Source organism: Salvelinus fontinalis, chromosome 10 (assembly GCF_029448725.1).
Source record: "Salvelinus fontinalis isolate EN_2023a chromosome 10, ASM2944872v1, whole genome shotgun sequence".
In the NCBI taxonomy this organism is placed as follows: domain Eukaryota; kingdom Metazoa; phylum Chordata; class Actinopteri; order Salmoniformes; family Salmonidae; genus Salvelinus; species Salvelinus fontinalis.
Genome location: NC_074674.1, coordinates 6,143,801 through 6,287,979, shown reverse-complemented (window position 1 = coordinate 6,287,979; position 144,179 = coordinate 6,143,801). Strand labels below are relative to the sequence as shown.

At 45.7% G+C, this 144,179-nt stretch overlaps 2 protein-coding genes across 8 annotated transcripts in view; both read right to left on the bottom strand.

Moving 5' to 3' along the window:
- LOC129863509 (uncharacterized) overlaps positions 1 to 31,874 on the bottom strand; it is a 184,315-nt gene extending 152,441 nt beyond the window's left edge. The window contains exon 1 of the mRNA XM_055935552.1: positions 31,543 to 31,874. The gene's annotated coding sequence lies outside the window, so the exon portion shown is untranslated. The remainder of the gene's footprint in view (positions 1 to 31,542) is intronic.
- Positions 31,875 to 43,686: 11,812 nt separating this feature from the next.
- Positions 43,687 to 142,988, bottom strand: camk2a (calcium/calmodulin-dependent protein kinase II alpha). 7 transcript variants are annotated; one of them, XM_055935548.1, is made up of 19 exons: positions 142,761 to 142,988; positions 134,382 to 134,476; positions 113,475 to 113,534; positions 100,413 to 100,467; positions 96,119 to 96,184; positions 92,672 to 92,744; positions 90,149 to 90,251; positions 81,182 to 81,265; positions 77,354 to 77,448; positions 75,791 to 75,913; positions 75,603 to 75,686; positions 70,537 to 70,579; positions 61,934 to 61,971; positions 58,735 to 58,767; positions 58,202 to 58,250; positions 55,311 to 55,386; positions 48,779 to 48,873; positions 47,445 to 47,686; positions 43,687 to 46,241 (listed from the first exon to the last, which is right to left on the bottom strand). In XM_055935548.1, the coding sequence occupies exons 1-18, from the start codon at positions 142,820 to 142,822 to the stop codon at positions 47,454 to 47,456; spliced, it is 1,467 nt and encodes a 488-aa protein (XP_055791523.1). In that variant the 5' UTR covers positions 142,823 to 142,988; the 3' UTR covers positions 43,687 to 46,241; positions 47,445 to 47,453. The 7 variants fall into 7 exon arrangements, with proteins under 7 accessions (XP_055791523.1, XP_055791524.1, XP_055791520.1 ...); XM_055935549.1 differs by having other exon boundaries at positions 43,687 to 46,236; XM_055935545.1 differs by having other exon boundaries at positions 47,458 to 47,686.
- Positions 142,989 to 144,179: the final 1,191 nt, after the last annotated feature.

Genomic DNA, 144,179 nt, shown 5'->3' with positions numbered 1-144,179 from the left:
AATAAATCACTGACAGTGTCACCAGCAAAGCACCCCCACACCATCACATCTTCTCCTCCATGCTTCACAGTGGGAACTACATATGCGGAGATCATCTGTCCACCTACCCTGCGTCTCACAAAGACACAGAGGTTGTAACCCAAACATCTCAAATTTGTACTCATCAGACCGAAGAACAGATTTCCACCGGACTAATGTCCATTGCTTGTGTTTCTTGACCCAAGCAAGTCTTCTTATAGCCTCTTATTATTATTAGTGTCTTTTAGTCGTGGTTCCCTTGCAGAAATTCGGCCATGAAGGCCTGATTCACGCAGTCTCCTATGAAAAGTTGATGTTGAGATGTGTCTCTTACTTGAACTCTGTGAAGCATTCATTTGGGCTGAAATACTTCTCCTCCGCAGCAGAGATAACTCTGTATCTTCCGTTCCTGAGGCGGTCCTAATGAGAACCAGTTTCATCATAGCGCTTGATGGTTTTTGCGACTGCACTTGAAGAGACGTTCAAAGTTATTTTTCTCTCACAAAAGTTCTTGGAATTTTCCGCATTGATTGACCTTCATGTCTTAAAGTAACTATGGACTGTCATTTCTCTTTGATTATTTGAGATGTTCTTGCCATAATATGGACTTGGTCTTTTACCAAATAGGGCTATCTTCTGTATACCACCCATACCTTCTCACAACACAACTGATTGGCTCAAACACATTAATAAATAGTAAATTCCTAAAATTAAGTTTTAAAAGGCCCACCTGTTCATTTAAATGTGTTCCAGGTGACTATCTCATGAAGCTGGTTGAGAGAATGACAAAATTGTGCAAAGCTGTCATCAAGGCAAAAGGTGGCTACTTTAAAGAATCTCAAATATAAAAAAACATTTTGATTTGTTTAACACTTTTTTTAGTTCCTAAATGATTGCATGTGCTATTTCATAGTTTTAATGTTTTCACTATTATTCTACAGTGTAGAAAATAGTACAAATAAAGAAAAACCCTTGAATGAGTAGGTGTGTCCAAACTTTTGACTGGTACTATACATGTAATAACAAGATGTTATACCTTATGGTGTTCCATTCAAAACAACATTAATTGTCAACTAACTCTCAACACAGGAAGGAAATCAGATACTGTAGGCATAAACATGAACAGAGTGGGAGGAACAGCGAAGTGCCATCTCTCAGAAGTGGTTTCATGAAACTTGCCATGCTCAACGGATGGAGCAGTTTGAAGAGAAATGCCATACTGCTTTGAGGAAACAGGTCTCACTCACTGGGCTTTTTACATTTGACATTTTAGTCATTTAGCAGATGCTATTATCCAGTGTGACTTACAATTAGTGCATACATCTTAAGATAAAAATGTAGAACCAGGAACATATATAGCCCTTGGTTCACTCCAAACCTGACGGCCCTTGACCAGCACAAAAACATCATGTGGCGTACTGCATTAGCCTCAAATAGCCCCCGCGAAACGCAACTTTTCAGTTAAGTTAGGAACCAAAATACACAGGCAGTTAGGAAAGTATCGAACAGCCCCCGTGATATGCAACTTTTCAGGGAAGCTAGAAACCAATATACACAGGCAGTTAGAAAAGCCAAGGGTAGCTTTTTCAAGCAGAAATTTGCTTCCTGCAACACAAACTCAAAAAGGTTCTGGGACACTGTAAAGTCCATGGAGAATAAGAACATCTCCTCCCAGCTGCCCACTGCACTGAAGATAGGGAACACTGTCACCACCGACAAATCCACTATAATTGAGAATTTCAATAAGCATTATTCTATGGCTGGCCATGATTTCCACCTGGCTACCCCGGTCAACATCACTGCACCCCCCACAGCTACTCGCCCAAACCTTCCCCATTTCTCCTTCTCCCAAATCCAGTCAGCTGATGTTCTGAAAGTGCTGCAAAATCTGGACCCCTACAAATCAGCCGGGCTAGATAATCTGGACCCTTTCTTTCTAAAATTATCTGCTGAAATTGTTGCCACCCCTATTACTAGCCTGTTCAACCTCTCTTTCGTGTCGTCTGAGATTCCCAAAGATTGGGAATCAGCTGCGGTCATCCCCCTCTTCAAAGGGGGGGAGCACTCTTGACCCAAACTGCTACAGACCTATATCTATCCTACCTTGCCTTTCTAAGGTCTTCGAAAGTCAAGTCAACAAACAGATTACCAACCATTTCGAATCCCACCATACCTTCTCCGCTATGCAATCTGGTTTCAGAGCTGGTCATGGGTGCACCTCAGCCACGCTCACGGTCCTAAACGATATCTTAACCGCCATCGATAAGGAACAATACTGTGCAGCCGTATTCATTGACCTGGCCAAGGCTTTCGACTCTGTCAATCACCACATCCTCATAGGCAGACTCAACAGCCTTGGTTTCTCAAATGATTGCCTCGCCTGGTTCACCAACTACTTCTCTGATAGAGTTCAGTGTGTCAAATCGGAGGTTCTGTTGTCCGGGCCTCTGGCAGTCTCTATGGGGGTGCCACAGGGTTCAATTCTTGGACCGACTCTCTTCTCTGAATACATCAATGATGTCGCTCTTGCTGCTGGTGAGTCTCTGATCCTCCTCTACGCAGACAACACCATTCTGTATACTTCTGGCCCTTCTTTGGACACTGTGTTAACTACCCTCCAGGCGAGCTTCAATGCCATACAACTCTCCTTCCATGGCCTCCAATTGCTCTTAAATACAAGTAAAACTAAATGCATGCTCTTCAACCAATCGCTGCCTGCACCTGCCCGCCTGTCCAACATCACTACTCTGGACGGCTCTGACTTAGAATATATGGACAACTACAAATACCTAGGTGTCTGGTTAGATTGTAAACTCTCCTTCCAGACTCACAAACATCTCCAATCCAAAGTTAAATCTAGAGTTGGCTTCCTATTCCGCAACAAAGCATCCTTCATTAATGCTGCCAAACATACCCTTGTAAAACTGACCATCCTACCAATCCTCGACTTCGGTGATGTAATTTACAAAATAGTCTCCAATACCCTACTCAATAAATTGGATGCAGTCTATCACAGTGCCATCGGTTTAGTCACCAAAGCCCCATATACTACCCACCACTGCGACCTGTATGCTCTCGTTGGCTGGCCCTCGTTTGACCACGGACCCATTACGGACGCAGGCAATGAGGCAGTGATTGCTGAGATCCTGGTTAAAGACAGCAGAGGTGTATTTGGAGGGCAGGTTGGTGAGGATGATATCTATGAGGGTGCCAGTGTTTACAGATTTGGTGTTGTACCTGGTAGGCTCATTGATAATTTGTGTGAGTGTAACGGATGTGAAATGGCTAGCTAGTTAGCGGTGGCGTGCGCTAATAGCGTTTCAATCGGTTACGTCACTCGCTTTGAGACCTTGAAGTAGTGGTTCCCCTTGCTCTGCAAGCGCCGCGGCCTTTGTGGAGCGATGGGTAACGATGCTTCATGGGCGACCGTTGTTGATGTGTGCAGAGGGTCCCTGGTTCGCGCCCGAGTCGGGGCGCAGGGGACACCATAAAGTTAAACTGTTACATTGATGCTGTTGACCCGGATCACTGGTTGCTGTGGAAAAGGAAGAGGTTGAAAGGGGGGTGAGTGTAACGGATGTGAAATGGCTAGCTAGTTAGCCGTGGTGCGCGCTAATAGCGTTTCAATCGGTTACGTCACTCGCTTTGAGACCTTGAAGTAGTGGTTCCCCTTGTTCTGCAAGGGCCGCGGCTTTTGTGGAGCGATGGGTAACGATGCTTCATGGGTGACTGTTGTTGGTGTGTGCAGAGGGTCCCTGGTTTGCGCCCGGGGCGAGGGGACGGACGTAAAGTTATACTGTTACATGAGATTGAGAGCATCAAGCTTAGATTGTAGGATGGCCGGGGTGTTAAGCATGTCCCAGTTTAGGTCATCTAGCAGCACAATCTCTGAAGATAGATGGGGGGCAATCAGTTTGCATATGGTGTCCAGGGCACAGCTGTGGGGAGAGTGTGGTCTATAGCAAGCGGCAACGGTAAGAGACTTGTTTCTGGAGAGGTGTATTTTTAAATGTAGAAGCTCAAATTGTTTGGGCACAGACCTGGATAGTAGTACAGAACTCTGCAGGCTATCTCTGCAGTAGATTGCAACTCCGTCCCCTTTGGCCATGATTCAGACACGGCTAGGACATCCGGATTGGCAGTGTGTGCTAGGGTAGTGAATAAAACAAACTTAGGGAGGAGGCTTCTAATGTTAACATGCATGAAACCAAGCCTTTTACAGTTACAGAAGTCAACAAATGAGAGCGCCTGGGGAATGGGAGGGGAGCTAGGCACTGCAGGGCCTGGATTCACCTCCACGTCAGCAGAGGAACAGAGGAGGAGTAGGATAAGGGTACGGCTAAAGGCTAACAGAACTGGTCATCTAGTGCGTTCTGAACAGAGAGTAAAAGGAGCAGATTTCTGGGCACGGTAGAATAGATTCAAGGCATAATGGACAGGCAAAGGTATGGCAGGATGTGAATACAGTGGGGGTAAACCTGTGCATAGAGTGACGATGAAAGAGATATTGTCTCTAGAAATAGCATTTAAACCAGGTGATGTCACTGTGTGTGTGGGAGGTGGAACTAAATTGTTAACTGAGGTGTATTGAGCAGTGCTAGAGGCTCTACAGTGAAATAAAGCAGTAGTTACTAACCAAAACAGCAATGGGCAAGGCACATTGACGTAAGGGAGAGGGATGCATAGCCGGGTGATCATAGGAGTCCAGTGCGTGGCTTCAGGCAGCTAGCAGGCCGGGGCTAGCAAGCTAGCAGCAGGGCCTTAGAGGGACGCAGCCGGCTAATCACCGACCGGTGTCACTCAGAGAGATATCTCACTCAAACCCTCCTGCTCTGGAGCTCAGCTGGGGTCCTAAGGGGAGACTAGAAGTCAACTGACCTCATTCAATAACAAATAGTAGGGAATAAGAGAAAACTGACCCTTATTAAAGAAGCCCATGCCCACTTTCGGGATGCCTCTGAGGGGAGGTGGAATCCTTGGGCGGGCGAGTGGAATCGGACCTCTTCTCCCTCCTTTGTTCCCGTAGCTGTCGATCGATACGGATGGCCAAGGCAATGAGCGAGTCGAGATCCGTCGGTAGTTCCCGGGCTGCTGTTCGTCCTCAACTTCCTTCGATAATCCGTGTAGGAATGCGTCAAACAGCGATTACGGGTTCCAGGCACTCTCAGCTGCCAATGTGCAGAAATCCACTGCATAGTCTGCCAAACTGCGGGAGTCTTTCCGAAGCTGGAGTAACTTCAGGGCAGCCTTTCTCCCGGACAACGGAGAATCAAAAACCTTCTTCATCTCCGCCACAAACTCCTCCAGACTGAAGCATACGGCCGGCTGTTGTTCCCACACGGTCGTAGCGCAGGCGAGAGTTCCCCTGGACATCAGCGTGATGAGGTACGCTATCTTAGAGTGGTCCGAGGGGAAGCAGGAGGGCTGCAGCTCGATGATGAGAGAACGCTGCGCGAGAAACGCCCGACAAGTTCCCAAGGTTACGTCGTGGTAAGCTGCCTGACAGACAACCAGCGGAATTGCTCCAGCAATGTGTGCAACGCGCAGTCATGGCGTTGCAGGGTACCATGTAGGAATGAGGCTATATACTAGGAGTACCAGTACTGAGTCAATGTGCAGGGTACCCTGTAGGAATGAGGCTATGTACTAGGAGTACCAGTACTGAGTCAATGTGCAGGGTACCATGTAGGAATGAGGCTATATACTAGGAGTACCAGTACTGAGTCAATGTGTAGGGTACCATGTAGGAATGAGGCTATATACTAGGAGTACCAGTACTGAGTCAATGTGCAGGGTACCATGTAGGAATGAGGCTATATACTAGGAGTACCAGTACTGAGTCAATGTGCAGGGTACCATGTAGGAATGAGGCTATATACTAGGAGTACCAGTACTGAGTCAATGTGCAGGGTACAAGGTAGTTGAGGTACTTGATGTAATACAGTATGTACATATGGGTAGGAGTGAACGTGACTAGGCAATCAGGACAGATAATAAACAGAGTAGCAGCAGCGAATGTGAAGAGTGTGAAAGTGTGTATGTGTGTGTATGTGTGTGTGCTTTCGTGCGTGTGTGGTGTCTTTGCATGTGTGTGTGTTTTGTGTGTGTAAAATTCTGTATTGTGTGTGTGTGTGTGTGCGTCTATGCATGTGTGTGTGTTGGAGTGTCAGTGTAGTATGTGTGAGTGTGTGGGTAGAGTCTACTGAGTGCATAGAGACAGTGCAAAACAATTCAGATAAATAAATAATAATAATTTAAATTTCCTGGGTAGCCATTTGACTAAATGTTCAGCAGTCTTAAGGCTTGGGGTTAGAAGCTTTTCAGTTGGCTTTTGGTCACAGACTAGGCGCTCTGGTTCCGCTTGCCGTACGGTAGCAGAGAGAACAGTCTCAAACACAAGCGATCACTCAAATACCCTAACTCTGATTCATCCAAACATTATATCTAAAGTACTGTATGATGTAACAATATACTCTCTATGGGTTGTACTACTTCTGCTCTACTTCTGTCCTACAGTACAAACCGATTGAAGTACTGACATCATGGTGACCTTTCAGAAATCCCTCTCACCAAGAAAAGGATGCAGGAAGTATTTGGGCCTAACTAAAAAATAAAACAATTCTGTACCTTGTATCTCAAATAGCATGTTGACTTTGTGCAACACTGTTCCCTCTGAATTATATGTTTCCAATTGGTAATCTCCACAGTCTTCCTCTATAACTCTGTCCAGTCTGAATGTTCCATTGTTAAAGAACTCAGAACGATTCACATAATCCTGATGCAATTTAGAGCTCCAGTCTTCTCCAGTTTTGAATTGCAGAATACGTTTTTACCTTTCTTCAATGTGATTTCTTCATTACTGCTGTCTGCAGCCAGGTGTAAGGACAAAGATTCCCCCAAAGCCCCATAGCATTGAGGAGTTCCATTCTTGTGAGAGAGATTACAGACCATGGCACTAACTGTGGAGCAATGATCTTAGGTCAGTATGTAAGTGTATGTCTCTGTTTCATAAATGTAAGTTTGAAGGTGCATTCAAGAGGAAAAAAATAACAAAAAGCACAATACAATATAATCACATTCATGCAAGGCAAATATTTGATCTATCTCAGTTTTGATTGTTTCTTTAACACTTGTTATTAGCGGACCCACTCTTACACATATGGACTGATTATAATTATTTTGTGTACATTTGGGAGCTATAATGAAGCACGTAAATGTAAAATTGGATTAGAAGAACATGTTCAACTATTAGGATCATTGTTAGTGTCTTATTAAGGCTTGTCTAGGCCTCTGTGTAATATCATGTCTCACCTTATACTGCTGCTGCTACTGTCACCACCAGAACTATAGTAATCACAGGATCCATTTCTCTTCAGGCTGCACAAGACGAGTGACATTTAGCAGAAGTCTCACATGAGCACTACCATAAATACTGAGTGAATTAACGTGAACTGATCATAATGTAGTGATACTCAACAAAAGAAAGACAGGCTTGTAGAGAAGACAATTTGCATGTTTGTCAGGGTGACAAACAGACTTTGACACTTTTGTAAGCAGTGCATGTCTAGTGTGAACAGAAAACCACAAGTATACTGTGCCTGCTTGAAAAACAATATATTTCATTCCACTTAACATTGTTAGGCATTACCTACCATATTACTTAACCCTTGTGTGGTGTTCACATCTTTGTTAATCACCCAATGTTATGGAGTTTTTAAAACAATACAGCCATAATAATTTACGTAAAAATACTTAGATGTTGACTTATATCAATTACAAGCAATATGGACATTATACATGGTTAATATTTGTCATTTACCTCTGATAGATCACATTTATCAGTGAAAGCACTATTTGTTAAAATAGAAATGTATATATATTATAATCAAGACATGGGTGGAATAAATCATGTTTATCTTGAACAAATATAAATGAAACAAGGTTTTCATCACTATTCATGTTTATTGCTTTGAACTGAACAAATTGGAAGGACACATTTTACATACACTATTTTAATGAAATAATAAACGAGCCCCATTGCACACAAATGAAGGCCGGTCTACACACCACATGAGAGACAGAGTTTTACTGTGTGTGTGTGTGTTGCAAATGTATTTCTTGCACTTGATGCATGTGTACTGTGTCTTCCTTTCCTTCTTGGGTCCACACACATCGAAACGCTTCTTCTTATTGCTTCCGGCTGCAATCTAGAATGATGAAATTACTTAGATCAGGAATTTTACTAACATCTCACTCACATGTATATTTACAGCAGACCAAGGTAGGAGAGTCAGACACATCTCACTCACATGTATATTTACAGCAGACCAAGGTAGGAGAGTCAGACACACACATGCAACAACATCACGCACGCTTACTTCTGGTATTGGAGCTGCTGGTTCTGTGGGTTGGGCGAATGGGGCACAAGCCTTGATGTTATCCTCACATATAATCATTATAGGTATCAGTCTGGTGTTTTCTGTAATGACCTTAGTGATCACAGTTTTACAGCCTGTGTTCTTAATGGCTGCTCAGTGAAACGACCTGTCCTGATTTGTCATAGTTGCTTGCTAAAAAACTTTAATGAGCAAGCCTTCCTTCATGAACTGGCCTCTACAAAATGGTATAGAATCAGCTTGATCCCCACTGTCGAAGACACTTGGACCTTCTTTTTTGATATTTTCAATGGTATTGTTAACAAACATGCACCAATAAAGAAAATTAGAATTAAAACAGGTTCAGACCCTGGTTCGACCGTGATCTTGCAGAGTTACTCCACCTCAAGAATTGCATTTGGCGAAAGGCTCGGCACACGCATACTAAGGCTGACTGGCTATCGTTCAGGAAAATGAGAAATAAGTGCACTCAGGCTATCAGGAAGGCCAAAGTTAGTTACTTTAAGGAGCAGTTCTCTCTCTCTGGGTCTAACCCCAAGAAGTTCTGGAAAACAGTTAAAGACCTGGAGAATAAACCCTCCTCCTCACAGCTGCCAATGTCACTTAATGTTGATGATGTGGTTGTTACTGACAAGAAGCACGTGGCTGAGCTCTTTAAATCACCCCTTCTAATGCGACTAGCCCCGATGGTTCTCCCTCTTTTTCGCCTGCCCCGCTACAAAGTTTCTCCCTGCAGGCAGTCACTGAGTTCGAAGTGCTAAAGGAGCTCCTGAAACTTGACCCCAAAAAAACACCTGGGTCAGATGGTTTAGACCCTTTCTTCTTTAAGGTTGCTGCCACTATAATCGCCAAGCCTATATCTTACCTTTTTAACCTGTCTAGGATGAGGGTGCCGCTAGCGGCACTCCCCCCCACCCCCACTGAAAAGGCAGAGCCGCGAAATTCATTATTTTTTTTTTTTTTTAAATATTTAACTTTCACACATTAAAGTCCAATACAGCTAATGAAAGACACAGATCTTGTGAATCCAGCCAACATGTCCGATTTTTAAAATGTTTTACAGGGAAGACACAATATGTAAAGATGTAAATCTATTACCTAAAAACACATTAGCATAATCCACCATCTTTTATTTGTCCACCAACACCAGTAGCTATCACCAATTCGGCTAAACTAAGATATTTATAGCCCCTAACCAAGAAAAAAACTCATCAGATGACAGTCTGATAACATATTTATGGTATGGGATAGGTTTTGTTAGAAAAATGTGCATATTTCAGGTAGATGGCATAGGTTACAATTGCACCCACCGTCACAAATGGACTAGAATAACTACATAGAGCAACGTGTTTACCTACTTACTAATCATCAAACATTTCGTAAAAATACACAGCATACACTAATCGAAAGACACAGATCCTGTGAATACAGACAATATTTCAGATTTTCTAAGTGTCTTACAGCGAAAACACAATAAATCGTTATATTAGCATAGCACATGTGCAAACATTACCCCAGCATTAATTCTAGCCAAAGTGAGCGATAACGTAAACATCGCCAAAATATATTATTTTTTTCACTAACCTTCTCAGAATTCTTCAGATGACACCCCTGTAACATCACATTACAACATGCATATACAGTTTGTGTTATGCTGATGAAGGAGGACCCAAAAGCGACGTAATAGAAACAGAGTCTTTATTCCATTCTTAAACAAACAATGATTCTCCTGGATCTTCTCAAAGGAAATTCCAACACAGGAAACTGAAAACCTCTTGTCAGTAGAGAGGAACGACTGGAGACGCGACCACAGACTGCAGGTCGCTTCAGGAGGACACAGACCGTAGCTGACATAGACACCTGCTCACACGCAGCATCTGACAAAGGCAAAAAACACGACAGGGCGCAACAAGGACACAGAACAGCAAACCTCAAACAAGAATCCGACAAAGACAGAAGCGGAAAACAGAGGGAGAAATAGGGACTCTAATCAGAACGGAACGATAGAGAGAGAGAGCGGGAGAGGGAAAGAGGGAGGAGGAGAGAGAGGAATAGAAAGAGGGAAAGAACCTAATAAGACCAGCAGAGGGAAGCACAGGGACAAGACAAGATGATCAAAGACAAAACATGACAGTACCCCCCCACTCACCAAGCGCCTCCTGGCGCACTCGAGGAGGAACCCTGGCGGCAACGAAGGAAATCATCAATCAACGAACGATCCAGCACATCCCGAGATGGAACCCAACTCCTCTCCTCAGGACCGTAACCCCCCCAATCCACTAAGTACTGGTGACCACGTCCCTGAGAACGCATGTCCATGATCCTCCGTTCCTTGTAAATAGGTGCGCCCTCGACAAGGACGGGAGGGGGGGAGGGAAGACGAACGGGGGCGCGAAGAAAAGGCTTGACACAAGAGACATGGAAGACAGGGTGGACGCGACGAAGATGTCGCGGAAGAAGCAGTCGCACAGCGACAGGATTAACGACCTGAGAGACACGGAACGGACCAATGAACCGCGGCGTCAACTTGCGAGAAACTGTCGTAAGGGAAAGGTTACGAGTGGAAAGCCACACTCTCTGACCGCGACAATACCTAGGACTCTTAATCCTACGTTTATTGGCGGATCTCACAGTCCTCCCCGCAGACGAAGGCAGACCGGTAATAAAGTCTAAGGCGATGTGAGACCATGAACGAGAAGGAATGGGAAGCGGTCTGAGACGACCGGCAGGAGGAGAGTTACCTGACTTAGTCTGCGCGCAGTCCGAACAAGCAGCCACGAAACGGCGCGTGTCCCGCTCCTGAGTAGGCCACCAAAACCGCTGGCGAATAGAAGCAAGCGTACCCCGAACGCCGGGGTGGCCAGCTAACTTGGCAGAATGAGCCCACTGAAGAACAGCCAGACGAGTAGAGACAGGAACGAACAGAAGGTTACTAGGACAAGCGCGCGGCGACGCAGTGTGAGTGCTTGCTTTAGCTGTCTCTCAATTCCCCAGACAGTCAACCCGACAACACGCCCTTCAGGGAGAATCCCCTCGGGTTCGGTAGAAACCACAGGAGAACTAAAGAGACGGGATAAAGCATCAGGCTTGGTTTCCTTATTTCCCGGACGATAGGAAATCTCGAACTCGAAACGAGCGAAAAACAATGCCCAACGAGCTTGACGTGCATTAAGTCGTTTGGCAGAACGGATGTACTCAAGGTTCTTATGGTCAGTCCAAACGACAAAAGGAACGGTCGCCCCCTCCAACCACTGTCGCCATTCGCCTAAGGCTAAGCGGATGGCGAGCAGTTCGCGGTTACCCACATCATAGTTGCGTTCCGATGGCGACAAGCGATGAGAAAAGTAAGAGCAAGGATGGACCTTATCGTCAGACTGGAAGCGCTGGGACAGAATGGCTCCCACGCCCACCTCTGAAGCGTCAACCTCGACAATGAATTGTTTAGTGACGTCAGGAGTAACAAGGATAGGGGCGGATGTAAAACGCTTCTTGAGGAGATCAAAAGCTCCCTGGGCGGAACCGGACCACTTAAAGCAAGACTTGACAGAAGTCAGAGCTGTGAGAGGGGCAGCCACTTGACCGAAATTACGAATGAAACGCCGATAGAAATTAGCGAAACCGAGAAAACGCTGTAACTCGACACGTGACTTAGGAACGGGCCAATCGCTGACAGCCTGGACCTTAGCGGGATCCATCTGAATGCCTTCAGCAGACAGATAATCCTCGAGAGCCTTACGTTCGGGAGCCGACAGAGAGAATAGTCTACCCCGAGGGGGAGTGGTCCCCGGAAGGAGATCAATACAACAATCATACGACCGGTGAGGAGGAAGAGAGTTGGCTCTGGACCGACTGAAGACCGTGCGTAGATCATGATATTCCTCCGGTACTCCTGTCACATCACCAGGTTCCTCCTGAGTAGAGGGGACAGAAGAAACAGGAGGGATAGCAGACATTAAACACTTCACATGACAAGAAACGTTCCAGGATAGGATAGAATTACTAGACCACTTAATAGAAGGATTATGACATACTAACCAGGGATGACCCAAAACAACAGGTGTAACAGGTGAACGAAAAATCAAAAAAAAAATGGTCTCACTGTGGTTACCAGATACTGTGAGGGTTAAAGGTAGTGTCTCACATCTGATACTGGGGAGAGGACTACCATCTAAGGCGAACATGGGTGTGAGCCTCCCTAACTCTCTGAGAGGAATGTCATGTTTCCGAGCCCATGCTTCGTCCATAAAACAACCCTCAGCCCCAGAGTCTATCAAGGCACTGCAGGAAGCAGCCGACCCGGTCCAGCGTAGATGGACCGACAAGGTAGTACAGGATCTTGATGGAGAGACCTGAGTAGTAGCGCTCACCAGTAGCCCTCCGCTTACTGATGAGCTCTGGCCTTTAACTGGACATGACATGACAAAATGTCCAGCAGCACCGCAATAGAAGCAAAGGCGGTTGGTGATTCTCCGTTCCCTCTCCTTAGTCGAGATGTGAATACCTCCCAGCTGCATGGGTTCAGTCTCTGAGCCGATGAGAGAAGATGGTAGAGATGCGGAGAAAGGAAACCCCGTTAACGCGAGCTCTCTTCCACGAGCTCGGTGACGAAGATCTACCCGTCGTTCTATGCGGATGGCGAGTGCAATCAAAGAGTCCACGCTGGAAGGAACCTCCCGGGAGAGAATCTCATCCTTAACCTCAGCGTGGAGTCCCTCCAGAAAACGAGCGAGCAACGCCGGCTCGTTCCAGTCACTGGATGCAGCAAGAGTACGAAACTCTATAGAGTAATCCGTTATGGATCGATCACCTTGACATAGGGAAGCCAGACCCCTGGAAGCCTCCTTCCCAAAAACTGAACGATCAAAGACCCGTATCATCTCCTCCTTAAAGTTCTGATAAACGTTAGAACACTCAGCCCTTGCCTCCCAGATAGCTGTGCCCCACTTCCGAGCCCGACCAGTAAGGAGAGATATGACGTAAGCGATCCGAGCTCTCTCTCCAGAGTATGTGTTGGGCTGGAGAGAGAACACAATATCACACTGGGTGAGAAAGGAGCGACACTCAGTGGGCTGCCCAGAGTAACATGGTGGATTATTAACCCTAGGTTCCGGAGACTCGGAAGACCAGGAAGTAGCTGGTGGTACGAGACGAAGACTCTGAAACTGTCCTGAGAGATCGGAGACCTGAGCGGCCAGGGTCTCAACGGCATGACGAGCAGCAGACAATTCCTGCTCGTGTCTGCCGAGCATTGCCCCCTGGATCTTGACGGCAGTGTTGAGAGAATCCGTAGTCGCTGGGTCCATTCTTGGTCGGATTCTTCTGTTATGCTGATGAAGGAGGACCCAAAAGCGACGTAATAGAAACAGAGTCTTTATTCCATTCTTAAACAAACAATGATTCTCCTGGATCTTCTCAAAGGAAATTCCAACACAGGAAACTGAAAACCTCTTGTCAGTAGAGAGGAACGACTGGAGACGCGACCACAGACTGCAGGTCGCTTCAGGAGGACACAGACCGTAGCTGACATAGACACCTGCTCACACGCAGCATCTGACAAAGGCAAAAAACACGACAGGGCGCAACAAGGACACAGAACAGCAAACCTCAAACAAGAATCCGACAAAGACAGAAGCGGAAAACAGAGGGAGAAATAGGGACTCTAATCAGAGGGCAAAATAGGGGACAGGTGTGAAAGACTAAATGAGGTCGTTAGGAGAATGAGAAACAGCTGGGAGCAAGAACGGAACGATAGAGAGAGAGAGCGGGAGAGGGAAAGAGGGAGGAGGAGAGAGAGGAATAGAAAGAGGGAAAGAACCTAATAAGACCAGCAGAGGGAAGCACAGGGACAAGACAAGATGATCAAAGACAAAACATGACAGTTTGTTCGAAAATGTGCATATTTAGCCACCAAAATCATGGTTAGACAATGGGGAAAGTAGCCCAGCTGGTGAGAAAATGTCCGTGCGCCACATTAGACAGTGATCTACTCGTATACATAAATACTCATAAACGTGACTAAAAAATATAGGGTGGACAGCGATTGATAGACAATTTAATTCTTAATACAATCGCGGAATTACATTTTTTAAATTATCCTTACTTTTCAATACAGTTTGCGCCAAGCGAAGCTACGTCAAAAAACATGGCGTCCTAAGCCACTAACATTTTTCGACAGAAACACGATTTATCATAATAAAAATGTCCTACTTTGAGCTGTTCTTCCATCAGTATCTTGGGCAAAGGATCCTTTCTTGGGTCTAATCGTCTTTTGGTGGAAAGCTGTCCTCTTGCCATGTGGAAATGCCAACTGCGTTCAGCATGAACTGGAAGCGTGCCCAGCGATTCACAGCGTTTCAGAAATAAATGTCCCAAAATCGCACTAAACGGATATAAATTGCTATAAAACGCTTTAAATTAACTACCTTATGATGTTTTTAAATCCTATAACGAGTCTTAACATGACCGGAGAAAGATTACTCCCAACACTAATGCTTGGAACAGGTGCGGGTCGGTGTCCTCCACGCGCATAACGCAGCTCCAAAAGACTTACTAGCTACAGGGTTTTTTAATTTATAGTGCCTGTGAACGCGCAATCGACCCCATTCAAATCGTCATCACGTAAAGGCATCCAGGGGAAGACGTAAGCAGTGTCCGTATACTCATAGCAATAACAGTGGCCTTTTAACTGACTCCAGATCAGGGGCCAACATTTCTGAAATCTGACTCCATGTCAGGGAAATTGCTGTAGAATGGGTTCTGTTCCACTTAGAGACAAAATTTCAACTCCTATAGAAACTATAGACTGTTTTCTATCCAATAATAATAATAATATGCATATTGTACGATCAAGAATTTTGTAGGAAGCCGTTTAAAAAATTACACGATTACCATAAATAGTGACAACAGCGCCCCCAGCCTCAACAGGTTAACCTGTCTCTCCTTTCTGGGGAGGTGCCCATTGCTTGGAAGGCAGCCACGGTTCATCCTTTATTTAAAGGGGAGATCAACCAGATCCTAACTGTTATAGGCCTATTTTTATTTTGCTAGAAGTGTTGGAAAAACATGTCAATAATCAACTGACTGGCTTTCTTGATGTCTATGGTATTCTCTCTGGTATGCAATCTGGTTTCCGCTCAGGTTATGGATGTGTCACTTCAAACCTAAAGGACCTCAATGATGTCACCATTGCCCTTGATTCTAAGCAACGTTGTGCCTCTATTTTTATTGACTTGGTTCTCGAAGCGCATAATCCTCAAAATAATGTGGAAGTTTTCCAGAGACATTGTTGCACGGAAAAGTTATCTGCCAGTTTCTGAATCCCACAGGGATTCTGTGGATTCCCAATTGGATCTGAAAACACCAGCAAGGATAAGATCCCAAAAGTGTGCATGTAAATGAGTTTGGTCCATCTCCTTCCATCTCTTTCCAAAAACACGCCTTCCCTCCAAATTGGTGCAGTCCAGAATGATTTTCTGGATGGTGTCTGGTATGAACAGTTAAAAAAATACTTTATGTCCTGCACATGAGTAACCACCATCCGCGTCGGCTATGGTTGCATCCTTATCACACTGGCAGCCATGCGGGGTGGCTCATTCCTTGTGCAAGAAGATCATTCAATTTCACAATTTTTATATCCATATTTCTCCTCCTGCAGGCTGCAAATGAGCTGGTTGCTTACAGGCTGGTTCTAGGGCTGGCTGCTGACGCGCTGGTCTTGGGGCTGGCTGAGGGTCAATCTCATCCTCTTCTTCCAACTCTCATTGATGCCATCTCGTCAGCGTGGACCAACATCCCTGTGGAACATTTCCGACAACTTGAAGAATGGCCAAATAATTCAGGTTGTTTTGGAGACAAAGGGGGGTCCAACTCTGTACTAAATGTGTGTACCTAATAAACAGGCCAGTGAGTATAGGTAACAACTATATATTGTTTATATGATTCTATGCATATATGTTTCTATGTATATATATATATATATATATATATATATACTAGTGAAGAAATCAAAACGATGAAATAACACATATGGAATCATGTAGTAACCAAAAAAGTGTTAAACATATAAGAATATATTTTATATTTTTGATTCTTCAAAGTAGCCACCCTGCCTTCATGACAGCTATGCACACTCTTGGCATTCTCTCATCCAGCTTCATGAGATAGTCACCTGGAATGCATTTCAATTAGCAGTTGTGCCTTGTTAAAAGTTAATTTGTAGAATTTCTTTCCTACTTAATGTGTTTGAGCCAATCACTTGTTTTGTGACAAGGTAGGGTTGGTATACAGAAGATAGCCCTATTTGGTAAAAGACCAAGTCCATATTATGGTAAGAACAGCTCAAATAAGCAAAGAGAAACTAAAGTCCATCATTACTTTAAGACCTGACATCTCAACATCAACTGTTCAGAGGAGACTGTGTGAATCAGGCCTTCATGGACATTAAGACCAGTGGAAATCTGTCCTTTGGTCTGATGAGTCCAAATTTGAGATGTTTGGTTCCAACCGTGTCTTTGTGAGACGCAGAGTAGGTGAACGGATGATCTCCGCATTCGTGGTTCCTACCGTGAAGCATGGAGGAGGATGTGTGATGGGGTGGGGGTGCTTTTCTTGTGACACTGTCTGTGATTCATTTAGATTTCAAGGCACACTTAACCAGCATGGCTACCGCAGCATTCTGCAGCGATACGCCATTCCATCTGGTTTGCGCTTAGTGGGACAATCATTTGTTTTTCAACAGGACAATGACCTAACACACCAGGCTGTGTAAGGGTTATTTGACCAAGAACGAGAGGGATGGATTGCTGTATCAGATGACTTCTTCATGTACTTCTTCATTATGAGATATGGTGTGTAGATTGATGATGAAAAAAGCTATTTAATACATTTTAGAATAAGGCTGTAACGAAACAAAATGGGGAAAAAGTCAATGGGTCTGAATACTTATGTTTCTATGTCTATATGTTAATACATACGTTTCTTTGTATATATGTTTCTATGTATGTTTATACATATGTTTCTATGTATATATCAAATCAAAACAAATTGTATTAGTCACATTATAATCTATTATGTACATATTTATGTTACTATTACTATTACTTGTTATTTCTGACTGGACTTTTAATGTTATTAGTAATATTCATGTACTGCATTTGTTACCCTTTCTATGAGCTTACAATATAAACTCCAATGTGAAAGGTACTGTTTACTTGAATGTTAATCATGTCAGCACGATGTAACAGCAGTTTACAACATTTTTATATTTGTTTTTCTTCCTCTCCCCAGTCGACTTAAAATTGCCCTCTTTATTTCCCATGGGCTTCACCCGAATACTGGTCATGAGAACACCTGAGAATACTGGACTACCACCCATATAACTATATTGTAAAGGCAGTCAATGTTGTTCTCCCCCTTAGACGAGAAGGAGCATGGATAGGACCAAGATGCGGATTGAGGGAAATAAGCCATCTTTTAATGACAACAGCAAACAAGACACTACAAAACAACAAAATGTGACTAACCTTCAACCGTCCTGTGAGGACACAGGAACAAACACCCACACAACCCCAGTGAAACCCTGGCTGCCTTAGTATGACTCTCAATTAGAGACAAACGATACACACCTGTCTCTAATTGAGAATCATACCAGGCCGAACACAAAAACCAACCTAGAAATACAAAACATAGACTGCCCACCCAAAACACACGCCCTGACCAAAAACACATACAAAAACAACATAAAACAGGTCAGGACCGTTACAGAACCCCCCCCTCAAGGTGCGAACGCCGGGCGCACCAGCACAAAGTCCAGGGGAGGGTCTGGGTGGGCAGTTGACCACGGTGGTGGCTCAGGCTGAGGGCGAGGTCCCCACCCCACCATAATCAATCCCCGCTTCTTTATCCCCCTCCCAATGACCACCCTCCCACTAACACCACCTAAATGAAGGGGCAGCACCGGGATAAGAGGAAGCACCGGGATAAGGGGCGGCAGGTCCTGGCTGAGGGACTCCGGCAGGTCCGGGCTGAGGGACTCCGGCAGGTCCGGGCTGAGGGACTCCGGCAGGTCCGGGCTGAGGGACTCCGGCAGGTCCGGGCTGAGGGACTCCGGCAGGTCCGGGCTGAGGGACTCCGGCAGGTCCGGGCTGAGGGACTCCGGCAGGTCCGGGCTGAGGGACTCCGGCAGGTCCGGGCTGAGGGACTCCGGCAGGTCCGGGCTGAGGGACTCCGGCAGGTCCGGGCTGAGGGACTCCGGCAGGTCCGGGCTGAGGGACTCCGGCAGGTCCGGGCTGAGGGACTCCGGCAGGTCCGGGCTGAGGGACTCCGGCAGGTCCGGGCTGAGGGACTCCGGCAGGTCCGGGCTGAGGGACTCCGGCAGGTCCTGGCTGAGGGACTCCGGCAGGTCCTGGCTGAGGGACTCCGGCAGGTCCTGGCTGAGGGACTCCGGCAGGTCCTGGCTGGACGGCTCCGGCAGGTCATGGCAGGACGGCTCCGGCAGGTCATGGCAGGACGGCTCCGGCAGGTCATGGCAGGACGGCTCCGGCAGGTCATGGCAGGACGGCTCCGGCTGGTCATGGCAGGACGGCTCCGGCTGGTCATGGCAGGACGGCTCCGGCTGGTCATGGCAGGACGGCTCCGGCTGGTCATGGCAGGACGGCTCCGGCTGGTCATGGCAGGACGGCTCCGGCTGGCCATGGCAGGACGGCTCCGGCTGGTCATGGCAGGACGGCTCTGGCGCTAGGCAGACGGCAGACTCTGGCCGGCTGAGACGCACTATAGGCCTGGTGCGTGGTACCGGAACTGGAGGTACCGGGCTGAGGGCACGCACCTCAGGGCGAGTGCGGGGAACAGGAACTGGGCACACTGGACTCTCGTGGCGCACTCTAGGCCTGGTGCGTGGTACCGGAACTGGAGGTACCGGGCTGGAGACACGCACCATAGGGAGAGTGCGTGGAAGAGGAACAGGGCTCTGGAGATGCACTGGAAGCCTGGTGCGTGGTGTAGGCACTGGTGGTACTGAGCTGGGGTGGGAAGGTGGCGCCGGATATACCGGACCGTGAAGGAGGACACGTGCTCTTGAGCACCGAGCCTCCCCAACCTTACCAGGTTGAATGGTCCCCGTAGCCCTGCCAGTGCGGCGAGGTGGAATAGCCCGCACTGGGCTATGCAGGCGAACCGGGGACACCACCTGTAAGGCTGGTGCCATGTACGCCGGCCCGAGGAGACGTACTGGAGACCAGATACGTTGGGCCGGCTTCATGGCACTCGGCTCGATGCCCAACCTAGCCCTCCCAGTGCGGCAAGGTGGAATAGCCCGCACTGGGCTAAGCACGCGTACTGGGGACACCGTGCGCTTTACCGCATAACACGGTGTCTGACCAGTACGACGCCCTCTTACTCCACGGCAAGCCCGGGGAGTTGGCTCAGGTATCCAACCCGGCTTCACCACACTCCCCTTTAGCCCCCCCCCCCCCAAGAAATTTTTGGGTGAGCCTCTCGGGCTTCCAGCCGCTCTGCCTTGCTTTTGCCTCATAAAACCTCCTCTCCGCTTTTGCTGCCTCCAGCTCCGCTTTGGGGCGGCGACACTCCTCTGGCTCTGCCCAGGGTCCTTCTCCGTCCAGAATCTCCTCCCAAGTCCATTCCTCTTTTCCCCATTGCTGTAGTTCCTTTTCTCTCTCCTCAATCCGCTTGGTCCTGTTGTGGTGGGTGTTTCTGTAAAGGCAGTCAATGTTGTTCTCCCCCTTAGACGAGAAGGAGCATGGATAGGACCAAGATGCGGATTGAGGGAAATAAGCCATCTTTTAATGACAACAGCAAACAAGACACTACAAAACTACAAAACAACAAAATGTGACTAACCTTCAACCGTCCTGTGAGGACACAGGAACAAACACCCACAAAACCCCAGTGAAACCCTGGCTGCCTTAGTATGACTCTCAATTAGAGACAAACGATACACACCTGTCTCTAATTGAGAATCATACCAGGCCGAACACAAAAACCAACCTAGAAATACAAAACATAGACTGCCCACCCAAAACACACGCCCTGACCAAAAACACATACAAAAACAACATAAAACAGGTCAGGACCGTTACAGAACCCCCCCCTCAAGGTGCGAACGCCGGGCGCACCAGCACAAAGTCCAGGGGAGGGTCTGGGTGGGCAGTTGACCACGGTGGTGGCTCAGGCTGAGGGCGAGGTCCCCACCCCACCATAATCAATCCCCGCTTCTTTATCCCCCTCCCAATGACCACCCTCCCACTAACACCACCTAAATGAAGGGGCAGCACCGGGATAAGAGGAAGCACCGGGATAAGGGGCAGCACCGGGATAAGGGACTCCGGCAGGTCCTGGCTGAGGGACTCCGGCAGGTCCTGGCTGAGGGACTCCGGCAGGTCCTGGCTGAGGGACTCCGGCAGGTCCTGGCTGAGGGACTCCGGCAGGTCCTGGCTGAGGGACTCCGGCAGGTCCTGGCTGAGGGACTCCGGCAGGTCCTGGCTGAGGGACTCCGGCAGGTCCTGGCTGAGGGACTCCGGCAGGTCCTGGCTGAGGGACTCCGGCAGGTCCTGGCTGAGGGACTCCGGCAGGTCCTGGCTGAGGGACTCCGGCAGGTCCTGGCTGAGGGACTCCGGCAGGTCCGGGCTGAGGGACTCCGGCAGGTCCGGGCTGAGGGACTCCGGCAGGTCCGGGCTGAGGGACTCCGGCAGGTCCGGGCTGAGGGACTCCGGCAGGTCCGGGCTGAGGGACTCCGGCAGGTCCGGGCTGAGGGACTCCGGCAGGTCCGGGCTGAGGGACTCCGGCAGGTCCGGGCTGAGGGACTCCGGCAGGTCCGGGCTGAGGGACTCCGGCAGGTCCGGGCTGAGGGACTCCGGCAGGTCCGGGCTGAGGGACTCCGGCAGGTCCGGGCTGAGGGACTCCGGCAGGTCCTGGCTGAGGGACTCCGGCAGGTCCTGGCTGAGGGACTCCGGCAGGTCCTGGCTGAGGGACTCCGGCAGGTCCTGGCTGGACGGCTCCGGCAGGTCATGGCAGGACGGCTCCGGCAGGTCATGGCAGGACGGCTCCGGCAGGTCATGGCAGGACGGCTCCGGCTGGTCATGGCAGGACGGCTCCGGCTGGTCATGGCAGGACGGCTCCGGCTGGTCATGGCAGGACGGCTCCGGCTGGTCATGGCAGGACGGCTCCGGCTGGTCATGGCAGGACGGCTCCGGATGGTCATGGCAGGACGGCTCTGGCGCTAGGCAGACGGCAGACTCTGGCCGGCTGAGACGCACTATAGGCCTGGTGCGTGGTACCGGAACTGGAGGTACCGGGCTGAGGGCACGCACCTCAGGGCGAGTGCGGGGAACAGGAACTGGGCACACTGGACTCTCGTGGCGCACTCTAGGCCTGGTGCGTGGTACCGGAACTGGAGGTACCGGGCTGGAGACACGCACCATAGGGAGAGTGCGTGGAAGAGGAACAGGGCTCTGGAGATGCACTGGAAGCCTGGTGCGTGGTGTAGGCACTGGTGGTACTGAGCTGGGGTGGGAAGGTGGCGCCGGATATACCGGACCGTGAAGGAGGACACGTGCTCTTGAGCACCGAGCCTCCCCAACCTTACCAGGTTGAATGGTCCCCGTAGCCCTGCCAGTGCGGCGAGGTGGAATAGCCCGCACTGGGCTATGCAGGCGAACCGGGGACACCACCTGTAAGGCTGGTGCCATGTACGCCGGCCCGAGGAGACGTACTGGAGACCAGATACGTTGGGCCGGCTTCATGGCACTCGGCTCGATGCCCAACCTAGCCCTCCCAGTGCGGCAAGGTGGAATAGCCCGCACTGGGCTAAGCACGCGTACTGGGGACACCGTGCGCTTTACCGCATAACACGGTGTCTGACCAGTACGACGCCCTCTTACTCCACGGCAAGCCCGGGGAGTTGGCTCAGGTATCCAACCCGGCTTCACCACACTCCCCTTTAGCCCCCCCCCCCAAGAAATTTTTGGGTGAGCCTCTCGGGCTTCCAGCCGCTCTGCCTTGCTTTTGCCTCATAAAACCTCCTCTCCGCTTTTGCTGCCTCCAGCTCCGCTTTGGGGCGGCGACACTCCTCTGGCTCTGCCCAGGGTCCTTCTCCGTCCAGAATCTCCTCCCAAGTCCATTCCTCTTTTCCCCATTGCTGTAGTTCCTTTTCTCTCTCCTCAATCCGCTTGGTCCTGTTGTGGTGGGTGTTTCTGTAAAGGCAGTCAATGTTGTTCTCCCCCTTAGACGAGAAGGAGCATGGATAGGACCAAGATGCGGATTGAGGGAAATAAGCCATCTTTTAATGACAACAGCAAACAAGACACTACAAAACTACAAAACAACAAAATGTGACTAACCTTCAACCGTCCTGTGAGGACACAGGAACAAACACCCACAAAACCCCAGTGAAACCCTGGCTGCCTTAGTATGACTCTCAATTAGAGACAAACGATACACACCTGTCTCTAATTGAGAATCATACCAGGCCGAACACAAAAACCAACCTAGAAATACAAAACATAGACTGCCCACCCAAAACACACGCCCTGACCAAAAACACATACAAAAACAACATAAAACAGGTCAGGACCGTTACATATATAGACATGTCCAGTCTACCTACATGGGTGTTACGTTCTCCAGTTTCTGTGTTGTTGTAGGTTTGTATGTGTGTGTATTTCAGGAAATTCTAAGCAGCTAATTGGTCGGCCCCATCGCAGATTGGAGCTCTGACCCCTCCCTCTCGTCAGGGGATACAGCTGTCTCTGCAATTACCAACTCCTTTTCCAGCTTGTTAAAGCCAGTGTTCCTTCCCCAAGGAAAATAAATATTTTTTTTATGTCCTGTGTTGATTGTTGTGGTGGTCAGTAAAAGTTTTGTGGATACTATTTGGTAGCCGCTCCTTCCGAGGTACGTGTATACCAATAGGACTTAGTGTTTTTGGTTATAGAAATTGTAGACTAAGTATTAGTCATTATTCTGTTTCATTTGTTCACAGGGGGGGGGGGCGAACGTACCTTGGGAGTGTTCGGGCAAGAGGTCTGCAGGCATACATAACCCGTAGTATTTAATCTGTCCATGCACACTCGGTAAGACCTGGGCCGACCACCCCTTGTATGTTGGTTAGCACGCCAGATGGTGCTAAAGGTTAGGTAAGAAGTGGGAAGGCAGGTAAGGTAGGAGAGGGGACTCTTAATTTGTACTTTTTCTTTGGTTCCGTCCAGCCCCCTTTCCCCACACTACCGTGTTAAGGAATAATACATTTCCTGTAAACAGTATTTTTCTCTGCCTCTGTTGTCCTTCCCCGCACCTACGATCACATACTTGTTCACTCCATGGGGAGTTGAGATGTAGAAGGGTGTTGCGTTCCCTCCTCCAACAAGCGTATGTAATAATGGGCAAAGATGCAACCCCCACTAAACATTATCACACTGTGATTGTTAAAGGTAAAAAATATATAAATAATCTAGTTTGTATCCTGATAACAGCTTGGCAGCCCCAAAGTGTTATAGGTTAGGATGTCTCTGGGCCCCTTTTGCCTGGCTGAACAGTGGGGCAAGGTATTTGGTGAACCCAATGAATCAGTGTCCATTTCATCATGGGATGATTGAGTCTCTGAGCCCCCAGCTGTTTCCATATTTACCCCTGTCCTCTCCGGAGTCTCCCTGAGGACAGGCTGGAACTCCTTCACAGTGAAGTTTCTATCAGTCTGACCCTGTTCCTCACTATTATCTGATAATTCCTCACTTATCTAGGTAGCAGTGGAGCCCTTCTGAATAACAGGAAATACGGTGAGAACCCAGTAGCATCACTGGTGGTACAATTATATGCATGAATTACGTTTTTTAGATAATCACCTCAGTTGGCCTTTTTTCTCTTCATGTAGTGTGTGCAAAATTGACAATAGTGTAGGTTAAATGTCTCCACTGGATTCCCTTTGTGAATGATATCTGGGTGGCAGGGTAGCCTAGTGGTTAGAGCGTTGGACTAGTAACCGAAAGGTTGCAAGATTGAATCCCCGAGCTGACAAGGTAAAAATCTGTCATTCTGCCCCTGAACAAGGCAGTTAACCCACTTTTCATAGGTCATTGAAAATAAGAATTTGTTCTTAACTGACTTGCCTTGTTAAATAAAGGTTTCAAAAAAAGTTCTGGAATTGGATATTCCTGTACAGTTCTGCAAGGTTCTGAATAACACTCTTCCCTGATTGTGATGGATTTTTTTACACAAAGGCGAACTTTGAAAAAGTCCTCAAAGCTTTTTTACTGCAGTTTTCCCTGACTTATTTATGGTGGGATAGGCTTGTGCAAATGTTGTGAAGTTATGTAAAATAACTCAAATGTACTCAAAGCCCCTCTGCTTTTCTCCTAATGCACATAATCAATTGGAATCATCTGGAAAGGAGCTCTAGTCCCTACATGTTGCAATGGGGCCCTAGTTATTACACTGGGTTTCTCTTGTTTGATACACTTTCACACTTTAGAGATACAGTTAATGTCATGTTGCATGCACGGCCAATAAAAGCATTCTCGTGCTAAGTTCAACACTCTTTCTGTTCCGGGATGGACCATTTCACTGTGTAAGTACTTGTAAATTAGTGTTCTGTACTGACTTGGTACCACAACTTGTGTTTTTTTTTCTGTTGTCCTTTGTAATGATCCATCTGGTGAGACATGGAGCCTGTTCCACTCTTGCAGTAACTGTTTGACTTCGTATGACTCCTGTTGACATTCTGTTGGTGTTGGCTTAGTCCTTGTCAGTTCCAAGACCTTCCATACAGCTGCATCATTTAACTGAGCCTGCATGAGATGGAGTGGAGACAGTCGGCCTGTAACTCTTCCCCCCCACACCTTGACAGCTCCTCTTGCACTGATGGCCTTAGCGTGACCGTGGATATCCACATTACACAGTAATGATGTTGTGCCTGAACATTATTGAGTTTTTACTGTCTCAGGTGAGTGTTTCTCTGTGCATTCTTCCATATAATGTTCAACATGCAAAGGAGAACGTGACAGAAATTCTGTGTCAGTGTTTACCTTTCCAGGACGATACTTCAGTGTGAGATTGAAGTCAGACAACTCTGCCACCCAGCGACGACCGGTGGCATCCAGTTTTGCTGTAGTTAGTAAATATGTCAAGAGGTTATTATCACTGTACACTGTCACAGACTACATAGAGCCATGACTACATGGAACTCTATTCCACATCAGGTGGAAGCAGTAGAACTGATGCAAGCAGTAGAATCAGATTTAAAAAGCAGGTAAAAAATACACCTTATAGAACAAAGGTACAGACGCATGCATACGCACACATTGTGATTTTGTTGTATGGTGGTATTGAACATTTAGTGTTGTGGATAATGTGGTGGTGTAGTGATGTTATATGATGTACTGTTTTATCTTTATCTCATTCAGTACAAACACAGTTCACTGTTTTATATGTAACGTGGTTGCTTTGGTGTGTTTGGACCCCAGGAAGAGTAATGGGGATCCCTAATAAATACAGAGGGAGCATAAAAGGGATAATCTTGGAGCCGCTCAGTCACCACCCATTTAAGGGGCAAGAATTCCAGTTTCCTCGAGTGTAGTTTCTCTCGGCTTGTGTCAGGGTGATAGCTGCTCTCGGCTTGTGTCAGGGTGATAGTTGCTCTCGGCTTGTGTCAGGGTGATAGTTGCTCTCGGCTTGTGTTAGGGTGATAGTTGCTCTCGGCTTGTGTCAGGGTGATAGTTGCTCTCGGCTTGTGTCAGGGTGATAGTTGCTCTCGGCTTGTGTCAGGGTGATAGTTGCTCTCGGCTTGTGTCAGGGTGATAGTTGCTCTCGGCTTGTGTCAGGGTGATAGTTGCTCTCGGCTTGTGTCAGGGTGATAGTTGCTCTCTGCTTGTGTCAGGGTGATAGTTGCTCTCGGCTTGTGTCAGGGTGATAGTTGCTCTCGGCTTGTGTCAGGGTGATAGTTGCTCTCGGCTTGTGTCAGGGTGATAGTTGCTCTCGGCTTGTGTCAGGGTGATAGTTGCTCTCGGCTTGTGTCAGGGTGAAGAGACATATCCAATGACCCTCAGTTTGCCACTTTGTCGTTTGCCACCATCTCCCAATCCTTCTTCAGAGACATCAAAGTGCAAGATAAAAGGTAATTGAAATCTAGGTAAGTAAGCACAGGTGGGTTATTGTTCTGATGCGCTCTGGTGAGCATCCTCCAATATAACTTTCTGGTAGGGCAGAGCCTGTCCCGACTACATAGTTATCTTGGTCTTTCACTTCCCGGATGCTGGGGTCTCTGACTTCACTGCTAGTAAGTCATAGAGACATTTAGCATGTTGTGAAAAGTTCTGTACATAACCCCTATAGTACCCTAGAAACCCCAGTAGTTTCCTCAGCTCTCACGTTTGTTGGTGGCCTGTTTACCAGTTCTTGCACTGCTACAATTTCTTTAACAACCATTCTGTAACCCTAAGCAGAAATGATTTTTCCTGAATAACAGACCTCACTCTTTAATAGGTCACACTTATCAGCCCTGAGTTTAATACCCCATTTATTTTGCTGCCTGAGTACCTGACGGACATCTTCCACATGTTGTTCAAATGACTGACTAAAAATAAACACATCGTCTGAATATGGTATACAGATTCTATCTCTAATACCCTCTAAACATTCCTCCATGCTTCGTTGGTAGGCAGAGGGACTGTTTGATAAACCAACGGGGATTATGTTACATTCATACAAGGCCCAAGGAGTGCTGAAGGCAGTGTATTGTCTGGACTCTTTTCCCACAAAGCCTTGGTGGTATGCCTTTCCTTGATCTAAAACTGTAAATCATGAGTTTCCTCCCAAACCACCAAGTATTTCCTGTATACGGGGTATGGGATGCAAGTCCAGAACAGTCTTCTTGTTCAATTTACATTTACATTTAAGTCATTTAGCAGACGCTCTTATCCAGAGCGACTTACAAATTGGTGCATTCACCTAATGACATCCAGTGGAACAACCACTTTACAATAGTGCATCTAAATCTTTTAAGGGGGGGGGGGGGGGGCAGAAGGATTGCTTTATCCTATCCTAGGTATTCCTTGAAGAGGTGGGGTTTCAGGTGTCTCCGGAAGGTGGTGATTGACTCCGCTGTCCTGGCGTCGTGAGGGAGTTTGTTCCACCATTGGGGTGCCAGAGCAGCGAACAGTTTTGACTGGGCTGAGCGGGAACTGTACTTCCTCAGTGGTAGGGAGGCGAGCAGGCCAGAGGTGGATGAACGCAGTGCCCTTGTTTGGGTGTAGGGCCTGATCAGAGCCTGAAGGTACTGAGGTGCCGTTCCCCTCACAGCTCCGTAGGCAAGCACCATGGTCTTGTAGCGGATGCGAGCTTCAACTGGAAGCCAGTGGAGAGAGCGGAGGAGCGGGGTGACGTGAGAGAACTTGGGAAGGTTGAACACCAGACGGGCTGCGGCGTTCTGGATGAGTTGTAGGGGTTTGATGGCACAGGCAGGGAGCCCAGCCAACAGCGAGTTGCAGTAATCCAGACGGGAGATGACAAGTGCCTGGATTAGGACCTGCGCCGCTTCCTGTGTGAGGCAGGGTCGTACTCTGCGGATGTTGTAGAGCATGAACCTACAGGAACGGGCCACCGCCTTGATGTTAGTTGAGAACGACAGGGTGTTGTCCAGGATCACGCCAAGGTTCTTAGCGCTCTGGGAGGAGGACACAATGGAGTTGTCAACCGTGATGGCGAGATCATGGAACGGGCAGTCCTTCCCCGGGAGGAAGAGCAGCTCCGTCTTGCCGAGGTTCAGCTTGAGGTGGTGATCCGTCATCCACACTGATATGTCTGCCAGACATGCAGAGATGCGATTCGCCACCTGGTCATCAGAAGGGGGAAAGGAGAAGATTAGTTGTGTGTCGTCTGCATAGCAATGATAGGAGAGACCATGTGAGGTTATGACAGAGCCAAGTGACTTGGTGTATAGCGAGAATAGGAGAGGGCCTAGAACAGAGCCCTGGGGGACACCAGTGGTGAGAGCGCGTGGTGAGGAGACAGATTCTCGCCACGCCACCTGGTAGGAGCGACCTGTCAGGTAGGACGCAATCCAAGCGTGGGCCGCGCCGGAGATGCCCAACTCGGAGAGGGTGGAGAGGAGGATCTGATGGTTCACAGTATCGAAGGCAGCCGATAGGTCTAGAAGGATGAGAGCAGAGGAAAGAGAGTTAGCTTTAGCAGTGCGGAGCGCCTCCGTGATACAGAGAAGAGCAGTCTCAGTTGAGTGACTAGTCTTGAAACCTGACTGATTTGGATCAAGAAGGTCATTCTGAGAGAGATAGCAGGAGAGCTGGCCAAGGACGGCACGTTCAAGAGTTTTGGAGAGAAAAGAAAGAAGGGATACTGGTCTGTAGTTGTTGACATCGGAGGGATCGAGTGTAGGTTTCTTCAGAAGGGGTGCAACTCTCGCTCTCTTGAAGACGGAAGGGACGTAGCCAGCGGTCAGGGATGAGTTGATGAGCGAGGTGAGGTAAGGGAGAAGGTCTCCGGAAATGGTCTGGAGAAGAGAGGAGGGGATAGGGTCAAGCGGGCAGGTTGTTGGGCGGCCGGCCGTCACAAGACGCGAGATTTCATCTGGAGAGAGAGGAGAGAAAGAGGTCAAGGCACAGGGTAGGGCAGTGTGAGCAGAACCAGCGGTGTCGTTTGACTTAGCAAACGAGGATCGGATGTCGTCGACCTTCTTTTCAAAATGGTTGACGAAGTCGTCTGCAGAGAGGGAGGAGGGGGGGGGAGGGGGAGGAGGATTCAGGAGGGAGGAGAAGGTGGCAAAGAGCTTCCTAGGGTTAGAGGCAGATGCTTGGAATTTAGAGTGGTAGAAAGTGGCTTTAGCAGCAGAGAGAGAAGAGGAAAATGTAGAGAGGAGGGAGTGAAAGGATGCCAGGTCCGCAGGGAGGCGAGTTTTCCTCCATTTCCGCTCGGCTGCCCGGAGCCCTGTAATCAACACAAAGTCTTAACCTGTTAGGCGGGCTCTCCCGACGTCGGTACAAATATGACAACATCCAGCTCATGTGCAGGGCGCGAAATTCAAAAGCTATTTAAAAAAAATATTTAACTTTCACACATTAACAAGTCCAATACAGCATTTGAAAGATAAACATCTTGTCAATCCAGCCAACATGTCCGAATTTTTAAATGTTTTACAGAGAAAACACCACATATATTTATGTTAGCTCACCACCAAATACAAAAGTGGACAGACACGTATGATTATGATTATGATGTATGAATTATGATTCAAGTAGCATGCACAAGCTAACCTAAATAACCTAAAACCAACCTAAAGAACCTAGAAAAAACTACCTCAGATGACAGTCCTATAACATGTTACACAATAAATCTATGTTTTGTTCATTAAATGTGCATATTTTAGCTATAAATCAGTTTTACATTACTGCTCCCATCATTGCTACAGTCTGAAATCAGACGGGAGTAGCCAGAGAAAATACAGACACCAACGTCAACTACTAATTACACCTCATAAAACATTTCAGAAAAACATATGGTGGATAGCTAATGAAAGACAAATATCGTGTGAATAGAGCCAATATTTCCGATTTTTGAAGTGTTTTACAGCGAAAACACAATATATCGTAATATTAGCTTACAACATTAGCTAGCATACGGCAGCATTGATTCTAGTCAAGCGCTAGCATAGCACAGTTTGACAGATATATGAAAAAGCATCCCAAATTGGGTCCTTATCTTTGTTGATCTTCCATCAGAATGTTGTAACGGGGTCCATTGTCCAGTAAAGTCTTTAGTTGGGTTCCAGAACGAAATATTTCCCTCTTTGGTTAGCAAGCACAACGGCCGTGCGGCGCTAATCTGTCTTTCTTCAAAAAATTCTTCCGTCGCATGACATCTAAAGTCCAGAATAAATTGCAATAATATAATTAAAGTATATTGAAAAAACATACTTTAGGATGATTGTGACATGTATCAAATAATATCGTAGGCAGAGGTCATATTCACCTTTAGCGAGCGGATTCCAGGAGCCGAGTCCAGATTCTGCCTCGCGCCCGGAAAAAAAATTAAACTGCGCAGGTCTCACAAGAAGATGTGGTATTCAGTCCATGGAAGAGATATTCGACTCCTTTCAACTCTCACTTCCGCATTACACCCAGATGAAGGCGTATGACGTGTTTCTACGGTCCTAAGTGTCATGACCTTGTATAGACAAGGTCTTAAAGAGACACATCGCATTTTGGAAATCTCAATTCGTCTGGGAAAATGGCTGTAAAAATAGTTCTGTTCCACTTAGAGAAATAATTCAAACGTTTTTAGAAACTATAGACTGTTATCTATCCAATAGTAGTAAATATATGCATATTGTAAAATCAAAAATTTCTTAAGAGGCTGTTTGAAAATGTGCACATATTTTCCATTTTTTTCAATATTCACCCTGCAGCCTGAAGAAGTTAAAACTTCTTATGGCTGCAGTCCCGGTAACGGGACCGATATGACAACATCCAGTCCATTGCAGGGCGCCAAATTCAAAACAACAGAAATCTCATAATTAAAATTCCTCAGACATTCATGTGTCTTATATAATTTTAAAAGGTAATCTTGTTGTTAATCACACCAAAGTGTCCGATTTCAAATAGGCTTTTCAGTGAAAGCACTACAAACGATTATGTTGGGTCACCACCAAACCACAATAAGCATAGCCATTTTTTCCAGCCATAGATAGCGTCAAAAACCAGAAGAGATAAAAATAATCACTAACCTTTGATTATTTTCATCAGATGACACTCATAGGACTTCATGTTACACAATAATGCATGTTTTGTTTGATTAAATTCATATTTATATCAAAAAATCAGAGTTTACATTGAGGCGACTAGATTCACTAGTTGCAAAAACATCAAGTGACTTTGCATAGCCCATCGTTTCAACATAAATACTCATCATAAATATAGATGATAATACAAGTTATACACATTGAATTATAGATATACCTCTCCTTAATGCAACCGCTGTGTCAGATTTCAAAAAAACTTTACGGAAAAAGAAATGCACGCTATAATCTGAGACGGCGCTCTAAAGTAAAATACCACAGCTGCAAAGATGGCGTCACCATAAACAATAAAATATATGATAAATATTCCCTTACCTTTGATCTACATCAGAAAGCACACCAGGAATCCCAGGTCCACAATAAATGTTTGTTTTGTTCGAAAAAATCTGTTATTTATGTCCAATTGTTAGCACGTTTGGTAAACATGTCCAAACGCTAATTCTGGTCAGCTTTATATCGGACAAAAACTTCAAAATGTGATATTACCGGTCGAAGAAACATTTCAAACTAAGTCCTGAATCAATCATTAGGATGTTTTTAACATATAGCTTCAATAAAGTTCCAACCGGAGTATTCTTTGTTCTCTTCGTGAGCAATGGAACGTCAGTGGCTTCCAAGAAGAAAAAGCATGATCAGGAAATGGCTGCTTGATGGACACCTGACTGATTCTGCTCTCATTCTCTCCCACAACATCATAGAAGTCTCATTATAATTTCTATTGATGGTTGACATCTAGTGGAACCCCTAGGCAGTGCAACATCATTAATAGCTCAAGTGGATTTCTTTAGGGACTCTGTTGAATACACCATGGGCTTGACCAGAGTACACCCTAGGGGCTGGGATACAACTGTATTAAGCCCCTTACGGTGTTGAGGGAGTTAGCACATAGGCATATCACTGCACATTTTATACCTGCTGTAAACTGTGTAAATGACTAATAAAATTGTATTTGAGTAACCATGTTAAATATACCTGTTTCAACAACATGTTACCATGTATTTGTGTATGGTATCGAAGCAAAGAAATGGCAGTTTGCTGCCCTAGTCATATCATCACATGAGGTAAGAGACTATTCAGACCATCAGTCAGCCATTTAATAATTTAAACCTGTTAGGGGAAAGCATGGTTTCCTCTGTTGTCTATGTTAAATGTGCTCTTGAGGCGCCATGATCATGTGGTAGTGGATTATCAACTCTGGAACACTCCATAAGACATTCATAATCAACAATAACATTTCACGCTCTGAAAATGATTGCCCACTTTCATAATGCAGTGTGTTTAAAGTTAATAAATAGATATTTTTTGCATTATAATTCTGCTTCAAGGATACATGGTTCATCTTTAATGTGTCCATCATAGATTTCATGTCTGGGTTCAGAGAATAAACTGTATGGGTGTGTGCAGCGGTATGTCGTACTGTAAGTCTAACTGACTTAAGTCAAGTGTAAGAACTGTAGGTGGCTATTACTGCAAGTGCTTTAGAGCATCAGAAGATGTTGAAGGGTGGTGCTGTGGTGTTTTTGGTAGACGAGGGGTGGTGCTGTGGTGTTTTTGGTAGACGAGGGGTGGTGCTGTGGTGTTTTTGGTAGACGAGGGGTGGTGCTGTGGTGTTTTTGGTAGACGAGGGGTGGTGCTGTGGTGTTTTTGGTAGACGAGGGGTGGTGCTGTGGTGTTTTTAGTAGACGAGGGGTGGTGCTGTGGTGTTTTTGGTAGACGAGGGGTGGTGCTGTGGTGTTTTTGGTAGACGAGGGGTGGTGCTCAGGATCATTTTTGTCGGGGGATGGTGGACGTCAATGCGATTTACTTGTGACAGAGTTGAGAGGAGGCGTAAACTGATTTCAAGTAAAGAGATGAGATGCGGAGGGCGGGCTCGTGGTTCCTCAGGCCAATTGGTGGATTTCCCTCTGTCCCCACGCAGCCAGCTGATCACCCACCGGTGGCACTCAGAAACGGGCCAACGAGAGGTGAAAAATATTTTAAACTGACCCTACATGAAATAGCTACATCTCCCACCAGACGGCAGGCCTTTATTAAATAGCTACATCTCCCACTAGACGGCAGGCCTATATTAAATAGCTACATCTCCCACCAGATGGCAGGCCTATATTAAATTGCTACATCTCCCACCAGATGGCAGGCCTATATTAAATAGCTACATCTCCCACCAGATGGCAGGCCTATATTAAATAGCTACATCTCCCACTAGACGGCAGGCCTATATTAAATAGCTACATCTCCCACCAGATGGCAGGCCTATATTAAATTGCTACATCTCCCACCAGACGGCAGGCCTATATTAAATAGCTACATCTCCCACTAGACGGCAGGCCTATATTAAATAGCTACATCTCCCACTAGACGGCAGGCCTATATTAAATAGCTACATCTCCCACCAGACGGCAGGCCTTTATTAAATAGCTACATCTCCCACCAGACGGCAGGCCTATATTAAATAGCTACATCTCCCATTAGATGTCAGGCCTATATTAAATAGCTACATCTCCCACCAGACGGCAGGCCTATATTAAATAGCAAAATCTCCAAATAGATGGCATAATTCATCTCCCACCAGATGGCAGTTCTACAGGAAGTTGCTACATCTCCCACCAGATAGCAGGCCTATAATAAAATTGCTACATCTCCCACCAGATAGCAGGCCTATATTAAATTGCTACATCTCCCACCAGATAGCAGGCCTATATTAAATTGCTACATCTCCCACCAGATAGCAGGCCTACATGAAATTGCTACATCTTCCACCAGATGGCAGGCCTATATTAAATAGCTACAACTCCCACCAGATGGCAGGCCTATATTAAATAGATACATCTCCCAACAGATAGCAGGCCTATATTAAATAGCTACATCTCCCACCAGATAGCAGGCCTATATTAAATAGCTACATCTCCCAACAGATAGCAGGCCTATATTAAATAGCTACATCTCCCAACAGATAGCAGGCCTATATTAAATAGCTACATCTCCCACCAGATAGCAGGCCTATATTAAATAGCTACATCTCCCAACAGATAGCAGGCCTATATTAAATAGCTACATCTCCCAACAGATAGCAGGCCTATATTAAATAGCTACAACTCCCACCAGATGACAGGCCTATATTAAATAGCTACATCTCCCAACAGATGGCAGGCCTATATTAAATAGCTACATCTCCCAACAGATAGCAGGCCTATATTAAATATCTACATCTCCCAACAGATACCAGGCCTATATTAAATAGCTACATCTCCCACCAGATGTCAGGCCTATTTTAAATAGCTACATCTCCCACCAGACGGCAGGCCTATATTAAATAGCTACATCTCCCATCAGATAGCAGGCCTATATTAAATTGCTACATCTCCCACTAGACGGCAGGCCTATATTAAATAGCTACATCTCCCACCAGACGGCAGGCCTATATTAAATAGCTACATCTCCCACCAGACGGCAGGCCTAGATTAAATAGCAGGCCTATATTAAATAGATACATCTCCCACCAGATGGCAGGCCTATATTAAATAGCTATATCTCCCACTAGATGGCAGGCCTATATTAAATAGCTATATCTCCCACTAGATGGCAGGCCTATATTAAATAGATACATCTCCCACCAGATGGCAGGCCTATATTAAATAGCTATATCTCCCACTAGATGGCAGGCCTATATTAAATAGCTACATCTCCCACCAGACGGCAGGCCTAGATTAAATAGCAGGCCTATATTAAATAGCTACATCTTCCACCAGATAGCAGGCCTATATTAAATTGCTTACATCTCCCACCAGATAGCAGGCCTATATTAAATTGTTACTTTTCCCACTAAATGGTAGGCCTATATTAAATACCACATCTTCCATCAGAGAGCAGGCCTATATTAAACAGCTACATCTCCCACCAGATAGCAGGCCAATATTAAACAGCTACATCTCCCACCAGATAGCAGGCCTATATTAAATTGTTACATCTCCCACCAGATAGCAGGCCTATATTAAATTGCTACATCTCCCACCAGATAGCAGGCCTATATTACATTGCTACATCTCCCACCAGATAGCAGGCCTATATTACATTGCTACATCTCCCACCAGATAGCAGGCCTATATTACATTGCTACATCTCCCACCAGATAGCAGGCCTATATTAAATTGCTACATAACATAACAAAATGTTGAAAAAGTCAAGGGATCAGAATACTTTTCCTAATGCACTGTAAGTGTATGATTTTTGAAAGATCAATCATATTCCACAAATATCAACATCTGATGTGGGTCATCACATTCAATCATCTAATTACACATTCAATCATCTAATTACACATTCAATCATCTAATTACACATTCAATCATCTAATTACACATTCAATCATCTAATTACACATTCAATCATCTAATTACACATTCAATCATCTAATTACACATTCAATCATCTAATTACACATTCAATCATCTAATTACACATTCAATCATCTAATTACACATTCAATCATCTAATTACACATTCATTTGGTAGGAAACGTCTTAATGCATTCACTGACCAATGTGAAAATGTCAAAGTTGACTTCTCAAACTGAATGGATGACAAATGCTCTAGATGTATTTTAGAAATGATAGGCTCTCATACCTATCATACATCCTCTCCTCTACCATGTGAAAACAGTTTGAGCTTCAGTTTGTGATGTTAGTTTGACCTCTGCTCAGTGACCACACTCTATCTTAAGACATGTGGAGGTCAGCTGACACACCTTTCATTTATAGCTTCCAGACAACAACTGAAAGGGCAATAATTAGACTCACAGTATAAACACATGTTTTAACCTGAATGCCCATAATGTTACTATTCCTATAACGTCAGTGTCTTCCTAGTTATGTTTTCCTTAGGACTACTTTAAATGTTTGTTTGTATGATGTTATCAAAAAGGGCATGAAACGTCACATTAGTTTTATGCAAAGTAAGTATACTGTATGCTCAATCATTTTACTTTTATGGTCTCTCTTTGACTGTCTGCTGGTATGGTTGTGTGATACAGTACACAATAACTTCGAGTAGAGTCTCTTTTGACAGGCACATGCGAGCAGATGAGGAATTCTGGCTTGGATTGAAGAAATTATACAGTTAAACCTGCAAAAGACTGAATGTAAAACCAGGGGAAAACACACGACCCTCCCCTGTGCCCCACAACATTTTGGATGTAGCTAGCAAGTGACCGGGACATGATGACCTGGACATGATGATCACCCAAAATGATCAGCCTCTACTTGAAGTTATTGTGTACTGTATCACACAACCATACCAGCAGACAGTGGACAATGACTGACTGGCAGCCATCTTGACCCAGAGAGATTTTACTTCATGGCCTGAATTGCTAAAACACACATAAACGATGTCATGAAGACCAGATAAACAGGAGTAAGTAAAATGGCTAGGACCCAGTCATGAATTCCTAGCACATATCAGTATGTATAAGCATGTACCATAGTAAAAAGGTCCTATGACATGTACAGATTAAATATACATCAACTGAAACCTAACCGGTTACAAGTCCACTTATGTGGTCAAAGACACACTTAACACCAGTAGGGAAGTCCAGAGGCATTATTGTCCATTTGGAAAGAAATTAGTTTAGGTGATGCAGAGCTCTTCTGACCTGATGTCTCTCTGCAGGGCCGTGCCCAGACCTGTCAGGGGCCAGGAGCTCAAACCCCCCCTGCCTCTGTAGCGAACTGTTTACATTTTACATTTATTTCTGCAACAACACACACAGTCATCATAAATTGTTAGCAAGCTAGTTACAGTGCCTCCTAAAGACATGATTGACATCAGGAAAAGAGGGTAGACTATTAGCTGATCATTGATGTTGAAAATGGATGTAAAACTGCTGGTTAACTTGCTCTATAATTTGTTGAACTGATTGTGATTTATCTTCAATGCTCTTATATAATAATGTCAGAATATAGCCTAATATCCATCATCTTTTATCTCATGATATACAGTTGAAGTCGGAAGTTTACATACACTTAGGTTGGAGTCATTAAAACTTGTTTTAAATTTCTTGTTAACAAACTATAGTTTTGGCAAGTCAGTTAGGACATCTACTTTGTGCAAATCCGTAAACACAGGCACCCTCATAGATATCATCCTAACCAACCTGCCCTCAAATACACCGCTGCTGTCTTCAACCAGGATCTCAGCGATCACTGCCTCATTGCTTGCGTCCGTAATGGGTCTGCGGTCAAACGACCACCCCTCATCACAGTCAAACACTCCCGACAACACTTCAGCGAGCAGGCCTTTCTAATCGACCTGGCCCGGGTATCCTGGAAGGATATTGACCTCATTCCGTCAGTAGAGGATGCCTGGTTATTCTTTAAAAGTGCTTTCCTCGCCATCTTAAATAAGCATGCCCATTCAAAAAATGTAGGACCAGGAACAGATATAGCCCGTGGTTCACTCCAGACCTGACTGCCCTTGACCAGCACAAGAACATCCTGTGGTGTAAGGCATTAGCATCAAAAAGCCCCTGCATTATGCAACTGTTCAGGGAAGTTAGGAAAAAATATACACAGGCAGTTAGGAAAGCAACGGCTAACTTTCTCAAACAGAAATTTGCACCCTGCAGCACAAACTCCAAAAAGTTCTGGGACACTGTAAAGTCCATGGAGAATAAGATCACCTCCTCCCAGCTGCCCACTGCATTGAGGCTAGGAAACACTGTCACCACCAATAAATCCACAATCATTGAGAATTTCAATAAGCATTTCTCTATGGCTGGCCATGCTTTCTACCTGGCCACCCCTACCCTGGCCAACAGCCCTGCACCCCCTACAGCAACTTCCCCAAGCCTCCCCATTTCTCCTTCACCCAAATTCAGATAGCTGATGTTCTGAAAGAGCTGCAAAATCTGGACCCCTACAAATCAGCAGGGCTAGACAATCTGGACCCTCTTTTCTAAAATTATCAGCCGAAATTGTTGCAACCCCTATAACAAGCCTGTTTAACCTTTCTTTCGTATCGTCTGAAATCCCCAGAGAATGGAAAGCTGCCATGGTCATCACCCTCTTCAAAGGGGGAGACACTCTAAACCCAAACTGCTACAGACCTATATCTATCCTACCCTGCCTTTCTAAGGTACGAAAGCCAAGTTAACAAACAGATCACCGACCATTTCAAATCACACCGTACATTCTCCGCTATGCAATCTGGTTTCCGAGCTGGTCATAACCGCCATCGATAAGAGACAATACTGTACAGCTGTATTCATTGACCTGGCCAAGGCTTTCGACTCTGTCAATCACCACATTCTTATCTGCAGACTCAACAGTTTCTCAAATGACTTCCTCGCCTGGTTCACCAACAACTTCTCATAAAGAGTTCAGTGTGTCAAATCGAAGGGCCTGTTGTCCGCACCTCTGGCAGTCTCAATGGGGGTGCCACAGCGTTCAATTCTCGGGCTGACTCTCTTCTCTGTATATATCAATGATGTCGCTCTTGTTGCTGGTGATTCTCTGATCCACCTCTACGCAGACAACACCATTCGGTATACTTCTGGCCCTTCTTTGGACACTGTGTTGACAAACCTCCTAATGAGCTTCAATGCCATACAACTCTCGTTCCGTGGCCTCCGACTGCTCTTAAATGCAAGTAAAACTAAATGCATGCTCTTCAACAGATCGCTGCCCGCATCTGCTCGCCCGACTAGCATCACTACTCTGGACGGTTCTGACTTAGAATATGTGGACAACTACAAATACCTAGGTGCCTGGTTAGACTGTAAACTCTCCTTCCAGACTCACATTAAGCATCTCCAATCCAAAATTAAATCTAGAATCGGCTTCCTATTTCGCAACAAAGCATCATTCACTCATGCCGCCAAACATATCCTTGTAAAACTGACTGTCCTGCCGATCCTTGACTTCGGCGATGTCATTTACAAAATAGCCTCCAACACTCTACTCAACAAATTGGATGGTCTATCACAGTGCCATCCGTTTTGTCACCAAAGCCCCACATACTACCCACCACTGCGACCTCAATGCTCTCGTTGGCTGGCCCTCGCTTCATGTTCGCCGCTAAACCCACTGGCTCCAGGTCATCTATACGTTTTTGCTAGGTAAAGCCCCGCCCTATCTCAGCTCACTGGTCACCATAGCAGCACCCACCCATAGCACGTGCTCCAGCAGGTATATTTCACTGGTCACCTCCAAAGCCAATTCCTTGTTTGGCCGCCTTTCCTTCCAGTTCTCTGCTGCCAATGACTGGAACGAATTGCAAAAATCACTGAAACTGGAGACCCATATCTCCCACTAACTTTAAGCACCAGCTGTCAGAGCACCTCACAGATCACTGCACCTGTACATAGCCCATCTGTAAATAGCCCATCCAACTACCTCATCTTCATACTGTTATTTTTTTATGTTTTTGCTCCTTTGCACCCCAGTATCTCTACTTGCACATTCATCTTCTGCACATCTATCACTCCAGTGTTTAATTGCTAAATTGTAATTATTTTGCCACTATGGCCTATTTATCATCTTACCTCATTCGCACACACTGTATATAAACTTTTTTTTCTCTATTGTATTATTGACTGTATGTTTGTTTATTCCATGTGTAATGCTGTGTTGTTGTTTGTGTCGCACTGCTTTGCTTTATCTTGGCCAGGTCGCAGTTGAAAATGAGAACTAGATCTCAACCTGCCTACCTGGTTAAATAAAGGTGAAATAAAAAAATAATAAAAAAATAAAATAAATGCCACAAGTAATTTTTCCAACAATTGTTTACAGACAGATTATTTCACTTATAATTCACTGTTTCACAATTCCAGTGGGTCAGAAGTTTACATACACTAAGTATGTGCCTTTAAACAGCTTGCAAAATTCCAGAAAATTATGTCATGGCTTTAGAAGCTTCTGATAGGCTAATTGACATAATTTGAGTCAGTTGGAAGTGTACCTGTGGATTTATTTCAAGGCCTACCTTCAAACTCAGTGACTCTTTGCTTGACATCATAGGAAAATCAAAACAAATCAGCCAAGACCTCAGAAAAAAAATTGTAGACCTCCACAAGTCTGGTTCATCCTTGGAAGTAATTTCCAAACGCTAGAAGGTACCACGTTCATCTGTACAAACAATAGTACGCAAGTATAAACACAATGGGACCACGCAGCCGTCATACTGGTCAGGAAGGAGACGCGTTCTGTCTCCTAGAGGTGAACGTAATTTGGTGTGAAAAGTGCAAATCAATCCCAGAACAACAGCAAAGGACCTTGTGAAGATGCTGGAGGAAACGGGTACAAAAGTATCTATATCCACAGTAAAACGAGTCCTATATCGACATAACCTGAAAGGCCGTTCAGCAAGGAAGAAGCCACTGCTCCAAAACCGCCATAAAAAAAGCCAGACTACGGTTTGCAACTGCACATTGTTTGGACAAATGTCCTCGGGTCTGATGAAACAAAAATAGAACTGTTTGGCCACAAGGACCCCCGTTATGTTTGGAAGAAAAGGGGGACGCTTGCAAGCCGAAGAACACCATCCCAACTATGAAGCACGGGGGTGGCAGCATCATGTTGTGGGGGTGCTTTGCTGCAGGAGGGACTGGTGCACTTCACAAAATAGATGGCATCATACAGGTAAATGATGTGGATATATTGAAGCAACATCTCAAGACATCAGTCAGAAAGTTAAAGCTTGGTCGCAAATGGGTCTTCCAAATGCACAATGACCCCTAGCATACTTCCAAAGTTGTGGCAAAATGGCTTAAGGACAACTAAGTCAAGGTATTGGAATGGCCATCACAAAGCCCTGACCTCAATCCTATAGAAAATGTGTGGGCAGAACTGAAAAAGCGAGTGCGAGCAAGGAGGCCTACAAACCTGAATCAGTTACACCAGCTCTGTCAGGAGGAATGGGCCAAAATTCACCCAACTTATTGTGGAAGCTTAAAGCTTGGTCACAAAATGTTTGACCCAAGTTAAACAATGTAAAGGCAATGCTACCAAATACTAATTGAGTGAATGTAAACTTCTGACCCACTGGGAATGTGATGAACGAAATAAAAGCTGAAATAAATAATTATCTTTACTATTATTCTGACATTTCACATTCTTAAAATAAAGTGGTGATCCTAACTGACCTAAAACAGGACATTTTTACTAGGATTAAATGTCAGGAATTGTGAAAAACTAAGTTTCAATGTATTTGGCTAAGATGTAAACTTACGACTTCAACTGTAGCTTCAGGGGAAATTAGTTCTGCCATTGGGGTGCCAGGACAGAGAAGAGCTTGGACTGGGCTGAGCGGGAGCTGCCCTCCCAAAGGGGTGGGACGGCCAAGAGACCAGAGGTGTCAGAATGAAGAACTCAGGTTGGGTTGTAGGGTTTAAGCAGAACCAGTAGGTAGGGAGAGGCAGTTCCTCTTGCTGCTCCGTAGGCAAGTACCGTGGTCTTGTAGTGAATGTGACATGGGAGAACTTGGGAAGGTTGAACACCAGACGGGTTGTAGCGTTTTTGATAAGTTGCAGGGGTTTAATGGCACAAGCCGGGAACCCAGCCAACAGAAAGTTGTACAATTCTTCCACAGCAACAGGAAAGTGTCATCATAATCAAATCAATTCAATAATTTATAATACTATGATTAAAGACTTATAGATAGCATTACTAAAACTGATAACTTAAAAAGGGGCTCCCGAGTGAGGCAGCGGTCTAAGGCACTGCATCTCTGTGCTAGGGGTATTTCAAGGACAGCTTTTTTCAATCTTCGTAACATTGCAAAAATCTGAAACTTTCTGTCCAAAAATGATCCAGAAAAATGTATCCATGCTTTTGTCACATCTAGATTAGACTACTGCGATGCTCTACTTTCTGGCTACCCGGAAAAAGCACAAAATAAACTTCAGTTAGTGATAAACACGGCTGCTAGAATCTTGACTAGGACCAAAACATTTGATCATATTACTCCAGTTCAAGCCTCTCTACACTGGCTTCCTGTTAAGGCAAGGGCTGATTTCAAGGTTTTACTGCTAACCTACAAAGCATTACATGGGCTTGCTCCTACGTATCTTTCCGATTTGGTCCTGCCGTACATACCTACACGTACGCTATGGTCACAAGACGCAGGCCACCTTACTGTCCCAAGAAATTCTAAGCAAACAGCTGGAGGCAGGGCTTTCTCCTATAGAGCTCCATTTTTATGGAATGGTCTGCTCATCCATGTGAGAGACGCAGACTCGGTCTCAACCTTTAAGTCTTTATTGAAGACTCATCTCTTCAGTAGGTTCTATGGTTGAGTGTAGTCTGCCCCAGGAGTGTGAAGGTGAACGGAAAGGTACTGGAGCGACGAACCACCCTTGCTGTCTCTGCCTGGCTGGTTCCCCTCTTTCCACTGGGTTTCTCTGTCTCTAACCCTATTACGGGGCTGAGTCACTGGCTTACTGGTGCTCTTCCATGCCATCCTTAGGAAGGGTGCCCCACTTGAGTGGGTTGAGTAACTGACGTGATCTTCCTGTCTGGGTTGGCGCCCGCCTCGGGTTCGTGCCGTGGGGGAGATCTTCGTGGGCTATACTCGGCCTTGTCTCAGGATAGTAGGTTGGTGGTTGAAAATATCCCTCTAGGGGTGTGGGGGATGTGCTTTGGCAAAGTGGGTGGGGTTATATCCTGCCTGTTTGGCCCAGTCCGGGGGTATCGTCGGATGGGGCCACAGTGTCTCTCGACCCCTCCTGTCTCAGCCTCCAGTATGTAGTATGATGCAATAGTTTATGTGTCGGGGGGCTAGAGTCAGTCTGTTATATCTGGAGTATTTCTCCTGTCTTATCCGGTGTCCTGTGTGAATTTAAATATGCTCCCTCTAATTATCTCTCTCTCTTTTTCTCTGATTCTCTCTCTTTTTCTCTCTCTTTCTCGCTCTCTCTTCTCTCGGAGGACCTGGACCATGGTCATGCTGCTGATCCAGTTTCAACTATTCTGCCTGTAGCTATGGAACCCTGACATGTTCACTGGACGAGCTACCTTGTGCCGGACCTGCTGTTTTGGACTCTCTCTGAATGATCGGCTATGAAAAGCCAACTGACATTTACTCCTGAGGTGCTGACCTGTTGCCCTCTACAACCACTGTGGTTATTATTATCTGACCCTGCTGGTCATCTATGAACGTTTGAACATCTTGGCCATGTTCTGTTATAATCTCCACCCGGCACAGCCAGAAGAGGACTGGCCACCCCTCATAGCCTGGTTCCTCTCTAGGTTTCTTCCTAGGTTCTGGCCTTTCTAGGGAGTTTTTCCCAGCCACCGTGCTTCTACATCTGCATTGCTTGCTGGTTGGGGATTTAGGCTGGGTTTCTGTACAGCACTTTGTGACATCTGATGTAAAAAGGGTTTCATAAATACATTTGATTGATTGTCTAGTTAAATAAAGGTCAAATAAAATGTAAAATATAGAAAAATATTACAAACATTTTTGGAATACCTTATCATTATAATGTTTTTATTTACAGACCCACATTCACAGTATATTATATAACAATTGCAAATGATGACTTTGACCCTTCAGAAAATAATTTTCAAAAACAGACACATTAACTTCGAGCACATTACAAACTCGCATGCTTCAAAGGAAAGAAAGCATATATGCAGAATAACAAAAAGCGTCATATATCCAGAATAATAAAAAAGCGTCACATATCCAGAATACTAAAATGAAATCGTCACATAACCAGAATAATATACTGAAATAAAGCGCCACATATCCAGAATAATATAAAGAAAGCATCTCATATCCAGAATAATATACTGAAATAAAGCGCCACATATCCAGAATAATATAAAGAAAGCGTCTCATATCCAGAATAATATAAAGAAAGCGTCTCATATCTAGAATAATATAAAGAAAGCGTCTCATATCCAGAATAACATAAATCCTACAATAGCTCCTATACAGTAGCATAAGGTCCTCAATGTGCTCCGTTCAATGGTGCCCGGAAAGAAACAGCAACATCAGAGCAGCAGTGTAATGGAAGTTCTTATGCTGTTTTACAGCAGTAGGCTGTAGGTCTGGCCATTTACACGAAAATACTAGACTATGTATAAAACAAGTATAGAATCTGTAGAATCAGTTCTAGAAAGCACACAGAGGATTTGGCTATTGTGGTTCTTCTTTTATCCTTTTCTATCAAATATGTTGAGGAAAAGATTTGTTTGTCGTATTCAGCAGATTTTTCACAAATTGCTTTACAGTACAAAGTTTGATATAAATCTCTGTTGAACTGCCAATAGTAAACACGTTTTGTTTAAATCAAATTCAATTCTGGCAGTTTTTCAACGCACAATCAAATATTCTGTGAGGCATTTATTGTTAACACACAGGGAAACACATACTGCAGTTTAGAGGTGATATCGGGTTCTTATTTGTCCCGTTATGACATTCTTCAAACAGTAAAAAGATACAATTATTTATACATCTCTGAGAGTACATCTGAAATATCACATTTGACAAATTTGAGAACTAGAAACACAAGCAGAGAGATCCAAAGCTCATTTATACACTTGCATGCAATAAACAGTGATGTTAACACTGGAAAGTGACGAAATAGAGGGAATGGGACATCAATAAAACAAAGTCACTAAAATGAATTGTCGTTTTTTTTAATCCACAACCAATCTATATCAGAAGAACACACTATTTAGTATAAAAACACCAATCTAACTTATTGCAGAAAATCCTGTGCAGTGTTAGTGGTCTTCTGTAAATTGCTTCTTACTCTGAAGTAGGCAGAATACTGTAGTTTACACTGTCCGCTGCAAGTAAGTTCAACTGCTCTAACAAGCAAGGGGGGGTTTGTATTGACAACAATAAAAAGTGAGGAAGATATATGGTATATACCCTCAGTCCTCATTGGAAGAACCTAAAGAAGTGCTTTGATGCTCTCCCACATACAGTATTATGCTCAATTATGTACATTTTTATGTTACTATTACTATTACATGTTATTTCTGACTGGACTTTAATGTTATTATTAAATATTAATATACTGCATTGTTGAGGGAGCATTGTTGAGGGAGAATTGTTGAGGGAGCATTGTCGAGGAAGCATTGTCGAGGGAGCATTGTCGAGGGAGCATTGTCGAGGGAGCATTGTCGAGGGAGCATTGTCGAGGGAGAATTGTCGAGGGAGCATTGTCGAGGGAGCATTGTCGAGGGAGCATTGTCGAGGGAGAATTGTCGAGGGAGAATTGTCGAGGGAGAATTGTCGAGGGAGCATTGTCGAGGGAGCATTGTCGAGGGAGAATTGTCGAGGGAGCATTGTCGAGGGAGCATTGTCGAGGGAGCATTGTCGAGGGAGCATTGTTGAATAAAAACATTTAAGTGGAAGGAAAACTGTAGGTGCCGATTACTGCGAGAGCTTTAGAGCCGCGGGAAGATGTTTAGGGGGGTGGGTGATAAGGAGATTTTGGTGGATGAGGGGTGTGCCTGAGGACAATTTTTATTGAGGGGAGGGGGATTTCTCTGCTCTGCAAACAGGAGTAATAAAGGCCTAGTTCACAAATTTTGTGGGGATTATAAAAAAATCAGCACACTCAGTATTCCTACTACCCTCGGCTATATTTTACAGATTGAATCCTACTCATAGATCCATTTGTACTGATTGTGACTCTGCCAAGTACTGTAGTATGACAAGAACCAAGAATGTCAGAGAAGAATGAGCGGAGAGATAGAATGACAAGGCTAAAATGTTCCTGACACACACAGCATATACAGTACATACATGAGAGCGTGACATAGTGTGACGTTAGTTTGATTTCCTTGGGACGGATATGAGAGGAGACGTAAACGGATTTCAATTAAAGAGATGAGATGTGGCGTGTGGGCTCATGGTTCCTCAGGCTGGTCGGTGGGCGTCCCTCTGTGTCCCCATGCAGCCGGCTGGTAACCCACCGGTGTCACTCAGAGAGACGTCTCACTCAAACCCTCCTGCTCAAGAGCTCAGTTGGGGTCAGAGGGGGAGACGAGAGATTGCCTGACCTCATTCAATAACAAATAGTAGGGAATAAGAGAAAACTGATCCTTATTAAAGAAGCCCATGCCTGTACAGCTACATAATATCTGGCATTGAGTACTAGCAGGCCTATATGAAATAGCTACATCTCCCAATAGATGGCAGGCCTTTATTAAATAGCTACATCTCCCACCAGATGGCAGGCCTATATTAAATAGCTACATCTCCCACCAGATGGCAGGCCTACATTAAATAGCTACATCTCCCACAGATGGCAGGCCTATATTAAATAGATACATCTCCCACCAGATACCAGGCCTTTATTAAATAGCTACATCTCCCACCAGATGGCAGGCCTATATTAAATAGCTACATCTCCCACCAGATGTCAGGCCTATATTAAATAGCTACATCTCCCAATAGATGGCAGGCCTATATGAAATAGCTACATCTCCCAATAGATGGCAGGCCTTTATTAAATAGCTACAACTCCCACCAGATGTCAGGCCTATATTAAATAGCTACATCTCCCACTAGATGTCAGGCCTATGTTAAATAGCTACATTTCCCACTGATGGCAGGCCTATGTTAAATAGCTACATCTCCCACCAGATGGCAGGCCTTTATTAAATAGCTACATTTCCCACTGATGGCAGGCCTATATTAAATAGCTACATCTCCCACCAGATGGCAGGCCTTTATTAAATAGCTACATCTTCCACCAGATGTCAGGCCTATATTAAATAGCTACATTGCCCACCAGATGGCAGGCCTATGTTAAATAGCTACATCTCCCACCAGATGGCAGGCCTTTATTAAATAGCTACATCTTCCACCAGATGTCAGGCCTATATTAAATAGCTACATTTCCCACTGATGGCAGGCCTATGTTAAATAGCTACATCTCCCACCAGATGGCAGGCCTTTATTAAATAGCTACATCTTCCACCAGATGTCAGGCCTATATTAAATAGCTACATTGCCCACCAGATGGCAGGTCTATATTAAATATCTACATCTCCCACCAGATGGCAGGTCTATATTAAATATCTACATCTCCCACCAGATGGCAGCCCTATATTAAATAGCTACATCTCCCACCAGATGGCAGCCCTATATTAAATAGCTACATCTCCCACCAGATGGCAGGCCTATATTAAATAGATACATCTCCCACCACTTGAGTGTTTCCAGTATAGAGAGTAAAGGAGAGGTGAGGAGACACTCACCAGACTGGCTTACTTGGTGATGGCGGAGGGTGATCCAGAGCGGTGAAAGTGGACTATCTGCCACTTGCCGTCACGGCGGTGCCAGATGCGTGTCTCCTCAGACTGGGCGGTGCGGGGCATGCCGTTGGTGTCGATGTACTGGGTGATGCGGATGTAAGCGATGCAGGCAGCTTCCTCCCCGATCAGGTGGATGTGGGGGTTCAGGATGGTGGTGTGGACAGGCTTACTGTTCTTAGACCACACTGGGGGAGGAGTAACATACACACAAGACAACAGTCAGTCAATGAATAAGTCATTCTATGACTGCAGGAGTTGTCACTGGTTTATGACTAGGTATGCCATAGTCTCTCTCACTGATGATGATGCTGTTCCTTTATCAATGCTTTACAGAATTAATATTTGAAAGGGTTAATTCATTTCACTCTCATTATGTTTCTCTCCATTTCTCTCTTCTTTAATTTCTCTCTTCTTCTCTTTCTCTCTTCCTTGCTCTGTCATTTTCCCAATCAGTCCAATCAGACCCATTGGAGCTGTTTCCTCTGGCTGGGAGAGCAGTGGCTGATATGAGAGGATTAGAGCGGAGCGGGTTCATCCATTACTCATCACAATGAGCCAAAAGCATTCAGTCAGCAGCCACTGTAGGAGCTAATGAACACTACATTCACTTACAAATAATGGCCCCAAGGTTCTGTTCTCCACAACTTCCTGTAATCCTAACCACATCTCATGAAATAGAAATTACATTTTTTGTCACCTATTATGAAAACCATAAGCTAGAGCTTATGAGCACATTTAAAGGACTATTAAAGCATATTCCAAAATATATATTATAAACTGGGTGGTTCAAGCCCTGAATGCTGATTGGCTGACAGCTGTGGTATATCAGACCATATACCACGGGTATGACAAAACATGCATTTTTACTGTTTTACTTACATTGGTAACCAGTTTATAATAGCAATATGGCACCTCTGGGGTTTGTGGTATATGGCCAATATACCACGGCTAAGGGCTGTATCCAGGAAGAACAGCCCTTAGCCGTGGTATATTGTCTATATACCACACCCCCTCGTGCCTTATTGCTTAATTATACTATAGTGTGTATAATATGTATACTCTCCCTTCACTGGGAAAGTAAATGAGTTGTTAGTACTGTATAGCAAGAGTTTTACAGCCCTCCTGTCTGTGTACAGCTCTGGGATTTGATTATATATCCCAAACAATTCAACACAGGTTTCCTGTAGCTTGAAACTGTCTGTGTATAATGTAAAATTCGAATTTTGAAATTGATATAGTAGGAGGGAGGGAGGCAAGGAGAGAGCAATGCAACTTACAGTTCTCAAAGTAGAAGCGATGGAAGTCCAGGCCTTCCACCAGATTACCCAGAGCTTCTGGCTCAAACGCTGTCACACTGGGGTCACACATCTTACTATAGGGGGAAGAGACACGAGAGAGAGAGACACGAGAGACACGAGAGAGAGAGACACGAGAGACACGAGAGAGAGAGACACGAGAGACACGAGAGAGAGAGACACGAGAGACACGAGAGAGAGAGAGAGAGAGAGAGAGAGAGAGAGAGAGAGAGAGAGAGAGAGAGAGAGAGAGAGAGAGAGAGAGAGAGGAGAGAGAGAGAGAGAGAGAGAGATACGAGTCAGGGATGGAGACAGTGAGACAACAGGGGAGAAAAAGAGCATGGGTTAACTTCTCTTCTGCTCTTTGGAATGCTTCAGTGAAGCGACGAGGCTGACCCTCCATGCAGTATTACTGCTCTTTGGAATGCTTCAGTGAAGGGACGAGGCTGACCCTCCATGCAGTATTACTGCTCTTTGGAATGCTTCAGTGAAGCGACGAGGCTGACCCTCCATGCAGTATTACTGCTCTTTGGAATGCTTCAGTGAAGGGACGAGGCTGACCCTCCATGCAGTATTACTGCTCTTTGGAATGCTTCAGTGAAGGGACGAGGCTGACCCTCCATGCAGTATTACTGCTCTTTGGAATGCTTCAGTGAAGCGACGAGGCTGACCCTCCATGCAGTATTACTGCTCTTTGGAATGCTTCAGTGAAGGGACGAGGCTGACCCTCCATGCAGTATTACTGCTCTTTGGAATGCTTCAGTGAAGGGACGAGGCTGACCCTCCATGCAGTATTACTGCTCTTTGGAATGCTTCAGTGAAGCGACGAGGCTGACCCTCCATGCAGTATTACTGCTCTTTGGAATGCTTCAGTGAAGGGACGAGGCTGACCCTCCATGCTGTATTACTGCTCACGTAGTATTTTGGAACATGTGACTCGATACAGTGGAAAAATGGCAGTGTTTTCTGTGTCCATGGCAGATCGCTGCATGGTTGTAAAAGGGTTGAGCGTGCGGGGAGCAGATTCTTTCCAGGCCTTTGTAATTGGCAGACAGCGTTATCATGACTGTGGAACTATAACAACCACAGCAAAAATGATGCCTCCTGCCCTGGATGGGAACTTTACTCCCTTGGTTTTGAACAGGTGCTCCAAGATGTGACAGACATGTGACGGACCAGCTGGGGTGTTGTTACTCCCCTCAGGATGCCAAGTTTGGAGATAAACTCCTGCTGAATAGGACTAAATCTGGCACCGTGTAGTGGGCTTGTGGGAGGGTCACACTACTCAAACACTTCAGATAGGCTATTGGGATATAGCCATTTACTGTTTACTCAGAGCTGCATTAGCTAGAGTTTAATGAAATACAATGGCCTTGTTATTCATATGGTTCACCCAGAGGGATCTATTTTAACAAACCTAACTTATGGTAAATCTAAGCGCTGGAGGTAGTGTTATAGGTCCAGGGGTGTGTCCGAAATATTTGAGCTATTTTCACAGCTGTTATTATGAGTGCAATAGCTGGCGGTGCCGTGAAAGGGCTGGGTTTTGATGAATGAACAAGTTGTAGTGTGACGAGCGCTTGGCCACTCACTGGCCATTCAACGCATTCCATGGATGTGCTTGTCTCCAGTTCTGTAGGTTATTGACGATCTTTGCGTTGTCATCAACTCCAATTCGTCGGGGGGCACGGAATGTTCTAGTCCTAGTCCATTGTGGATTGATTCTGAACTTTATTAAATAGCATAGGCTACAGTAACGAGTAATAGTAACACAACAACAAAAATATCCAGTGTTGCTCAATATGTTTGGAGTGTTGATTGTCAACATTGTTGTAGTTGGCATCAATGAATTGGCCCTTTACCTCACTTTACCGCACTTCACCTCAAATAAAAAATACTAGGCTCCCATAAATGTGTGAGGTAGGTTCTCAATAAGCTAGATATTTCCTCAGCCTCCCCTTGATATGGCCTTATAGGACTGAACATGTTGAATAGCCTACACTATTTTAAAAAACACCCACAAATCTAGTTGCTTCAACTCATTATTATTAAGTAACTGGTTCCACAGACTTTTTTTTGTTTACTCAACTTTTGTTACCTGAACTTAAGATTTTTAGTTGAGCCAAACTTAACTCCAACATGAGAAAACATAGGCAAAAATACTGTCAATTAAAAATGATGCGTTTGCTCAATTTGTCTCATATGTTAATTCAACTACAAATGATTATTTTTGGCCTTTTACCCCCAAAAAAGGCGGTGGAACTAGTTACACACACAGAGTGCTTTTAACATTGTGTTTTCAATGTACATATTTGACACATGTTGACTATATAGTGCATGATCGTTTACATAGTCATTATTATTCAACATGTCTTCAACTGGGATTTTAACTCATAACCGCTTGGTTCACAGCATTCCGATCATTCTGCTATGCCACAGTGTCTACACCAATTATCAGTTAATCTGACTATACTCTCATCATTGATTTGATGTAATTATTTAAGCAATTTTAGGTTTTTCTGTATAGGTGTCTAATGTTGGTGGAGGCATATTACTGTTTTAATGTTAATCTATCATTAATCAACATGATAAATAAAGCAGTTTTTGTTGAGTGTACAAAGTACAAAGTGTAGCAATACAAGTGTAATTAGTTATAGACACAGATATGGTGGCGTAGCAGGACGATTGGAATGCTGTGAACCAAGTTCAAATCCCAGGTTAGCACATGTTGAATACTATTTTCTGTATAGCCCTCACACTCCGATCCAACAGGTCCCAGACGTGCTCAATGGGATTGAGATCCGGGCTCTTCGCTGGCCATGGCAGAACACTGACATTCCTGTCTTGCAGGAAATCACGCACAGAACAAGCAGTATGGCTGGTGGCATTGTCATGCTGGAGGGTCATGTCAGGATGAGCCTGCAGGAAGGGTACCACATGAGGGAGGATGATGTCTTCCCTGTAATGCACAGCATTGAGATTGCCTGCAATGACAACAAGCTCAGTCCGATGATGCTGTGATACCCCGCCCCAGACCATGACGGACCCTCCACCTCCAAATCGATCCCGCTCCAGAGTACAGGCCTCGGTGTAACGCTCATTCCTTCTACGATAAACGCAAATCCGATCATCACCCCTGGTGAGACAAAACCGCGACTCATCAGTGAAGAGCACTTTTTGCCAGTCCTGTCTGGTCCAGCGGCGGTGGGTTTATGCCCATAGGCAACGTTGTTGCCAGTGATGTCTGGTGAGGACCTGCCTTACAACAGGCCTACAAGCCCTTAGTCCAGCCTCTCTCAGCCTATTGCGGACAGTCTGAGCACTGATGGAGGGATTGTGCATCCTGGGGCAACTCGGGCAGTTGTTGTTGCCAACCTTGTACCTGTCCCTCAGGTGTGATGTTCGGATGTACAGATCCAGGTGTTGTTACACGTGGTCTGCCACTGCGAGGACGATCAGCTGTCCGTCCTGTCTCCCTGTAGCGCTGTCTTAGGCGTCTCACAGTACGGACATTGCAATTTATTGCCCTGGCCACATCTGCAGTCCTCATGCCTCCTTGCAGCATGCCTAAGGCACATTCACGCAGATGAGCAGGGACCCTGGGCATCTTTCTTTTAGTGTTTTTCAGAGTCAGTAGAAAGGCCTCTTTAGTGTCCTAAGTTTTCATAACCTACCGTCTAAGCTGTTAGTGTCTTAACGACCGTTCCACAGGTGCATGTTCATTAATTGATTATGGTTCATTGAACAAGCATGAGAAACAGTGTTTAAACCCTTTACAATGAAGATCTGTGAAGTTATTTGGATTTTTACGAATTATCTTTGAAAGACAGGGTCCTGAAAAATGACATTTCTTTTTTTGCTGAGTTTTTATTCCACAGCCTTTTTGGGGGGGGTGAAATGCAAAAATAATTATTTCTAGTTGAATGAACATATGAGAAATATTTAGCAAACACATCATTTTAAGTTGACAAAAATGTTGTCCTACGTTTGCTCATGTTGGAGCCAAGTTTGGGCATTTTTTATTTATATTAATCAGTTAACACAAAAATAGCCTGTGGAAGCAGTTACTTAATAATAATAGTTTTACAGTGTGTTTTTGGAGGGCCGTGTCTTTGGTAACCGGACAAGAGACGCTCTTTGGAAACGGGGAGGGATACAAGCCGAATGGAGTATGCACTGCAGGTAGGCCTACTGTATGTAAATAATGCAAAAATATGTTGAGAAAAAAGCCTCACGAGTAGACCATTTAGAAATATTTTCTGGATATAGGCTACTGTACTTGGCTAATTCATGGCCAGGATAAGAAAAATACCAGACGCATTGCTGTTGAACCAGCTTTCGTACTACCCTGTAGTAGCGTAAGCGTAGTCTACTAAGGACTTGTTTTTTAATCAAACAAAATCGAAAACAAGCAAGCATTGTCACAGGAAAATTACTTACATTTTTCGAACAGGTTAAAATTGCAAAGGAGCTTGCTTAACGCCAGACGAACATATAGCCCGGAACATCTTAACATATGTGCATCGTCTTGGAGCAAATGAATGGTATGCACAGCTATTCATGATCAAGGTATTAACTTGTTCAGCCTCCAAATGGCCTTGATTGGTCATGTAGACAGTTTTCTCCCTCCTTGATTTGAAGAATTTAGTCCCAGACACATGCACTGGGAGGGATCTATCTGTAAAATCAGTAAGGACATAGACCTACGGAGGTCTACCCTCACAACCAACTCAAAGCCATCTTAGATTCATGTCTACAGCCAAACACTGACTTATCAATTACACTGTTACAGTTGAGACAAACCCTGAGTTATCAATTACACTGTTACAGTTAAGACAAACCCTGAGTTATCAATTACACTGTTACAGTTAAGATAAACCCTGAGTTAAGACAAACCCTCAGTATTGAGTAGCTTGGATGAAAGGTGCACAGAGGTGCCCAGAGTAAACGGCCTGCTCCTCAGTCATAGTTGCTAATATATGCATATTATTATTAGTATTGGATAGAAAACACTCTGACATTTCTAAAACTGTTTGAATTATGTCTGTGAGTATAACAGAACTCATATGGCAGGCAAAAACCTGAGAAAAAATCCAAACAGGAAGTGGAAACTCTGAGGCTGGTAGATTTTCAACCAAGCTCCCACTGAAATTACACCGAGATATGGATGAGTTTTCCCTTCTTACAGCTTCCACTAGATGTCAACAGTCTGTAGAACTTTGTCTGATGACTCTACTGTGAAGCGGGGCCGAAGGAGACAGGAATGAGTCACCACTGCCATGAGGTGACCATGCTTTGACCATGCGCATTCACATAAGAGGGAGCTCGTTCCATCGCTCATCTGAAGTCAATGTAATTCTCCGGTTGGAACGTTATTCAAGATTTATATTAAAAACATTCTAAAGATATATTCAATACATCGTTTGACAAGTTTCTACGGACTGTTACGGAACTTTTGGACATTTCGTCAGGTTTTAGTGAATGCGCTCTTCTGACGTTGGATTTGTATTCCAAACACGTGACAAAAAATAGCTATTTGGACATAAATGATGGACATTACTGAAAAAACAAACATTTCTTGTGGAAGTGGGAGTCCTGGGAGTGCATTCCGACGAAGATCAGCAAAGGTAAGTGAAGATTTATAATACTATTTATGAGTTTTGTTGACTGCACAATTTGGGCGGGTAACTGTATGGCTTGCTTTTGTGGCTGAACGCTGTTTTCAGATTATTGAATATTTTGTTTTGCCGTAAAGCTTTTTGAAATCTGACACAGCTCTTGCATTAAGAACAAGTGTATCTTTAATTCTATGTAAAACATGTATCTTTCATCAAAGTTTATGATGAGTATTTCTGTTATTTGACGTGGCTCTCTGCAATTTCTCAGGATATTTTGGAGGCATTTCTGAACATGGCGCCAATGTAAACTGAGGTTTTTGGATACAAATATGAACTTAATCGAACAAGACATATATTTATTGTGTAATATGAAGTCCTATGAGTGTCATCTGATGAAGATCATCAAAGGTTAGTGATTAATTTGATCTCTATTTGTGCTATTTGTGACTCCTCTCTTTGGCTGGAAAAATGGCAGAATTTTTCTTTGAGTTGGTGGTGACCTAACATAATCGTTTGTGGTGCTTTCGCTGAAAAGCTTATTTGAAATCGGACACTTTGGTGGGATTAACAACAAGATTACCTTGATAATCTTAAAATGGTATAAAACACATGTATGTTTGAGGAATTTTAATTATGAGATTTCTGTTGTTTGAATTTGGCGCCCTGCACTTTCACTGGCTATCGATCCCATTACCGGGATTGCAGCCATAAGAAGTATTAAGACAAACCCTGAGTTAAGCCAATCAGACTGCTGTATCAGTAGAAGACATGTTCGTTACCAACGTATGTTTCTATCCCTCTTTATCACTTCTCTACAGCAAGACAGAGAGTGAACAGTGAGTGAACAGTGAGTGAACAGTGAGTGAATGGGTGCAGTATGTGGTCTGTTTACTTACGTGTAGCTCTCAAAGTCTCCATTGCTGATGGCTTCTATGAGCTGCTCTGTTACCTTGATGATCTCCTGTTTCCTCACTGTGAAACATAGACACACCGCTCTGACACACCGTTCTGACACACCGTTCTGACACACCGCTCTGACACACCGCTCTAACACACCGTTCTGACACACCATTCTGACACACAGCTCTGACACACAGCTCTGACACACAGCTCTGACACACAGCTCTGACACACAGCACTGACACACAGCACTGACACACCGTTCTGACACACCGTTCTGACACACCGTTCTGACACACCGCTCTGACACACCATTCTGACACACAGCTCTGACACACAGCTCTGACACACCGTTCTGGCACACAGCTCTGACACACCACACTGACACACCGTTCTGACACCATTCTGACACACCATTCTGGCACACAGCTCTGACACACAGCACTGCTGACAACAAAGTACCATGATGAATAGGACTGTAGGACTGTAGGACTGTAGGACTGTAGGACTGTAGGACTGCAGTATTCCTGGCACTGTAATAAATAAATGAGTTGTTCCTGCTGTATAGCAACAGTTTTTATTTAGCTTTGTAGACCTTTTGTACAGACCTGGGATGTGTGCATGTGTGTGTGTTGTCTGTGTGTGTGTGTCTGCCTGCTGCCTCTCAGTGCTTTGTTGAGTGTGAGGGGGCTGTTCTCTGCCCACACTGAGAGATGCACCGTGTCAGCAGAGAGAGAGCTTCACTCCCACCAGCTCTGGGTTGCAGCTCAGAGTTGGGAAAGCAAGGTCGTGCCTTGCATATGGTGAAGAGGGGACGCTCACAGAGGGTTACATCCTCACAGTTTGTCCTCCTAACTCCCTCTTTCTCTTCAGTAAATACAGAACTGGGAGAATTCAAGCTACCTAGAAATCAGTAGAATGCAGATGATATTTGACATACAGTAGCTATTAGAGACTATGCCAGTGATTGACTGTCAAAGCTAGCAAATTATCTAGTACACATGTTTATATCGCTTGTCATGCACTTTAGGAAGTCTTTCATCTTTCATATCGCTCTCTCTCTCTCTCTCTCTCTGTCTAACCTTCCTTCACCCCCCCTCCCAACACCTTCAACCACTGCAGAGATCATTGTTCTATCTCTCGTCTCGCCCACTCTCCACCTACACAGTTTCTCTGCATCGCCCTAATTGCAGCTCTGCCACATGCATCTACCTCCTCTCTGGTGAAAGCACAATGACGTTTTCTCGAACCACTCTTGTAGGAGGAGACAAAGTGTTGAAATGTTTCCATTTGTTTCCAAAAAATCAATGAGCTGCTGTAGTCAAAGAGGGGCATTACACCTCACAGCAGGCCCGTCTCTTAGTAAGAGCAGCATTACACCTCACAGCAGGCCCGTCTCTTAGTAAGAGCAGCATTACACCTCACAGCAGGCCCGTCTCTTAGTAAGAGCAGCATTACACCTCACAGCAGGCCCGTCTCTTAGTAAGAGCAGCATTACACCTCAAAGCAGGCCCGTCTCTTAGTAAGAGCAGCATTACACCTCACAGCAGGCCCGTCTCTTAGTAAGAGGTGCATTACACCTCACAGCAGACCCGTCTCTTAGTAAGAGGTGCATTACACCTCACAGCAGGCCCGTCTCTTAGTAAGAGCAGCATTACACCTCACAGCAGACCCGTCTCTTAGTAAGAGGTGCATTACACCTCACAGCAGGCCCGTCTCTTAGTAAGAGGAGCATTACACCTCACAGCAGGCCCGTCTCTTAGTAAGAGGAGCATTACACCTCACATCAGGCCCGTCTCTTAGTAAGAGGTACATTACACCTCACAGCAGGCCCGTCTCTTAGTAAGAGGTGCATTACACCTCACAGCAGGCCCGTCTCTTAGTAAGAGGTGCATTACACCTCACAACAGTTCTGTCTCTTAGTAAGAGGAGCATTACACCTCACAGCAGGCCCGTCTCTTAGTAAGAGGAGCATTACACCTCACAGCAGGCCCGTCTCTTAGTAAGAGGACTATTACACCTCACAGCAGGCCCGTCTCTTAGTAAGAGGACTATTACACTTCACAGCAGGCCCGTCTCTTAGTAAGAGGAGCATTACACCTCACAGCAGGCCCGTCTCTTAGTAAGAGGAGCATTACACCTCACAGCAGGCCCGTCTCTTAGTAAGAGGAGCATTACACCTCACGGCAGGCCCGTCTCTTAGTAAGAGCAGCATTACACCTCACGGCAGGCTCGTCTCTTAGTAAGAGGAGCATTACACCTCACAGCAGGCCCGTCTCTTAGTAAGAGGTGTAAGGTTTACTGACAGAGAGAAGACAGGCTTTCTATCTATTTATTCCCATTCCATAGAACACGCATGCTCAAACTGGCATAAGCAACAGCAATGCAACTCCACCACCAGCCGTTATTTAACTGACTTACTCATATTCATTCATGCGAGTACTGCCTCAGTCAAGCTATTAAATAGAATTCCATACAGTAGCTATTTGCATAGCTGTATTAACTGAAATGTTTTCACAGTAGCCAATCGTCATGGTAGACCCTTCTCGAAAAACATAAGGCAGAGATTGTGAATCTGTTCTCCCCCTCTGTTAGGTTGTCAGTCATGTAAATGGACTGGAACTGAAGTAAGAGTGAACCTGTCCACAGCAGTGTTGTGCTGGTTTTAGGGTTATTTTTAGCATTATCGAGTATCACTTCCTGAGCCAGAGAAAGCCATATCTCAACAGCTCAATATGTGTGTGTGTGCAACATATATGACCCCCGTAGGATATCTGTTTAGTTTAGCAGAGCTCTATTCCCCCTGACAGCTGTCGCCCTGTCCTATTACCATGCCCAGACTGCTAGTGCTGAGGAGATGAGAGGTGAGAGGAGGGGAGAACCTTACCTCTGGTGTCTTCGTCCTCAATAGTGGTGTTGGTGCTTTCAGAGGATTCCTAGAAAGGACACACAGATGGGTTCAGAGATTCACACTCAATCATAGAAAGTGGTATTCTCTCCACACCAGGAAGTGGAAGAGCCGGGTAAACACAACACACACACACACCTCCAACAGACAGACAGCTGCCTCCCTGACTGCACCTTAAATAGAGAGAAAACAGGCTGTTTGGTTATTTCTGAGGTCTAGCTGGTTAGGAGTAGGGTGAGATATGGGAGGGAAACACCTAGAGAAGGAGAGATGGGTTACCCCCACAATGAACCCCCAAGAGCATATCATATCATCAAAAGCATCGGGATTAGACAACATTAGAGATGGGATGGTCACACACAAAAACAAAAAGAAAGTCCAGCTCCATTTTGAATGACAGCTTTATTCGCTTGTTCATTGGTTCGTTTGGATTTTTTAAAGCTATTATCACTTTCCCTGTTAGGTGGAAAGCCGAGAGGCGTGGCCGAGAGGGTGGGGAATATCACACTCACCATCAGCTGGACGCTGGAACTGGACTTCCTTTTCTGGAAGAGAAATGAGAAGAGGTTAGACAGGAACACAAAGGATGAGATGGAAACGCCAGGGAGAAGAGGGACACCTCCGTGCTGCGGAGGGAGAAGAGGGACACCTCCATGCTGCGGAGGGAGGAGAGGGACACCTCCGTGCTGCGGAGGGAGGAGAGGGACACCTCCGTGCTGCGGAGGGAGGAGAGGGACACCTCCATGCTGCATGGGGGGGGACACCTCCATGCTGCAGAGGGAGTAAAAGGACGGTGTGGCGATGTGGAGGTTGTGGTGGTGTGGCGGTTGTGGTGGTGTGGCGGTTGTGGTGGTGTGGCGGTTGTGGTGGTATGACGGTTGTGGCGGTGTGGAGGTGGTGGTGGTGTGGCGGTTGAGGAGGTTTGGCCCTTGTGGCGGTGTGGCGGTTGTGGCGGTTGTGGCGGTTGTGGCGGTTGTGGCGGGTGTGGTGTTATGACGGTTGTGGCGGTGTGGAGGTGGTGGTGGTGTGGCGGTTGAGGAGGTTTGGCCCTTGTGGCGGTGTGGCGGTTGTGGCGGTTGTGGCGGTTGTGGCGGTTGTGGCGGTGTGGTGATGTGGCAGTTGTGGCGATTGTGGTGGTGTGGAGGTTGTGGTGGTGTGGAGGTTGTGGTGGTGTGGAGGTTGTGGTGGTGTGGAGGTTGTGGCGGTGTGGCGGTGTGGAGGTTGTGGAGGTGTGGAGGTTGTGGAGGTGTGGAGGTTGTGGCGGTGTGGAGGTTGTGGCGGTGTGGAGGTTGTGGCGGTGTGGCGGTGTGGAGGTTGTGGCGGTGTGGAGGTTGTGGCGGTGTGGAGGTTGTGGCGGTGTGGAGGTTGTGGCGGTGTGGAGGTTGTGGCGGTGTGGAGGTTGTGGCGGTGTGGCGGTGTGGAGGTTGTGGCGGTGTGGAGGTTGTGGCGGTGTGGCGGTGTGGAGGTTGTGGCGGTGTGGAGGTTGTGGCGGTGTGGCGGTGTGGAGGTTGTGGCGGTGTGGAGGTTGTGGCGGTGTGGAGGTTGTGGCGGTGTGGAGGTTGTGGCGGTGTGGAGGTTGTGGCGGTGTGGAGGTTGTGGCGGTGTGGCGGTGTGGAGGTTGTGGCGGTGTGGAGGTTGTGGCGGTGTGGCGGTGTGGAGGTTGTGGCGGTGTGGAGGTTGTGGTGGTGTGGAGGTTGTGGCGGTGTGGAGGTTGTGGCGGTGTGGAGGTTATGGCGGTGTGGCAGTGTGGAGGTTGTGGCGGTGTGGAGGTTATGGCGGTGTGGCGGTGTGGAGGTTGTGGCGGTGTGGCGGTGTGGAGGTTGTGGTGATGTGGAGGTTGTGGCGGTGTGGAGGTTGTGGCGGTGTGGAGGTTGTGGCGGTGTGGCGGTGTGGAGGTTGTGGCAGTGTGGAGGTTGTGGCGGTGTGGAGGTTGTGGTGGTGTGGCGGTGTGGAGGTTGTGGTGGTGTGGAGGTTGTGGCGGTGTGGAGGTTGTGGTGGTGTGGCGGTGTGGAGGTTCTGGTGGTGTGGCGGTGTGGCGGTGTGGAGGTTGTGGTGGTGTGGCGGTGTGGCGGTGTGGAGGTTGTGGTGGTGTGGAGGTTGTGGTGGTGTGGAGGTTGTGGCCCTTGTGGTGGTGTGGCGGTGTAGGAAACCTCTGGGCCCGGCAGGGCTGTGGTCAGGGAGGAATGTCTTTGATAAAGCAGAGCTGGCAGGGCTGTGGTCAGGGAGGAATGTATTTGATAAGGCAGAGCTGGCAGGGCTGTCGTCAGGGAGGAATGTCTTTGATAAAGCAGAGCTGGCAGGGCTGTCGTCAGGGAGGAATGTCTTTGATAAAGCAGAGCTGGCAGGGCTGTCGTCAGGGAGGAATGTCTTTGATAAAGCAGAGCTGGCAGGGCTGTGGTCAGGGAGGAATGTCTTTGATAAAGCAGAGCTGGCAGGGCTGTCGTCAGGGAGGAATCTCTTTGATAAAGCAGAGCTGGCAGGGCTGTCGTCAGGGAGGAATGTCTTTGATAAAGCAGAGCTGGCAGGGCTGTGGTCAGGGAGGAATGTCTTTGATAAAGCAGAGCTGGCAGGGCTGTCGTCAGGGAGGAATGTCTTTGATAAAGCAGAGCTAGCAGGGTTGTGGTCAGGGAGGAATGTCTTTGATAAGGCAGAGCTGGCAGGGCTGTCGTCAGGGAGGAATGTCTTTGATAAAGCAGAGCTAGCAGGGTTGTGGTCAGGGAGGAATGTCTTTGATAAAGCAGAGCTGGCAGGGTTGTGGTCAGGGAGGAATGTCTTTGATAAAGCAGAGCTGGCAGGGCTGTGGTCAGGGAGGAATGTATTTGATAAGGAAGAGCTGGCAGGGCTGTGGTCAGGGAGGAATGTCTTTGATAAAGCAGAGCTGGCAGGGCTGTGGTCAGGGAGGAATGTCTTTGATAAAGCAGAGCTGGCAGGGCTGTCGTCAGGGAGGAATGTCTTTGATAAAGCAGAGCTAGCAGGGCTGTGGTCAGGGAGGAATGTCTTTGATAAAGCAGAGCTGGCAGGGCTGTGGTCAGGGAGGAATGTCTTTGATAAGGCAGAGTTGGCAGGGCTGTGGTCAGGGAGGAATGTCTTTGGTAAGGCAGAGCTGGCAGGGCTGTGTGGCCAGCAGCATGCCTCACTAATCCCAGTATCAGACACCCAGGACTGGACTGGCTGCTCCTTAAGGCCCCAGCGGGACCTGGGGGAGTTCCACCAGTGGAGCCTATCCCTGATACATGTATATAGTAACTCACACAGACTAACTTACAGAAACACACTTATAATAGTGGAACACTCACAAACAACACAAATAAAGAGACAGACTCTCCTACTGGCTTTGATACAGATTAACTATCAAAGCACTAATCCCATTAGATACCTATCTCATAGTACTGTCCTGGGACTGGACTGGACTGGAGGACACGCTTTGGGTGGGGCCAGCCGGTGTGTTCAGAGAGAATTAGCAGACATTGAAACTCCCACAATCCCATTGACTACTTGGATCTGTGATGTTACCTTTTCAAAGAGCATGTTTGATTTATTCAGTTTTGCAGAGAAGGTGAAAATAGCTTTCAACTTTCACAAAATGTTGAATAACGGCCACATTTTGAAATCATGTTTCATGGACAGTGGGTGTAATATACCCCAAAAGTCCTCCTCCAGGCCAGGCTTACTGCACGGTGAGAAGAGAACCCTGTGGAGCTGGAGCCCTACCTTCACACCATCAGTCTTCTTGTTGGCCTTGTTACCTCCTGCGCGGGACACAAAGAGAAACAGGATGATGAAAAAGGGCACTAACGCCCAAAAGACGAGGGCGAAGGGCATGGCCAACAGTCTCAGTCAAATGAAAAGAGGAGAGCAAAGGCATGGCCAACAGTCTCAGTCAAATGAAAAGAGGAGGGCAAAGGCCAACAGTCTCAGTCAAATGAAAAGAGGAGGGCGAAGGCCAACAGTCTCAGTCAAATGAAAAGAGGAGGGCGAAGGCCAACAGTCTCAGTCAAATGAAAAGAGGAGGGCAAAGGCCAACAGTCTCAGTCAAATGAAAAGAGGTAAAATAACATTTTAGAAAACCTGATCCATAAGTCTCCTGAGAAACAAAATATAATATTTGATTCAAATCAAGCCCTCTTCCTGTTCTCCACTGATCAAAAACTCAATGAGACTGTCATATTGCCGAAGAGTGACTAGGAGTATCCAAACCCAGCGGCTTGTTGAAGATTCTCTCAGGTCATTGAACTGGTCAAACAAGAGTTTTTAGGGAAATTAAGCACCATAAAATAAGAAAAACTCAAATTCCCAATGGTTCACTCCACCAGGGATCCCGACTGCTCTGCTACAGAGGCTGAGAGAGGTCCAGACTGCTCTGCTACAGAGGCTGAGCGATGTCCAGACTGCTCTGCTACAGAGGCTGAGAGAGGTCCAGACTGCTCTGCTACAGAGGCTGAGAGAGGTCCAGACTGCTCTGCTACAGAGGCTGAGAGAGGTCCAGACTGCTCTGCTACGGAGGCTGGCCGGTGGGTGAGAGAGGTCCAGACTGGGCTCTGCTACGGAGGCTGGCCGGTGGGTGAGAGAGGTCCAGACTGGGCTCTGCTACGGAGGCTGGCCGGTGGGTGAGAGAGGTCCAGACTGCTCTGCTACGGAGGCTGGCCGGTGGGTGAGAGAGGTCCAGACTGGGCTCTGCTACGGAGGCTGGCCGGTGGGTGAGAGAGGTCCAGACTGCTCTGCTACGGAGGCTGGCCGGTGGGTGAGAGAGGTCCAGACTGCTCTGCTACAGAGGCTGGCCGGTGGGTGAGAGAGGTCCAGACTGGGCTCTGCTACGGAGGCTGGCCGGTGGGTGAGAGAGGTCCAGACTGCTCTGCTACGGAGGCTGGCCGGTGGGTGAGAGAGGTCCAGACTGGGCTCTGCTACAGAGGCTGGCCGGTGGGTGAGAGAGGTCCAGACTGCTCTGCTACGGAGGCTGGCCGGTGGGTGAGAGAGGTCCAGACTGCTCTGCTACAGAGGCTGGCCGGTGGGTGAGAGAGGTCCAGACTGCTCTGCTACGGAGGCTGGCCGGTGGGTGAGAGAGGTCCAGACTGCTCTGCTACAGAGGCTGGCCGGTGGGTGAGAGGGATAGAGGAGCACTTGAGATAGGGAGAAAGAATGGGCACATTCCAGCCCTGCTCAATCACTCTATAAAGTTTGGCTATGACCCGTACAGTACACGTACCGTACAGCACGTCCTGTTGTTCCCCTAGAGTTTGTTACCGATCCTTCTACCTATTATCTTCACGCCCCCCCCCTCCTCCTGGTCTCTGAGCTGGAATCATGTTCTGTCCTCTCTCTGAGAGCTGAACCAGAGTGTCACCCCCCCCTATTTTCTTCAACATGACGACTACTTTTTGCCCTTGTGGGGACAGGGGGCCGTGTGGCGCATGGCCTCTTGTCAGCTGGGGTGTAGCCTGATTCCTGGCCCCCCTGGCCCCCCAGACCCCTGGCTCCGTGACCCCACTCTCCCCTGCTGCTGGGAGTGTGGCTATATGCTGATGGGTGTCCCCCTGGTCTGCAATGGACTGGCTCTGGGAACCCCAAGCCCTCTCCACTCTAATCATTTTATAAGTGAATGTGGCCCTCAACCAGCAGTTACACAGCACTTCTGACCCAGCCAAAAGCATAATAGGAGTCAATAGGATTAGTAAAACAGCCATTAAAAGCTGAAAGGGCAGATTTGGCTCCAGCCATACTATCTGAACAGTGAGGACTTTATAAACAGGCATAAGGCTGCAACCTTGCTGTAAATCTGTGGACTGTGGTTCTCCACGGCTATCGGGAGGGTAAAGATAGACCAAGAGTGGAGAGCGGAAAATGAAAGATGAATGGTGGTGCTTAGAGGTGCTGAGATGGTTTTACGGACCTCCAGGGTGAGTCTTATGGGGCTTGGCTTTCGGACAAAATTACCTGGCAGGTGGGGGGGTCTATTCCTTATTGGTATGAGAATGCCTACCCATTTAAAGATGACCCTTACTGCTATTATTGTCCTTGTCCATTTCAGGTCCACACATGTAATATGAGTGATTACATTTACATGTAATATGAGTGATTATGTGGAGTACTGAGAGGAGAACAATTATATTACGCTGGTTGGAGATTGGTAGGGATGTGTAAACTGTGGGCTTTGAAGGGGATCCCTCCATCTCTGAGTCTGTGAGACTGTGAGAGTGCCTATATTGACCTTATGGTGTAGCGGGAGCCTGCCAAAGACATACAAGGCTACACGCCAGAGGGAACTCCATCCTCTTAATTTTCTAACAACGTTGCACTGTGACTCCTTCATCTCAGCTGGCCCTTCCTTGCAGCCAAGGGGAGTATAAGAACGTAGAGGATTTTGACAAAACATTTCAGATAACAGCAACATAGGGATGGTCCATACCCACATAATACTGTATGTTCCACCTGCAGTGGTGGATTCCACGGCCCATCTGAGTGAAGTCATGGAGGGACTGAGGACCCAATAGCAGATGGCTCAGCCACAGTAAGTGGGTTGTAATGATAATAACACATGCACATTTGTCAAGCAGCAAATGTACATTGTGATAACTAGTGTTTGTAAGCAGATGGCCAGGCTATTCCATGGTCCCTATCACCGTTCAGCTATTGATTTACAGTCGAAGCACAACTTGGCCATCTTGTGTCAGTTTTGAACAGACATCCCAGACATCATTCTAACTTGTGACAGTGAATTAGTGTGTTGTAACGATCGGAGTGTCGGACAGGGGAGTGTCAATTGGCATGGGGAAGTGTCTTGATACATGACCAGTGAGTCTACAAGCTGTCATCATCTCCTCCCTGCTCCATGGGCTTGGAGCCCTCCAGTCTAGGACCAGCCTCTTCCCTGCTCTATGGGCTTGGAGCCACCCAGTCTAGGACCAGCCTCCTCCCTGCTCCATGGGCTTGGAGTCCCCCAGTCTAGGACCAGCCTCCTCCCTGCTCCATGGGCTTGGAGTCCCCCAGTCTAGGGCCAGCCTCCTCCCTGCTCCATAGGCTTGGAGTCCTCCAGTCTAGGACCAGCCTCCTCCCTGCTCCATGGGCTTGGAGTCCCCCAGTCTAGGGCCAGCCTCCTCCCTGCTCCATGGGCTTGGAGTCCTCCAGTCTAGGACCAGCCTCCTCCCTGCTCCATGGGCTTGGAGTCCCCCAGTCTAGGGCCAGCCTCCTCCCTGCTCCATGGGCTTGGAGCCCCCCAGTCTAGGACCAGCCTCCTCCCTGCTCCATGGGCTTGGAGTCCTCCAGTCTAGGACCAGCCTCCTCCCTGCTCCATGGGCTTGGAGCCCCCCAGTCTAGGGCCAGCCTCCTCCCTGCTCCATGGGCTTGGAGTCCTCCAGTCTAGGACCAGCCTCCTCCCTGCTCCATGGGCTTGGAGTCCTCCAGTCTAGGACCAGCATCCTCCCTGCTCCATGGGCTTGGAGTCCTCCAGTCTAGGACCAGCCTCCTCCCTGCTCCATGGGCTTGGAGTCCCCCAGTCTAGGACCAGCCTCCTCCCTGCTCCATGGGCTTGGAGTCCCCCAGTCTAGGGCCAGCCTCCTCCCTGCTCCATGGGCTTGGAGTCCTCCAGTCTAGGACCAGCCTCCTCCCTGCTCCATGGGCTTGGAGTCCCCCAGTCTAGGGCCAGCCTCCCCCTGCTCCATGGGCTTGGAGTCCTCCAGTCTAGGACCAGCCTCCTCCCTGCTCCATGGGCTTGGAGTCCCCCAGTCTAGGGCCAGCCTCCTCCCTGCTCCATGGGCTTGGAGTCCTCCAGTCTAGGGCCAGCCTCCTCCCTGCTCCATGGGCTTGGAGTCCCCCAGTCTAGGACCAGCCTCCTCCCTGCTCCACGGGCTTGGAGTCCTCCAGTCTAGGGCCAGCCTCCTCCCTGCTCCATGGGCTTGGAGTCCCCCAGTCTAGGGCCAGCCTCCTCCCTGCTCCATGGGCTTGGAGTCGCCCAGTCTAGGGCCAGCCTCCTCCCTGCTCCATGGGCTTGGAGTCCCCCAGTCTAGGGCCAGCCTCCTCCCTGCTCCATGGGCTTGGAGTCCTCCAGTCTAGGGCCAGCCTCCTCCCTGCTCCATGGGCTTGGAGTCCCCCAGTCTAGGGCCAGCCTCCTCCCTGCTCCATGGGCTTGGAGTCCCCCAGTCTAGGACCAGCCTCCTCCCTGCTCCATGGGCTTGGAGTCCCACAGTCTAGGACCAGCCTCCTCCCTGCTCCATGGGCTTGGAGTCCCCCAGTCTAGGGCCAGCCTCCTCCCTGCTCCATGGGCTTGGAGTCCCCCAGTCTAGGACCAGCCTCCTCCCTGCTCCATGGGCTTGGAGTCCCACAGTCTAGGACCAGCCTCCTCCCTGCTCCATGGGCTTGGAGTCCCCCAGTCTAGGACCAGCCATCTTCCCGATCCATGGGCTTGGAGTCCTCCAGTCTAGGACCAGCCACCTCCCTGCTCCATGGGCTTGGAGTCCCCCAGTCTAGGGCCAGCCTCATCCCTGCTCCATGGGCTTGGAGTCCCCCAGTCTAGGACCAGCCATCTCCCTGCTCCATGGGCTTGGAGCCCTCCAGTCTAGGACCAGCCTCCTCCCTGCTCCATGGGCTTGGAGTCCCCCAGTCTAGGACCAGCCATCTCCCTGCTCCATGGGCTTGGAGCCCCCCAGTCTAGGACCAGCCTCCTCCCTGCTCCATGGGCTTGGAGTCCCCCAGTCTAGGGCCAGCCTCCTCCCTGCTCCATGGGCTTGGAGTCCTCCAGTCTAGGGCCAGCCTCCTCCCTGCTCCATGGGCTTGGAGTCCCCCAGTCTAGGGCCAGCCTCCTCCCTGCTCCATGGGCTTGGAGTCCCCCAGTCTAGGACCAGCCTCCTCCCTGCTCCATGGGCTTGGAGTCCCCCAGTCTAGGACCAGCCTCCTCCCTGCTCCATGGGCTTGGAGTCCCCCAGTCTAGGGCCAGCCTCCTCCCTGCTCCATGGGCTTGGAGTCCCCCAGTCTAGGGCCAGCCTCCTCCCTGCTCCATGGGCTTGGAGTCCCCCAGTCTAGGGCCAGCCTCCTCCCTGCTCCATGGGCTTGGAGTCCCCCAGTCTAGGACCAGCCTCCTCCCTGCTCCATGGGCTTGGAGTCGCCCAGTCTAGGGCCAGCCTCCTCCCTGCTCCATGGGCTTGGAGTCCCCCAGTCTAGGGCCAGCCTCCTCCCTGCTCCATGGGCTTGGAGTCCTCCAGTCTAGGGCCAGCCTCCTCCCTGCTCCATGGGCTTGGAGTCGCCCAGTCTAGGGCCAGCCTCCTCCCTGCTCCATGGGCTTGGAGTCCCCCAGTCTAGGGCCAGCCTCCTCCCTGCTCCATGGGCTTGGAGTCCTCCAGTCTAGGGCCAGCCTCCTCCCTGCTCCATGGGCTTGGAGTCCCCCAGTCTAGGACCAGCCTCCTCCCTGCTCCATGGGCTTGGAGTCCCCCAGTCTAGGACCAGCCTCCTCCCTGCTCCATGGGCTTGGAGTCCCCCAGTCTAGGACCAGCCTCCTCCCTGCTCCATGGGCTTGGAGTCCCCCAGTCTAGGGCCAGCCTCCTCCCTGCTCCATGGTCTTGGAGTCCCCCAGTCTAGGGCCAGCCTCCTCCCTGCTCCATGGGCTTGGAGTCCCCCAGTCTAGGACCAGCCTCCTCCCTGCTCCATGGGCTTGGAGTCCCCCAGTCTAGGACCAGCTTCCTCCCTGCTCCATGGGCTTGGAGTCCCCCAGTCTAGGACCAGCCTCCTCCCTGCTCCATGGGCTTGGAGTCCCCCAGTCTAGGACCAGCCTCCTCCCTGCTCCATGGGCTTGGAGTCCCCCAGTCTAGGACCAGCCATCTTCCCGATCCATGGGCTTGGAGTCCTCCAGTCTAGGACCAGCCACCTCCCTGCTCCAGTGGCTTGGAGTCCCCCAGTCTAGGGCCAGCCTCATCCCTGCTCCATGGGCTTGGAGTCCCCCAGTCTAGGACCAGCCATCTCCCTGCTCCATGGGCTTGGAGCCCTCCAGTCTAGGACCAGCCTCCTCCCTGCTCCATGGGCTTGGAGTCCCCCAGTCTAGGACCAGCCATCTCCCTGCTCCATGGGCTTGGAGCCCCCCAGTCTAGGACCAGCCTCCTCCCTGCTCCATGGGCTTGGAGTCCCCCAGTCTAGGGCCAGCCTCCTCCCTGCTCCATGGGCTTGGAGTCCTCCAGTCTAGGGCCAGCCTCCTCCCTGCTCCATGGGCTTGGAGTCCCCCAGTCTAGGGCCAGCCTCCTCCCTGCTCCATGGGCTTGGAGTCCCCCAGTCTAGGACCAGCCTCCTCCCTGCTCCATGGGCTTGGAGTCCCCCAGTCTAGGGCCAGCCTCCTCCCTGCTCCATGGTCTTGGAGTCCCCCAGTCTAGGGCCAGCCTCCTCCCTGCTCCATGGGCTTGGAGTCCCCCAGTCTAGGACCAGCCTCCTCCCTGCTCCATGGGCTTGGAGTCCCCCAGTCTAGGACCAGCTTCCTCCCTGCTCCATGGGCTTGGAGTCCCCCAGTCTAGGACCAGCCTCCTCCCTGCTCCATGGGCTTGGAGTCCCCCAGTCTAGGACCAGCCTCCTCCCTGCTCCATGGGCTTGGAGTCCCCCAGTCTAGGACCAGCCATCTTCCCGATCCATGGGCTTGGAGTCCTCCAGTCTAGGACCAGCCACCTCCCTGCTCCAGTGGCTTGGAGTCCCCCAGTCTAGGGCCAGCCTCATCCCTGCTCCATGGGCTTGGAGTCCCCCAGTCTAGGACCAGCCATCTCCCTGCTCCATGGGCTTGGAGCCCTCCAGTCTAGGACCAGCCTCCTCCCTGCTCCATGGGCTTGGAGTCCCCCAGTCTAGGACCAGCCATCTCCCTGCTCCATGGGCTTGGAGCCCCCCAGTCTAGGACCAGCCTCCTCCCTGCTCCATGGGCTTGGAGTCCCCCAGTCTAGGGCCAGCCTCCTCCCTGCTCCATGGGCTTGGAGTCCTCCAGTCTAGGGCCAGCCTCCTCCCTGCTCCATGGGCTTGGAGTCCCCCAGTCTAGGGCCAGCCTCCTCCCTGCTCCATGGGCTTGGAGTCCCCCAGTCTAGGACCAGCCTCCTCCCTGCTCCATGGGCTTGGAGTCCCCCAGTCTAGGACCAGCCTCCTCCCTGCTCCATGGGCTTGGAGTCCCCCAGTCTAGGGCCAGCCTCCTCCCTGCTCCATGGGCTTGGAGTCCCCCAGTCTAGGGCCAGCCTCCTCCCTGCTCCATGGGCTTGGAGTCCCCCAGTCTAGGACCAGCCTCCTCCCTGCTCCATGGGCTTGGAGTCCCCCAGTCTAGGACCAGCCTCCTCCCTGCTCCATGGGCTTGGAGTCCCCCAGTCTAGGACCAGCCTCCTCCCTGCTCCATGGGCTTGGAGTCCCCCAGTCTAGGGCCAGCCTCCTCCCTGCTCCATGGGCTTGGAGTCCCCCAGTCTAGGGCCAGCCTCCTCCCTGCTCCATGGGCTTGGAGTCCCCCAGTCTAGGACCAGCCTCCTCCCTGCTCCATGGGCTTGGAGTCCCCCAGTCTAGGACCAGCCTCCTCCCTGCTCCATGGGCTTTTAGTCCCCCAGTCTAGGGCCAGCCTCCTCCCTGCTCCATGGGCTTGGAGTCCCCCAGTCTAGGACCAGCCTCCTCCCTGCTCCATGGGCTTGGAGTCCCCCAGTCTAGGACCAGCCTCCTCCCTGCTCCATGGGCTTGGAGTCCCCCAGTCTAGGACCAGCCTCCTCCCTGCTCCATGGGCTTTTAGTCCCCCAGTCTAGGACCAGCCATCTTCCTGATCCATGGGCTTGGAGTCCTCCAGTCTAGGACCAGCCACCTCACTGCTCCATGGGCTTGGAGTCCCCCAGTCTAGGGCCAGCCTCCTCCCTGCTCCATGGGCTTGGAGTCCCCCAGTCTAGGACCAGCCATCTCCCTGCTCCATGGGCTTGGAGCCCTCCAGTCTAGGACCAGCCTCCTCCCTGCTCCATGGGCTTGGAGTCCCCCAGTCTAGGACCAGCCATCTCCCTGCTCCATGGGCTTGGAGCCCTCCAGTCTAGGACCAGCCTCCTGAGCCCATGTCACTCCTCTAGAATAGTGACCTCCCCAGGGACACTGTTAAGCAGTTCTCTAGTCTGTAGCTCCGTTGGTATGGAGCTTGCAACATGGAGCTTGCATGGAGCTTGCAACGTCAGGATAGTGGGTTCCATTTCTGGGATCACCCGTATGTAGAAATGTTATGCATCCGTGACTGTAAGTCTCTTTGGATAGAAAGTCTGACAAATGTCATATATAATTAGTATTAATGAGCCCACTCTCACTCCAGAAGGGAGAGGAGGACGGTTCTGACAAGGCACCTCTACAGGACTTACCTGAGAAGTTCCGAGTCGCCAACATGGTGGTGAGAATGGCACCCTGATAAGAAGAGATGGATTGTTACATAAGAAATAAAAAAAACAAAAGGATTCATTAAAAAGTACATTTTATAATGCCACCGTGTTCTTGGCAACCAATCTTGGCTGGAATATATTATCAACAGCTTGATTAGCTTGCTTACATGTAATTTCAACAGTTTAGATTGTTGCTTACTGTCAAGGGAATAACCTAGAGTACTGTCACAGTTGTTATGTCTTAACAGCACCAAATAAAAACGTTTACATTGGCAAATAATTGGCAAAACTCAATTTAAAAAGCATTTGATATTAGTGCACGAACAATGTCCCACTGCCGTTGGGTGTGTAGATCAGACCTGGGCAGAACATAGTTGTATTTTGTAGTTTATTTGAAAAGGTAGTCTAATACAGTTTAGATAGAGTTTCAACTAAAAGGCCACTATTTTCTTTGATACTCAAATACAGGTCTCAGACATTTTCTGAAGGTATATGAATATATGCAAGTGATTTGAAAACCAAAACATATGTATTTGATGGCTTCCAAATATATGATGAAGAACCAGAAACTACAACAGTGAGTCAGTCTAAATATATGATCATAAGCACATGGTTTGGAGGGGTCTTGGATAGTCCTTTTAATATAGCCTATAGCTTAGAATGAAATACACAATGGGCATGGAATCACCTCAACATTAAAGTGGACCACTTGTGTGGCTTCAAAATGAAAAACAGATATATTTTCATAATGAGTGAGACATACAGTAACACCTCAAGTACTTATACATGTCTGGTCAATTTGTGACAATAGCAACATTGTTGTTACATTGGACTGTAGAAATTGCTTTATAATTGCATAATGATGGAGTTATTGCATAAGTGGAATAAGGAGCAGTCACTATTCCTCTTGTGTACAGTAGTTGCAAACTCTCAGCTCATTGCTATGCGATTAAAATGCAATTACCAAAGTATTATGTTAACAACGTGCTAATAAAAAGTTGCTCCAAAAGTAATTTTGTTTTATTACACAGGCGCAAGAACAGTTTAATGTTAAGTGTTACTGAAGAGGCTAACAGTAACAAAATATGTCTATTAAGTGTCGAAAGGAAAATAAATATCCCAAAATTGCCTTCTTGAATCAACTACAGCTAAAGGACTGCATAGCGTGTGGTTGAGAACACTTACCCTCAAACGGACAAATAGTTTCAAAGTTGTTTTTGCTAAACATCCAACTTGAACTTTGCAAATGGCTTTGAATGACTCTGCAGTATTTTCAGGTATCAGAAAATGAAATCCAGCTTTCAACCTTTTCAGTGGCATGTTGAAAGAGTCACACAGTAGTTGAGCATCACAATGCATTTATACTTATCTGTACAAGATGTAATTGGTTAATTGATTTAACTTGATTATGTACACCTGGGGCAATGGACGTATGTGGCAGGGTCTACAGACAATCACAATTACAAAGAGAAAACCAGCCCCGTCGCGGACATCAACATCTTGCATCCAGACAAATTAAACAACTTCTTTGCTCGCTTTGAGGACAATACAGTGCCAACCACTAGGCCCACTACCAAAAACTGTGAGCTCTCCTACTCCCTGGCCGACGTGAGTAAAACATTTAAACGTGTTAACCCTTGCAAAGCTGCCGGCAAAGACTGCATCCCTAGCCGTGTCTTCATAGCATGAGCAGACCAACTGGCAGGTGTGTTTACGGACATATTCAATCAATCCCTATCCCAGTCTGTTGTCCCCACATGCTTCAAGATGGCCACCATTGTTCCTGTTCCCATGAAAGCCAAGGTAACTGAACTAAATGACTAGTTGCACTCATTTCTGTCATCATGAAGTGCTTTGAGAGACTAGTCAAGGATCATATCACCTCCACCCTACCTGTCACCCTAGACCCACATTTGCTTACCGCCCCAATAGGTCCACAGGTGATGCAATCGCCATCACACTCCACACTGCCCTATCCCATCTGGACAAGAGGAATTACCTATGTAAGAGAATGCTGTTCATTTACTACAGCTCAGCATTCAACACCATAGTACCCTCCAAACTCATCATTAAGCGTGAGTCCCTGGGTCTTGACCCTGCCCTGTGCAACTGGGTCCTGGACTTCCTGACGGGCCGCCCCCAGGTGGTGAAGGTAGGAAACAACATCTCCACCCCGCTGATCCTCAACACTGGGGCCCCACAAGGATGTATTCTCAGCCCTCTCCTGTACTCCCTGTTCACCCATGACTGTGTGGCCATGCACGCCTCCAACTCAATCATCAAGTTTGCAGACGGCCTCCCGAGTGGTGTAGTGGTCTAAGGCAGTGCTAGCTGTGCCACGAGAGATTCTGGTCTCGAGTCCAGGCTCTGTCGCAGCTGGCCACGACCGGGAGACCCATGGGGCGGTGCACAATTGGCCCAGCATCGCCTGGGTTAGGGGAGGGTTTGTCCCATCGCGCACTAGCGAATCCTGTGGCAGGCCGGGCACAGTGCACACTGACATGGTTGCCAGGTGTACGGTGTTTCCTCCAACATATTGGTGCGGCTGGCTTCCGGGTTAAGTGGGCATTGTGTCAAGAAGCAGTGCGGCTTGGTTGGGTTGTGTTTCAGAGGATGCACTGCTCTCGACCTTCGCCTCTCCCAAGTCCGTACGGGAGTTGCAGCGATGAGACAAGACTGTAAATATCAATTGGATACCACGAAATTGGGGTTAAAAAATATAAAAAATAAGAAAAAAGGTTTGCTGACGACACAGCAGTGGTAGGCTTGATTACCAACAATGACGAGACAGCCTACAGGGAGGAGGTGAGGGCCCTTGGAGTGTGGTGTCAAGAAAATAACCTCTCACTCAATGTCAGCAAAACAAGAGATGATCGTGGACTTCAGGAAAGAGCAAAATGGAGCACCCCTCTATCCACATCGACAGGACAGCAGTGGAGAAGGTGGAAAGTTTTAAGTTCCTCTGTGTACATATCACAGACAAACTGAAATGGTTCACGCACACAGACAGTGTGGTGAAGAAGCCGCAACAGCGCATCTTCAACCTCAGGAAGCTGATAAAATGTGGCTTGTCACTGAAAACGCTCACTAACGTTTACAGGTGCACAATCGAGAGCATCCTGTCGGGCTGTATCACCGCCTGGTATGGCAACTGTACCGCCCACAACCGCAGGGCTCTCCAGAGGCTGGTGCAGTCTGCACAACTCATCACCAGGGGCAAACTACCTGCCCTCCAGGACACCTACAACACCCGATGTGACAGGAGGCAAAAAAGACAATCAACACCCGAGCCTCTACCTGTTCACCCCGCTTCCATCCAGAAGGCGAGGTCAGTACAGCTGCATCAAAGCTGGGACCGAGAGACTGAAAAACAGCTTATATCTCAAGGCCATCAGATTGTTAATCAGCCATCTCTAGCACAGAGAGGTGACTGTTTACCTACATACTTGATATCATTGGCCTCTTTAATAAACGGAACACTAGCCACTTTAATAATGTCACTTTAAGAATGTTTACATATCTCGCATTACTTAACTCATATGTACTGTATATACTGTATACTGTATCCTACACTATCTATTCTTGTCACACCCTGATCGATTTCACCTGTCCTTGTGCTTGTCTCCAACCCCCTCCAGGTGTCCCCCATCTTCCCCATTATCCCCTGGGTACTCATAGCTGTGTTTTCTGTCTGTCTGGGCCAGTTCGCTTTGTTCTTTCAAACCTACCAGCGTTTTACCTTGCTCCTGTCTTTGCCTGTTTTCTAGTTTCCCGGTTTTGACCTTTCCTGCCAGCCCTGACCCTGAGCCTGCCTGCCGTCCTGTACCATTGCCTCTACTCTGGATTACTGACCTCTGCCTGACCTGACCCTGAGCCCGCCTGCTGTTCCGGTGCCTTACACCCTCTCTGGATTACTGACCTCTGCCTGCCTTGACCTGTCGTTTGCCTGCCCCTGTTTAAAGAATACACTTCTATTTCTTCAACACTGTCTGCACCTGGGTCATACGTTAAAACAGGATCATTCTATACTAGCTATTGCATCTTAGCCGCTCTGTCACTGCTCATCCATATATTTTATATTTATATATTCTTATCCCATTCCTTTACTAGATTGTGTGTATTAGGTTTTGTTGTGGAAGTTTTTAGATATTAGGTTTTGTTGTGGAATTGTTAGATATTAGGTTTTGTTGTGGAATTGTTAGATATTACCTGTTAGATACTGCTGCATTGATGGATCTGGAAGCATAAGCATTTCGTAATTTTATAATTTTGTAATAATATCTGCTAACCATGTGTATGTGACCAATAAAATTGTATTTGATTTGATTCAGGGGAATGGACTTTTACAGAATGTTCAGATGTACATGTATTGTGTAAATATGACTGTCAGATAGATTGGAAAGGTATAGGAGATTGTTTGTGCACTATTCATTATATTTCAATCTTCAACATGCAGTTCCAGATACAGCCCTGCCATTAGTTGAAGGCAGCCAATCCAATAGTCACTTCCTGAGATTTTTTTTTAAAGTAGTTGCTTTATACGATCTGTATTCAAATAGTTTTAAAAAGTTGTCACTTTCTGAGATCTGTATTCCAATCGTTTTAAAAAGTTGTCACTTTCTGAGATCTGTATTCCAATCGTTTAAAAAAGTTGTCATTTTTTAGGATCTGTATCCAGATGGTTCCAAAGTCACTATTTGTTCCTCTGAAAAGTGTAACCTGAATGAATTACAATTAAATGGACCTGCCTATAAGGGGTCACAGAAAAGTTCAAACACAAACGCTGTAGTTACATAACCAAATGAATGAGAGTTTTCACGTCACACAAATCAAACAAAGAGACGTCCTCTCATCTTGAACCGTTCATGGACTCGTTTAATGAAAGCCATTTTACCTTGATAGATCACATTTCCAACGTCACTCAAACTCCCATCACTAGTGACCCAGAAAATCTGATATTGTTTTCCTACCCTGGTCAAAAGAGAGTAACAATCAACTGTTCCAGTATCATATCTACATTTCATCTTGCTCCCAGAAGTTTACTATACCTTGAGTTTCCTTCTGGCGTTGAACTTTTTCAGGCACTCCACCGTCTCCTGTCTGTGCATGCAGGAGGCCACAGTGGAGCGGTGCTGTAGAGAGAGAGAGAGAAGGAAAAAATAAAGACATGTCAGGTTAGACACCGGGCCGGATCTTACTGGACAAGGTGATCATTGTGAGAATGCTCTGAACTCACTGAGATCCAGGGATGTTTGAGAACCTCCGAGGCTGTGATGCGCTTGGCAGGGTTGATGGTCAACATCTTGTTGATGAGATCCTTGGCCTCTGGAGTAACAGTGTCCCACTCTGGCGAGGGGAACTACAGGACACGAGGAGGTATTTGGTATTAACATACAATTATAAACTGGGTGGTTCGAGCCCTGAATGCTGATTGGCTGACAGCAGTGGTACATCTGACCGTATACCACAGGCATGGCAAACATTTATTTTTACTGCTCTAATTACATTGATAACCAGTTTATAATAGCAATAAGGCACCTCAGGGGTTTGTGGTATATGGCCAATATACCATGGCTAAGGGCTGTATCCAGGCACTCCGCGTTGCGTCATGCTTAAGAACAGCCCTTAGCCGTGGTATATGGGCCATGTACCACACCCCCTCGGGCCTTATTGCTTAAATAAATTGTGGGAATTCAAACTGGTGATGATCTTCAAATGAGTGAAAATAATCCTAAAGGTACATTTTGCAAACTATATAGGGTAAACATTCTGTAGGCAGAGGATAGGAATGTGAAAGGACTGTCACGCCCTGATCTGTTTCACCTGTCTTTGTGATTGTCTCCACCCCCCTCCAGGTGTCACCCATCTTCCCCATTATCCCCTGTGTATTTACACATGTGTTCTCTGTTTGTCTGTTGCCAGTTCGTTTTGTTCGTAGAACCTACCAGCGTTTTGTTTCCCTGCTCCCGTTTGTTTCTTGCTCCTGTTTAGTTTCTCGGTTCTGACTGTTCTGCCTGCCCTGACCCTGACCCTGACCCTGAGCCTGCAAGCTGTCCTGTACCTTTACACCCTCTCTGGATTATTGACCCCTGCCTGCCGTGACCTGTCGTTTGCCTGCCCCTGTTTAAGGAATAAACTTTTGTTTCTTCAACACTGTCTGCATCTGGGTCATACCTTAAAACGTGATAAGGACAGAGTAGAGAAATATTAAAGTACAGAGTAGAGAAATATTAAAGGACAGAGTAGAGAAATATTAAAGAACAAAGTACAGAAATATTGAAGTACAGAGCCATGGGCTGCTATGACTTCAATTGAAGAAGAAAAAATAGAGGATGTGTTTTCCACCCAGCAGAAATAAACCATTATCAGGCACTGAATTCAGGATCATTCATCTCTTTGGAAACTGGTGTGTTACACAATCCTGAAGAGACACTGTGCTTTTCCCCAGCAGCCATGACCAGTGAAGGAATGGAGGGTTATTGTTACAGTAAGAACAGGAGCTAGGATAGATGTGACTCTTCACCCCTACCTACATGTACAAATTACCTCAACTAACCTGTACCTCTGCACATTGACTCTGTACTGGTACCCCCTGTATATAGCCTCGTTATTGTTATTTTATTGTGTTACTTTTATTATTATTTTTATTTGTTTATTTGGTAAATATTTTCTTAACTCTTTCTTGAACTGCACTGTTGGTTAAGGGCTTGTAAGTAAGCATTTCACGGTAAGGTCTACTACACATGTTGTGTTCGGCGCATGTGACAAATAAAGTTTGATTTGATTTGATTTGACTCACATCGTAGGCCCCAGCCTTGATCTGCTGGTACAGTCTGTGCTGGTCCTCATCCCAGAACGGAGGATATCCCACCAGTAGGATGTACAGGATCACACCTGGCAACACAGATGTTATACATCACTATACAAGAGAAGACTGTCACACCTGGCAACACATACAGTACGTTATACATTACTATACAATAGAAAACTGTCACACCTGGCAACACATACAGTATGTTATACATCACTATACAATATAAGACTGTCACACCTGGCAACACAGATGTTATACATTACTATACAATAGAAAACTGTCACACCTGGCAACACATACAGTATGTTATACATCACTATACAATAGAAGACTGTCACACCTGGCAACACAGATGTTATACATCACTATACAATAGAAAACTGTCACACCTGGCAACACAGACGTTATACATCACTATACAATAGAAGACTGTCACACCTGGCAACACATACAGTATGTTACACATCACTATACAAGAGAAGACTGTCACACCTGGCAACACATACAGTACGTTATACATCACTATACAAGAGAAGACTGTCACACCTGGCAACACATACAGTACGTTATACATCACTATACAATAGAAGACTGTCACACCTGGCAACACAGATGTTATACATCACTATACAATAGAAGACTGTCACACCTGGCAACACAGACGTTATACATCACTATACAATAGAAGACTGTCACACCTGGCAACACATACAGTATGTTATACATCACTATACAAGAGAAGACTGTCACACCTGGCAACACATACAGTACGTTATACATCACTATACAAGAGAAGACTGTCACACCTGGCAACACATACAGTACGTTATACATCACTATACAATAGAAGACTGTCACACCTGGCAACACAGATGTTATACATCACTATACAATAGAAAACTGTCACACCTGGCAACACAGACGTTATACATCACTATACAATAGAAGACTGTCACACCTGGCAACACAGATGTTATACATCACTATACAATAGAAGACTGTCACACCTGGCAACACAGATGTTATACATCACTATACAATAGAAAACTGTCACACCTGGCAACACAGATGTTATACATCACTATACAATAGAAGACTGTCACACCTGGCAACACATACAGTACGTTATACATCACTATACAATAGAAGACTGTCACACCTGGCAACACATACAGTATGTTATACATCACTATACAATAGAAGACTGTCACACCAGGCAACACATACAGTACGTTATACATCACTATACAATAGAAGACTGTCACACCTGGCAACACAGATGTTATACATCACTATACAATAGAAGACTGTCACACCTGGCAACACATACAGTACGTTATACATCACTATACAATAGAAGACTGTCACACCTGGCAACACAGATGTTATACATCACTATACAATAGAAGACTGTCACACCTGGCAACACATACAGTATGTTATACATCACTATACAATAAAAGACTGTCACACCTGGCAACACAGATGTTATACATCACTATACAATAAAAGACTGTCACACCTGGCAACACAGATGGTATACATCACTATACAATAAAAGACTGTCACACCTGGCAACACAGATGTTATACATCACTATACAATAGAAGAGTTTCACACCTGGCAACACATACAGTACGTTATACATCACTATACAATAGAAGACTGTCACACCTGGCAACACAGACGTTATACATCACTATACAATAGAAGACTGTCACACCTGGCAACACAGATGTTATACATCACTATACAATAAAAGACTGTCACACCTGGCAATACAGACGTTATACATCACTATACAATAAAAGAGTTTCACACCTGGCAACACATACGTTATACACTGAGTATACAAAACATTAAGAACACCTGCTCTTTCCATGGCATAGACTGACCAGGTGAATCCAGGTGAAAGCTATGATCCCTTATTGATGTCACTTGTTAAATCCACTTCAATCAGTGTAGATGAAGAGGAGGAGACAGGTTAAAGAAGGATTTTTAAGCCTTGAGACAACTGAGACATGGACTGTGTATGTGTGCCATCCAGAGAGTCAATGGGCAACACAAAATATTTAAGTGCCTTTGAACAAGGTATGGTAGTAGGTGCCAAGCATACCGGTTTGTGTCAAGAACTGCAATGCTGCTGGGTTTTTTCCGCTCAACAGTTCCCCATGTGTATCAAGAATGGTCCACCAATGGTCCAACACAACACAGCACTCTAGTTACTTAAGAATTAACTAGCATAAAGTACATACTGAAAATCTCTCTATCTTTGACGAAAAGAAAAGGTGCTGAAGTAATTGATAGTGCTGAATCTTGATCGCTCACTAGGGAGTAGTGTATATGTGTGTCTGTGTGTGTGCTAGCTTGTGTGTGTGTGTGTGTGTGTGTGTGTGTGCGTGTGTTGTATGTATTCCATACCCCCCCCCCCACCACTGAGAACTCCCTCTCTCTGGGTGAAAGGTCTCTTTGTGGGGTTAACAATACACACAGTTATGTGCACATACAGATCCAGCTCCGGGTCAGGACGTTAGAACTCTGAGAATGAACCCCTGCCCACTCCCGCCTGCCCACTCCCGCCTGCCCACTCCCGCCTGCCCACTCCCGCCTGCCCACATTGTCGCCCCCCCCCCCCAGCCCTCAACCTTATGTCTCCTGTGAATTCATCTCTGCGAAGCCTGCCAGGCTCACAGACCCATCGGCCATGAAGCCCACACACATCTCAAGGGGAGCAGCAGCACAAAGCTCATATCAAAAGGCAGGGAAATATAGCTGTGCATAACAATGAGCTTCTCCCGCTTCAAAAGACCAATGTGCACAGAGTGATAGCTTGAAACGTCAATAAGTTTGAAAAGAAATCTAACCAAACCGGGTTAAACGGCTGATTCCAGCCGGGCTGAAGAGCAGCTATTCAACTCAATGTGAAAAGAGGCTGTACTACTACATATTGTCAAAATAATGATTTATATGGGATTCATATGATGTAGATATACACTGAGCGTACAAAACATTAAAAACACATACTCTTTCCAATACTATAATATACACTATATATACTGTACATACTATGTCCTAGGTAAGAGTTGTCCATGCATCAGAGTAGCAGGAGGATGTCTAGCAGATTAATTCTGCCACCTTGTTGACACAGATGCCTGTGGTACTGAGGTGCATAGTACTGTGGCCCGTGATATTGAGGCCCGTGGTATTGAGGCTTGTGGTACTGTGGCCCGTGGTAATGAGGCCCGTGGTACTGAGACCTGTGGTACTGTGGCCCGTGGTACTGTGGCCCGTGGTAATGAGGCCCGTGGTACTGAGGCCTGTGGTATTGAGGCCTGTGGTATTGAGGCCTGTGGTATTGAGGCCCGTGGTACTGAGGCCCGTGGTACTGTATGTATATAGACATAGAGAGAGAGCCATGATCAGATCGACATACTGCTGCCTTGTCTTCTCTGACTGAGAGCTCACCTATGCACCTTTGGATGAAACAGACTCACCTATGCACCTTTGGATGAAACAGACTCACCTATGCACCTTTGGATGAAACAGACCCCATAAATATACTGGTGCACTAAATCATCTGTGACATTGAGGTGGCAGGTTTTGTGTCAGCACAACTCTAGCAGGTGAGGCTCTGAAGCAATGCCCAGTCTGGCCAAATGAGAAAACATAAAGCTTGAGATTAAGAAACTAGGAAACGCATCCCACCAGGTGTGAAGTCTATATCATGCTTTCTTTAGGCAGCAGCAACTTACAGTAGATGTAGACAGAAACAAACAAGGAAAGAGGTGGATATCTGAAAGTCATCCTGCTTACCGCATGCCCACAGGTCCACAGCTTTGCCATATGGGTCCTTCCTCAGGACCTCAGGAGACAGGTAACCAGGTGTCCCTGCAAAGCCTGCATCACATCCAGACAGAGAGGCAGTGAGTCACAGATAATACAGCTCTATTGAAAATCAAATGCTAGGCAACAAGCCATGGGAAACAATGTCTAGATGCATTTTTCCAGTGGAGATCAAGTTTATGAATTGCCTGGATGGGCTGTAGGACAGTGGATGTGCATTGATAATTCAAATGGAACTGTTAACAGGCATTACCTTTGGATTATCTTCAATAACTAACGACTATCAACCTATCAGCATCCAGGATGCAAACTTACCATTTTAGAAAGCTCTAAAAGGGATACTCTCAGTGTAATAAAATAACAAGTTGATAGAGTTTAGCTCTATAGAATGTTCTAAATACTGGTACAAGCGCAATGCTATACAATACATAGTGATATAGGCACATGCTGTTTTAAGTGTGAAGTGACACTAACCATATAATCCATTATATACTATGATAGAGTACAGTAAAGTGATGAGAGTTCAGTATCTTTTAATTATTAAACGCAATATAACAATGGAAAAAAAGAGAAAAACAAATTGACTTTGTATTCTGTCACCAACCAGGAAAAGAAGACAGTATTAGAGAGATCTGCTCTGATAATTCTATTCCCCGGAATGTAAGAGAGAGTAATAACATTATACACATGTTCCTGGTCCCGCCTGCCTCACATTTCTCTCAATAGAGCTTCATTTGAGGTGTGAGGTCCATATGCTTCTTACCTACCCTGACCAGACAGGCTGTCAACGTTCTAAGTCTGGTCATAAACTCTTTCTGAGGGGTGATGAGACTTTATTTTACTGTTGTTTTCAACGATTCACCACATCTTCTCACGTTCCAGCCTTGTTATGTGGACAAATGGATTATATATCAATCATCCGACAAAGAACGCATTCTTCCATTTATTCTCCAGACCCAGGGAACCAGCCTGGGGTTTTACGCACTGTGAACAAAGGACAGGTTGAAATATCCAGACTCATTTTCATTCAGGAAATGATAAAGTATCATGTGAAGAGTACAGTATAATTATAATGACCAGCAGAGCTGGGTGTGACAGCTACACCAGCTGTCCTGAGGAAAAGCAGCCAGCCAGGCGTTCCCCAAAACACTTTAGAAAAATCATCCTAATCTAAGAGAGGTGTGTCTGTAAAAATGAACTGTGGATATTGGATACGTGTCCTCTGGCTCATTAAAAGGAAACTGAATTCTAAAAGACATTCCTAGATCCCTAGTTTTATAACATATGTTTGATTCTGCTCCATGTGTTTTTCAACGTAGCCAAAGGGCAGGCTGGTGAAACATCGAAGGTACTGTGAGCCACGCAACAGACTCCAAACTATGGGTCACAGTGCTTTCAAGACTTCGCTGTTCAGAATAGCTTTCCAACTCCTCTGTTAATTCTGCTCTCATGTCCTCTGGATCTGACGACACCTGTATATACAGTATATCACAAAAGTGAGTACACCCCTCACATTTCTGTAAATATTTGAGTATATCTTTTCATGTGACAACACTGAAGAAATGACACTTTGCTACAATGTAAAGTAGTGAGTGTACAGCTTGTTTAACAGTGTAAATTTGCTGTCCCCTCAAAATAACTCAACACACAGCCATTAAGGTCTAAACCGCTGGCAAAAAAAGTGAGTACACCCCTAAGTGAAAATGTCCAAATTGGGCCCAAAGTGTCAATATTTTGTGTGGCCACCATAATTTTCCAGCACTGCCTTAACAGTCTTGGGCATGGAGTTCACCAGAGCTTCACAGGTTGCCACTGGAGTCCTCTTCCATTCCTCCATGATGACATCATGGAGCTGGTGGATGTTAGAGACCTTGCACTCCTCCACCTTCCGTTTAAGGATGCCCCACAGATGCTCAATAGGGGTTAGGTCTGGAGACATGCTTGGCCAGTCCATCACCTTTAACCTCAGCTTCTTTAGCAAGGCAGTGGTCGTCTTGGAGGTGTGTTTGGGGTCATTATCATGTTGGAATACTGCCCTGCGGCCCAGTCTCTGAAGGGAGGGGATCATGCTCTGCTTCAGTATGTCACAGTACATGTTGGCATTCATGGTTCCCTCAATGAACTGTAGCTCCCCAGTGCCGGCAGCACTCATGCAGCCCCAGACCATGGCACTCCCACCACCATGCTTGACTGTAGGCAAGACACACTTGTCTTTGTACTCCTCACCTGGTTGCTGCCACACACGCTTGACACCATCTGAACCAAATAAGTTTATCTTGGTCTTATCAGACCACTGGACATGGTTCCAGTAATCCATGTCCTTAGTCTGCTTGTCTTCAGCAAACTATTTGCCGGCTTTCTTGTGCATCATCTTTAGAAGAGGCTTCCTTCTGGGACGATAGCCATGCAGACCAATTTGATGCAGTGTACGGCGTATGGTCTGAGCACTGACCGGCTGACCCCCCACCCCTTTAACCTCTGCAGCAATGCTGGCAGCACTCATACGTCTAATTCCCAAAGACAACCTCTGGATATGACGCTGAGCACCTGCACTCAACTTCTTTGGTCGACCATGGCGAGGCCTGTTCTGAGTGGAACTTGTCCAGTTCAACCGCTGTATGGTCTTGGCCACCGTGCTGCAGCTCAGTTTCAGGGTCTTGGCAATCTTCATATAGCCCAGGCCATCTTTATGTAGAGCAACAATTCTTTTTTTCAGATCCTCAGAGAGTTCTTTGCCATGAGGTGCCATGTTGAACTTCCAGTGACCAGTCAGTATGAGGGAGTGTGAGAGCGATGACACCAAATTTAACACACCTGCTCCCCATTCACACCTGAGACCTTGTAACACTAACCAGTCACATGACACCGGGGAGGAAAATGGCTAATTGGGCCCAATTTGGACATTTTCACTTAGGGGTGTACTCACTTTTGTTGCCAGCGGTTTAGACATTAATGGCTGTGTGTTGAGTTATTTTGAGGGGACAGCAAATGTACACTGTTATACAAGCTGTACACTCACTACTTTACATTGTAGCAAAGTGTCATTTCTTCAGTGTTGTCACATGAAAAGATATACTCAAATATTTACAAAAATGTGAGGGGTGTACTCACTTTTGTGATATACTGTAGCTTTGGTTGTTGTCTGTGTTCTATGTTGCGTTTTTTTTTTTTTTTTTAAATGTACGCCTTGGGTGTGAGAAATGCACTTCAACATATTCAATATATATATATATATATTTTATTATTATTAAATTACTGAGCACATCCTCAGGCAGGCATGGAAAACCACAGCAGAGAGATTGGGCCAGCAGAAAGATTGGGTCAGCAGAGAGATCAAATAAAATACAATTTTATTGGTCACAAACACATGGTTAGCAGATGTTAATGCGAGTGTAACGAAATGCTTGTGCTTCTAGTTCCGAAAATGCAGTAATATCTAACAAGTAATCTAACAAATTCACAACAACTACCTTATAAACACAAATATAAAGGGGTGAATGAGAATATGCACATATAAATATATGGATGATCGATGGGCGTGCGGCATAGGCAAGATGCAGTAGATGGTATAGAATACAGTATATACATATGAGGTGAGTAATATAATATGTAAACATTATTAAAGTGGCATTATTTAAAGTGACTAGTGATACATTTATTGAGTCCATTTACTTAAGTGGCCAGAGATTTGAGTCTGTATTTTGGCAGCATTCTCTCTATGTTAATGATTGCTGTTTAACAGTCTGATGGCCTTGAGATAGAAGCTGTTTTTCAGTCTCTCGGTCCCAGCTTTGATGCACCTGTACTGACCTCGCCTTCTGGATGATAGCGGGGTGAACAGGCAGTGGCTCGGGTGGTTGTTGTCCTTGATTATCTTTTTGGCCTTCCTGTGACATTGGGTGCTGTAGGTGTCATGGAGGGCAGGTAGTTTGCCCCCGGTGATGCGTTGTGCAGACCTCACTACCTTCTGGAGAGCCTTGCGGTTGAGGGCGGTGCAGTTGCCGTACCAGGCGGTGATACAGCCCGACACCATGCTCTCAATTATGCACCTGTAAAAGTTTGTGAGTGTTTTAGGTGACAAGCCAAATTTCTTCAGCCTCCTGAGGTTTATTCTCCAAACCCAGGGAACCAGCCTGGGGTTTTACGCACTGTGAACAAAGGACAGGTTGAAATATCCAGACTAATTTTCATGAAGGAAATGATAAAGCATCATGTGAAGAGTACAGTTCTTCACCACGCTGTCTGTGTGGCTGGACCATTTCAGTTTGTCCGTGATGTGTACGCCGATGTTGAGTGAGAGGTTGTTTTCCTGACACCACACTCAGATGGCCCCCAACTCCTCCCTGTAGGCCGTCTCGTCGTTGTTGGTAATCGGGCCTATCACTGTCGTGTCATCTGCAAACTTGATGATTGAGTTGGAAGCGTGCATGGCCACGCAGTCAGGGGTGAACAGGGAGTACAGTAGAGGTCTGAGAACGCACCCTTGTGAGGCCCCAGTGATGAGGATCAGCGGGGTGGAGATGTTGTTTCCTACCTTCACCACCCAGCGGAAGCCCGTCAGAAAGTCCAGGATCCAGTTGCACAGGGCGGGGTCGAGACCCATGGTCTCGAGCTTAATGATGAGTTTGGAGGGTACTATGGTGTTAAATGCTGAACTGTAGTCAATGAACAGCATTCTTACATAGGTATTCCTCTTGTCCAGATGGGATAGGGCAGTGTGCAGTGTGCAGTGTGATAGCAATTGCATCGTCAGTGGACCTATTGCGGCAGTAAGCAAATTGAAGTGGGTCTAGGGTATCAGGTAGGGTGGAGGTGATACGCGCTCCAGCAAGTATATCTCACTGGTCACCCCCAAAGCCAATTCCTCCTTTGGCCACTTTTCCTTACAGTTCTCTGCTGCCAATGACTGGAACGAACTGCAAAAATCACTGAAGCTGGAGACTTATATCTCCCTCACTAGCTTTAAGCACCAGCTGTCAGAGCAGCTCACAGATCACTGCACCTATACATAGACAATCTGTAAACAGCCCATCCAACTACCTCATCCCCATAATGTATTTATTTATATATCTTGCTCCTTTGCACCCCAGTATCTCTACTTGCACATTCATCTTCTGCACATCTATCATTCCAGTGTATAATTGCTATATTGTAATTACTTCGCCACCATGGCCTATTTATTGCCTTAACTCCCTTATCTTACCTCATTTGCACTCACTGTATATTGACTTTTTGTTTCTTTTTTTCTACTGTATTATTGACTAGATGTTTTGTTTATTCCATACCTCAACCACATAACTTCTGACCGCAATCAAACACATTCTGACCACATCTAGTGTCCACAACCACACAACTCCTGACCTCAACCACACAATTACATACCACAACAACACAACTTCTGAACACACAACTTCTGGTCACACATTTATCTACTAACCATATCCAAACAACTTCTGACCACAACTACTGAACCACATAACTACTGACCACTACTACCACAACTTCTAGACCAGTCAGTCAGCTAGGTTAGTTATACCAGTCAGTCAGCTAGGTTAGTTAGACCAGTCGGTCAGTTAGGTTAGTTAGACCAGTCGGTCAGCTAGGTTAGTTAGACCGGTCAGTCAGTTAGGTTAGTTAGACCAGTCAGTCAGTTGGGTTAGTTAGACCAGTCGGTCAGCTAGGTTAGTTAGACCAGTCAGTCAGTTAGGTTGGTTAGACCAGTCGGTCAGCTAGGTTAGTTAGACCAGTCGGTCAGTTAGGTTAGTTAGACCAGTCGGTCAGTTAGGTTAGTTATACCAGTCAGTCAGTTAGGTTAGTTAGACCAGTCAGTCAGTTAGGTTGGTTAGACCAGTTGGTCAGCTAGGTTAGTTATACCAGTCAGTCAGTTAGGTTAGTTAGACCAGTTGGTCAGCTAGGTTAGTTATACCAGTCAGTCAGTTAGGTTAGTTAGACCAGTCAGTCAGTTAGGTTAGTTAGACCAGTCGGTCAGCTAGGTTAGTTAGACCAGTCAGTCAGCTAGGTTAGTTAGACCAGTCAGTCAGTTAGGTTAGTCAGACCAGTCAGTCAGTTAGGTTAGTTAGACCAGTCAGTCAGCTAGGTTAGTTAGACCAGTCAGTTAGGTTAGTCAGACCAGTCAGTCAGTTAGGTTAGTCAGACCAGTCGGTCAGCTAGGTTAGTTAGACCAGTCGGTCAGCTAGGTTAGTTATACCAGTCAGTCAGTTAGGTTAGTTAGACCAGTCAGTCAGTTAGGTTAGTTAGACCAGTCAGACAGTTAGGTTAGTTAGACCAGTCAGTCAGTTAGGTTAGTTAGACCAGTCAGTCAGCTAGGTTAGTTAGACCAGTCGGTCAGCTAGGTTAGTTAGACCAGTCGGTCAGTTAGGTTAGTTAGACCAGTCGGTCAGTTAGGTTAGTTAGACCAGTCGGTCAGCTAGGTTAGTTAGACCAGTCTGTCAGTTAGGTTAGTTAGACCAGTCAGTCAGTTAGGTTAGTTAGACCAGTCAGTCAGCTAGGTTAGTTAAACCAGTCGGTCAGCTAGGTTAGTTAGTCCAGTCAGTCAGTTAGGTTAGTTAGACCAATCTGTCAGCTAGGTTAGTTAGACCAGTTGGTCAGCTAGGTTAGTTAGACCAGTTGGTCAGCTAGGTCAGTTCGGTTAGTTAGACCAGTCTGTCAGCTAGATTAGTTAGACCAGTTGGTCAGCTAGGTTAGTTAGACCAGTCGGTCAGCTAGGTTAGTTAGACCAGTCGGTCAGTTAGGTTAGTTAGACCAATCAGTCAGCTAGGTTAGTTAGACCAGTCAGTCAGCTAGGTTAGTTAGACCAGTCGGTCAGTTAGGTTAGTTAGACCAGTCGGTCAGTTAGGTTGGTTAGACCAGTTGGTCAGCTAGGTTAGTTATACCAGTCCGTCAGTTAGGTTAGTTAGACCAGTCAGTGAGTTAGGTTAGTTAGACCAGTCGGTCAGTTAGGTTAGTTAGACCAGTCGGTCAGTTAGGTTAGTTAGACCAGTCAGTCAGTTAGGTTAGTTAGACCAGTCAGTCAGCTAGGTTAGTTAGACCAGTCGGTCAGCTAGGTTAGTTAGACAAGTCGGTCAGTTAGGTTAGTTAGACCAGTCGGTCAGTTAGGTTAGTTAGACCAGTCGGTCAGCTAGGTTAGTTAGACCAGTCTGTCAGTTAGGTTAGTTAGACCAGTCAGTCAGTTAGGTTGGTTAGACCAGTTGGTCAGCTAGGTTAGTTATACCAGTCAGTCAGTTAGGTTAGTTAGACCAGTCAGTGAGTTAGGTTAGTTAGACCAGTCGGTCAGTTAGGTTAGTTAGACCAGTCGGTCAGTTAGGTTAGTTAGACCAGTCAGTCAGTTAGGTTAGTTAGACCAGTCAGTCAGCTAGGTTAGTTAGACCAGTCGGTCAGCTAGGTTAGTTAGACCAGTCGGTCAGTTAGGTTAGTTAGACCAGTCGGTCAGTTAGGTTAGTTAGACCAGTCGGTCAGCTAGGTTAGTTAGACCAGTCTGTCAGTTAGGTTAGTTAGACCAGTCAGTCAGTTAGGTTAGTTAGACCAGTCAGTCAGCTAGGTTAGTTAAACCAGTCGGTCAGCTAGGTTAGTTAGTCCAGTCAGTCAGTTAGGTTAGTTAGACCAATCTGTCAGCTAGGTTAGTTAGACCAGTTGGTCAGCTAGGTTAGTTAGACCAGTTGGTCAGCTAGGTCAGTTCGGTTAGTTAGACCAGTCTGTCAGCTAGATTAGTTAGACCAGTTGGTCAGCTAGGTTAGTTAGACCAGTCGGTCAGCTAGGTTAGTTAGACCAGTCGGTCAGTTAGGTTAGTTAGACCAATCAGTCAGCTAGGTTAGTTAGACCAGTCAGTCAGCTAGGTTAGTTAGACCAGTCAGTCAGTTAGGTTAGTTAGACCAGTCAGTCAGTTAGGTTAGTTAGACCAGTTGGTCAGCTAGGTTAGTTATACCAGTCAGTCAGTTAGGTTAGTTAGTTAGACCAGTCGGTCAGTTAGGTTAGTTAGACCAGTCAGTCAGTTAGGTTAGTTAGACCAGTCTGTCAGCTAGGTTAGTTAGACCAGTCAGTCAGCTAGGTTAGTTAGACCAGTTGGTCAGCTAGGTTAGTTAGACCAGTTGGTCAGCTAGGTTAGTTAGACCAGTCGGTCAGCAAGGTTAGTTAGACCAGTCCGTCAGCTAGGTTAGTTAGACCAGTCGGTCAGCTAGGTTAGTTAGACCAGTCGGTCAGTTAGGTTAGTTAGACCAGTCGATCAGCTAGGTTAGTTAGACCAGTTGGTCAGCTAGGTTAGTTAGAGCAGTAGGTCAGTTAGGTTAGTTAGACCAGTCAACTAGGTTAGTTAGAACAGTCAGAGTGACAGAAAATGAGCTGTGTGGAACCTAGTCAAACAAGAGGGTTTTACACTGCAGGCCTCACTACTAATGAGGCTGGATGGGGCTGTGGTATTTCTAGTTCTGGTGGCAATGGAATTCATCAATAAAACAAGCAGTAAACAGCGCTCCTTGCCCTGTGGTGGTCATGGTGCTACAAAACTAGTTGTTGCTACCTTGATTAAACTTTCTCCAGAATAGCTGTAGAGGAAATGTTCCTTTTTTGATGATATTCGATGCAAAACGTTTGTTTGATTGGATTCAATAGGAGTCTTTGAATTATTGATTTCCCTCTGAAGGCTCTGTTTCCCTGGTGGAAATATTAACATTAAACATCCTAAATCTCGCATACGTCGACCTGCTTTAGAAGCCAGTCTTTATTTGCATTCCATTTTGTGTGTGTGTGTGTCTGTGTGTGTGTGTGTGTGTGTGTGTGTGTGTGTGTGTGTGTGTGTGTGTGTGTGTGTGTGTGTGTGTGTGTGTGTGTGTGTGTGTGTGTGTGTGTGTGTGTGTGTGTGTGTGTGTGTGTGTGTGTGTGTGTGTGTGTGTGTGTGTAATTACGATTCATATCAGCCATTACCGAACCAGGCTTGTTGTTCCCCCTCCACCTCGATGGCCAGGCCAAAGTCTGCCAGCTTCACTGCAGCTCCCTTGGACTTGGAGGCAAGGAGAAGGTTCTCAGGCTGCGTAGAAAGAGAGAGGTCAGCCAGTCAGTCAGCAGTCAGTCAGTCAGGAATCAGTCAGTCAGCCAGTTAGCCAGCCAGTCAGTCAGCAGTCAGTCAGTCAGCAATCAGTTAGTCAGCCAGTTAGCCAGCCAGTCAGTCAACAGTCTGTCAGTCAGTCAACAGTCTGTCAGTCAGTCAGCAGTCAGTTAGTCAGCCAGTTAGCCAGCCAGTCAGTCAGCAGTCAGTCAGTCAGCAATCAGTTAGTCAGCCAGTTAGCCAGCCAGTCAGTCAACAGTCTGTCAGTCAGTCAGCAGTCAGTTAGTCAGCCAGTTAGCCAGCCAGTCAGTCAGCAGTCAGTCAGTCAGCAATCAGTCAGTCAGCCAGTTAGCCAGCCAGTCAGTCAGCAGTCAGTCAGTCAGCAATCAGTTAGTCAGCCAGTTAGCCAGCCAGTCAGTCAACAGTCAGTCAGTCAGTCAGCAGTCAGTTAGTCAGCCAGTTAGCCAGCCAGTCAGTCAACAGTCTGTCAGTCAGTCAGCAGTCAGTTAGTCAGCCAGTTAGCCAGCCAGTCAGTCAGCAGTCAGTCAGTCAGCAATCAGTCAGTCAGCCAGTTAGTCAGCCAGTCAGTCAGTCAGTCAGCAGTCAGTTAGTCAGCCAGTTAGCCAGCCAGTCAGTCAACCAAAAGAGACAGGAGGCCTGAGCAGAAGCAGGGATATGGTGGCAGACAGACATGACTCTAGGCTGGGCCAGATTGAATAGTGTTAATGACTTTGTGTGGTTGCAGCATGACAGAGCTCTGATAAATACAGCACCCAGCCACTTCTATCCCACACAGACAGAGGAATGAACACCCCACCTCCTGCCGCCAATCACTTACTGCTGCTGCTATGAGATGTTATCCACCCCCTGATAAACACAGACACACACCACACGCACAAATGCACACAGGCGCACATACACAAACACACACACACCTAAAATCGCAGCCTACACAGATCCATTTTATCACTCCATCTTCCCTCAGTTCCCAGGTGCTGGGAGGCAGATGTGAAACCATGTGAATGGAACATGTATCTGTTGGGCAGAAGGGTCTCTCTTTGTACTAGCATGTGTTAGTGCATGATAATCACAGGTATATATAGCGGTAACTGAACAATTTGTTTGGTTACTACATTATTCCATGTGTGTTATTTCATAGTTTTGATGTCTTCACTATTATTGTACAATGTAGAAAATAGTAAAAATAAAGAAAAACCCCTGAATGAGTAGGTGTATAGCCGGTACTTCAATACGTATATTAATAAATGAAACAGTACTGGAACCTCTGATTTATCTGTCCCTCTTTGACACTACAACAGGGCAGACATACTGTAGCACACGCCAATGCTGTCCGACGTGATGGAGATGGTGTGAGGGCTTGTTTCCGTTTTTACTCCCTTGAGCTGACGTTGAGATATGGAGTACATGTGCTGTACATGACAAGTTGGCAACAGAACAGTGGATCGATGGTGTTTGCACTGTAAGTGAATGCCTATTTTATAATCATCAAACTGTGTGCAGGGGAAATTACTTATGACAGAAGAGGGTTTAGCAGCATGTCCCCTGAATTCTCTGATTGGTTTGATTGGGCTTTTGTTATTCTGTCCACATACCTACAGGTGAATCACACTGAAAGTCATGGCTAGAGTTGCAAAATTCTGTGAAATTTAAATAAATTCCCTGGTTTTCCAGAAATCCTGGATGGAGAATTCCAGATTTCCTGCTTATTGCCCCCTGACTCTGGGATCCTCCAAACCGCGATTTTGGAAAAACCAGGGAACGTATTGAAAGTTTGTGGAATTTTGCAACCTTAGTCAAGGCAGAGAGGAATGGCCTGTTATCTGCTGCCTGAGGAGCAAACATTACATAGATGTGTCCTCAAGGTTCAAATTAAAAAGAGCCTGGATGGCTAAAATGAATGTTTTAAATGTGTTTAAATTGATGAAAATAACAACAACAATAACAACAATGATCTGAAGTTTCTGACTACACTCTTAGAAGAAAAGTTGTTATCTGAAATATAAAATGGTTCTTTGGCTGTCCCCATAGGAGAACCCTTTGAAGAACCCTATTTGGTTCAAGGTAAAACCATTTTGAGTTCCATGTAGAACCCTTCACACAGATGGTTCACATGGAACCCAAAAGAGTTCTACCTGAAACCAAAAATGGTTCTACTGTCCCCATCTCCTTTGGGGACAGCTATGGACTGGGCCATTGCCCCGAAGAACCCTTTAGGAACCCTATTTTCTAAGAGTGTACAGATTATTTAAATCCAAATCCATTTTTTATCAAATCAATCAGATAATAACAATGTCATCAAAGTGATATCTTGCAGTGGATAAGCAGTCTGTGCCTGTGCAGAACACAGTCTGTCTTTTAATTTATTCGTTATTAAATCTTACCTTGAGGTCTCTGTGAACGACTCCCATCTGATGACAATGAAGCACTGCCTCCAGAATCTGCTGAATACAATGACTATGAAAAGAAAGAGAGAAAACTGAAAGACTGAGTGAGCTGGGAGTTTTGAGAGGCTAAATTGAATGCTATTGAAAATGGGCTTCACTTCAGTATTAATCCACACAGCATTTTGGATAAAATGGCTTATGCACCTCCAAAACAATACAAAGACACACAGAGGCGTTAGATTTGGCCATTCATTTTCCTAAACTGTCGATCAACACAGGAGCACGGGCCAAAGCCTGATGAGGTTTTGCATGTTTGGCTGGGAGTCAGTGGGAAGATAATTAGCAAATAGACTCAGCTGTCAATCAAGCAGTGGAGCAGTGGAGCAGGGAAAACCCGGTCCGCAGAGATAGAGAGACTGGCACGCTAAAGCCGGGCGAAGTGTGTACATTGATGTGAGGTCACGCCTACACGTCCACAGCCATCTGTTTCCATTTGTTTCTGTTCATTAATTTGTTTTGTGGCCCTGTTGCTTTGTCACTGCAAAGCAATGGCCCAGTCCATAGCTGGTGTTGGGTGAATTGGGGAGATACTCTATCATGAATAGGTTTACGGAGGTAAAGCTGTTCAATCCAAGTGAACAGTCCAATAACGGACCTACAGACAAAACAAAGGCCTCTGACTGTGACGACATGACAACAAAGTTTTAACTGAGAGGCTTTAGACAATCAGTAGAGGCTCCTCAGAGGAGGAAGGGGAGGACCATCCTCCTCAATAAATGTCATAATAATTGTCACGTTCCTGACCTATTTCTGTTAGTTTGTTGTATGTGTTAGTTGGTCAGGACGTGAGTTTGGGTGGGCATTCTATGTTTTCTGTTTCTATGTTGGTTTAAGGGTTGCCTGGTATGGCTCTCAATTAGAGGCAGGTGTTTGGCGTTTCCTCTAATTGAGAGTCATATTTAGGTAGGTTGTTTCACAGTGTTCGTTGTGGGTGGTTGTCTCCTGTGTCAGTGTTTGTCGCACCATACGGGACTGTTCGGTTTGTTTGTACATCGTTCTTTTTGTGTAGTCTATTTTCCTTGTTAGTGCGTTCTTCGTGTTTTATTGTAAGTTCGTATGTTCAGGTTTGTCTACGTTATTTTGTTAATTATTCAAGTGTTTTCATTTCGTGTTTTTTCCGTCTTGTTTAATTAAAATATGTCATTTCACAACGCTGCGCCTTGGTTCAATCACTACTCCTCCTCTTCGGTTGAAGAGGAGGAGGAACACCGTTACAATAATAGTGAAACATTAAAATAGTTATCCTCTTTAGATAAAACTACACTAAATATATTCACATTACAAAATAATCGATTAAAACACACTGTTTTGCAATAAAGGTCTACAGTAGCCTCAACAGCACTCTGTAGGGTAGCACCATGGTGTAGCTGGAGGACAGCTAGCTTCCGTCCTCCTCTGGGTACATTGACTTCAATACAAAACCGAGGAGGCTCGTGGTTCTCACCCCCTTTCATAGACTAAAACAGTAATTATGACAACTTCCGGAAGACGTCCTCCAACCTATCAGAGCTCTTGCAGCATGAACTGACATGTTGTCCACCCAATCAAAGGATCAGAGAATGAATCTAGTACTGAAAGCATAAGCTACACCTAGCTACTGTAGCATTCCAGTGCATAAAATGTGGTGAGTAGTTAACGCAAAGAGAGAGAAAGACAGTTGAAAAGTTTTGAACAAATTAATTTCTGTATAATGAAGGAGAAGCAAGAGAGAGAGCGAGAGAGAGCGAGAGAGAGAGAGAGAGAGAGAGATAGCTATATTTTGTTGTATTTTTTCACTTTCACTTACTTAGCTAGTGAATGCAGCTAGCTAGTTTAATCTACTCAAACACCCAACTCAAACAGAGAATGCTGCTATGTTACCTAGCTGGCTATGGCTATCAAACACTGGAACTTCCAAGTCAAGGTAAGCTTCTGGTTTTATTAATATATTGCCACCGAGGCCCGCTGGTCTAACTGCTAATCAGCTTTCTGCTGACTGTACACTGTACTGCATGATTGTAGAGGGATTACTAATGTGTTAGTTCCAGTAGCTATATTGTCTATGATATTAATATGGTGACAACGATGTAGGCTGTGTAGTGGTTAGCAGTTATGATATGAAGGTTTGGCTGGTCACAGAAAGATGATATGTTCTGCAAGTCCACAAGCGAAGACCACAAGCGAATGAAAAAAGTGAGAGGAGGAGAGTGTACAGATGCAAGAAAGAATACAACAATCAAAGAGATTATGCTGTTTGTATGTGGCTGCTATGAAAGTGAACTGTGTTTACGTGTGATCGGGGTGTATTCATACTGCCGATTCTGTTGAAAAACGTTTCTTAAACGGATGTAAACGAAACGGGGATGAACATCCAATCAAATTGTATTTGTCAAATGCACTGAATACAACAGGTGAAATGCTTACTTACAACCCCTTAACCAACAATGCCGTTTTTATAAAACAGAGTTAAGAAAATATTTACTAAATAAGCCAAAGTTTTAAAAAATGGAATTAAAAATAACACATAACAATAATGAGGTTATATACTAGGGGTACCTGTACCGAGTCAATGTGCAGGGATGCAGGTTAGTCGAGGTATTTTGTACATGTAAGTAGGGAAATTTGGTCATAAAAAAACTCTCATTTGCAACTGTTGGACTAATGATTGCATCCTAGATCAGCTACATGCAGGCAAGAGTGTGCAAGGCGGTATTGAATGTGTCAATGTCTGTCACCTTGATTACTCCAATTTATCTCGATCTACGTTGTAAACTTTCACTCATAGGCTAGGTTGTAGTAACCTCATGATGGGTATAGTGAAAATGTGAGTATTATGTAGTAGCCTAAAGCTATTGATGTTGCATTGAGCTGGGGTAATGGAATATGAATGACAGTTATCCAATATTCTGTCAAATAAATAAGGCCATGCTCATTAAAAGAAAATATCATCCTCTCTCATCTTAAACGGCAACGACCGCCACTGTAGACCGGGGGGGGGGGGGGGGGGGGGGGAATTCCAGTCCTCGGGGGCCTGATTGGTGTCACAGTTTTGCCCCAGCTCCAGCTAACACACCTGACTCCAATAATCAACTAATCATGATCTTCAGTTTAGAATGACATTTGATTAATCAGATGTGTTTGCTAGGGATGGAGAAAAAGTGACACCAATCAGGACTGGAGTTGCCCACCCCTGGTGTAGACGAGATACAGTATAACAGGGTTCTATATATATATATATATATATATATGCTTTTAGATGCTCTCCTGGTTTGGGAATGCTGGGACCTCTGTATAATTCAATGAATCCATGTTACAGTGAACATTCGTACGCTGAACTCTAAATTGCTTTGTCATACATCCGTGTTTGGGTTTATTCCGTGTGTTTTGTGAGGTGGTTCCACTGACCTGGCGTCAGCCTCACTGTAGTACTCTCGAGCAACAATGTCTTCGAAGAGTTCGCCGCCCGTCACTCTGAGGAAGAGAGAGGATTGTTAGGCTGCCTGTCTCAAGAGGATGAAGGTGGTCACCAGAGCATGGAGCCAGTGTGAGAGAAATACTCCCTTCCCAATGCCCCCATATCAGCCACTGAGACACACTGACACAGATCAGCTATAATACCGCAAATAGAGTGTGGCTTCCATCAGTGTTATTGTCTGAATCATTTCCAATCCCCCATATATTTTTTGTAAATATATATTTTTTAAACTGGGAGAAAACTGTGTGTTGACATGGAACCTAACAGGCACCTCAAATGTACATTTCTGATGTGAGAAAAGACAAAACCAAAGCAGTTGTCTCACTGTTGCTAAGTTCAGACTTTGAGAGTATGAATCTTCTACAGGATACTCTAGGAGACAGCTAAATGTTACCCAGTCCTGCCTTCACAGGATACCAGGAGACAGCTAAATGTTACCCAGTCCTGCTTTCACAGGACACTAAGAGACAGCTAAATGTTACCCAGTCCTGCCTTCACAGGATACTAGGAGACAGCTAAATGTTACCCAGGCATGCCTTCACAGGATACTAGGAGACGGCTAAATGTTAACCAGTCATGCCTTCACAGGATACTAGGAGACAGCTAAATGTTAACCAGTCATGCCTTCACAGGATACTAGGAGACAGCTAAATGTTACCCAGGCATGCCTTCACAGGATACTAGGAGACGGCTAAATGTTACCCAGTCCTGCCTTCACAGGATACTAGGAGACAGCTAAATGTTAACCAGTTATGCCTTCACAGGATTAACACATAGATTGGCACACACTGACCATGTATCGCTAGATATGACGTAAACAAATATACACTCAGAATGATAAGTAGATTAAGTCTGATATTTGTAGGCTTATTTCATAAACCTGCTTGTACAAAGTGATTGGGCTCTGACAAACTAGTTTGCTCCTAAATGCGTCAGCTTTAAAGACTAAAGAAGGGAATTTAGTTTTTCTTAGTCTCTCATTTTTGTCAGTTTCGGAACTTTCACTACGTAACTGTGTATTGTCCCAAAGAATTAAGCCAGTGTGATCTTTATGATTTGAGCACTATAGGAAGACACATTTCAGTTGAATGCATTCATTTGTACAATTGACTAGGTTCCTTTCCTTCCTTAATCAAAGAGAATCTACAGCAAGGGACTGCTTCTAAACACCATCCTGCTGTTTCAGACAAGTTAAGAGCAACTTGCATTGTCATCAAGATCTTCTTATGCAACACTTTGTCCTGCTGCTCATTGTCACACTTACAAAGCTGTTCTTATTCATTCAGAGACATTAACAGGGAAAAGGCAGCTAAGAGAAGACGCCTCATAACCGATGCAAAAATAATTCTCTTGAAGGTACAATATAATGACAGTTTTTGTAACATAATTCCAGTTCCTGTAACATAATTCCAGTTCCTGTAATATAATTCCAGTTTCTGTAATATAATTCCAGTTTCTGTAATATAATTCCAGTTTCTGTAATATAATTCCAATTCCTGTAATATAATTCCAGTTTCTGTAATATAATTCCAGTTTCTGTAATATAATTCCAATTCCTGTAATATAATTCCAGTTCCTGTAATATAATTCCACTTTCTGTAATATAATTCCAGTTTCTGTAATATAATTCCAATTCCTGTAATATAATTCCAGTTTCTGTAATATAATTCCAGTTTCTGTAATATAATTCCAATTCCTGTAATATAATTCCAGTTTCTGTAATATAATTCCAATTCTTGTAATATAATTCCAGTTTCTGTAATATAATTCCAGTTTCTGTAATATAATTCCAGTTTCTGTAATATAATTCCAGTTCCTGTAATATACTTCCAGTTCCTGTAATACAATTCCAGTTCCTGTAATATACTTCCAGTTCCTGTAATATAATTCCAGTTCCTGTAACATAATTCCAGTTCCTGTAATATAATTCCAGTTCCTGTAATGAAAAGAATTCAACACCTCCAGGGGAGTGTAATCACTGTTGTGCAGACTGAAATCAACAGTTCCTTGAAAGGCATTGAAAGATATTACAACAGTTGAGTGTTTAAAATGCATATAATAGTGATATTTACAGAACTAATATATTATGGTGTACTCAGAGACTACAGAGCACACTCAACACTATAGGTCTCTCTAGCCATAATTAGTGGTTAGATACAAACCATAGCCTACGGCAGGGATCATCAACTAGATTCAGCAGCGGGACAACATTTTTTTTTGAGCAGATGGTCAGGGGGCTGGAAAATAATTACAAATAATTTGAGGACTGAAAATTGACCATAAGAAGCCAAAACTGATGTAATAGTTGACTAAACATAAAAATGTCAAACCTTGCTTACATTTGTATTCGATCACATATACTGTATTATGCATGGGAATACTTAGGAACAGAAATGATTGCAATTTTATTACAAATAATAAACAGAAATACCTTATTTACGTAAGTATTCAGCCCTTTTGCTATGAGACTCGAAATTGAGCACAGCTGCATCCTGTTTCCATTGATCATCCTTGAGATGTTCAATTTAAATTAAATTGATTGGACATGATTTGGAAAAGCACACACCTGTCTAGATAAGGTCCAACACTTGACAGTGCATGTCAAAGCAAAAACCAAGCCATGAGGACAAAGGAATTGTCCGTAGAGCTCCGAGGCAGGATTGTGTCGAGGCACAGATCTGGGGAAGGATACCAAAACATTCTGCAGCTTTGAAGTTGTTACCTCCAATATTCTTAAATAGAAGATGTTTGAAACCACCAAGACTCTTCCTAGAGCTGGCCACCCGGACAAACTGAGCAATCGAGGGAGAAGGGCCTTGGTCAGGGAAGTGACCAAGAACCTGATGGTCACTCTGACAGAGCTCCAGAGTTCCTCTGTGGAGATGGGAGAACCTTCCAGAAGAACAACCATCTCTGCAGCACTCCACCAATCAGGTCTTTATGGTAGAGTGGCCAGACGGGACCTAAAGACTCTCAGACCATGAGAAACAAGATCTGATGGTCTGCTGAAATCTGATGAAACCAAGATTGAACACTTTGGCCTGAATGCCAAGCGTCAAGTCTGGAGGAAATCTGGCACCATCCCTACAGTGAAGCATGGTGGTGGCAGCATCATGCTGTGTTTTTCAGCAGCAGGGACTGGGAGACTAGTCAGGATCGAGGCAAATATAAACAGAGCAAAGTAGAGAGAAATGTTTTTATCCCCAATTTCGTGATATCCAATTGGTAGTTACAGTCTTGTCCCATCGCTGCAACTCCTGTACGGAGAGGATATGGTCGAGAGCCATGCATCCTTCAATACACGACCATGCCAAGCCGCACTGCTTCTTGACACACTGCTCACTTAACCCGGAAGCCAGCCGCACCAATGTGTCGGAGGAAACACCGTCCAACTGGCGACCGTGTCAGCGTACATGCGCCCGGCCCACCACAGGAGTCGCTAGAGTGTGATGGGACAAGGACATCCCGGCTAGCCAAACCCTCCCCTAATCTGGACAACGCTGGGCCAATTGTGCGCCGCCTCATGGGTCTCCCAGTAGCGGCCGGCTGCGACACAGCCCGGGTTCAAACCCAGATCTGTAGTGATCCCTCTAGCACTGCGATTCAGTACCTTAGACCGCTGCGCCACTCGGGAGGCCGTACAGAGAGATACTTGATGAAAACCTGCTCCAGAGCACTCAGGACCTCAGACTGGGGCTAAGTGGCTTCGGGACAAGTCTGTGGCTTCGGGACAAGTCTGTGGCTTTGGGACAAGCCTCGAACAACCCTGAAAAAAGCTGTGCAGCAACGCTCCACATCCAATCTGACAGAAGCTTGAGAGGATCTGCATAAAAGAACGGGAGAAACTCCCCCAAATACAGGTGTGCCAAGCTTTTCTTTCAAAAACAAGGACATTTCTAAGTGACCTCAAACTCACTTCTAAGTGACCCCCCCCCGACCATCAGCTCAAGAAAACATTGGCATGTGGCTGAATGTCGCTGGGGTCCATGGTGTATAGCTTACTGAGGAGCTTATTGAAATCAGGACCACTGCCTAGCTCAATGGTAGATTTTCATTTACTGTGGTTGTGTCTCATACAGGCTGTTGTGCCGAGTGTGATTAGAACTCACATCAAGCCGCCTCTCAGCCTTGAAAGAATCATTGTGTCATTAATGTCAATCATTCCCACTGTGTGTGAGTGGATGAATTATGCAGTAAATAGATTCACTGCAGTGCATTACTCACAGGTCAAAGATCAGGTAGTGATGCCCTTCCTCCGAGATGCTGTCATGGAGACGCACTGGATGGAGAAAAGAGAGAAAGGAAGTAAACATGTTTTTAAGGGAATTGCTGGGACTGAAAGCTCTAATATTTCCCACATGGAATGCACAGTCAGTGACCTTAAAATTTCTAAACCACACATTTCTCAAACACCCAGCCTACTTCAAATCACAGTGTCTCACATTCCCCAAAATATCTGTTTTTCAAGAATATCTAGGCCTGGATTATAGGTAGGGGTAATTGAAGTGATGATGCACGATGTTCCTTAACTACTTAAGTGAAGCTTGGATAGTGCTTGTGGTGTCCTATTGATGTTGTTATGTTATCTCCATGATGGAGAAGAGTATACACTCTCTCTCTCCCTCTTTCTCTCTCCCTCTTTCTTTCTCTCTCCCTCTCTCTTTCCCTCTCTCTCTCTCTCCCTCTCCCCTTCTTTCTCTCTCCCTCTCTCCCTCTTTCTCTCTCCCTCTCTCCCTCTCCCTCTCTCCCTCTCCCCCTTTCTCTCTCCCTCTTTCTCTCTCCCTCTCTCTCTCTCCCTCTCCCTCTCACTCTTTCGCTCTCCCTCTCTCTCTCTTTCTCTCTCCCTCTCTCCCTCTTTCTCTCTCCCTCTCTCCCTCTTTCTCTCTCCCTCTCCCTCTCTCCCTTTTTCTCTCTCCCTCTTTCTCTCTCCCTCTTGCTCTCTTTCTGTTGCATTGTTCTCCTCACCAGTGCCAATCACCACCCCTCCCCACCCTCCCTCTCCTCTCCTCCCCATCCCTCCCAAACCCTCCCATCCCCTACCCCTACCTCTCCCAGCAGGCAGTGTGTTATACTGCTCTGTGTGCATGTGTGTGGGTGTGTTTGTACTGGGAGGAGAGGAGAGGTGTGTGTTAGAGTGTGTGTATGTGTGCTTGTATGTGTGGGTGCCGAGATAGAAAGGCGAACAAGAGGAAGACTACAGTACATATATCTTCACCAGCATAGATACCTTCACCAGCATAGATACCTTCACCAGCATAGATACCTTCACCAGCATAGATACCTTCACCAGTATAGAAAGCTTCACCAGTATAGAAACATTCACCAGTATAGATACCTTCACCAGCATAGATACCTTCACCAGTATAGATACATTCACCTGTATAGATACCTTCACCAGTATAGATACCTTCACCAGTACAGATACCTTCACCTGTATAGATACCTTCACCTGTATAGATACATTCACCAGTATAGATACCTTCACCAGTATAGATACCTTCACCAGTACAGATACCTTCACCAGTATAGATACCTTCACCAGTACAGATACCTTCACCAGTATAGATACATTCACCAGTATAGATACATTCACCAGTATAGATACCTTCACCAGTATAGATACCTTCACCAGTATAGATACATTCACCAGTATAGATACCTTCACCAGTATAGATACCTTCACCTGTATAGATACATTCACCTGTATAGATACCTTCACCTGTATAGATACCTTCACCAGTACAGATACCTTCACCAGTACAGATACCTTCACCAGTATAGATACCTTCACCAGTACAGATACCTTCACCAGTACAGATACCTTCACCAGTATAGATACCTTCACCAGTACAGATACCCCTCACCTGTATAGATACATTCACCTGTATAGATACATTCACCTGTATAGATACCTTCACCAGTATAGATACCTTCACCTGTACAGATACCTTCACCAGTATAGATACCTTCACCAGTACAGATACCTTCACCTGTATAGATACATTCACCAGTATAGATACCTTCACCTTTATAGATACCTTCACCTGTATGGATACATTCACCAGTATAGATACCTTCAGCAGTATAGATACCTTCACCAGTACAGATACCTTCACCAGTATAGATACCTTCAGCAGTATAGATACCTTCACCAGTACAGATACCTTCACCAGTATAGATACCTTCACAAGCATAGATACCTTCACCTGCCAAAACCAATGCTTAGCAACATCTCCCCATTACATAAGCCTGAAAGAGCAATCTCAGATAATTCTCCCCAATTTTGCCAAAAAAGCAAAGGTCATGGAAGTAGTGTGATCCTGAGCTGCTTTTTGTCCAGAGAGGTAGTCTGTGTACCAGTCTGGTTAGCATTCCACACCTTGCTACTTCTTGGAGCTAAACAGACAGGTACCCAGGCTGCCAGAGAGGATCTACCAGAGGAAACGGACAATCTGGTGTTACTCATGGTGATTTTGGCCTGTCACTGGCTGTGTTGGTTTCCTTTGGCAAGGCTTTCCCTATCAGTCAAAGGGACACTCCAGTCCCTTTGTTATGGGTTGTGACTAGGTTAAGTCACTAAAGAGTATCAATTTTGATGGAAACATTTGATCCCAGACTCCTTAAAAACCTTTCATTTACCAATCACTTGTCCAGGCTGTTGTCAACCATCTATCTGAGGAATATCTACAGGAAACGCAAACTGAATGGGGATGTGTCTAACTGAATAGGGATGTGTCTAACTGAATAGGGATGTGTCTAACTGAATAGGGATGTGTCTAACTGAATAGGGATGTGTATAACTGAATAGGGATGTGTCTAACTGAATAGGGATGTGTCTAGCTGAATAGGGATGTGTATAACTGAATAGGGATGTGTCTAACTGAATAGGGATGTGTCTAACTGAATAGGGATGTGTCTAACTGAATAGGGATGTGTATAACTGAATAGGGATGTGTATAACTGAATAGGGATGTGTCTAACTGAATAGGGATGTGTCTAGCTGAATAGGGATGTGTATAACTGAATAGGGATGTGTCTAACTGAATAGGGATGTGTCTAACTGAATAGGGATGTGTCTAACTGAATAGGGATGTGTCTAACTGAATAGGGATGTGTCTAGCTGAATAGGGATGTGTCTAACTGAATAGGGATGTGTCTAACTGAATAGGGATGTGTCTAACTGAATAGGGATGTGTCTAACTGAATAGGGATGTGTCTAGCTGAATAGGGATGTGTCTAACTGAATAGGGATGTGTCTAACTGAATAGAGATTTGATGGCTCCTCTGTCTCACCCACAAAGCAATATGACAACGTAATGTATTAATAATGTAAAATGAACATCTGTACAGAAAGACTAATGTGAAGGCCAAATTGGAGAGGAGGAACTTCTTGATGCAATTAAAGCCTTTAAGTCCGGGAAAACTCCAGGGCTGGATGGAATACCAGTTGAGGTATACTAATCTGTTTTTGATGTACTCAAAGGCCCATTATTGTATGTTTTAACCACTCCTATAAAAATGGAAGATTATCAGATACTCAACAAGAAGATCTGGTATTGTCGGATATTATTTATTCTAGTCACACAGGTTTTTAACATGGACAATACATTGGCGATAATATAAGACAAGTACTGGAAACAATAGAACACTTCAAAACATCTGGTAAACCAGGCCTGGTATTCATAGCTGACTTTGAAACGGCTTTTGAAAAAGTACGACTGGAATTTATATACAGTGCATTCGGAACGTATTCTGTCCCCTTGACTTTTTCTACATTTTCTTACGTTACAGCCTTATTCTAAAATTGATTAAATCGTTTTTTCCCCCATCAATCTACACACAATACCCCATAATGACAAAGCAAAAACAGGTTTTTAGAAATGTATTCTAAAATGGATTACATTGTCATCTCTGGAGGAAACCTGACACCATCCCTACAGTGAAGCATGGTGGTGGCAGCATCATGCTGTGGGATGTTTTTCAGTGGCAGGGACTGGGAGACTAGTCAGGATCGAAGGAAAGATGAATGAAGCAAAGTACAGAGAGATCCTTGATGAATACCTGCTCCAGAACGCTCAGGACCTCAGACTGGGGCGAAGGTTCACCTTCCAACAGTACAACGACCCTAAGCACACAGCCAAGACAACGCAGGAGTGGCTTTGGGACAAGTGTCTGAATGCCCTTGAGTGGCCCAGCCAGTGCCCGGACTTGAACCCGATCGAAGATCTCTGGAGAGACCTGAAAATAGCTGTGCATCGATCCTCCCCATCTAACCTGACAGAGCTTGAGAGGATCTGCAGAGAGGAATGGGAGAAACTCCCCAAATACAAGTGTGCCAAACTTGTAGCGCCATACCCACAAAGACTTGAGGCTCTAATCATAATTGCTTCAACACAGTACTAAGTAAAGGGTCTGAATACTTATGTAAATGTGATATTGCATTTAAATAGAAAAATTGCTTTGTCATTATGGGGTATTGTGTGTAGATTGATAACGGGGAGAAAAACAATGTAATCCATTTTAGAATAAGGCTGCAACATAACAAAATGTGGACAAAGTCAAGTGGTCTGAATACTTTCCGAATGCACTGTATGTGGGTGGACTTTGGCTCGTTGACGAATAACCGCCCCCAGTTACTGCAGAGGAAGGCTGAAGGGGGCGCCGATAAACAAAACGAGGCTGAGGCTCTAACTGCCGCTCTGCACAGTGTTAATCAGCATAGTGGATACAGGAGAACAGAGAGAGTGCTGGATAAGGGTCTGTTCTTTAATAGCCTGTGATGGATGCAGGTTGGGCTGAGGGATAGAGAGCGCTGGATGAGAGCAGTGAGTCTCAATGCATCCAGCTGATTTGGGGTAAAAAAAAGCCATCTAGCTTATATCAGAACCTATGGTGTACATCTAAAACAACCACCCTTCGGCAGAACCAGGGTCTCAACTTCTACATTATCAGGGGAGAACTTGACACCGTGACACAATGCTCTTTGTCCTATTGAGTAGTAGTCTGTGCAGGATCATTTCCCACAAGGGCTTTAAAATGTATCAACAGCCACAGGGGCAAATCGTCAGCGAGATCATGTATTCCTTTCCCCCCAGTGTGTGTGGGAGCAGGAATAATTCTGCTGGTGCTGATAGAAGGCTGGATGTTTCAGCTTCCCCCTCTCTCTATCCCACTCCCTCTCTCTATCCCTATTTTCTCTCTATCCCTCTCTCCATTCCTCTCCTCTCTCTCTATCCCTATTCTTTCTCTATCTCTCTCTATTCCTCTCCTCTCTCTATCCCACTCCCTCTCTCTATCCCTCTCTCTATTACTCTCCTCTCTCTATCCCCCTCCCTCTCTCTATCCCTCTCTCTATTCCTCTCCTCTCTCTATCCCACTCCCTCTCTCTCATCCTCTCTATCTTTTCTCTATCCTTTCTCTATCCATCTCTCTATCCCTCTCTCCTCTTTCTGTCCCTCTATCACTATTCTATCTCTATCCTCTCCCATCCTCTCCCTATCTCTATCCTCTCTCTATCCTCCCTGTATTCCTCTCTCTATTCATCTCCTCTCCCTCTCCCTCTCCCTCTCCCTATCAATTCAATTTCAATTCAATTTAAGGGCTTTATTGGCATGGCAAACATATGTTTACATTGCCAAAGCAAGTGAAATAGATACTAAACAAAAAATGAACAGTAAACATTACACTTCCAAAAGTTCCAAAAGAATAAAGACATTTCACATCATATTGTGCAAATTGTTAAAGTACAAAAGGGAAAATAAATAAACATAAATATGGGTTGTATTTACAATGGTGTTTGTTCTTCACTAGTTGCCCCAAGGTTACACATCTTGCTGTTGTGATTTCACACTGTGGAATTTTACACAATAGATATAGGAGTTTGTTAGAAAATTGGGTTTGTTTTTGAATTTTTTGTGGGTCTGTGTAATCTGAGGGAAATATGTGTCTCTAATATGGTCATACATTGGGCAGGAGGTTAGGAAGTGCAGCTCAGTTTCAACCTCATTTTGTGGGCAGTGTGCACATAGCCTGTCTTCTCTTGAGAGACAGGTCTGCCTACGGCGGCCTTTCTCAATAGCAAGGCTATGCTCACTGAGTCTGTACATAGTCAAAGCTTTCCTTACATTTGGGTCAGTCACAGTGGTCAGGTATTCTGCCACTGTGTACTCTCTGTTTAGGGCCAAATAGCATTCTAGTTTGCTCAGTTTTTGTTGTTGATTGTTTCCAAATGTGTTAAGTAATTATCTTTTTGTTTTCTCATGATTTGTTTGGGTCTAATTGTGTTGCTGTCCTGGGGCTCTGTGTGATCTGTTTGTGAACAGAGCTCCAGGACCAGCTTGCTTAGGGGACTCTTCTCCAGGTTAATCTCTCTGTAGGTGATGACTTTGTTATGGAAGGTCTGGGAATCGCTTGTAGAATTTAACGTCTCTTTTTTGGAATTTGATCATTAGCGGGTATCGGCCTAATTCTGCTCTGCATGCATTATTTGGTGTTTTACGTTGTACGCTGAGTATATTTTTGCAGAATTCTGCATGCAGAGTCTCAATTCGGTGTTTGTCCCATTTTGTGAATTCTTGGTTGGTGAGCGGACCCCAGACCTCACAACCATAAAGGGCAATCGGTTCTATAACTGATTCAAGTATTTTTAGCCAGATCATAATTGGTATGTAAAATTTTATGTTCCTTTTGATGGCATAGAAGGCCCTTTTTGCCATGTCTCTCAGATCGTTCACAGCTTTGTGGAAGTTGCCTGTGGCGCTGATGTTTAGGCTGAGGTATGTATAGTTGTTTGTGTGCTCTAGGGCAACGGTGTCTAGATGGAATTTGTATTTGTGGTCCTTGCAACTGGACCTTTTTTGGAACATTATTTTTGTCTTACTGAGATTTACTGTCAGGGCCCAGGTCTGACAGAATCTGTGTAGAAGATCTAGGTGCTGCTGTAGGCCCTCCTCCTCCTTGGTTGGGGACAGAAGCACCAGATCTTTGGTAAACAGTAGACATTTGACTTCAGACTCTAGTAGGGCGAGGCCGGGTGCTGCAGACTGTTGTAGTGCCCTCGCCAATTCATTGATATATATGTTGAAGAGGGTGGGGCTTAAGCTGCATCCATGTCTCATCCCACGGCCTTGTGGAAAGAAATGTGTTTTTTGCCCATTTTAACCACACACTTGGTGTTTGTGTACATAGATTTTATAATGTCGTATGTTTTTCCCCCAACACCACTTTCCATCAATTTGTATAGCAGACTCTCATGCCAAATTGAGTCAAAAGCTTTTCTTAAATCTTAAGAATCTGCCTTTGCTTTGTTTTGTTTCTTTGTCAATTTGGGTGTGCAGGATGAATACGTGGTCTGTTGTATGGTGATTTAGTAAAAAGCCAATTTGACATTTGATCAGTACATTGTTGTCACGACCGTCTGTTGAAGAAATGGACCAAGGCGCAGCGTTGTGAGCATACATACTTATTTATTAACGATGTTGCCAATAAAACTCCAACCGAAACGTGACGCCAACGTAGTGCTCACAGGCAACTAAACATGGACAACTACCCACAAAACCAACATGGAAAATGGCAACCTAAATAGGATCCCCAATCAGAGACAACGATAAACAGCTGTCTCTGATTGGGAACCAATTCAGGCCACCATAAACCTACATTCCCCTAGACAATACGAAACTAACCAAACCACCCTTGTCACACCCTGACCTAACCAAATAATAAAGAAAACAAATATAACTAAAGTCAGAGCGTGACAATTGTTTTCACTGAGGAAATGTACGAGTCTGCTGTTAATGATAATTCAGAGGATTTTCCCAAGGTTGCTGTTGACGCTTATCCTAATAACCGGTAGTTATTGGGGTCAAATTTTGGGGTGATCAGTCCTTGGTTCCAAATATTGGGGAAGATGCCAGAGCTAAGGATGATGTTAAAGAGTTTAAGTATAGCCAATTGGAATTTGTGGTCTGTTTATTTGATCATTTTATGTAGGATACCATCAACACCACAGGCTTATTGGGAAGGAGGGTTTGTATTTTGTCCTGTAGTTCATTCAATGTAATTGGAGAATACAGTGGGTTTTGGTCGTCTTTAATAGTTGATTCTAAGATTTGTATTTGATCATGTATATGTTTTTACTGTTTCTTCTTATCCGTTTTGGATAAATAATTCTTTGTGTTGTTGTTTGTTCAGTGTTTTCCAAATTTCCCAGAAGTGGTTAGAGTCTATGGATTCTTCAATTACATTGAGCAGATTTCTGACGTGATGTTCCTTATTTTTCAGTAGTGTAGTTCTGTATTGTTTTAGTGATTCACCATAGTGAAGGTGTAGACTCAGGTTTCTGGGTCTCTATGTTTTTGGTTGGATAGGTTTCTCAATTTCTTTCTTAGGTTTTTGCATTCTTCATCAAATCATTTGTCATTGTTCTGCTCAACATTTTTTGATTTGATAGGAAAGCTAAGAGGTCAAATATACTGTTTAGGTTTTCTACTGCCAAGTTTACACCTTCACTATTACAGTGAATCGTTTTGTCCAGGAAGATGTCTAAAAAGGATTGAATTTGTTGTTGCCTTATTGTTTTTTGGTAAATTTCCACACTACTTTCCTTCCATTTATAGCATTTCTTAATATTATTCAGTTCCTTTGGCTTTGATGCTTCATAATTGAGTATTGCTCTGTTCAAGTAGACTGTGATTTTGCTGTGATCTGATAGGGGTGTTTGTGGGCTGACTGTGAACGCTCTGAGAGACTCTGGGTTGAGGTCAGTGATAAAGTAGTCTACTGCCAAGAGATGAGCTATAGGTGTACCTACCGTAGGAGTCCCTTTGAAGCCTACCATTGACTATGTACAGACCTAGCGTGCGACAGAGCTGCAGAAGTTGTGACCCGTTTTTGTTGGTTATGTTGTCGTAGTTGTGCCTAGGGGGGCATATGGGGAAGGGAATGCTGTCACCTCCAGGTAGGTGTTTTACTTGTTATTTTTGAACTTTTGCCCCTTTTTCTCCCCAATTTTTGTGGTATCCAATTGGTAGTTAGTCTTGTCTCATCGCTGCAACTCCCGTACAGACTCGGGAGAGGCGAATGTCAAGAGCCATGTGTCCTCCAAAACATGAACCAACCAAGCCAAATTAAATCAAATCAAATGTTATAGGTCACATACACATGGTTAGCAGATGTTAATGTGAGTGTAGCGAAATGCTTGTGCTTCTAGTTCCGACCGTGCAGTAATTTCTAACAAGTAATCTAACAATTTAACAACAACTACCTTATACACACAAGTGTAAAGGAATGAATAAGAATATGTACATATAAATATATGGATGAGCGATGGCCGTGCGTCATAGGCAAGATGCAGCAGATGTACAGAGTACAGTATATACATATGAGATGAGTAATGTAGGGTATGTAAACATTATATAAAGTGGCATTGTTTAAAGTGACTAGTGATACATTTATTACATCCAATTTTTTATTATTAAAGTGGCTAGAGATTTGAGTCAGTATGTTGGCAGCAGCCACTCAATGTTAGTGGTGGCTGTTGAACAGTCTGATGGCCTTGAGATAGAAGCTGTTTTTCAGTCTCTCGGTCCCAGCTTTGATGCACCTGTACTGACCTCGCCGCACTGCTTCTTGACACAATGCCTGCTTAACCCGGAAGCCAGCCACACCACTGTGTCAGAGGAAACACCATACACCTGGCGACCATGTCAGCGTGCATGCGCCCGGCCTGCCACAGACGTCACTAGAGCACGATGGGACAAGGACATCCCCGCCCCCTGCCGGCCAAACCCTCCACAAACCCAGACGTCGTTGGGCCAATTGTGCGCCGCCCCATGGGTCTCCCGGTCACGGCTGGCTGTGACAGAGCCTGGACTCGAACCAGGATCTCTAGTGGCACAGCTACTGGAGGCCCTCCAGGTACGCGTTTGTCCCCCTGTGTGCTGAGGGCGTCAGGTTCTTGTCCAGTTCTGGCATTTAGGTCGCCCTGGGCCTGGGAATGATTGATTTCCCCCTCCAGGATGGAGAAGCTGTCATCATTAAAGTATGGGGATTCTAGTGGGGGGATATAGGTAGCACACAGGGGGACATTTTTCTCTGTTGAGATCATTTCCTTTTGAATTTCTAGCCAAATGTAAAATGTTCCTGTTTTGAGTCATTTAATGAGTTAGGTCTGCTCTATACCAAATTAGCATACCCCCTGAGTCTCTTCCCTGTTTCACACCTGGTAGTTTGGCGGATGGGACTACCATCTCTCTGTAACCTAGAGGGCAACCAGTGGGTCCATTTCCTCTATACCATTTTTCTTATAGGATGACAATGTCTGTATTTCTTATTTATTTGGTGGAGTCCAGGTTCCTGCTCTTTAGGGCAAAGGCAGATGACCTCAGGCCTTGGATATTCCAGGATGAGATAGTGAAGGCTTTGTGTTCCATAAAGTGTCCAATGTTGTTGGTTGTGTGGTTTGGACTAGTAAATGTGAGCAGAGCCTGCTGAGCATCTGGTACATGCCATTGGCTTGGGTTAGTGTAAGAGTGGGGGTTGGGCCTGTTTGCCTTCTCACAGCCTGGGCGTAGGTGTGACTCTCATGTTGAGGCCATTTTTTTTGGGGGGGGGGGGCATAGGTCTGATCTGAAGGGGCCTATATGGGGTGTGGGCGTGGTTGGTTCCCTATCCTAATCCTCTCTATATCATCTCTCTATCCTCTCTCTATCCTCCCTCTCTATCCCCCTGTCTATATAATCTATCTATCCTCTCTCTATCATATCTCTATCCTCTCTATATCCTCTCTATATCATCTCTATCCCTCTCTCTATGCTCTCTATATCCTCTCTATCCCTCTCTATCCTCTTTCTATCCTTCTCTCTATCCTCTCTATATCATCTCTCTATCCTCTCTATATCATCTCTATCATCTCTATATCCTCTCTATATCATCTCTATCATCTCTATATCCTCTCTATATCATCTCTATCCCTCTCTCTATGCTCTCTATATCCTCTCTATCCCTCTCTATCCTCTTTCTATCCTTCTCTCTATCCTCTCTATATCATCTCTCTATCCTCTCTATATCATCTCTATCATCTCTATATCCTCTCTATATCATCTCTATCCCTCTCTCTATGCTCTCTATATCCTCTCTATCCTCTCTCTATCCTCTCTCTATCCTTCTCTCTATCCTCTCTCTATCCTCTATATCCTCTCTATCCTCTCTCTCTATCCCCCTCTCTAAATCATCTATCTATCCACTCTCTATCCTCACTCTATCCTCTCTCTATCCTCTCTCTATCTTCTCTCTATCATCTCTATCCCGCTCTCAATCCTCTCTATATCATCTCTATCCCTCTCTCAATCCTCTCTATATCATCTCTATCCCTCTCTCAACCCTCTCTATATCATCTCGATCCCTCTCTCAATCCTCTCTATATCATCTCTATCCCTCTCTCCATATCCTCTCTCTTTATTCTCTCTATTATCTCTCCTCTCTCTTCTCTCTATCCTCTCTCTAACCTCGTTATATCTTCTGTCTATTCTCTCTCTATCCCCTCTATCCATTTATATCCTCTCTCTATCTTATATCTTTTCCTCTCTATATCATCTCTATCCCTCTCTCAATCTTCTATCTAACCTCTCTCTATCCTCTCTCTTCTCATCTCTATCTCTTTATATCCGCTCTCTATCCCCCTCTTTATATCCTCTCTCTATCCCCCTCTCTATATCCTCTCTATATCCGCTCTCTATCCCCCTCTCTATTTCCTCTTTATATACCCCCCTCTATATCCTCTCTCCACCCCCTCTCTCTATCCTCTCTCTGTCCTCTCTATCCTCTCTCTATCCTCTCTCCATCCCCCTCTCTCTGTCCTCTCTCTATAATCTCTCTATCTCTGACAGTACACAAAGCAGCATACAACCTGACCTGAGGGCATCCACAGGTCACACTTGTATTAGTTCTCTCTCTGACCACTCAGAGGCTGGTTTAGACATACAGTTTGGGTCGGTGAGTGGGTTTAGACATACAGTTGGGTGGGTGGGTGGGTGGGTGGGTGGGTGGGTGGGTTTAGACATACAGTTGGGTGTGTGGGTGGGTGGGTGGGTGGGTGGGTATGTGGGTGGGTGGGTGGGTGGGTGGGTCGGTCGGTTTAGACATACAGTTGGGTGGGTGGGTCGGTTTAGACATACAGTTGGGTGGGTGGGTTTAGACATACAGTTGGGTGGGTGGGTGGGTGGGTGGGTGGGTGGGTGGGTTTAGACATACAGTTGGGTGGGTGGGTGGGTGGGTGGGCGGGTGGGTAGGTGGGTTTAGACATACAGTTGGGTGGGTGGGTGGGTGGGTGGGTGGGTGGGTGGGTGGGTGGGTGGGTGGGTCGGTCGGTTTAGACATACAGTTGGGTGGGTGGGTGGGTGGGTGGGTGGGTGGGTGGGTGGGTGGGTGGGTGGGTGGGTGGGTGGGTCGGTCGGTTTAGACATACAGTTGGGTGGGTGGGTGGGTGGGTGGGTGGGTCGGTTTAGACACACAGTTGGGTGGGTGGGTCGGTCTGTCTGTCTGTCTGTCTGTCTGTCTGTCTGTCTGTCTGTCTGTCTGTCTGTCTGTCTGTCTCTGTCTGTCTGTCTGTCTGTCTGTCTGTCTGTCTGTCTCTGTCTGTCTGTCTGTCTGTCTGTCTGTCTGTCTGTCTGTCTGTCTGTCTGTCTGTGTGTCTCTCTCTCTCTCATTTCAAACACGGATGAAAATATCTTTGGATTAATAATGCAGCTGATCTTGTCCGTGGCAGCGAGTGGGATGCATTATTAAACACGTGTGGGGCTAAGAAAAGTAGAAAAGTGCTTCCCAGCCTGTTAATCAGTAAATTACACACCGGGGTCTGACGGTGCCAGCTGTACACACAGGAACCACACCAACGAGATAGCGTTCTATCTCTCTGGATGACTGTTGCACTTTCACTGGGTGCATGATTCAGCTCAATGGAAGCAGATGACGTCAATACTGTACTATAGTTAACTGAAAGTTTACTATGCTCTCAACAGAATCTGACCCAAGGCTAGTGACGTATATTTCTGAAGTGTCCCAATCTGAACTACTTCATAGGTAGAGTGAAAGAATGTGTGTAATGTGACACATGATATTGTGGAATCAGGCCAATCAATAATAAAAAGATATAGAACACATCTTTATGGATCATAGTACTTTTTGTGTTTTTCCAATCTGCATTTGCCATAGAGCTTATGATATATACTGAAAGAGTGAGAGTAGGATGAGGAAGCCTGCATGACCTGATCAGTCTGCTACAGAACTCACCGATGTTGGAGTGCTTCAGCAGTCGGCAGATCCTGGCCTCTCTGTCCAGCTTCTGGTGATCTGAAAGCCAAACACGCAGACAGATAGTTTCATGACGCAGGAAACATTACAGGTGTGCTATCTTCCTTTGACCCTGCTTCTCACAGCAGGAAAATAATTCTGCAGCGACAGGAAATGTGAATTATTATTATTATTGGACATTTTTGTATGGGGTTGTTAGGGCAAATCAAGTCTGAAATGTTAAAATGGAAATTACAAACTTTAGAAGCCTTTCTAAACCTTGAGTACACTCCAATTAGCATGTTCTGTTGTGCAGGAGAGTTCTCTGTGACAACAGATAGATCAAATTAAGATAGCTCCAGAAAGATGCCTGAGTTTCCGACCTAGAATCCCGAATTGGATGACAATTCAAAACGATACCTAAAAACCTTATTCCTTATGATAGATTTTTTTGGACTGTCTGTTATGCCTTGAACAAATGTGTTATTCAATGCATTTCTATGGGCTATAGCAGTAAAGACCAAATTCAATGATAATTTTCAAATATATTTTTTATACCTACAGGGGTGGTAGGGAGGGATGAGGGTGGGTGGTAGGGAGGGATGAGGGTGGGCGGTAGGGAGGGAAGGAAGGAAGGAAGAAGAGGAAGATGGTAGGTGAGAGGGAGGAAGGAAGGAAGGAAGGAAGGAAGGAAGGAAGGAAGGAAGGAACGAAGGAAGGAAGGAAGGAAGGAAGGAAGGAAGGAAGGAAGGAAGGAAGGAAGGAAGGAAGGAAGGAAGGAAGGAAGGAAGGAAGGAAGGGTGATGGTGGGCACGGTACAGAGGGAGGAGGTTGGGGAGAGAGAGGTCACATTGACACAAGCTACTCTCCCCAGTAATGAAAGTGAGGGGGCGGGCAGTCAGCAAGATAACAATGCCGCTTTGCCAAATAAATGCTCTCTTTCTGTCCGAGAGCAGAGGGCTTTCTGCAGTATTAATGAGTGACCCAAATTGGCAGGGGAGACCCCCTTTTTCCTCCTAATATCTACCCCTCTGTTCATACACTCCTTCACTGTCTGCTCAATCTGCACAGCTCAATCTCTTTCACTGTCTGCTCAGTCTGTACAGCTCATTCTCCTTCACCAATCATGAGAGGTGTATCAGTCTTACAGTAAAAAGCCATTGCCCCTTGATCAAGTTCATGATTGCATCGGAGATGAGATAACCAAGCCTCCTCCATCATCCAGAATTTTCTGGTGTGAGCGGTAGCTTCACAAAAACCCTTCTGCTGTGTAGCAGCAGCATTTATCATTATCAGTAAGTAGTGTTTCGGCAGTATCACCATACCACAGGAGGTTAGTGGCACCTTCATTGGGGAGGACGGGCTCGTGGTAATGGCTGAAGCGGAATGAGTGGAATGGTATCAAATACATCAAACACATGGTTTCCATGGTTTCCATGTGTTTGATGCCTTTCCATTTGTTCCAGACATTATTATGAGCCGTCCTCCCCTCACCAGCCTCCACAGCACCAATACACATATAAGAAATGAAACAAATATAATCTTGTTCTTTCCTTGTAGAACATTTTCCGTCGTACCAGCTTTTAACCGTGTGCCAATCTCCCCCTCCGTCCCTAAAGCCTTCCTGTACTATACGCCATCCACTGTAATGTATACGCAAATATATGCTCTGGACTTTAAGAATGGTGTTGCTAGGCAACCCTGCGGAATACACCAGGACTAGAATTATAAGATATAGCTGAGTAAAAATAAAGAGGGAGAAATGGAGTTCATGCATCCATGTATAAATACTCCAACAGGGGTGTAATGAAAGACAAATGAAGCTTCAACAGCACTGAGAACAGAACAAAAGTCAAGGGCAATATACCAGGATAGTGTGAGACTACAATGAGCCCTAACACACTGACATGTGCAGTATACTGTAGATTAACACACTGACATGTACAGTATACTGTCGATTAACACACTGACATGTACAGTATACTGTCGATTAACACACTGACATGTGCAGTATACTGTAGATTAACACACTGACATGTACAGTATACTGTAGATTAACACACTGACATGTGCAGTATACTGTAGATTAACACACTGACATGTACAGTATACTGTCGATTAACACACTGACATGTACAGTATACTGTAGATTAACACACTGACATGTACAGTATACTGTAGATTAACACACTGACATGTGCAGTATACTGTAGATTAACACACTGACATGTACAGTATACTGTCGATTAACACACTGACATGTACAGTATACTGTCGATTAACACACTGACATGTACAGTATACTGTAGATTAACACACTGACATGTACAGTATACTGTAGATTAACACACTGACATGTACAGTATACTGTAGATTAACACATTGACTCTGACAGTATACTGTAGATTAACACACTGACATGTACAGTATACTGTAGATTAACACACTGACATGTACAGTATACTGTAGATTAACACACTGACATGTACAGTATACTGTAGATTAACACACTGACATGTACAGTATACTGTAGATTAACACACTGACATGTACAGTATACTGTAGATTAACACACTGACATGTACAGTATACTGTAGATTAACACACTGACATGTACAGTATACTGTCGATTAACACACTGACATGTACAGTATACTGTAGATTAACACACTGACACAGACAGTATACTGTAGATTAACACACTGACACAGACAGTATACTGTAGATTAACACACTGACACAGACAGTATACTGTAGATTAACACACTGACACAGACAGTATACTGTAGATTAACACATTGACTCTGACAGTATACTGTAGATTAACACACTGACATGTACAGTATACTGTAGATTAACACACTGACACAGACAGTATACTGTAGATTAACACACTGACACAGACAGTATACTGTAGATTAACACACTAACACAGACAGTATACTGTAGATTAACACACTGACACAGACAGTATACTGTAGATTAACACACTGACATGTACAGTATACTGTAGATTAACACACTGACACAGACAGTATACTGTAGATTAACACACTGACACAGACAGTATACTGTAGATTAACACACTGACACAGACAGTATACTGTAGATTAACACACTGACACAGACAGTATACTGTAGATTAACACACTGACATGTACAGTATACTGTAGATTAACACACTAACATGTACAGTATACTGTAGATTAACACACTGACACAGACAGTATACTGTAGATTAACACACTGACACAGACAGTATACTGTAGATTAACACACTGACATGTACAGTATACTGTAGATTAACACATTGACTCTGACAGTATACTGTAGATTAACACACTAACATGTACAGTATACTGTAGATTAACACACTGACACAGACAGTATACTGTAGATTAACACACTGACACAGACAGTATACTGTAGATTAACACACTAACATGTACAGTATACTGTAGATTAACACATTGACTCTGACAGTATACTGTAGATTAACACACTAACATGTACAGTATACTGTAGATTAACACACTGACACAGACAGTATACTGTAGATTAACACACTAACATGTACAGTATACTGTAGATTAACACACTGACATGTACAGTATACTGTAGATTAACACACTGACATGTACAGTATACTGTAGATTAACATACTGACACAGACAGTATACTGTAGATTAACACACTGACACAGACAGTATACTGTAGATTAACACACTGACATGTACAGTATACTGTAGATTAACACATTGACTCTGACAGTATACTGTAGATTAACACACTGACATGTACAGTATACTGTAGATTAACACACTGACACAGACAGTATACTGTAGATTAACACACTGACACAGACAGTATACTGTAGATTAACACACTGACATGTACAGTATACTGTAGATTAACACACTGACATGTACAGTATACTGTAGATTAACACACTGACACAGACAGTATACTGTAGATTAACACACTGACACAGACAGTATACTGTAGATTAACACACTGACATGTACAGTATACTGTAGATTAACACACTGACATGTACAGTATACTGTAGATTAACACACTGACACAGACAGTATACTGTAGATTAACACACTGACATGTACAGTATACTGTAGATTAACACACTGACACAGACAGTATACTGTAGATCAACACACTGACATGTACAGTATGCTGTAGATTAACACACTGACATGTACAGTATACTGTAGATTAACACACTGACACAGACAGTATACTGTAGATTAACACATTGACTCTGACAGTATACTGTAGATTAACACATTGACACAGACAGTATACTGTAGATTAACACATTGACACAGATACCATGACAATTGCTGGTCTTATTTTACACTCCTGCTGCATGCACAATAACCTGCAGCTAGACGAACATGGGCCTGACCCTGGAAGACGACCTACGTAGTTTGTCTCAATGTAGACAGACAATCAATCAATCCACTGTTGGATAGTTTAATACCTTGAGTGATTTTCCCAGCACCAGTAGGCCAACACGTTTTGGTGTGAAGCCCTTTTAATCTAAATAACAGCTCAGTCACAGCTGATTGGGGTTAAATGATCTGCCCTACTCCTCCTGGTCCAGCTGTACATTATCCGAATGCTAATAAACCTCCACTGCTACTCCGCCAGATGTCTTTCCCTGCTCCATGCAATCTGTTCTGCTCACCAGTACACCTGAGCCTTACGTCTGAGGGTCCCCAACCCGACAGCCAGTCGGTCTCTACAGACCAAGTAGAGTAGCAGGCTTCATGTAGAATGAGTCTCTACAGAGCAAGTAGAGAGGCAGGCTTCATGTAGAATGAGTCTCTACAGACCAAGTAGAGAGGCAGGCTGTCTCTACAGACCAAGTAGAGTAGCAGGCTTCATGTAGAATGAGTCTCTACAGACCAAGTAGAGTAGCAGGCTTCATGTAGAATGAGTCTCTACAGAGCAAGTAGAGTAGCAGGCTTCATGTAGAATGAGTCTCTACAGAGCAAGTAGAGTAGCAGGCTTCATGTAGAATGAGTCTCTACAGAGCAAGTAGAGAGGCAGGCTTCATGTAGAATGAGTCTCTACAGAGCAAGTAGAGAGGCAGGCTTCATGTAGAATGAGTATCTACAGAGCAAGTAGAGAGGCAGGCTTCATGTAGAATGAGTCTCTACAGAGCAAGTAGAGAGGCAGGCTTCATGTAGAATGAGTCTCTACAGACCAAGTAGAGAGGCAGGCTTCATGTAGAATGAGTCTCTACAGAGCAAGTAGAGAGGCAGGCTTCATGTAGAATGAGTCTCTACAGAGCAAGTAGAGTAGCAGGCTTCATGTAGAATGAGTCTCTACAGACCAAGTAGAGAGACAGGCTTCATGTAGAATGAGTCTCTATAGAGCAAGTAGCGAGGCAGGCTTCATGTAGAATGAGTCTCTACAGAGCAAGTAGAGAGGCAGGCTTCATGTAGAATGAGTCTCTACAGAGCAAGTAGAGAGGCAGGCTTCATGTAGAATGAGTCTCTACAGAGCAAGTAGAGTAGTAGGCTTCATGTAGAATGAGTCTCTACAGAGCAAGTAGAGTAGCAGGCTTCATGTAGAATGAGTCTCTACAGAGCAAGTAGAGAGGCAGGCTTCATGTAGAATGAGTCTCTACAGAGCAAGTAGAGAGGCAGGCTTCATGTAGAATGAGTCTCTACAGAGCAAGTAGAGAGACAGGCTTCATGTAGAATGAGTCTCTACAGAGCAAGTAGAGTAGCAGGCTTCATGTAGAATGAGTCTCTACAGAGCAAGTAGAGAGGCAGGCTTCATGTAGAATGAGTCTCTACAGAGCAAGTAGCGAGGCAGGCTTCATGTAGAATGAGTCTCTACAGAGCAAGTAGAGAGGCAGGCTTCATGTAGAATGAGTCTCTACAGAGCAAGTAGAGTAGCAGGCTTCATGTAGAATGAGTCTCTACCGAGCAAGTAGAGTAGCAGGCTTCATGTAGAATGAGTCTCTACAGAGCAAGTAGAGTAGCAGGCTTCATGTAGAATGAGTCTCTACAGAGCAAGTAGAGTAGCAGGCTTCGTGGGAGTAAATGTAAAATCCTAACAAATGCTTTTGGACCAAAGCAGCTGCATGTCTGTGATCTCCAGGAGAAATGTCTGCCATAGTCATTTACAGAGGCACACCAACTCATCTTTGTATTATTGTGACATTGACTATGATTTTACGCATGAGGAACTATTAACGCCATGAATTACTTGAAGTCAGACCATCTCTAACAACCGACCCCACAGGAAATAATGGAACAGGCTACAACATGGTGAGAAAAGGAGAATCCAGCCTGAATGATCATTCAGCTCCTCTAGTGTAGAAGTAGGGAGGGTGCATTGCTAGGGCATATATTTATTTACAATAAATAATGTTATGGTGTCAGCAGAGTCCCCTGGCAGAGGGCCAAGCAGGCAGCTGGTTGAGGGTTTTTAATGATATCACTGTTTCCTCCCAGGGTTCTATCTAACGAGCACACACACACACACACACACACACACACACACACACACACACACACACACACACACACACACATACACACACACACACACACACACACACACACACATACACATACACACACACACACACACACACACACACACACACACACACACACACACACACACACACACACACATACACACACACACACACACACACACACACACACACACACACACACACACACACACACACACCTGTAATTTAAGGGACATCAAAATCACATGCAAACAACATACAATGTGTGCTCCCCTGCATGCACAGTGTTCGATAGCCACGACAACATCATTTGCACTGTGCTCCACAAAACACAGTATGTACTCTCCTAGAAGCACATGCCACATGAATACAAATAGGCACTCACTGAAACGAAAGTAAACAACAAAGGGATAGAGAATGGGATAAACAGGCAGGAAGCAGCAGGGGTTTCTGGGCTCACTGAGGAGTAGTCTGTCAGTCAGTCATAGGCCAACAGGGAGCTGTCTGTTTGTGGTTCCCCTCTACACACTCTCTCACCCTTACACAGGAACACACACAGAATACCAAACACCCTGCCTCCTCTCAGAACGCAGCATGCCAGCTGACAACACACTTCTCTACCAGACCTCCAGCAGGCCATTCAGTATGGAGGCCTGACCACAACACACTTCTCTACCAGACCCCCAGCAGGCCATTCAGTATGGAGGCCTGACCACAACACACCTCTCTACCAGACCCCCAGCCAGCCATTCAGTATGGAGGCCTGACCACAACACACCTCTCTACCAGACCCCTAGCCAGCCATTCAGTATGGAGGCCTGACCACAACACACCTCTCTACCAGACCCCCAGCCAGCCATTCAGTATGGAGGCCTGACCACAACACACTTCTCTACCAGACCCCCAGCAGGCCATTCAGTATGGAGGCCTGACCACAACACACTTCTCTACCAGACCCCCAGCCAGCCATTCAGTATGGAGGCCTAACCACAACACACCTCTCTACCAGACCCCCAGCCAGCCATTCAGTATGGAGGCCTGACCACAACACACCTCTCTACCAGACCCCTAGCCAGCCATTCAGTATGGAGGCCTGACCACAACACACCTCTCTACCAGACCCCCAGCCAGCCATTCAGTATGGAGGCCTGACCACAACACACCTCTCTACCAGACCCCCAGCCAGCCATTCAGTATGGAGGCCTGACCACAACACACCTCTCTACCAGACCCCCAGCCAGCCATTCAGTATGGAGGCCTGACCACAACACACCTCTCTACCAGACCCCCAGCCAGCCATTCAGTATGGAGGCCTGACCACAACACACCTCTCTACCAGACCCCCAGCCAGCCATTCAGTATGGAGGCCTGACCACAACACACCTCTCTACCAGACCCCCAGCCAGCCATTCAGTATGGAGCTGTGTCCACAACATGGCGAAGCATGGTAGGAAGAGTCCGCAGGTGCTAAGTCTGCCACCCCTCCCTAGCCTCCCCTTCCTCCTCCCTACCTACCCCTCCCCTCCCTCCCCCCTTTTCTCCTCCCTACCTACCCCTCCCCTCCCTACCCTCCCCTTCCTCCTCCCTACCCTCCCCTAACCTCCTCTCCTAACTACCCCTCCCCTCTCTACCTACCCCTCCCATTCCTACCCTCCTCTTCCTCCTCCCTACCATCCCCTTCCTCCTCCCTCCCCTCCCCTTCTTCCTCCCTACCCTTCCTCCTCCTCCCCACCCTTCCTCCTCCCTACCCTCCCCTTCCTCCTCCCTACCCTCCCTCCCCTCCCCTCCCCTTCCTCCTCCCTCCCCTCCCCTTCCTCCTCCCTACCCTCCCCTTCCTCCTCCCTCCCCTCCCTCCTCCCTACCCTCCCCTTCCTCCTCGCTACCCTCCCCTTCCTCCTCGCTACCCTCCCCTTCCTCCTACCTCCCCTTCCTCCTCCCTCCCCTCCCCTTCCTCCTCCCTCCCCTCCCCCCCTCCCCTTCCTCCTCGCTACCCTCCCCTTCCTCCTCGCTACCCTCCCCTTCCTCCTCCCTACCCTCCCTCCTCCCTCCCCTTCCTCCTCCCTCCCCTCCCCTTCCTCCTCCCTACCCTCCCCTTCCTCCTCCCTCCCCTCCCCTTCCTCCTCCCTACCCTCCCTCCTCCCTCCCCTTCCTCCTCCCTCCCCTCCCCTTCCTCCTCCCTACCCTTCCTCCTCCCTCCCCTCCCCTTCCTCCTCCCTACCCTTCCTCCTCCCTCCCCTCCCCTCCCTCCTCCCTACCCTACCCTTCCTCCTCCCTCCCCTCCCTCCTCCCTACCCTCCCTCCTCCCTCCCCTTCCTCCTCCCTACCCTCCCCTTCCTCCTCTTCCCTACCCTCCCCTTCCTCCTCCTCCCTACCCTCCCTCCTCCCTACCCTCCCCTTCCTCCTCCTCCCTACCCTCCCTCCTCCCTACCCTCCCCTTCCTCCTCTTCCCTACCCTCCCCTTCCTCCTCCTCCCTACCCTCCCTCCTCCCTACCCTCCCCTTCCTCCTCCTCCCTACCCTCCCTCCTCCCTACCCTACCCTTCCTCCTCCCTCCCCTCCCTCCTCCCTCCCCTCCCTCCTCCCTCCCCTTCCTCCTCCCTCCCCTCCCCTTCCTCCTCCCTACCCTCCCTCCTCCCTCCCCTTCCTCCTCCCTCCCCTCCCCTTCCTCCTCCCTACCCTTCCTCCTCCCTCCCCTCCCCTTCCTCCTCCCTACCCTTCCTCCTCCCTCCCCTCCCCTCCCCTCCCTCCTCCCCTCCCCTCCCTCCTCCCTACCCTTCCTCCTCCCTCTCCTCCTCCCTAACCTACCCTTCCTCCTCCCTCCCCTCCCTCCTCCCTACCCTCCCTCCTCCCTACCCTACCCTTCCTCCTCCCTACCCTCCCCTTCCTCCTCTTCCCTACCCTCCCCTTCCTCTTCCCTCCCCTCCCCTCCCTCCTCCCTACCCTTCCTCCTCCCTCCCCTCCCCTTCCTCCTCTTCCCTACCCTCCCCTTCCTCTTCCCTCCCCTCCCCTCCCTCCTCCCTACCCTCCCCTTCCTCCTCTTCCCTACCCTCCCCTTCCTCTTCCCTCCCCTCCCCTTCCTCCTCCCTACCCTTCCTCCTCCCTCCCCTCCCCTCCCTCCTCCCTACCCTACCCTTCCTCCTCCCTCCCCTCCCCTTCCTCCTCCCTACCCTTCCTCCTCCCTCCCCTCTCCTCCCTCCTCCCTACCCTACCCTTCCTCCTCCCTCCCCTCCTCCCTACCCTACCCTTCCTCCTCCCTACCCTCCCCTTCCTCCTCTTCCCTACCCTCCCCTTCCTCTTCCCTCCCCTCCCCTCCCTCCTCCCTACCTAGATATGTAGTGTAGTTCTCAATACAACGGTTGTGAAATGGTGATACTGCAATACGATACACAACAGCAATATGTGTAGAAACTCACCAAACGGCATTGTAAATATCAAACAAGAATTGGTAGTATGTATATAATGTCCTGAAATGACGTAGCGCTTATCTGGAAAAGGAGCAGTTTAGGCATAACTGAGTTAGAATGGTAATAGCTATAACTCCGGTAAATTGCCCTGGAAATTTCAAAGACCATTTAACATGTCAAATCAAATCAAAAACATTGTTATTTGTCACATCCGCCGAATACAACAGGTGTAGACCTAACCGTGAAATGCTGAATACAACAGGTGTAGACCTAACCGTGAAATGCTGAATACAACAGGTGTAGACCTTACCGTGAAATGCTGAATACAACAGGTGTAGACCTTACAGTGAAATGCTGAATACAACAGGTGTAGACCTTACAGTGAAATGCTGAATACAACAGGTGTAGACCTTACCGTGAAATGCTGAATACAACAGGTGTAGACCTTACCGTGAAATGCTGAATACAACAGGTGTAGACCTTACCGTGAAATGCTGAATACAACAGGTGTAGACCTTACCGTGAAATGCTGAATACAACAGGTGTAGACCTTACCGTGAAATGCTGAATACAACAGGTGTAGACCTTACCGTGAAATGCTGAATACAACAGGTGTAGACCTTACCGTGAAATGCTGAATACAACAGGTGTAGACCTTACCGTGAAATGCTTACTTACAAGCCCTTAACCAACAATGCAGTTAAAAAGTATGAAATTTAACAAATGGATTAAACTAAAATAGTAACAATAAAATAACATTAGCGAGGCTATATACAGGCTATGTACAGGCTATATACAGGCTATATACAGGCTATACACAGGCTATATACAGGCTATACACAGGCTATACACAGGCTATATAGAGGCTATATACAGGCTATATACAGGCTATACACAGGCTATATAGAGGCTATATACATGCTATATACAGGTTACATACAGGTTATATACAAGGAGTACCGGTACTGAGTCAGTGTACTGGGGTATGAGGTAGTTGGGGTGATTGAGGTAATATGTACATGTAGGTTTGGTTAGGTGATTGATTGAAGTGCTATGTACATGTAGGTAGGGGGTGGGGGGAGTCCAGACAGCCATTTAATTAACTATTCAGCAGTCTTATGGCTTTGGGGTAGAAGCTGTTCAGGAGCCTTTTAGTCCCAGACTTGGCGCTCCGGTACAGCTTGCCATACGGTAGCAGAGAGAACAGACTGTGACTTGGGTGGCTGGAGTCTTTGACAATTTTTAGGGCCTTCCTCTGACACCGCCTGGTATAGAGGTCCTGGATGGATGGGAGCTCGGCCCCATTGATGTACTGGGCCGTACGCACTACCCTCTGTAGCGCCTTGCAGTCGGAAGCCGAGCAGTTGCCATAAGAAGTGGTGATACAACCAGTCAAGATGCTCTCGATGGTACAGCTGTGGAACTTTGTGAGGATCTGATGGCTAATGCCAAATCTTTTCAACCTTCTGACGGGGAAGAGGCGTTGTCGTGCCCTCTTCACGACTGTGTTGGTGTGTTTGGATCTTGCTAGGTCCTTAGTGATGTGGACACAGAGGAACTTAAAGCTCTCGAGAGTCTCCACTACAGCCCCGTCGATGTGAATGGGGCGTGCTCGGCCCTCCGTTTCCTGTAGTCCATGATCAGCTTCTTTGTCTTGCTGAAGTTGAGGAAGAGGTTGTTGTCCTGGCATCATACTGCCAGGTCTCTGAACTCCTCCCTATAGGCTGTCTCATCGTTGTCGGTGATCAAGCCTACCACCGTCGTGTTGTCAACAATATTAATGATGGTGGTGGAGTTGTGTGCTACTGTGCAGTCGTGGGTGAAGAAGGAGTACAGGAGGGGGCTAAGCACACACCCCTGAGGGGCCCCTGTGTTGTTGTCTACCCTCACCACCTTGGAACAGCCAATCAGAAAGTCCAGTATACAATTGCAGAGGGAAGTGTTTAATCCCAGGGTTCTTAGCTTAGTGATGAATTTGGAGAGCACTATGGTGTTGAACGCTGAGCTGTAGTCAAAGTATATTATTCGTATGTAGGTGTTCCTTTTGTCCAGGTGGGAAAGGGTCATATTACACTCTTTGAAAAAATGGTTCCAAAGGGGTTCTTCAGCTGGCCCCATAGGAGAACCCTTTTTGGTTCCAGGTAGAATTATTTTGGGTTGCATGTAGAACCCCTCTGTGGGACGATTTCTACATGGAACCAAAAAGGGTTCTACGAACCAAAAGGGTTCTATCTGGAACCAAAAAGGGTTCTTCAAAGGGTTCTTCTAATGGGGACAGATGAAGAACCCTTTTAGGTTCAAGATAGCACCATTTTTTCTAAGAGTGCAGTACAGTACACCCATTTTAAGCCAATATGTTAGCGTTGATGTTGTTTTTCCCTGAGCCGTCAGTTGGCCCAGGAGCCTTTCCTTCAGCAGCTCCGCTGGCTGTTACATGGGCTGTATCACAACAGACTGAACAAAAGGCGGGAATTGTTAGTTCATTAATATTAATGCATCCAAAAGTTTGAGTCATCACAGTCTTTCTCAGTAAAGTCTACCATGCAAAAAGTAATTATGTGAAGGTAATAATGTTTTTGTTTGGTTAGCTTTTGGAAATGTTAGATAGGGCATACAACTTTCCCTGGCATCACACAAGGGTGGTCCATTTAAAATTAATTAATTCTTCCCTCGCCCCTTGCCCTGCAAGTGTCAACTCGTCATACGCCATGATACATCATTAGAAGTGTCCACTTAATTTGAGGGCTGTGGGGAGAGTGTGTCTTTTACGTGTTTGGAATGCAGCCAGAAACTGCTTCTCCAATAGAAATCACTGATCATGCTTGTAGGCAATGTCATGGCAAAGTTGGCTAGCTAAACTTATGGGCAGAAAACCGTCAGCGGGTCTCACGGTCGTCTTGCACCGAAATACGCATTTAAAGGCCATCAAATCAAAAGCACTCATTGAAGTAGTTTTCAATGTAAAATTCAAACGTCAGTTTGTCACTTTCACGAGGTTGGAGTAATAACATGTTCAACTCCTTAAGACATTGGTTTAAGTTGCGTTTTTAGATTTCAAGAAAATTAAGAAATAAGGAAGAATTCATCACTTCTCTCATTGGCTTCTCAAACCCCAAACCCCAGCCTGGACTGTTGGTGTGTTTCTCAAGTGTTCCCGCGATGTTGCTCCTCTGGGTTTAGAAAGGGTATTATTACCTTCATAAAGTATATACATTCATTGACTTTAACAACTGTTACATTAGGCTGGATACACACATATAGCATAGACCAAATGAGAGAGGAATGTAGGCAACACAATAACTAGTGGGTTTGAAGAACTAGTCAAATGATTTTTGTCAGACAGCTCTGCAGCATACTCAGGCAGGCTGGCTAAATAGGATGACTAAAGCGATACAGTATTGGAGCACAGAGATAACATTATGGTTGTTTGACTGGCTGCTACTGGCTGAGTAGAGATGAGATGATGACTTTATGGAATGAAAAATAATAATGTCATAAAATAAAAACGAATTAATTAAATGTTTTATTATTTCATAGTCATTTCCTATTTTTCTATTGATGTCTACCCAATGTGGACCTCTGACAGAGGAAAGCTCAAAAATAATTTGTATGTCATTATTTCATAATGCATTTAATGTAAAAAAAATATCTAAACCGAAATCGAAAATAATAATTTTTCCATAATCAAACCAAAACCGAACCAACCTCCAAAATTGGTTAATAGACCAATAACAAAGAGAGTTCCAAACCTCTCTGCCAATAACAGCTACTTTTCAGTTTTCCCCTCCCCACTCAGACCACTCCCAGACAGTCCTAGCAGAGTGTTTTGGGGAAAAATGTCACGCCCTGACCGTAAAGAGCTTTTTATGTCTCTATTTTGGTTTGGTCAGGGTGTGATTTGGGTGGGCATTCTATGTTCATTTTCTATGCTTTGTATTTCTTTGTTGTTTGGCCGGGTGTGGTTCTCAATCAGAGGCAGCTGTCTATTGTTGTCTCTGATTGAGAACCATACTTAGGTAGCTTTTTCCCACATGGTTTTTGTGGGTAGATGTTTTCTGTTTTGTGTCTGCACCAGACAGAACTGTTTCGTGTTGTTCTATTTTTGTTATTTTGTCTCAGTGTTCCGTTTTAATAAAGTAAGCATGAACACTTACCATGCTGCGCTTTGGTCCACACCTTCTTCAACAGACGATCGTTACAATAAAAAGCTCTTTTTAACCATTTTAATGGAAATCTATTACAGTAACCACGTTTCCATCCAGTTTTTTGCGAGTAAAGTCATACCACATAAAAATAAAATCATGACAGTTTTGATGGAAACACGTAGTATCGGTACAGTTTTAGAAATGGCGACATAATTGGTTCATTCGACATGGTGGGATCTTTTTGTGTCAGTAAAATTAATTATGCAGGAAATGGTGGAAACGCCTTTATGCACAAATATTGATATAATAACCATCATATTGAAGTAAATAGCGAGTCACTCGATGATATGGTGTGTGGTCCTCTCACTACGACTCGGGAAACCATGCAGTTTATTAGGCTACAGATTAAATAAGTTATGAGGAACTTCACAAGGTGGTGAAAGTGCACAGTGATCTTGGTGCTCCTTTCCAATAAATATGGAGGGTCTTATTCTTGTGATCGATGCTTGAATACCATTTGACAAATAAAAATGTTCTCACTCTTACCCATAATAATCTCATCCTATAGACAAACCAACCTGCAATGTGAGCTGTTGGTGAGCTGTTGGGTAGAGCACGCGTGCCAAAACCAGAGTAGGCACAGTTCTTATTAAACGGAACAATGTTTGTGACAAAACTCTCTCTTGAGTTGAAAGTGAGATGGAAACATTATGAACTTTAGATTTTATTAGGTAAATTAAATCTTAAGCGAAATAGTACATTTTGTGTGCACTACGTCATCACGCACTGACTTTTATCCGTAACAAGTCCAAGGGTAGGCAACAACACATCTGCCACTCTGATCCTCAACACGGGGACCCCCTCAGGGGTGTGTGCTTAGTCCCCTCCTGTACTCCCTGTTTACCCATGACTCCAGGACCATCATTAAGTTTGCTGACGACACAAAGGTAGTAGGCTTGATCACCGACAACGATGAGACAGCCTATAGGGAGGAGGTCAGAGACCTGGCAGTGTGGTGCTAGGACAACAACCTCTTCCTCAACGTGAGCAGAACAAAGGAGCTGATCGTGGACTACAGGAAAAGGAGGGCCGAACACACCCCCATTAACAGCAACAGGGCTGTAGTGGAGTGGGTAAAGAGTTTCAAGTTCCTTGGTGTCCACATCACCAACAAACTATCATGGTCCAAACACACCAAGACAGTTGTGAAGAGGACATGACAACACCTTTCCCCCTCAGGAGACTGGAAAGATTTGACATGGGTCCACAGATCCTCAAAGAGTTCTACAGCTGCACCATCAAGAGCATCCTGACTGGTTGCATCACCGCCTGGTATGGTAACTGCTCGGCATCTGACTGCAAGGCGCTACAGATGGTAGTGCGTACGGCCCAGTACATCACTGGGACCAAGCTTCCTGCAATCCAGGAGCTATATACTAGGCAGTTTCAGTGGAAGGTCCAAAACATTGTCAAAGACTCCAGTCACCCAAGTCATAGACTGTTCTCTCTGCTACCGAATGGCAAGCAGTACCGGAGCGCCAAGTCTAGGTCCAAAAGGCTCCTTAACAGCTTCTACCAAGCCATAAGACTGCTGAACAATTCATCAAATGGCCACCTGGACTATTTGCATTGACCCCCCCCCCCCCCCCTGCTGCTACTTGCTGTTTATTATCTATACATAGTCATTTTACCCCTACCTACTTGTACAAATTACCTCGACTAACATGTGCCCCCGCTCATTGACTCGGTACCAGTACCCCCTGTATATAGCCTCATTATTGTTATTTTACACCTGTTGGACTCGGCGCATGTGACAAATCAAATTTTATTTGATTTTGTTGAAAACACACCACTAATGAAAATTCAGATGTAATTTATGCAGATTTTAGAATATTAACAAGAAAATCTGTCACCAATTGGATGGAAACCTAGCTACTAAGGTATTTCTTTAATTATTAACCAGAAATGATTTGATATTGATATTAAAAAGACGGCTGCATTGGGCCTTTAATGGGCCGACAGAGAGGGAGAAGAGGAAATATTTGATGCTCTGCTTATCTTTTGTCTCTTTCTCTGGTGCACTACTCTGGTGCACTACTCCGTGATACAGCTCCGTGATACAGCTCCGTGATACAGCTCCGTGATACAGCTCTGTGATACAGCTCCTTGATACAGCTCCGTGATACAGCTCTGTGATACAGCTCCGTGATACAGCTCCGTGATACAGCTCCGTGATACAGCTCCGTGATACAGCTCCGTGATACAGCTCTGTTATACAGCTCCGTGATACAGCTCCGTGATACATGTTGTTAGTTAGATCAGGAGTCACATTCCCTGCACTCCACCGCCTACACACTCTGTAAGGTGTTTGTAAAAGTTATATTATTGACCCAGATCACAAATGTATTTGACCCAACACTGCCTTTGAATTGATTAGGCAGCTGCCGTGGAAAATTGCAAGGTTTATGTTATAATGCTTGTAAGATTATGTTATAATGCTTGTATTACATTATAATAGTTGTTACATTCAACAGAATAGAGTATTGTGTGTGTGTTCCACTGAGGATGGGCCTCTATGAGATAACACGGACAGAGGAGATTTACGATGTCTTTGGGGAGATAAAACCTAAAGAGCATTCCAGATAACATGAGCTAATGGTTCTGTTCTATGCCGTACCAGGGAGAGACGGTTCCCTTTTGGAGTGAGGGGGCCAGACACTGGTCTTTACAATGAAAACTGTTGACACAGCAGTAACTGTCTGCTATGGTTTATAGATATCTTTCTCAAGTAAATGTCTTTCTTTGTGAACTGTTCCTAAGATCTGTGATTCGTCATGTAAGTTGAGAGGGGTGTATCTTGGCTATAAAAGATATTTGTACTTTTCTGTTGGTACTTCTCAACGGTTCATTAGAAATAGTGAATTGTTGAAAGTCAAATGCTATTGCAAAGCTTATTATTTTTTATTTTAAATTTTACCCCCTTTTCTCCCCAGTTTTCGTGGTATCCAATCGCTAGTAATTACTATCTTGTCTCATCGCTACAACTCCCGTACGGGCTCGGGAGAGACGAAGGTCGAAAGCCATGAGTCCTCCAAAGCACAACCCAATCAAGCCGCACTTCTTCTTAACACAGCGCGCCTCCAACCCAGAAGCTAGCCGCACCAATGCGTCGGAGGAAACACCGTGCACCTGGCCCCCTTGGTTAGCGCACACTGCGCCCGGCCCGCATCAGGAGTCGCTGGAGCGCGATGAGACAAGGATATCCCTACCGGCCAAACCCTCCCTAACCCGGACGACGCTAGGCCAATTGTGCGTCGCCCCACGGACCCCCCGGTCGCGGCCGGCTGCGACAGAGCCTGGGCGCGAACCCAGAGACTCTGGTGGCGCAGCTAGCACTGCGATGCAGTGCCCTAGACCACTGCGCCACCCGGGAGGCCCCGCAAAGCTTATTATTATTAAAGATGTAGTTTAAGTATAACCCTGACTGATGTGTAGTTTGTAACTCTCCTCATTTGGTAAAGAAAGAAATATGCCACCACACAGCCTAGCAGCTAAAGCCCACTGTATGGAGCTTGATAATATACAGTAGGTCTATCCCTGCATGGATTTCCCTCGGTAATGCTAATGCTAATGATGTAACTAGGATTATAAACCCTAATCCTGGCACTCCAAGTCAAAAGACTATAGGTGGCAGTTAGATTAGGTACAGTGCATTTGGAAAGTATTCAGACCCCTTGACTTTTTCCACATTTTGTTACGTAAATCCCCCCCCCATCAATCTACGCACAATACCCCATAATGACAAAGCAAAAACACATTTTTAGAAATGTTTGCTAATTTATACAAAATAAAAACTGAAATATCACGTTTACTCAGTACTTTGTTAAAGCACCTTTTGCAGCAATTACAGTCTTGAGTCTTCTTGGGTATGACGCTACAAGCTTGGCACACCTGTATTTGGGGAGTTTCTCTCATTCCTCTCCGCAGATCCTCTCAAGCTCTGTCAGGTTGGATGGGGAGCGTCACGGCACCGCTATTTCAAGGTCTCTCCAGAGATGTTCGATCGGGTTCAAGTCCGGGCACTGGCTGGGCCACTCAAGGATATTCAGAGACTTGTCCCAAAGCCACTCCTGTGTTGTCTTGGCTGTGTGCTTAGGGTCGTTGTCCTGTTGGAAGGTGAACCTTCGCCCCAGTCTGAGGTCCTGACCGCTCTGGAGGAGGTTATCATCAAGGATCTCTCTGTACTTTGCTCCGTTCATCTTTCCCTCGATCCTGACTAGTGTCCCAGTCCTTCCCACTGGAAAACATCCCAACAGTATGATGCTGCCACCACCATGCTTCACTGTAGGGATGGTGCCAGATTTCCTTCAGACTTGACGCTTGGCATTCAGGCCAAATAGTTCAATATTAGTTTCATCAGACCAGAGAATCTTGTTTCACACGGTCTGAGAGTCTTTTGGTGTATTTTGGCAAACTCCAAGCGGGCTGTCATGTGCCTTTTACTTGAATGTTATGTTTTTGCACCTAAAATGGTTAATGCATCATTCATTTCATGGTCAAAAGGAAAATGCAAGCTAAGTGTTGACCAAGGCTTCCACTCTTTCACAGTCTAATTTACTGAGGAGTAGCTTCTGCCTGGCCACTCTACCATAAAGGCTTGATTGGTGGAGTGCTGCGGAGAGAAAACTCTAGAGCTCTGTCAGAGTGACCATCGGGTTCTTGGTCACCTCCCTGACCAAGGCCCTTCTCCACCGATTGCTTAGTTTGGCCTGGCGGCCAGCTCTAGTAAGAGTCTTGGTGGTTCCACACTTCTTCCATTTAAGAATTATGGAGGCAACTGTGTTCCTGGGGACCTTCAATGCTGCAGACATTTTTTGGTAAATTACCCAGATCTGTGCCTCGACACAATCCTGTCTCGGAGCTCTACGGACAATTCCTACGAGCTCATGGCTTGGTTTTTGCTCTGACATGCACTGTCAACTGTGAGACCTTATATAGACAGGTGTGTGTCTTTCCAAATCATGTCCAATCAATTTAATTTACCACAGGTGGACTCCAATCAAGTTTTAGAAACATCTCAAGAATGATCAATGGAAACTGGATGCAACTGAGCTCAATTTTGAGTCTCATAGCAGTGTATGAATACTTATGTAAATAAGGTATTTATATTTATTACTTGTAATACACATGCAAACATTTCTAAAAACTTGTTTTCGCTTTGTCATTATGGGGTAATAAAAAATAAAAACAATTTACAATAAGGCTGTAACGTAACAAAATGTGGAAAATGTCAAGGGGTCTGAATACTTTCCGAAGGCACTGTACATTTGTAATTTGCGTAAAATATAGTTCCTGTCCTTCCTCCGTCTTAGATAGTCTCTCTGTAGCAGAGACATCATCATGTTACTAGACACTCTTATCGAGAGCAATTTACAGGAGTAATTAGGGTTAAGTGCCTTGCTCAATGGCACATCAACAGACTTTTTACCTAGTAGGCTCAGGGATTCAAACCAGTGACCTTTTGGTTGCTGGTCCAACACTCTTAACCACTAGGCTACTTCCACTCACGTCAACGTGTTTCTGCTGCTGCCCCTGAAGCCCGATTCAGCTTAGCCAGCATGACGCAGAATGAATGCAAGTGGATGTCAGACAGACAGACATCACACACACAGACAGACAGACATCACAAAGACAGACAGACAGACAGACAGACAGACAGACAGACAGACAGACAGACAGACAGACAGACAGACAGACGTCAACTGCTTAACAGCAATTCAGTGTATCTCAAGGAGACATGATATGTCTTGATTGAGCTAGGATGGATTCCTTTGACTTGAATGAATGTGTGCGTGTGTGCAATGCATGTGTTTGTTTTTTTAAGTGTCACAAGATATAGAGAGATTGTTTTATATATTGTTATATTATATTATATTATATATATTATTATTATATTACTGTTTTATATCATAAGATACAGTACATACGTACGTTGATGAACAGTATATCACATGAACATTGTGTAGGAGGTGTGAGTTGCTACTGTACTTTTAGGGCATTCTGCTTCCTCCCACACTCCAGACAGTAGGTCTTTAATCTCTCAACAGAACCAGAAAATCTGATTTTCAAAAAGTGAAAAGAGAGGAAACCTTTTGGCTGGTGTGTGGTCCCTCAAAATGCCTTGGTATGCCAGCCTTTCATTAAACATTAAGGTGCCTCAGCTCCACTGACTATTATTCAATCAGACTCACTGCTACTACAAGACGTCTTGTTTGTCTCATTTCAATGGACCAGTAACGGCTCTTGCAGTTTGATGTCTCTGGAGAAGTATTTTACTCCAAACCTGCTGTCAAGCAAAGGATCTAATCAAAAACCTTGGTTTACATCCCCTTATATAATGTTAAGATTATATTTCAATTAGCAGATCATCATAAGTCTTTATGACAAGAGGGGGGAAAAATGAATGTGCCAATCAAACTGTGACCAACAACAGTCAGATATCCAGCCAGTTCAAACCTTCATTTCAAAACTGTGAGCCAGCAGCATTTTACAGGTCGGTCAGTACCATCAAAGGGTTCTGGCAACACTGAGGAAGAAATATCACTGCTCTACTTAAAGAAACATTTGGAGGAGTACCGAGGGATTCACAAAAGACAACACAATAACAATCTTTCTGAACAGAAACCCTACTGTCTGCACCAAATAAATAGAATCCACCCATTATGTCATAATTGACTTGAATGGGGAGGCTTGTTCTATGGATTCTACCTCTACTGTCTCCATCATATGGACTGTTAAAACATATTTAAAGTGGGGTGTTGGGGGATAGGCGAGTCACTTACCCCTGGCAGATAGCTTCTTGGTGTTGATGATCTTAGCAGCATACTCTTGGCCTGAGAGGACCTTCAGGCACCGCCGCACCACTGAAAAAGCTCCCCTGGGAAGCGCAGGAGACAAAAATGCATATTGAACTGCATAGTTATAGTAAATATTCATTTTGATTTCCAATAAAAATTGAATGTAATGTTTTTGCACTAAAATGGTTAATGCATCATTCATTTCATGGTCAAAATGAAACTGCAAGCTAAGTGTTGACCAAGTGTTGACAGTCTATTTTGAAAAATAAATAGCTTAAATCCATTCCCTAACAATAGCACAATGAGCATCTTTTAGGAAAATGTGTAAAATACTGTGATTGATATCTGATCTGGTGTTTTGCAATTATGCATGAAACACTTCTGAGTAGTACAGTAAAACATATTTAAAGAACAGCTCCTGATCCCTGAAAGATTGGTCACGAGTCTCTTGTGAACAGATGCACGTCACATAAAAGGCAGTAGCGTCTGTCGACAGACTGTGGGACGCCTTGACTAACGAGGAGTTTGTTCAGGTACGCAGATTTTTTTCGTCGCTGGACAGGTGCTTGCATCTTTAGAAGGTGATTTTTGGCCCATAGACTTGCCTGAAACTGGCTGAGAGATTACGTTCAGAGGGGTGAAGACTTCACTAGTCTGGTTAGTATAGATGGTGTTAGTCTAGATAGAAAATATTATTTTCTAACCCGTCTCCCCCCCAGAGTTTAATCAAGCATCTGATGCAATTACGCAATATTTTTGTTCTGGGTTTTCCGAGATTAGTTTACTCGGCTTTGTGATTGAGAACATTGCCATGCAGGTATACGCATCACTGACGATCTGAAATGGTCCGCCCACACAGACAGTTTGGTGAAGAAGGCGCAACAGCGCCTCTTCAACCTCAGGAGGCTGAAGATATTCGGCTTGGCCCCTAAGACCCTCACAAACTTTTACAGATGCACAATTGAGAGCATCCTGTCGGGCTGTATCACCACCTGGTACGTCAGCTGCACAGGGAGCAATCACAGGGCTCTCCAGAGGGTGGTGCGGGTATACCCAACGCATCACCAGGGGCAAACTGCCTGCCGTCCAGGACACCTACAGCTCCCGATGTCACAGGAAGTGCAAAAAGATCATCAAGGACAACAACCACTCGAGCCACGGCCTGTTCACTGGTCACTTTAATAATGGAACACTAAATCAAATCAAATCAAATTGTATTAGTACATGCGCCGAATACAACAGGTAATGCTTACTTACGAGCCCTTAACCGACAATGCAGTTAAAAAAATATATATATGTGGATAAGAATAAGAAATAAAAAATAACAAGTAAGAGCAGCAGTAAAATAACAATAGCGAGACTATATAAAGGGGGGTACCGGTACAGAGTCAATCTGCGGGGGCACTGGTTAGCTGAGGTAATATGTATATGTGGGTAGAGTTATTAAAGTGACTATGCATAGATGATAACAACAGAGAGTAGCAGCAGTGTAAAAGAGGGGGGGGCAATACAAATAGTCTGGGTAGACATTTGATTAGGTGTTCAAGAGTCTTATGGCTTGGGCGTAGAAGCTGTTTAGAAGCCTCTTGGACCTAGACATGGCGCTCATGTACTGCTTGCCGTGCGGTAGCAGAGAGAACAGTCTATGACTAGGGTGGCTGGAGTTTTTGACAATTTTTAGGGCCTTCCTCTGACACCGCATGGTCTAGAGGTCCTGAATGGCATGGAGCTTGGCCCCAGCATTACCCTCTGTAGTGCCTTGCGGTCGGAGGCCGAGCAGTTGCCATACCAGGCAGTGATGCAACCAGTCAGGATGCTCTCGATGGTGCAGCTGTAGAACATTTTGAGGATCTGGGGACCCATGCCAAATATTTTCAGTCTCCTTTAGGGGGAATAGGTTTTGTCGTGCCCTCTTCACGACTGTCTTGATGTGTTTGGTCCATTTTAGTTCGTTGGTGATGTGGACACCAAGGAACTTGAAGCTCTCAACTTGCTCCACTGCAGCCCTGTTGATGAGAATGGGGACGTGCTCAGTCCTCTTTTTGCTGTAGTCCACAATCATCTCCTTTGTCTTGATCACATTGAGGAAGAGGTTGTTGTCCTGGCACCACATGGCCAGGTCTCTGACCTCCTCCCTATAGGCTATCTCGTCGTTGTCGGTGATCAGGCCTACCACTGTTGTGTCATCAGCAAATTTAATGATGGTGTTGGAGTCGTGCCTGTCCGTGCAGTCATGAGTGAACGGGGAGTACAGGAGAGGACGCACCCCTTAGGGGCCCCTGTGTTGAGGATCAGCGTGGCGAATGTGTTGTTACCTACCCTTATCTCAAAGATCCAGTTGCAGACGGAGGTGTTTAGTCCCAGGGTCCTTGGCTTATTGATGAGCTTTGAGGGCACTATGGTGTTGAACCCTGAGCTGTAGTTAATGAATAGCATTCTCACATAGGTGTTCCTTTTGTCCAGGTGGGAAAGGGCAGTGTGGAGTACAATAGAGATTGCATCATCTGTGGATCTGTTGGGGTAGTAAGCAAATTGGAGTCAGTCTAGGGTTTCTGGGATAATGGTGTTGATGTGAGCCATAACCAGGCTTTCAAAGCACTTCATGGCTACAGACGTAAGTGCTACGGGTCGGTAGTTATTTAGGCAGGTTACCTTAGTGTTCTTGGGCACAGGCACTATGTTGGTATTACCGACTCGGACAGCCACTGGCCAGTTGGTCAGCGCATGCTCGCAGTATATGTCCTGGTAATCCGTCTTGCCCCATTGCCTTGTGAATGTTGACCTGTTTAAAGGCTGCGGAGAGCAAGATCACACAGTCTTCCGGAACAGCTGGTGCTCTCATGCATGTTTCAGGGCCATTTGCCTCGAAGCAAGCATAGAAGTAGTTTAGCTCGTCTGGTAGGCTCGTGTCACTGGGCAGCTCTCGGCTGTGCTTCCCTTTGTAGTTTGTAATGGTTTGCAAGCCCTGCCAAATCCAACGAGCGTCAGAGCCGGTGTAGTAAGATTCGATCTTAGTCCTGTATTGACACTTTGCCTGTTTGATGGTTCGTCGGAGGGCATAGCGGGATTTCTTATAAGCTGACGGGTTGGAGTCCCGCTCCTTGAAAGCGGCAGCTCTAGCCTTTAGCTCAGTGCGGATGTTGCCTGTAATCCATGGCTTCTGGTTGGGGTATGTACGCACGGTCACTGTGGGGACGACGTCATTGATGCACTTATGATGAAGCAGATGACTGATGTGGTCTACTCTTCAATGCCATCGGAGGAATCCCGGAACATATTCCAGTCTGTGCTAACAAAACAGTCCTGTAGCTTAGCATCTGCTTCATCTGACCACTTTTTTATGGATCTAGTCACTGGTGCTTCCTGCTTAAATTTTTGCTTGTAAGCAAGAATCAGGAGGATTAATTCTGGCCAGATTTGCCAAATGGAGGGTGAGGGAGAGCTTTGTATGCATCTCTATGTGTGGAGTAAAGGTGGTCCAGAGTTTTTTTCCCTCTGGTTGCACATTTAACATGCTGATAGAAATTTGGTCAAACAGATTTAAGTTTCCCTGCATAAAAGTCCCGTGCTTCTAGGAGCGCCGCCTCTGGGTGAGCGTTTTCTTGTTTGCTTATGGCGGAATACAACTCATTCAATGCTGTCTTAGTGCCAGCCTCCGACTGTGGTGGTATGTAAACAGCTACAAAAAATACAGATGAAAACTATTTAGGTAGATAGTGTGGTAGATGGGTAGATAGTGTGGTAGATAGGTAGATAGTGTGGTAGATAGGTAGATAGTGTGGTAGATACATAGATAGTGTGGTAGATAGGTAGATAGTGTGGTAGATAGGTAGATAGTGTGGCAGATAGGTAGATAGTGTGGTAGATAGGTAGATAGTGTGGTAGATAGGTAGATAGTGTGGTAGATAGGTAGATAGTGTGGTAGATAGATAGTGTGGTAGATAGGTAGATAGTGTGGTAGATAGGTAGATAGTGTGGTAGATACGTAGATAGTGGGGTCTACAACTTTAATAATGTTTACATATGGCTTTACTCATCTCATATATACTGTATTCTATTCTACTGTATTTTAGTCACTGCCACTCCGACATTACTCGTCCTAATATTGATATATTTCTTAATTCCATTTTTTTTGTTTTAGATTTGTGTGTATTTGTCACGCCCTGACCTTAGAGAGCCTTTTTATGTCTCTATTTGGTTTGGTCAGGGTGTGATTTGGGGTGGGCATTCTATGTTTTGTTTTCTATAATTTTGTATTTCAATGTTTTGGCCGGGTATGGTTCTCAATCAGGGACAGCTGTCTATCGTTGTCTCTGATTGGGAACCATACTTAGGTAGCTCTTTTCCCTCCTTTCAGTGTGGGAAGTTGACTTTTGTTAGTGGCACTTAGCCCTGTAAGCTTCACGGTTGTTTCTTTCGTTTGTTGTTTTGTTGGCGTAATTTTTCTAAATAAAAGGATTATGTACGCTGACCACGCTGCACCTTGGTCCACTTCCTTTGACGGCCGTGACAGTATTGTTGTGAATTGTTAGATACTACTGCACTGTTGGAGCTTGGAACACAAGCATTTTGCTACACCCGCAATAACAACTGCTAAATATGTGTATGTGACCAATGCAATTTGATTCGATTCGATGCCTGAGCACCACATTTCAAACTCAACACAGAGACATGAGGTCAGTGCTAGCCCAAGCTTCTGTTCCAAACCAAACCTGCCGCCTCTTTCATTCAACAGTTGAGTTACTGCGTTAGGAATTACTTGTGAGTTTCGAAATGACACATGAACTTGATTGTGTGCTGCTTAATGGATTCAGATCGGGCTTCTCCCTGGTCACTGTAACATCATGCATCATGTTTCTCCTCAGTGCTACTGTCAGTACTCATCAGTGAAAAAAGACAAGGCCGTAGTTGAAAAGATCCTCATCATCTGTCAGTGCCTTAATAATTATTGTCACTGTCTTAACAGATCTCTGTTCTGATCCTAAATGTCAGCTCTGGTCATTCATCAGACATGTTGTGAGCTCAGTACAACCATCAACTGTAGGAGAAAAACATTAAAAATATATATGTCATTATGAAATGTGTCCATGTCAAACTATTGGATTGCCACCCCCAAATTAAATTATGTAAGCGGTTTTGGCTGCTTGACGTGTGTGTGTGTGTGTGTGTGTGTGTGTGTGTGTGTGTGTGTGTGTGTGTGTGTGTGTGTGTGTGTGTGTGTGTGTGTGTGTGTGTGTGTGTGTGTGTGTGTGTGTGTGTGTGTGTGTGTGTGTGTGTGTGTGTGTGTGTGTGTGTGTGTGTGTGTGTGTGTGTGTGTGAGAGAGAGAGAGAGAGAGAGAGAGAGAGAGAGAGAGAGAGAGAGAGAGAGAGAGAGAGAGAGAGAGAGAGAGAGAGAGAGAAAAGCTGTGAGGGTGGGGGCCAGTGGGGATCTGGAGACCCTTACTCTAGATGTGTCACAACTCTCAAATGGTTGAGCATTCTGTGTTCCTCAGCATACATACTGCATACAGCCAGGTTCCTCAGCATACATACTATACAGCCAGGTTCCTCAGCGTACATACTATACAGCCAGGTTCCTCAGCATACATACTATACAGCCAGGTTCCTCAGCATACATACTATACAGCCAGGTTCCTCAGCATACATACTATACAGCCAGGTTCCTCAGCATACATACTGCATACAGCCAGGTTCCTCTGCATAAATACTATACAGCCAGGTTCCTCTGCATACATACTGCAGACAGCCAGGTTCCTCAGCATACATACAATACATCCAGGTTCCTCTGCATACATACTATACAGCCAGGTTTCTCTACATACATACTATACAGCCAGGTTCCTCAGCATACACTACATACTGCATACAGCCAGGTTCCTCAGCATACATACTATACAGCCAGGTTCATCTGCATAAATACTATACAGCCAGGTTCCTCAGCATACACTACATACACATACATCCAGGTTCCTCAGCCTACGTACTATACAGCCAGGTTCCTCTGCATACATACTGCAGACAGCCAGGTTCCTCAGCATACATACTATACATCCAGGTTCCTCTGCATACATATTATACATCCAGGTTCCTCAGCATACATACTATACAGCCAGGTTCCTCAGCATACATACTGCAGACAGCCAGGTTCCTCTGCATACATACTATACAGCCAGGTTCCTCTGCATACATATTATACATCCAGGTTCCTCAGCATACATACTATACAGCCAGGTTCCTCTGCATACATACTATACAGCCAGGTTCCTCAGCATACATACTATACAGCCAGGTTCCTCAGCATACATACTATACAGCCAGGTTCCTCAGCATACATACTATACAGCCAGGTTCCTCTGCATACATACTATACAGCCAGGTTCCTCAGCATACATACTATACAGCCAGGTTCCTCAGCATACATACTATACAGCCAGGTTCCTCAGCATACATACTATACAGCCAGGTTCCTCAGCATACATACTATACAGCCAGGTTCCTCAGCATACATACTATACAGCCAGGTTCCTCAGCATACATACTATACAGCCAGATTCCTCAACAAACATACTGCATACAGCCAGGTTCCTCTGCATACATACTATACAGCCAGGTTCCTCAACATACATATTATACAGCCAGGTTCCTTAGCATACATATTATACAGCCAGGTTCCTTAGCATACATACTATACAGCCAGGTTCCTCAACAAACATACTGCATACAGCCAGGTTCCTCAGCATACATACTATACAGCCAGGTTCCTCAGCATACATACTATACAGCCAGGTTCCTCTGCATACATACTATACAGCCAGGTTCCTCAGCATACATACTATACAGCCAGGTTCCTCAGCATACATACTATACAGCCAGGTTCCTCAACATACATATTATACAGCCAGGTTCCTTAGCATACATATTATACAGCCAGGTTCCTTAGCATACATACTATACAGCCAGGTTCCTCAACATACATATTATACAGCCAGGTTCCTCTGCATACATACTATACAGCCAGGTTCCTCAACATACATATTATACAGCCAGGTTCCTTAGCATACATATTATACAGCCAGGTTCCTTAGCATACATACTGCATACAGCCAGATACAGCATAATGCTATAAACAAGGGGGTTCGATGTAGCACCATCAAGTATTTCATGTAGCACCATCAAGTATTTCAATCCAACATACTTTAAAATGTTAAACTCCTAGACCCCTGAGGACTTTTTCAAATTGTGAACTAACAATAAACAGGTCCTTTGCAGCTCAGTTTGTAGAGCGTTGTGCTTGTAATGCCAGTGTAGCGGGTTCCATTCCCAAGACCACCCATATGTAAAATGTATCCACGCATAACATAAAATGTATGCACGCATAAAAGCGTCTGCTAAATTGCATATTATAAATTAACAGAATGTATATATAATAAGCTAATTCAATATGTCCTCTTTTCCATTTATGTAGATTGGTAGAGAACCATTCAATATTATTTTACCTAGTGTGAAATCTTTGATAACTGTCAGACAATCAAAATATTTGAGCTGTCAAGTTAGCAGAAGATATTGGAAAAGAAGGATAGTGTGTGTTTTGTGTGGGAAGGCATGTGTGTGTGTTTTGTGTGTGTTTTGTGTATGTGTGTGTATGTGTGTTACCACCTAGAGGATGAATGTGAACCACCAAGCACCGATATCCAATATTAAAGTCGAGTCTTCTCGCTTTCTTCCACCAGGCTGAATCTCTGTCTCGACCTAGGGTCCTATATGACATTGAGAGACATCCTCCAGCTTCCTGTGTGAAGAGGTAGCCACTTACGGCAGATCCGTTATGTCTTCTAAGTGATGATACTACTCTCTCAAAATGCACTCCATTTAGGAAAATGTTATGTGACTCAAGACTCCTGAAATAATTATCAAACGAGAAATGTCAGAAATAAGTTGGCACTCCCACCTGTTCATTCCCACCTGTTCATTCCCACCTGATCCCACCAGTTAATTCCCACCTGATCCCACCAGTTCATTCCCACCTGATCCCACCAGTTCATTCCCACCTGATCCCACCAGTTCATTCCCACCTGATCCCTCCTGATCATTCTCTTTACGCTTCCCTTCTCTCATCGAAGTTATATTTCCTCAGCTAAAAGACGTTTCCGGTCTCCTACCATAAAGGGATTTCTTTAGAAGAGTAATGTTATTCAGTTCTGCCACCAAATATTTAATCAATTCTCCATCACTTGCTGTGAACAAATGCCTCTGACTCAAACTGTACAAAGAGGTAATCTTTCATTGTTACACAGGCCCCAAATGCAATGCCAAATACCACCTTGGTATGAGTAAAAAAAATGAAAAATGTCTTGTGGAACTTACTTGCCCAGTTCCTCAAACATCTGGAATTCCTCAGTGAAGCGGGTGCAGATGGTGGTGGTCATGATCTGAGGTGGAGGGTTTCAGGTGGACCTTTAGTCGAATGCTTTTTGGAGCAGAAGCGATTGGAAGCAATAGATAGAGGATGGTTGGAAGCCTTGATGAGAGCCAAGCTTCTCTATCACTATCCTGATCTACGGAGTGGAAGTGAAGGGGGGCAATGCTGGCTGTCAGTTTTGCTCCAACATTTCGCCCGCCCGCTTCGCCTGGTTCCTCCAATCGCAGCTCTGCCTGCACTCCTGAATACACAGCCTCATTGCCATGGCAACTGCATCCCCCTCCTCTCCAAGCGCACACTTCACAGACAGACAGACAGACAGACAGACAGACAGACAGACAGACAGACAGACAGACAGACAGGAGAGGAGGCAGCTTAACACGGTGGCGTTCAAACAGTGCACACATATGGACAAGCACATACATGAGCACAAACACGTAAACATATGTGCATACACACATATACTTAGCAAAGTGTAAGATTACATATACATCTACTTCAATCCACTAATACAACTAATCAAGCAACCAAGCAAGCCCCAAAGACATTAAGGTATCAGTCATTTAACTTTTGATTAAGGAATCATTAATATCTCTAATTTCTTCAGTCGGAAAATATTTCTCTGATGTACTATTATGTTATTATTATGAAAATAACAAACCAACCAACTGTAAGCCTTCACAATGAAGGTTAAGTCAGAATCCACACTCACACACCTACTCATGTTATCATCACAGTCAGCTCTGCTTCATGGAGGAATCATCTACAACACTTTATAGCCCAACCTGGTCTCAGAGATTTTCGTATTATTCTGTACATAAATCCGAGACACTCCATTTAGTATGATATGCTACATTTTGTATGGTATGCATTAACTTGTGGATGTCCAACATGTTCCCGAATTTGAAAAATTTACAATATGCTACGAATTTGAAAAACCTATGATATGTTACGAATTCTAGCTAGGTGCTAATGTTAGCTATCTGGATAACGTTAGCTAGGCTAGGGGTTAGGGGTTAAGGTTAAGTTTAGGAGTTAAGTTAAAGGGTTAGGGGAAGGGTTAGCTAAAAGGGTTAGGGTTAGGGGAATGGTTAGCTAACATGCTAAATAATTGAAAGTAACTCAAAAGTAGTAAGTATTTGAAAAGTAATTATCCTTCTATCTTATATAACCATACCAAACGTATCATATCATACTAATTTGAGAGTCCCGTATTTACATGTACCATGTTACGTCTAGCCTATGAGACCAGGCTGTATAGCCTGCAGGTTAATGCACTTTGCGCCATGGTCAATGACCAGATACTAGTCTAGTGGAAACCATGTCACATATAGCCTAAAGGGAATATATCCTAATTATTCATG

Excerpts from the sequence above, each read along its gene's own strand:
- camk2a (XM_055935545.1), bottom strand. The coding sequence starts at position 142,822 with ATGACCACCACCATCTGCACCCGCTTCACTGAGGAATTCCAGATGTTT. Across the intron at positions 75,687-75,790 it reads TCAAACATCCCTGGATCTCA|CACCGCTCCACTGTGGCCTC; the intron begins GTGAGTTCAGAG and ends CTCTCTCTACAG. Across the intron at positions 58,768-61,933 it reads AGAAGACTGATGGTGTGAAG|AAAAGGAAGTCCAGTTCCAG; the intron begins GTAGGGCTCCAG and ends TTTCTCTTCCAG.